At 42.5% G+C, this 122,876-nt stretch overlaps 1 non-coding gene and 1 pseudogene across 1 annotated transcript; both read left to right on the top strand.

The window, feature by feature from the left end:
- Positions 1-1,847: 1,847 nt before the first annotated feature.
- Positions 1,848-68,171, top strand: LOC121532049 (annotated as a pseudogene).
- trnav-uac lies at positions 14,515-14,589 on the top strand. Its single transcript has one exon. It is a non-coding gene; the product is annotated as a tRNA-Val (tRNA).
- Positions 68,172-122,876: the final 54,705 nt, after the last annotated feature.

Raw genomic sequence — 122,876 nt, forward strand, 5'->3', positions numbered from 1 at the left:
TTTGGCCAATTATTGTATTTTTACTGTTGGACTGACCTTTTGTGATGATGGATGGAGGTGTTGTGATGTTGGAGGGTACTCTGTCTGGCTCTTTGGGAGGCACCACCATGGCCAGGGCTTGGCTTGGAATGGAACTCGTGGTGCCTGTTTGGGTTAGGTAAGATATAAGGCGATATTACAAAAGTATATTTGGTATCAATATTTGGTATCAACTTGGTGTCAATTCAACTCCATCCAGACATATAAACAAACATGTTTGTAGAAGTACAGTAGTTGTTTGTCTGTTAGTAAACCAGCGGTCCCTACCTGAGAGGTGTCATGGAGGGGGGTGTGAGCTGAGATGTTGTTGGGTAGTCGAGGAGGTAGGACACCATGAAGCTGTGACCACCCTATGCACCTCCTTCTCCTCTTCACTCTTCTTTCCTTCCATGTCCTCTTTGTCACTGCTGGACGATTCTAAGATCTCGCTCATATCCATCTTCCAACTGTCAGGGACCACCTTTATTTTGAGGAAATGCACAGTCCAACCCTGGGAGTAGCCAGAGCAAGTCAAGAGTTACAGATCAATTTTATCTCAATTCAGTTGAATAAGACATTCGATTTCTCCATAAGAATGCCCATTCAGTTCCTTTCGGGAAGCACAGCCACACTAACGCAAAAAGGCTGTGTAATGACATGAACTGTGTTTCCCAGAGAAGAGGCCAGGCCAGAGTGTGAGGTCTCACCAGGTCAGCTCCTGTCTGCAGAAGCATGTCAGCCACGTCTGTGTGTCCATGGTGGTGTGGACATTGGCTCCTGAGGACAAGAACACAGGTGTCAAATTACACACCGATGGTTTTGTGTGTGTGGATAACAAAGAAAAACTTGAGGAAATGTTGGTTTTGGTGATAGTCAGGTTAATTTCGATAATGTATGCATTGAAGACCATGAGCTTAAAACTGTATCTGAATATAATCATATCACTTAATAATGTTGTTTCCAAAATAGGGGTTTTGTATTTTGCCTCAACACTGAGTTTGACAGTCAATATGGTAGGTAAATGGGAGTGACAGTCAATATGGTAGGTAAATGGGAGGGAGAGAGAGACAGAGACCCATACCTTGTGCCAAAAGCAGCTCCTCCATCTCCTCGTGGCCCTCTCGTGCAGCCTCTATGAGTGGAGTCTATCCCTCATCGTTGACCCCCTACAGGTTGGGACCCCTCTCGACCACAGGCTGCCAGCTTCAGCGGAGACAAACGAGTCAGCAGGAATGTTGACCTGCGCCCCCCCTGTCCAATAGCAGCCGCGCAACCTCCACATGTCGTGCTGCAGGTGGTGCTGCAGAGGGACAGCCACGACAGGGGTCGTTGGAACATCGAGCGCCTCGAACCTCGACTAATCCGCGCGTCCTACCTTTTCGGAGACATGAAAACGCCCCTCTTCCTCCCATCACCTCTACAATATAAATCTAATGTATAACATTTTTCCATCATCTGCCAGGTAGTTGCCTTGATCGGCCCTAGATCTTATCACCATAACCCAAACCATTAAGACACCATTAAAGTCGGCATGGTGTTGATCCATGACACCCGACGCAGACTCTCAGCAGAGCATGGCTTCACTCAACCGAGTTCGGCTAGAGTCCTGGTGCTAGCTGGGATAACAATTGATTTGTACTTTGTGTCAAATTAACGAGTTGTTGTCTTTTGTTGAATTTATATAACAACATTCCAACCTTGTTTAGCATCATCTAGTCAAATTGTGACATAATTCCACAATTTGTATCCGTTTGCATCAGTTTCAATGGGTGACTTTTAATTTGAAGGCGAACCGCCGATTCCACTATTGTTGTTCACTACACACTGGTCTTTGAAACACTTACAGGTGGGAAAGGGCGACCGACGGAGTAACAACAGCGTTAATGAAACTTTGTTACTGATTTCGTAATGGGTAAGAAACTTTCTGACCGCTTCTTATTTAACCTCATAGTTCTAAGATCAACAGGCGCAGTCGTGTCGTGCAATTTCTCTTATGGCACCAAAATGATATTGGTTTAATTCGATATCATGATATTTTCACAACGTGTCTTTACCTGACTACATTTAAAGTTTTTGATACAATTATATAATGTAGCCTAGCATAACCTACTGATAGTATTTCTTGTTAATATGTACCATTGCCTCCTTTTACTGTTGTGTTAGCCATCACTACAACTAAAACTGGCTACTTTTGTCTGCTTTACAATATTTCTACAATCTACACTGTTACAATGTTCTTAGATCATGATTAGCTGGTGACGGTGTAACATCGTATCACGAAATTGTTGTGAAATGATGTTTGTACAAACCCTCATCCAAACGTCTTGCAATAGGCCCTTTTCACGTGACGTCAGACAACTTCCGTTCTGCCGCGATGCAGGTTATGTTTACATCCGGTGTCGCTTAGGAACGCTTAGCTAGTAGCACATCATTATGGAGTTCACCCAGTCCCTTTCACATCTGCCACCAATACGACTTAACGACGTAGAACGACTTGCTGACAAGTGGTCCCTTACTTCAAGATCGAAGCTTGATAAAGGCTACAAGTTCTTCGTTGAAGGTTACCTGTTTGATTATGAAGGTACGTGTTTATCTTTATTTAGCTTAAATTAGCCCTATGCTAGCGAAGGTTATGAGCTGACGAAGTTTCTGTTTTGCAGCCTCTTTTTAATATTACTGCTGTTTGTATCGACCGTAAGATAAGAGTCAGTAATGTATTAATGGCTAATGCTGCGCCCTTTCTCCCAATCACTGTATTGAAACAGTCTCAAGTGTAGTTAACGGTGAGGTGACAGTGAGAGGGCGATGTTACAGGTCCATGAAGAAAAATGAGGAGGCTCATCGGCTTCAGGTTTCTCAGATAAACAGTTCTCTAACATTATGATAAGATAGGTTAAGATAGATAAGTTTTCTTTTTGTTGTGTTTTGCTGCGGTTGCAGATTTAATAAGAATGATTCCACAATGTTCCACTGTGGATCAGTTTGTTTCTCAGTCTGAGCTCTGATTTTGTATCATTAAACTTAATACACAACGAAATTCTAACAAACCGATGTGGGTTGTTGACGGCAATAAAGACTGGGAAAGATTCTGTGATAACTCAAAATGTTCAAATTTTCGATAAGTGTTGGCACTACTTGTCAAAGGTTTCAGAACAGCCAATTTTTCTTAATTAAAAAAAGAAATTGGGTTTTGAAAATTGTGTACAGTAGTTTATAATGAAACGCAGAAAAAATGTTTTGTAAGTACAGCACTAATTGTTATGTCTCTATGAACTGGTTACACTAGACTCTGCAGAGGTTCCTGTGGTACTCAATCACATGTCATGTTCCTGCTCTGCTGGGAAAGCACTATGTAATCACATAGTAGCACTTCTTTTTCAAAGTGCTCACTATGTTACCATGGGCTTTAAGACAGTGCCATTGCCTCTGTCATGCACCAGCGCACTGCAGACCTGACACCGGCCTAGGACACAGGTCAGACATTATTTGTTACACTGATGCAGAACTTTGCAGTTTGTATTGACTTTTGACAATGTATTGTTCATCATTATTATATCACAGGGAATTGTACCAGAGGCCACCAATGATATGGCGGTGTGTAAACCAGCGGCTAAGAAAAAAACAAGTGTCAGAGCTGGTGTGAAGTGCACACTGTACCGAGCCTATGATGGTGAGTCTGAATGAGCCCCCGCCTGTACTAGAGCACAAAGACTTTAGTGCATTTCTAAAATAATACAAACATAAAAGTGATTATTATTTGTTACTTTTTATATAGACTTTCAGTGGATATTTTTTTATTTGTATTAGAAGCATGTACGAGACTGGATGAGTGTGGTTGTCTTTTTTAGTGAAAAAGATAAGGTGGCATTTAATGAAATCTAAACTTGACATATCTCACTTTCATGCCAGGGCCTATTCCGGATCCTCACGTCATGGCCAGTGCTGAGAAACTGAAAGACATCCGTCCACAACCAGGGATTTGCAAATTGCTGCACGGGCTTGAGGGCCTTAATTTGGTGGACTCTAAATTTGGCCCTGTGCCATTTGGGTCTGTGCTTTCTTACCAGTGCCCTCTAGAATTAAGTAGAGATATTATTAAACACCCTGGTGCCAGTGAGTTTCCTCAGTTGCCTATTGAAGGTTACAACTTTAAATTTCCCATTGATTTTGAGCCCAACTACATACAACAATGTCATTTGGACAGCCTGATTGTGTCAGAGGAGATGTCTGCTGCTATTGAAGCAGAAACAAGAATGCAGTCAGAATGCCAGCTGTGGAGCCAGGTACGCAAACCCCGACTGACAGCCAGCAGATTCCGTGAAATATGCCATGTTCGTGGGGGAGTTGTCTGCCAAGGCTTTGGCAACCCGCATTCTGAGAGGAACTCCTCAGACAGCTGCTATGAGAAGAGGGTTGGATCTGGAACCTGAGATACTGAGGCAATATTCTGATTTTTGTGATGTCTCTCTGAAACAATGCGGGGTCATCATCCACCCTGATTCACCTCACCTTGCAGCCAGCCCGGATGCTAAAGTCTTCTGCCCAACAGAAGCACCACCATTTGGTCTTGCTGAGGTTAAGAGTTGCGATGTTGAAAATGTTACCCAAGTTAAACACCTGATCACAGTTAAAGGCCAGGCCTGCCTTAAGAAGAGCCACAAATACTACTATCAGGTTCAAGGCCAACTCGCCTTAAGCGGACTTCAGTGGTGTGACTTCATTACAGATACCCGCACTGACTTCACAGTTGAGAGAATCTTTAGGGATGAGGAGATTATCCACTCAATGCGACAGAAGCTTGATCATTTCTATTATAACATCTACATGGATGTCTTCTTAAGTTATAAAACATAAGGCAGAATTTTATGTGTAAATAGTGTTAAGGTAAATGTGGAAGGTGAACCTTTGACATTTTTTTCTTTAACTGCAAATTAACTTGTCATATACTGTATATCTCCTATGTACTGAAACACACATTTTGAAAAGGATTGTGATGTAAATGTCGACATGTTTTTCTTTAACTGCAAATGAACTTAATTGTGTTATATACTGTATATCTATGTATTGAAATACAAATTTTGAAAAGGATTGCGATGTTGTAAATGCTCTTACCAAAATCAAAAAGGATTGGAAGCAGTTGCTTGCAAACATATATTTAATAGTTCCATCAGTGCCATGACACATAAGCACATAACATGGTTAATAGTTGGATATTTTTACAATATATCACATTAGGTTCATTAATAGCTATGAAAAAGTTATTACCCTTAACAAAAACATACAGTATAACATTAGATCAATTAAATTACCAACAAAGTTAATTCATATTTACATTTTTTTGTACATACAATACAGTAATATAAAAGTACTTCTATTTACAGCCCATCTAGCTTACTCAGGAAATATACAACTTCCAGTTGACAAAAACATCAGACTGGTTTGTCTCCTTTAATGTCAAGAGGTCCCTGATAGTTCGACATGAGGCAGCAGATGGCCCACAGCTGATTCACTGAACCCACTGTGGAAAGAGGAACAAGCCCATCCCAGATATGGTACTCCTTCACCCTCCGTATGGCCCTCTCGACTAAAATCCTCAGCCGGGCGATGGCCTGGGTCTTAAGAGTGTCCTCCCTGCTGAGCTGAGGAGATTTTTACGGGAAGATACGGGAATTTCTGTTTGTTGTTTGAACAAAATGGTACACTGCAATAGCATCTTCTCGAAGATTGTGCCATGCTTCGGTGTTGGATGGGATACTGTTGCGATACAGACACCGGGAGAAAAGAAACAGCTAAATTAACATTCAGCTTTGACCAGGAATCAATATTTATCTAGCTATCATGCACAACAGTATTTGAATAGGTGAGTTACTATACATTCATGAATAAACTAACTGCCTAACAAAGGGTTAGATAGCTAGCTAAGTAAACTTGTTACATTACAGCCAGGCAGCAATGTAACGCTACCTTTAACGTTATCGGTATCTGGTACTAAGTTGTTGTTAGCTAACGTTAGCCCACTTTTAAGTAACTAAGGCAGTGAACAATTATGAATTAACAATAACGTTAGCAAGTTACAAACCATTGCATATACGTAAACATTATTACTCTTAACTTTACTAATTTAACTTAAACGTACCTCAGAAGAGAAGTCTCAGGTTACGGGCGAACGGAAGTGAAGTTAACCTGCTACGCGGAAAGGCGGAAGTTAGATGACGTCATCGTGAAAAGGGCCTATTGAGGCGATGTAAACTGCCCAGCAGCTACAGAATTCAGTCTCTGTTGGCCCATAAAAAAAAACCATAATGACCATTAACAAAGACACTGCGACCTAAAGGACCAAACAACATGTACCATAATTCCACCCTGTCTTTAATATTTATAGGCTTATTGATCTCCTGTTCAGGGAGTGGTTCTTAGTGTGTTGCACCCAATGATTTATATTTACACTAGATTACTAAAGGTGTGTTGTTTTGAAGCCGCCGCGCCTCCATCTTGGCACACCCCACCATTGTAAAAAAAATATATTTGACGCTATAGAAATGCATTGAATGTCTACATTTGTTTTTGCCACGTTTATTGTATTACAGACGCCTTAATGCAAACTTTCAAATTATATTATTTGAGCTAAACATAAACATTTAAATGTTATAATTTGTAGAAAGTACTAATATTAATGTCCCCACAATAAAAATACATGTAATTTTGTCCTTTAAACATTTAATTGAAATAATGTAGAATTCCATTCAGTCCTATTAAGGACTGCTTCTTCTGGGGAGTGGCCAATATGGGCGACCTGTGGCTTTAAAGCCTCTGATTGGCCAATACATACCATCAGCAATCCAGGGTTTATATACATTATTGTTTGCACCATAATTGTTTGCCACATTAGTGTTGCATGGTATACTGAAACTTCTGTACTTTTTCGATACTAGAACATGAAAAACGGTTCGGTACTAGAATTGTTGTTACTTTCGATACTTCTGTCAAATGTCAGGTCTATCAGCGCAGCCGATGTCCCCCTTATAGCACAAAAGCACTGTGCCTGCTCCACTTAGCCTGCACTGGGAGTCTGGGCTGCATCATGTTAGCTCCCCACTCATGTTGCACAGAAGTCAACAAATTTAAAGAATGCGTATTAATATTCACAAAACAATGTCCATACAGGCTAGAACACTTTAAAATGCAAAAAAATACCGGACACTTCTTGGGTATGACGCTACAAGCTTGGCACACCTGTATTTTGGGAGTTTCTCCCATTCTTCTCTGCAGATCCTCTCAAGCTCTGTCAGGTTAGATGGGGAGCGTCGCTGCACAGCTTTGTTCAGGTCTCTCCAGAGATGTTCGATCGGGTTCAATGCCGGGCTCTGGCTGGGCCACTCAAGGACATTCAGAGACTTGTCTTGGCTGTGTGCTTTGGGTCGTTGTCCTTTTGGAAGGTGAACCTTCGCCCCAGTCTGATGTCCTAAGCGCTCTGGAGCTGGTTTTCGTCAAGGATCTCTCTGCACTTTGCTCCGTTCATCTTTCCCTCGATCCTGACTAGTCTCCCAGTCCCTGCAACTGAAAAACATCCCCACAGCATGGTGCTGCCACCACCATGCTTCACCGTAGGGATGGTGCCAGGTTTACTCCAGACGTGATGCTTGGCATTCAGGCCAAAGAGTTCAATCTTGGTTTCATCAGATCAAATAAAATAAAATTGTATTTTTCACATACATGTTTAGCAGATGTTATTGCGGTTTAGCAGATGTTATTGCGGGTGTAGCGAAATGCTTGTGCTTCTAGCTCCGACAGTGCAGTAATATCTAACAATTTCACAACATATACCCAATACACACAAATCTAAGTAAGGAATGGAATTTAAGAATATATACATATATGGACAAGCAATGACAGAGCGGCATGGACTAAGATACAGTAGAATATTCTAGAATACAGTATATACATATGAGATGAGTAGTGCAAGATATGTAAACATTAATAAAGTGACTAGTGTTCCATTTCTTAAAGTGGCCAGTGATTTCAATAGGCAGCAGCAGCCTCTAATGTGCTAGTGATGGCTATTTAACAGTCTGATGGCCTTGAGATAGAAGCTGTTTTTCAGTCTCTCGGTCCCAGCTTTGATGCACCTGTACTGACCTCGCCTTCTGGATGATAGCGGGGTGAACAGGCAGTGGCTCAGGTGGTTGATGTCCTTGATGATATTTTTGACCTTCCTGTGACATTGGGTGCTGTAGGTGTCCTGGAGGGCGGGTAGTTTGCCCACGGTAATGCGTTTGGCAGACCGCACCACCCTCTGTAGAGCCTTGCTGTTGCAGGCGGTGCATCTGTAAAAGTTTGTGAGGGTTTTAGGTGCCAAGCCACATTTCTTCAGCCTCCTGAGGTTGAAGAGGCTCTTTTGCGCCTTCTTCACCACACAGTCTGCGTGGGTGGACCGTTTCAGTTTGTCAGTGATGTGTACGCCAAGGAACGTGAAGCTTTCCACCTTCTCCACTGCGGTCCCATCGTTGTGGATAGGGGGGTGCACCCTCTGCTGTTTCTTGAAGTCCACGATCATCTAATTTGTTTTGTTGACGTTGAGTGAGAGGTTATTTTCCTGGCACCACACTCCCAGAGCCCTCACCTCCTCCCTGTAGGCTGTCTCGTCATTGTTGGTACTGTTGTGATGTCTGCAAACTTGATGATTGAGTTGGAGGTGTGCTTGGCCACGCAGTCATGGGTGAACAGGGAGTACAGGAGGGGGCTGAGCACGCACCCTTGTAGGGCCCCAGTGTTGAGGATCAGTGAAGTGGAGATGTTGTTTCCTACCTTCACCACCTGGGGGCGGCCCGTTAGGAAGTCCAGGACCCAGTTGCACAGGGCGGGATTCAGACCCAGGGCCTCGAGCTTAATGATGAGCATGGAGGGTACTATGGTGTTGAATGTTGAGCTATAGTCAATGAACAGCTTTCTTAAATACAGTGGGGAAAAAAAGTATTTAGTCAGCCACCAATTGTGCAAGTTCTCCCACTTAAAAAGATGAGAGAGGCCTGTAATTTTCATCATAGGTACACGTCAACTATGACAGACAAATTGATTTTTTTTTCTCCAGAAAAATCACATTGTAGGATTTTTTATGAATTTATTTGCATATTATGGTGGAAAATAAGTATTTGGTCACCTACAAACAAGCAACATTTCTGGCTCTCACAGACCTGTAACTTCTTCTTTAAGAGGCTCCTCTGTCCTCCACTCGTTACCTGTATTAATGGCACCTGTTTGAACTTGTTATCAGTATAAAAGACACCTGTCCACAACCTCAAACAGTCACACTCCAAACTCCACTATGGTCAAGACCAAAGAGCTGTCAAAGGACACCAGAAACAAAATTGTAGACCTGCACCAGGCTGGGAAGACTGAATCTGCAATAGGTAAGCAGCTTGGTTTGAAGAAATCAACTGTGGGAGCAATTATTAGGAAATGGAAGACATACAAGACCACTGATAATCTCCCTCGATCTGGGGCTCCACGCAAGATCTCACCCCGTGGGGTCAAAATGATCACAAGAACGGTGAGCAAATATCCCAGAACCACACGGGGGGACCTAGTGAATGACCTGCAGAGAGCTGGGACCAAAGTAACAAAGTCTACCATCAGTAACACACTACGCCGCCAGGGACTCAAATCCTGCAGTGGCAGAGGTGTCCCCCTGCTTAAGCCAGTACATGTCCAGGCCCGTCTGAAGTTTGCTAGAGGGCATTTGGATGATCCAGAAGAGGATTGGGAGAATGTCATATGGTCAGATGAAACCAAAATATAACTTTTTGGTAAAAACACAAGTCGTCGTGTTTGGAGGACAAAGAATGCTGAGTTGCATCCAAAGAACACCATACCTACTGTGAAGCATGGGGGTGGAAACATCATGCTTTGGGGCTGTTTTTCTGCAAAGGCACCAGGACGACTGATCTGTGTAAAGGAAAGAATGAATGGGGCCATGTATCGTGAGATTTTGAGTGAAAACCTCCTTCCATCAGCAAGGGCATTGAAGATGAAACGTGGCTGGGTCTTTCAGCATGACAATGATCCCAAACACACCGCCCGGGCAACGAAGGAGTGGCTTCGTAAGAAGCATTTCAAGGTCCTGGAGTGGCCTAGCCAGTCTCCAGATCTCAACCCCATAGAAAATATTTGGAGGGAGTTGAAAGTCCGTGTTGCCCAGCGACAGCCCCAAAACATCACTGCTCTAGAGGAGATCTGCATGGAGGAATGGGCCAAAATACCAGCAACAGTGTGTAAAAACCTTGTGAAGACTTACAGAAAACGTTTGACCTGTGTCATTGCCAACAAAGGGTATATAACAAAGTATTGAGAAACTTTTGTTATTGACCAAATACTTATTTTCCACCATAATTTGCAAATAAATTCATAAAAAATCCTACAATGTGATTTTCTGGATTTTTTTTCCTCTTTTTGTCTGTCATAGTTGACGTGTACCTATGATGAAAATTACAGGCCTCTCTCATCTTTTTAAGTGGGAGAACTTGCACAATTGGTGGCTGACTAAATACTTTTTTTCCCCACTGTATGTATTCCTCTTGTCCAGATGGGAAAGGGCAGTGTGCAGTGTGATGGCGATTGCATCGTCTGTGAATATATTGGGGCGGTAAGCAAATTGAAGTGGGTCTAGGGTGACAGGTAAGGTAGAGGTGATATGATCCTTGACCAGAGAATCTTGTTTCTCATGGTCTGAGAGTCTTTGGGTGCCCTTTGACAAACTCCATGTGCCATTACTGAGGAGTGGCTTCCGTCTGGCCAGTCTACCATAAAGGCCTGATTGGTGGAGTGCTGCAGAGACGGTTGTCCTTCTGGAAGGACCTTTTATAGGCAGGTGTATGCTATTCCAAATCATGTCCAACCAATTGAATTTACAACAAGTGGACTCCAATCAAGTTGTAGAAACATCTCAAGGATGATCAATGGAAACAGGATACACCTGAGCTTAATTTCAAGTCTCATAGCAAAGGGTGTGAATACTTATGTAAATAAGGTATTTAAGTGTTGTATTTTTAATGCATGTGCAAACATTTCTAAAATCATGTTTTCACTTTGTCATTATGGGGTACTGTGTATAGATTGATGACAATTTAGATTTATTTAATCAAATTTAGAATAAGGCTGTAACGTCACAAAGTGGAAAAATTCAAGGGGTCTGAATACTTTCTTCCCAATTTTAGTACATTTATCAGCCAAAACATGACACCCACCATACGTTCAAGAGCAGGCACAACACAAAAACCTTAGATGATGTAAAATAGGGTCTAAGCTACAACATATGAAAAATATTAGAGTTTAAGCATCTTTAGAGAATTGGCGTTAGAAGTTTTAAAAAAGTACAATTTATATTTTAAAAAATATTTTTTTCTTCCTGAAATTATAAAATAGTTTGACAACCCTGTTAGCATCTTTATCAAATCAAATCAAATTTTATTTGCCACATGCGCCGAATACAACAGGTGTAGACATTACCGTGAAATGCTTACTTACAGCCCTTAACCAACAATGCATTTATTTGTTAATAAAAAAGTAAAATAAAACAACAACAAAAAAGTGTTGAGAAAAAAAGAGCAGAAGTAAAATTAAATAACAGTAGGGAGGCTATATACAGGGGGGTATCGGTGCAGAGTCAATGTGCGGGGGCACCGGCTCGTTGAGGTAATATGTACATGTGGGTAGAGTTAAAGTGACTATGCATAAATAGTTAACAGAGTCGCAGCAGCGTAAAAAGATGGGGTGGGGGTGCAAATAATCTGGGTAGCCATGATTAGCTGTTCAGTAGTCTTATGGCTTGGGGGTAGAAGCTGTTGAGAAGCCTTTTGGACCTAGACTTGGCGCTCCGGTACCGCTTGCCGTGCGGTAGCAGAGAGAACAGTCTATGACTAGGGTGGCTGGAGTCTTTGACAATTTTGAGGGCCTTCCTCTGACACTGCCTGGTATAGAGGTCCTGGATGGCAGGAAGCTTGGCCCCAGTGATGTACTGGGCTGTACGCACTATCCTCTGTAGTGCCTTGCGGTCGGAGGCCGAGCAGTTGCCATACCAGGCGGTGATGCAACCAGTCAGGATGCTCTCGATGGTGCAGCTGTAGAACCTTTTGAGGATCTGAGGACCCATGCCAAATCTTTTCAGTCTCCTGAGGGGGAATAGGCTTTGTCGTGCCCTCTTCACGACTGTCTTGAATTTATCTCTTGAATGTTTTGCCATTCAGGTCCAAAAAGTAACTTTCTGAGTACTTCTACAATGCGCAAATATCTATGGAAGGTTTCATTCAAACCAAAAGGGCTGCTCTCAAAAAGTGATTGAATTCAAATGGATTTACCCTATAGGCTTAGAGGATTTTAGTCTTCTCATTGCTTTGTTTACTTTGCCTCTGTGCACAGACACAGACATCACACCTTTCTGCTCATGATTTTCTCTCAATCGGTAGGGCTTAGCTGCGTATGTCAAACCCCTTAACTCAGAAAAGATTAATGGTTAACCTTAGTCCATTCTTAGACTTTAGCATCTATTCATGAAGGTATCTTCTGGCCGGGGGAGTTTTGTTAAAGGGCGACTGCACTTCCTGATTTGGCCTTGTTAGCTTTGCTATGGAGAGAACAAGGTTTTGAAGTTGAGGACTTCTCCCATCCAGACTGACTCGCCATCTCAAGATGGTCAGCTAATTCAGTTCTTGGTGATAGCTGCCTATCCTATTTGGCTGATATTTCTTTGTCAAATAAGTTCTGGCAAGATGGCAAGCGCCAGTGTCTGGAATGTGTTTCATAAGACACTCGTTCTACAACACCTTGCTACGGAAGTAGCTTGCAACTTAGTTTCAACGTTTCGTCATGTCATGTAAATGCATGTTACCGTGGAAATGGTATCTACTGGGAGTTGAATGCCCGGTCTTGAGTCGGCTCAGCTGTCATACAATATTCTATAACTGGCTAATTTTGTCTCGTCTCATCTCTCCTTATGTCTGCTGTTAGATCTTTCCCGGGGGACAAATCCCAGAACTACTAATATCCCTACAACAGGTGTAGGCTACATGTGGACATTGCACAAACATCACCCAGCTTGAGTGTAGATACATTTATCAACTAAAAGTCGATGTGTGTGTTCGTGTTACAAAGACAAAACATTTTATGCTGTAACTATCTTATTGATGTGCTTATGAAGACAGTATGCCTAGACTTGTGTGTAGAGTACAACTTCAGCTGTCAAACCAGAACTAGAATAGCATTCTGTTTGTCTATTTGGCCAAATCTAAGGGTTTGCCTGTCTAAAGGCGTCCGCATGCTTCCCAGCTGAAACTGTTCGGAAGAGTTTGTGCATATAATTTATTATGCTGACATTTTGTGATGTTTTTGTTCGTGTTGGACTTCGGTAAGTGTTTTTTCGGCTGTTCGGGCACACAATATATTTTTCCTGAAGCAAGCTGAAGTTCGGAGCCGAAGTCTACGCCCCTTCATCGGTGATTGGTCAACAGTAGGGATTCTTCAATAAAGTCTTTGTTGTCATTCAACAAGAGACAACTTGTTTACTACTGCACCAAACATCTTAGTTAGATGTAAAATTGTGCGACTCTGATCTCCTCCGCAAAAACGTCAAAATTAATGACAGATGTCTTGAGTTATCTTAGATTAATTCTGACTATTTTGATGAAGTGTATACTGGCTACATCGTCTCAAAATGGACAAACAGTACTATTGTCGCTTTTTTCTCATTTTTCAAGCGAAGATCTTGTAAGGGAGTATGCGAGCACACTCGTTCCTTCTGCTAGCCGAGTGCGGCTAGGCACCAGCCAAACTGAAGCATGCTGACGCCTTAACCACACACTGATATGCACAGCTCTCTGGGTGAGGTTCTGTCATCAAGTCTCCAGTGGGTGATGAGATGTTTCTATGTAATGTATTACAGGTTATGGACATGTGCAGTCAGGTGGCAGGAGGGGTGGAGTACATGACACTCCATCCTGGATATGACTGAGTTTGCCTCAACCCATGCATGCAATAACTACAGGCAGATGTGAGATGCAGGAGGATGGCCCTCTTCTCATACCACTCTGTAGGCTGCCTAATTCAAAGCTTCCGCCAGGAGGAAGCTTTAAATAGGTCCGTAGCCTACAGAGTAATATGAGAAGAGTGCAATTGCTGAATTTATGCAGATATTCTAAACAAAGTGTTTTGATAACTTTCAAGTGTAATAGTTCCATGTAGAATAAACCATATTCTGCTAATATAACAATGTGCAAAAATTATACCTTCCTGTATAGTGTCCCGTATAAGAAAGACGTTCCCTGACATGTTCGACTCAATAACAAAAGACGATAAAAGTAATAGATATCTTGTATAATTTTAATGCTGATTGTAAGGTCTCTCCCAATTCAGACATTACATTTTACATTTTAGTCATTTAGCAGACGCTCTTATCCAGAGCGACTTACAGTTAGTGAGTGCATACATTTTTCATACAGACATCAGTAGGGCCCTGTGTAGCTCAGTTGGTAGAGCATGGCGTTTACAACGCCAGGGTTGTGGGTTCGTTTCCCACGGGGGCCAGTATGAAAAATAAAATAAAAAATGAAATAAAATGTATGCACTCACTAACTGTAAGTCGCTCTAGATAAGAGCATCATAAAAAAATTAATTTAAAAAAAAAAACTGTTTCAGGACTCCATTTCAAAAGCATCTCTTCTGACCATCTGTAGAAAAACAAGGAAGAGTTGATGAGTGACACGTATTGAAAGGGTGATATTACTAAACACTTGTGATGTACTGTCTCATTAGTAATCACCTTTTGTCCCTTCTGAGGTGTTTGCCAATGCCTGATGGGCATGGCAGCGTAGATCAGCTCCAGGCCCCTCATCACAGATACTGGTCATGAAGGAGCCCGACTTCGGCTCCTATATCCAACCCAGCTCCTATATCACAGAGGGAGGGAGGGAGAGAGAGAAAGACTGTCACCATACAGTCATGGACGCCAACAGTAAATACACGGTTGAACATAGTCAATCAGAGATCCTGATTCACAGCTAATTCACAAGGGAAACGTGCCAGCATTGCACTGACTGGTTGGCATTACTCACTCGGGCCCAAGACAAACATATACACACAGCACTGATTACATTTTCAATGGTGGTTAGGTGAATTCCAGTATAGATATTATTTTGACCATTATTAACCAGATCAAAGGTGCCCAACCTGATTTGTATTTATTATGGATCCCCATTCTTCCTGGGGTCCAGCAAAATTAAGGCAGTTATACATTTTAAAAACTTTACAACACATTCATAACAGATTTCACAACATATTAAGTGTGTGCCCTCAGGCCTCTATTCTACTATCACATATCTATAACACAATATGCATGTGCACATGTGTGTATGTTATCATGTGTTTGTATGCATGTGTCTATGTTTGTGTTGCTTCACAGTCCCGCTGTTCCATAAGGTGTATTTTTATCTGTTTTTTAAATCAAATTTTACTGCTGGCATGAGTTACTTGATGTAGAATAGAGTTCCATGTAGTCATGGCTCTATGTAGTACTGTGCGCCTCCCATAGTCTGTTCTTGACTTGGGGACTGTGAAGAGACCTCTGGTGGCATGTCTTGTGGGGTATGCAATGGTGTCCAAGCTGTGTGCCAGTAGTTCAAACAGACAGCTCAATGCATTCAACATGTCAATACCTCTCACAAGTACAAGTAGTGATGAAGTCAATCTCTCCTCCACCTTGAGCCAGGAGAGATTTACATGTTAGCTCTCTGTGTACATCCAAGGGCCAGCCGTGCTGCCCTGTTCTGAGCCAATTGCAATTTTCCCAAGTCCCTCTTTGTGGTACCTGACCACACGACTGAACAGTAGTCCAGGTGCGACAAAACTAGAGCCTGTAGGACCTGCCTTGTTGATAGTGCTGTTAAGAATGCAGAGCAGCGCTTTATTATAGACAGACTTCTCCCCATCCTAGCTACTGTTGTATCAAAATGTTTTGACCATGACAGTTTACAATCCAGGGTTACTCCAAGCAATTCAGTCTCCTCAACTTGCTCAATTTCCACATTATTCATTACAAGATTTAGTTGAGGTTTAGGGTTTAGTCAATAATTTCTCCCAAACACAATGCTTTTAGTTTTTGAAATATTTAATATATGCCATTTAGCAGACGCTTTTATCCAAAGCGACTTACAGTCATGTGTGCATATATTTTTACGTATGGGTGGTCCCGGGGATCGAACCCACTACCCTGGCGTTACAAGCACCATGCTCTACCAATTGAGCCACCCATTCTGAAACTAACTGCAGCTCTTTGTTGGTGTTGCTGTCATTTCAGTCGCTGTGGTAGCTGAAGTGTATAGTGTTGAGTCATCCGCATACATAGACACACTGGCTTTACTCAAGGCCAGTGGCATGTCGTTAGTAAAAAAGTAAGGGGCCTAGATAGCTGCCCTGGGGAATTCCTGATTCTAACTGTATTTTGTTGGAGAGGCTTCCATTAAAGAACACCCTCTGTGCTCTGTTAGACAGGTAACTCTTTATCCACAATATTGCAGGGGGTGTAAAGCCATAACACACGTTTTTCCAGCAACAGACTGTGATCGATAATGTCAAAAGCCACACTGAAGTCTAACAAAACAGCCCCCACAATCTTTCTATCATCAATTTCTCTCAGCCAATCATCATTCATTTGTGTAAGTGCTGTGCTTGTTGAATGCCCTTCCCTATAAGCGTGCTGAAAGTCTGTTGTCAATTTGTTTACTGTAAAATAGCATTTTATCTGGTCAAACACAATTTTTTCCAAAAGTTTACTAAGGGTTGGTAACAGGCTGATTGGTCGCTTTTTTGAGCCAGTTAAGGGGGCTTTACTATTCTTAGGCAGGGGAATAACTTTTGCTTCCCTCCAGGCCTGAGGGCACACACTTTCTAGTAGGCTTAAATTGAAGATATAGCAAATAGGAGTGGCAATATCGTCCGCTATTATCCTCAGTAATTTTCCATCCAAGTTGTCAGACCCCGGTGGCTTGCCATTGTTGATTGACAATAATACTTTTTTCACCTCTTCCTTACTTTACGGAATTCAAAATTACAATGCTTGTCTTTGATAATTTGGTCAAATATACTTGGATGTGTAGTGTCAGCGTTTGTTGTTGGCATGTCATGCCTAAGTTTGCCAATCTTGCCAATGAAAAAATCATTAAAGTAGTTGGCAATGTCAGTGGGTTTTGTGATGAATGAGCCATCTGATTCAATGAATGATGGAGCAGAGTTTGCCTTTTTGCCCAAAATTTCATTTAAGGTGCTCCAAAGCTTTTTTACTATAATTCTTTGTCATTTATATTTGTTTCATAGTGTAGTTTCTTCTTATTTTGATTCAGTCCAGTCACATGATTTCTCAATTTGCAGTACGTTTGCCAATCGGTTGTACAGCCAGACCTATTTGCCATCTCTTTTGCCTCATCCCTCTCAACCATACCATTTTTCAATTCCTCATCAATCCACGGGGATTTAACAGTTTTTACAGTAATTTTCTTAATGGGTGCATCCTTATTAGTAACTTGGATAAGCAATTTCATAAATGTGTCAAGTGCAGCGTCTGGTTGCTCGTCATTACACACCATGGACCAACAAATATTCTTCACATCAACAACATAGGAATCACTACAAAACTTATTGCATGACCTCTTATACACAATATTAGGCCCAGCCTTTGGAACTTTGGTTTTCCTAGATATGGCTACTATATTGTGATCACTACATCAGATGGATTTGGATACTGCTTTCAAACAAATTTCTGCAGCATTAGTAAAGATATGATAAATACATGTTGATGATTTCATTGCTGTACTGTTTGTAACTACCCTGGTAGGTTGGTTGATAACCTAAACCAGGTTGCAGGCACTAGTTACAGTTTGAAGCTTTATCTTGAATGGGCAGCTTGATGAAAGCCAGTCAATATTTATTCGTCTCATGAGTGGCGCAGTGGTCTAAGGCACTGCATTGCAGTGCTAGCTGTGCCACTAGAGATCCTGGTTCGAATCCAGGCTCTGTCGCAGCCGGCCGCGACCAGGAGACTCATGGGCAGCGCACAATTGGCCTAGCGTTGTCCAGGGTAGGGGAGGGAATGGCCGGCAGGGATGTAGCTCAGTTGATAGAGCATGGCGTTTGCAACGCCAGGGTTGTGGGTTCGATTCCCACGGGGGACCAGTATGAAAAAATAATAATAATATGTATTCACTAACTGTAAGTCGCTCTGGATAAGAGCGTCTGCTAAATGACTAAAATGTAAATGTAAAAAATTTAAATCAGAGCCTATGCCGCTCTGACAATGCTCATCCATATATTCTTATTCAATTCCTTTACTTAGATTTGTGTGTATTAGATATTAGTTGTGGAACTGTTAGATATTACTTGCTAGATATTACTGCACTGTCGGAACTAGAAGCACAAGCATTTCGCTACAATCGCAATAACATCTGCTAACCATGTGTATGTGACAATACATTTGATTTGATTTGATTTTGATTTGAAAGTATACCTCTCTATTGATATCATATATATTATCAAGCATTTCAGACATGTTATCCAGATACTGACTGTTAGCACTTGGTGGTCTATAACAGCTTCCCACCAGAATGGGCTTTAGGTGAGGCAGGTGAACCTGTAGCCATATTAGTATTTAACATGAGATCCTTTCTAAGCTTACAGGAATGTGGTTCTGAATATAGACCACAACACCGCCCCCGTTGGCTTTTCTGTAAATGTTATAACCTTGTATTGCTACCACTGTATCATCAAAGGTATTATCTAAGTGAGTTTCAGAGATTTGCAGAATATGAATGTCAGACTACAAAGGGAAGCACAGCCACGAGCTGCCCAGTGACACAAGCCAGTGAGCTAAACCACTTCTATGCTCGCTTCGAGGCAAGCAACACTGAAGCATGCATAAGAGCACTAGCTGTTCCGGATGACTATGTGATCACGCTCTCCGTAGCCGATGTGAGTAAGACCTTTAAGCAGGTCAACATTCACAAGGCCGCAGGGCCAGACGGATTACCAGGATGTGTACTCCGAGCATGTGCTGACCAACTGGCAAGTGTCTTCACTGACATTTTCAACATGTCCCTGACTGAGTCTGTAATACCAACATGTTTCAAGCAGACCACCATAGTCCCCGTGCCCAAGGACGCTAAAATAACCTGCCTAAATGACTACCGACCCATAGCACTGTCGTCTGTAGCCATGAAGTGCTTTGAAAGGCTGGTCATGGGTCACATCAACACCATTATCCCAGAAACCCTAGACCCACTCCAATTTGCATACCGCCCCAACAGATCCACAGATGATGTAATCTCTATTGCACTCCACACTTCTCTTTCCCACCTGGACAAGAGGAACACCTACGTGAGAATGCTATTCATTGACTACAGCTCAGCATTCAACACCATAGTGCCCTCAAAGCTCATCACTAAGCTAAGGATCCTGGGACTAAACACCTCCCTCTGCAACTGGATCCTGGACTTCCTGACGGTCCGCCCCCAGGTGGTAACGGTAGGTAACAACACATCTGCCACTCTGATCCTCAACACGGGGGCCCCTCAGGGGTGCGTGCTCAGTCCCCTCCTGTACTCCCTGTTCACCCATGACTGCATGGCCAGGCATGACTCCAACACCATCATTAAGTTTGCCGACGACACAACAGTGGTAGGCCTGATCACCGACAACGATAAGACAGCCTATAGGGAGGAGGTCAGAGACCTGGCCGTGTGGTGCCAGGATAACAACCTCTCCCTTAACGTGACCAAGACAAAGGAGATGATTGTGGACTACAGGAAAAAAAAGCGGACTGAGCACGCCCCCATTCTCATCGACTGGGCTGTAGTGGAACTGGTTGAGAGCTTCAAGTTTCTTGGTGTCCACATCACCAACGAACTATCATGGTCCAAACACACCAAGACAGTCGTGAAGAGGGCACGACAAAGCCTATTCCCCCTCAGGAGACTGAAAAGATTTGGCATGGGTCCTCAGATCCTCAAAAAGTTATACCGCTGCACCATCGAGAGCATCCTGACTGGTTGCATCACCGCCTGGTATGGCAACTGCTCGGCCTCCGACCGCAAGGCACTACAGAGGGTAGTGCGTACGGCCCAGTACATCACTGGGGCCAAGCTTCCTGCCATCCAGGACCTCTATACCAGGCGGTGTCAGAGGAAGGCCCTCAAAATTCTCAAAGACTCCAGCCACTCTAGTCATAGACTGTTGTCTCTGCTACCGCACGGCAAGTGGTACCGGAGCGACATGTCTAGGTCCAAAAGGCTTCTCAACAGCTTCTATCCCCAAGCCATAAGACTCCTGAACAGCTAATCATGGCTACCCGGACTACTTGCACTGCCTCTGTTAATTATTTATGCATAGTCACTTTAACTCTACCCACATGTACATATTACCTCAACGAGCCGGTGCCCCCGCACATTGACTCTGCACCTGTACCCCCCTGTATATAGCCTCCCTACTGTTATTTTATTTTACTTCTGCTCTGTTTTTCTCTACACTTTTTGGTTGTTGTTGTTTTATTTTACTTTTTTATTAAATAATAAATGCATTGTTGGTTAAGGGCTGTAAGTAAGCATTTCACAGTAATGTCTACACCTGTTGTATTCGGCGCCTGTGGAAAATACATTTTTATTTGATTTGATCTGTTACTAGGAAATTATTGATTTCATGAACCTTGTTTCTCATGCTACATATGTTAACGTGGGCTATTTTTAACACTTTTCTGGGATGCTTGATAATTTTCTTGGTTTACTGGGAAGCTTAACAGAGGTAGACATACTCAAGTTATTTTTATTAGTGCAGGGTGAGCTGCACACAGTGGACTTCCTACTAGGGCACACCACCTCAGTGCTAACAGTATTACTCTGGTTCATAGGCATTTGATTACTGCATACAATAGCTGTAGGATCAGCAGAGGCATTCCGGGCAATAAGAGGGATATAAACTAGGTTATTTACATTGTCTTCCAACGCCCCTAAGATAATGTACATTTGCTGAATCAACTCAGCGACACAATGGTAGGGAAAACTGAGCTGGACTTGGGTAATTAATAAGTCATTATCTCAACACAGCCTTATAATGCTGTGAAAGGATCTAGGAACCCAAATGATTTGGGTGGATCCCATCCTCCTTTATAATACGAGCTTTGTTTCCAGAAGGTATCAAAATTGTCAATAGATGTTACACCCACAGAGCTGCAATAGTCTCTTAGCCAGTTATGGAGGGCTAAAAGTCCTCCACTACTCTGAAGCGGGACTGATGTCTGGCCACTGCCTCAGCCTTCTGTAACAGCTCTTGATATATTAGCGGGGTTCCCACGACACTGCTGAACAACAAATCCACCAGGTTCTATACGTAGCTGTGAATGAAATAAAATATCATCACTCAATAAACATATAGCGAGAAAAATAACTTTCTCTAGTTTGGAAGTATTTGATATGCTAATAGAGGGACTGTAACTATAGAATAGATTCAGGCCGGGGACGCTGACGCCGTTACTATGCAAAGAGCTGTGTACAATGCTGAATGCTTGCTGATACGTTTTGACATTTTCTGCCATAGCTATATTTGTAGTAGACAAGTACCATCCTGAAAATAAATTTGCCCTAGAAAATACACAATAAATGTTTATGAGAACAGGCATGTTGTTTTGGGTTAGCAGACAAAGCCCCGAATGCTAGCTAGCTACTTACCTAACTTGAAAAACCGGGTTAGTTGCATCTTTGTCCGAGTTGAAATGAGTTGGCTAGCTAGCTTATGTTGGCTTGCCAGTTCGAGTTGAAACATTATTGAAAGCAAGCTGGCTACATCCTATGATAAGCTAGGAAGCTAGTATCCAAGTGCCTGCCCTGTATTGACCCTAAATGCCAATGGGCTATAGTTAGGTGTTGTTAGCAAGGCAGTTAGCTAACGTGAGCTATGCACATCTTCCTCTGACATGCACGTTAGCTTGTTGTATTTAGCTAGCTGGGTCATTCCTACTTGTGGTGCCTTTTGGACCTCATAACTTTTAGGGGGAAAAGGAATATATACAGTACCAGTCAAAAGTTTGGACACACCTACTCATTCCAGGGTTTTTCTTTATTTTTACTATTTTCTAGATTGCGGAATAATATTGAAGACATCAAAACTATGAAATAACACATATGGAATCATGTAGTAACCAGACAAAGTGTTAAACAAATAAAAAAATATTTTATATTCTTCAAAGTAGCCACCCTTTGCATTGATCACAGCTTTGCACACTCTTGGCATTCTCTCAACCAGCTTCATGAGGTATTCACCTGGAATGCATTTCAATTAACAGGTGTACCTTGTTAAAAGTTAATTTGTGGAATTTCTTTCCTTCTTAATGTGTTTGAGCCAATCAGTTGTGTTGTGACAAGGTAGGGGTGGTATACAGAAGATAGCCCTATTTGGTAAAAGACCAAGTCCATATTATGGCAAGAACAGCTCAAATAAGCAAAGAGAAACGACAGTCCATCATTACTTTAAGACATGAAGATCAGTCAGAACGGAAAATGTCAAGAACTTTTGAAAGTTTCTTAAAGTGCAGTGGCAAAAACCATCAAGCGCTATAATGAAACTAGCTCTCATGAGGTCCGCCACAGGAATGGAAGACCCAGAGTTACCTCTGCTGCAGAGGATAAGTTCATTAGAGTTACCAGCCTCAGAAATTGCTGCCCAAATAGATGCTTCACAGAATTCAAGTAACAGACACATCTCAACATCAACTGTTCAGAGGAGACTGCGTGAATCAGGCCTTCATGGTCGAATTGCTGCAACAACAAAAAAACACTACTAAAGGACACCAAGGAGATGAAGGGACTTGCTTGGGCCAAGAAACACGAGCAATTAGACCGGTGGAAATATATCCTTTGGTCTAATGAGTCCAAATTTGAGATTTTTGGTTCTAACCGCCATGTCTTTGTGAGAAGCAGAGTATGTGAACAGATGATCTCTGCATGTGTGGTTCCCACCATGAAGCATGGAGGAGGAGGTGTGATGGTGTGAGGGTGCTTTGCTGGTGACACTGTCAGTGATTTATTTAGAATTCAAGCCACACAGCATTCTGCAGCGATACGCCATCCCATCTGGTTTGGGCTTAGTGGGACTATAATTTGTTTTTCAACAGGACAATGACCCAACACACCTCCAGGCTGTGTAAGGGCTATTTGACCAAGAAGGAGAGTGATGGAGTGCTGCATCAGATGACCTGGCCTCCACAATCACCTGACCTCAACCCAGTTGAGATGGTTTGGGATGAGTTTGACCGCAGAGTGAAGGAAAAGCAGCCAACAAGTGCTCAGCATATGTGGGAACTCCTTCAAGACTGTCGGAAAAGCATTCCAGGTGAAGCTGGTTGAGAGAATGCCAAGAGTATGCAACGCTGTCATCAAGGCAAAGGGAGGCTACTTTGAAGAATCTAAAATCTAAAATATTTTTATTTGTTTAACACTTTTTGGGTTACTACATGATTCAATACGTGTTATTTCATACTTTTGATGTCTTCACTATTATTCTACAATGTAGAAAATAGTACAAATTAAGAAAAACCCTTGAATGAGTAGGTGTGTCCAAACTTTTGACTGGTACTGTATATAGAAAAGTAGTATTCTATCATAAAAAGGACATGATTTGACTTTCAGAAAAACATATTTGTTAAGCTCAGGCACATATTTTTTTTAGGTGCATTTTCCAACCTGTTAGGTGCATAATCCTAACAGGGTGGAACCTAACAGGGTGGAAATTTGGAGCCCAAATTAGCCATAGCTCTGTGAGTGAGCAAGATTGAGCTAGCATAATGGTGAACACTTGAACAGGATTTTAACTTCTCTATCAAACATATTTTAACATTTTGAAATTTGGTTAATTTTCTCTATCATTTAGCCTAGCAGGGTGGTCATTTATGAGTGGGACATACAGACTAACAACATGAAACATTTAAATATGTTATTATTTTAAGGATTATGTTTCTCGTGGAAGTTGATGAATAACACCCGGGGACATGGCAAAACACCTACATCCACTGAAAAAAAGGGTTCATAATGCATAAAGTTCCCTTTCAATATGTTTTTAAGGTAAAAGACACCTGGCCTGGCTCGCTAGCGTTATAAAATAATGTTGTATAACGAAAAGTAGCTACTAGCTAGCTAGTACCAGCTATCTACTCAGATAACGTACTCACCAACACCAGCGGTTTGACGGTTGACAGGCAGCAGAAGTGACCGTGTCGGATGTAATCCATTCCTGGCCATCTGGCCAGTGGAGGCTGCTGAGGGGAGGGTGGCTCATAATATTGGCTGGAAAGGAGCAAATGGAATGTATTTGATACCATTCCACAGATTCCGCTCCAGACATTACCACAAACCCATTCTCCCCAATTAAGGTGCCACCAACTTCCTGTGCATTTGGCAATATTGTTGAAATGCATTGGAAGTTTGCACTAACTTTATGGAAGGCCATTTTCACTTATTTTTGCAGATTTTAATGTGCGTATGCTGCACCCATATGCACACTTGACAACAAATGTCCACATGGCAGCTGGGGGCGAACCACAACATGTTGTCTCTGGGCAATTGGGCATCATTGGCAAAAGTGGGCATAGAAGTAATCCATACCCAACCCTCCAGTAAGGCTGCGTTTAGACACAGCCCGATTCTGATCTTTTTTTCACAAATTAGTCTTTTGACCAATCACATCAGATTATTTCACATCAGAACTTTTTCAGAGCTGATCTGATTGGTCAAAAGACTAATTTGTGAAAAAAAGATCAGAATTGCGCTGCCTGTCTAAATGCAGCCTAAGTCATGATGAACTCACTTACAAAACTCAATTTTGGACGAGACTGACTTTATGACTAAAATTGTGAGCGACCGCCTCGATTCGGTCTTGTGTAGCAAAATCTGAAATGTAGTTTTTTACATTGGAAAGTAATTCTGCTTTGAAAGTTGATGAACTTGTAACCCCACTTTTGACCAAATGGCTGTTGAATGTTTTGGTACGCCTACTGGAGAGCTACCTTTTATTTATTTATTTTATTTTACCTTTATTTAACTAGGCAAGTCAGTTAAGAACAAATTCTTATTTACAATGACGGCCTACACCGGCCAAACCCAGACGACACTGGGCCAATTGTGCGCCGCCCTATGGGACTCCCAATCATGGCCGGTTGTGATACAGCCTGGAATCTGTAGTGACACCTCAAGCACTGAGATGTAGTGCCTTAGACAGCTGCGCCACTCGGGAGCCCAAAAGTAGCTACACCTATTCAGCATCGTTCACACCCTCTTAAGCCTTAGCCCCACCCTTCTCTTTAAGGATTCACATGTGAGGCCATGTGCTAAACAGAGTGAGTAAGATAGTGTAGTAAACAACCAAAGAGTTCAAGACTAACAGTGGTTTAAGCAGTACCCTACAGGAAGGGAAAAACTCCAGGTAAAAATACACTATCATTTGTATAAAAAAGTTGTGTGAAGTAGTGATGTGTGACATATGCCTAGCTTCTTGAAATGGGTCACAATTATCCTATTTACACTTTGTACTCAAGTTTGACACTAGAATGAATGTTTCTGACTCATATCGATGCCACATAAAACCAACTTTTCTAGTTTTAAATGGCCTAAGGGGAAGTTGACCTTTAAGAGCCCCGCGTTAACACGCATCGCTTGTTTTAACAAAACCAAACATTTAAATTACTACACATCTTTATACATTTAGGTTTAGTGTTCACACGCAGCCATATCTCCATGTTACAGCACTTGTTTACGGAAGACAGAAGAGACCTCTGCTAATTAGCTATCTAGTGTGCTCAAAATGCCTTTGTGTAAGTGTACTTGGGGAAGAAGTGTAGTGGAAGTGTATTTTGTCGGCTGGAGGCACACAGCCATATGGATCTGTGCAAACCTGCTACAGCAAGTGTATATTTTTTTGTTTGAAAGATTCTCACTGATATGAAAGATAAGTTCCATATGTTTCGAAAACCTTATCGCAAGCAATGATTATTTAAGTTTCTAAATGATATAACAGAGCGTCTGGATTGTAGTTCACATGGTCCCACCGGTAAACGGTGCTTATAGCTGAGAACCCTTGGGATTTGGATTTGATTTGATTCATTGGGATCCCCTTTAGCCGACCCCAACGGCGACAGCTAGTCTTACTGGGGTCCGACACATAACGAAAAATACATTACAGACAAAAGACTTTCCAATTTACATACATTTAAAAAACATTAACGTGTGTGTGTGCATCTATCAGTTACACAACATACATTCCTACATACAGTGCATTTGGAAAGTATTCAGACCCCCTGGCTTTTTGTTACGTTACAGCCTTATTCTAAAATTGATTAAATAGTTTTTTCCCCCTCATCAATCTACGCACAATACCCCATAATGGCAAAGCAAAAACAGGTTTTTAGAACGGAAATATTACATTTACGTAAGTATTCAGACCCTTTACTCAGTACTTTGTTGAAGCACCTTTGGCAGCGATTACAGCCTTGAGTGTTCTTGGGTATGACGCTACAAGCTTGGCACACCTGTATTTGGGGAGTTTCTCCCATTGTTCTCTGCAGATCCTCTCAAGCACTGTCAGGTTGGATGGGGAGCGTCGCTGCACAGCTATTTTCAGGTCTCTCCAGAGATTTTCGATCGGGTTCAAGTCCGGGCTCTGGCTGGGCCACTCAAGGACATTCAGAGACGTAGCCACTCCTGCGTTGTCTTGTTGGAATGTGAACCTTTGCCCCGGTCTGAGGTCCTGAGCGCTCTGGAGCAGGTTTTCATCAAGGATCTCTCTGTACTTTGCTCTGTTCATCTTTCCCTTGATCCTGACTAGTCTCCCAGTCCCTGCCGCTGAAAAACATCCTCACAGCATGATGCTGCCACCACCATGCTTCACCGTAGGGCTGGTGCCAGGTTTCCTCCAGACGTGATGCTTGCTTCATCAGACCAGAGTATCTTGTTTCTCATGGTCTGATAGTCCTTTAGGTGCCTTTTTGCAAATTCCAAGCGGGCTGTCATGCTTTTTACTGAGGAGTGGCTTCTGCCTGGCCACTCTACCATAAAGGCCTGATTGGTGGAGTGCTACAGAGATGGTTGTCCTTCTGAAAGGTTCTCCCATCTCCACAGAGGAACTCTTGAGCTCTGTCAGAGTGACCATCGGGTTCTTGGTAACCTCCCTGACCAAGGCCCTTCTCCCCCTATTACTCAGTTTGCCCGGGCGGCCAGCTCTAGGAAGTCTTGGTGGTTCCAAATTTCTTCCATTTAAGAATGATGGAAGCCACTGTGTCCTGCAGAATGTTTTTGATACCCTTCCTTAGATCTGTGCCTCGACACAATCCTGTCTCGGAGCTCTACGGACAATTCCATTCGACCTCGTGGTTTGTTTTTTTCTCTGACATGCACTGTCAACGGTGGGACCTTATACTGAAAAGTATTAGCACGTCATATCATTGGGGAAATACACGAAATTGATATGGATTTCCCACTTCAAGCCCAAATATATCATACTTTGACTAAAACAATGTCATACATGCTGACCACACCGCTCGCATTACCTGCGCGAGCGTTGCAAAATAAATGTACACATACATGTTATTCAATCATTGCATCCACACTACTCGTGCGCATCAACAAGCGTGTGCATAGCCAGGCGCTAAAATAGAACTTGGTTCTATTTGTGACTCTTGACACGCTACAAGTCCTGCATCTCCCATCTCCTCATTGGTTTTTAGGAGCATATATCCACGTGGGGGATTGAAAGATAAACTGAGGTCCACACTCCAGTTCAGTTGGTGGTGGTAAAGCACCTTAAAGTTGGTTGCCAACTGCTATATAAAGTCCAAAGAAGAAGAAGAAGCCTGAAGGAGGAGGGATTACTAGAAACAAACTTGGTTTACCCTTTTATCTGTGGATTAATTTTCGGAGTAGAGGAAAAATTAGCTAGCAACAGCAAGCTTGCTAGTTATATTGCCATAAATGTTGAATGCTTTTTGACCTGTCCCCAAATATAGTTGGTTCAGAGTTTGTTTAAATTTTTCAACCTGCGTATCCTTATCGCGTCTGGTGTGGGTGGACAAAATCAACATGCGCGCGATGGTGCACACGGACGCACGTGTGCTCCCGGTCTAGTCAACATGTTATTGACTTCAATCGTTGTGCAACATCATGGATAAGTTCTGGGCATCGTCTTTCAGTTGAAAAAAATGTCAATTATAAATACAAATGTAAACTCACATTTTTTAAACTTTTCGCATATATTGTATCTTAAACCCACATTTACATAATCTAAGTTGTATGTGTTGGGCCCACCATGGATTGAGAAACCGCATACTCTTCAATGCAGTGGTCTATTTCAATCATAGACCACTGCAATTTAGCTGGTAAACCATTTCGTTTACTTTACTTCCAATTACATTTACATTTTAGTCATTTAGCAGACACTCTTATCCAGAGCGATTTACAGTTAGTGAGTGCATACATATTTTTTTTATTTTTTTCATACTGGAATCAAACCCACAACCCTGGCGCTGCAAACGCCATGCTCTACCAACTGAGCTACATCCCTGCCGGCCATTCCCTCCCTTACCCTGGACCAATTGTGCGCCGCCCCATGGGTCTCCCGGTCGCGGCCGGCTACGACAGAGCCTGGATTCGAACCAGGATCTCTAGTGGCACAGCTAGCACTGCGATGCAGTGCCTTAGACCACTGCGCCACTCGGGAGGACCATTACTACCACAAAGATGGCCACCGATCCACCCACCATCGAATGTCAACTTAAAAGTAGACTCAGCGAAATGACGTAGATGCAGAACATAAACAGCATAGTGGGTAAATTTCCACAACAACTAAGAGCGTTGAAGCATAAAGGTTAACTTCTCAGCTGTTTTGGTGCCCTGGCTACCACACTGTAACGGCGTGAAACATGCACAGATACTGTGTGACTGTGTGAGAGTCTTGCATCTCGTTCATCTAAATATCTGCGATGCTGCTCGTGGCAACGTAATTTCACTGAGTCTACCTTTTAAATGGGAATGTCTATTATCAATATAATATTTTGTATAGGTTTCCTATGGAAGATTGACAGTGTAATTTAAAACAACTGATATTCTCATTCAAGTCAACATTCTCTGATGTGTGGACCTCCAACCATCTTTGTGGTACCATTTGAAAGTTGACATTTTTAAATCTATCAGCCTAAACATGACACCTACCCTGTATTCAAGAGCATGCTGTGTCTCAACCGATGGCGGGCACAACACAAAGACCTCAGATGATGAAAAATGGGGTCTATGTGGAAATGAAAAAATATTCTGAGTTTATGCGTTTTTGGATAATTGACGATAAAGAAGAAAAAAAATGTATTACATTTTTTGTTGTTGAATTTATCAAATAGTTTGACAACCTTTTTAGTAAGCTTTTTAAATTATATCAAACTCAACAGTTTATCTTTTCCAGTGATGCAGACATGGATGTCTCATGGTATGGCGGGATATGCAAAATGGGTGAACATTGGGCACCTCTATCTCCTGAATGTTTTGGCATTCAGGTCCAAAAAGTCACTTTTGACCAGGGGCAAGTATGGAAAGTTTCGTTCAAATCAAAAGGAGTGCGGTCAAAATGTGATTGAAATCAATTATAACGACCCTCCTCCTAAACTTGGGATATCATCTTATAAAGGGCACCTAGACACCTAATTAATGGGTGCTGTGATGCAATGATGCAAGTTGGCCATGTACCATATCTCTCTTTCTTCTTCAACCTTTTTCTTTTTCACTTTTTGTCGTTTCCACTCTCTTTCAATTTCCTCCCAATTTCGCTGTCTGGGCAGAGGCTAAAGGGTCCGGCGTTCTGTCTGACCTACATACAGTAAAGAGATCATGCGTGAGCGGTCCATCCCTAAACTAATTACCCAACTCACCCACACCGCCTCAGTCACAGGCCCATTGGTCGCACACCACTTTGCCCCTACTTTAGGAAGCTGGTGCGACATGTATAGCCAGTTAAGTTTTGGAGAAAGAATAATACTTAGAAAAATTGATTCTAGATGAAAAGGGATCAAAGTTAAGGTAGAATAAATATACATTCTTCCTGCCCACCATTTGGCTATTTTGTCATCCTTTTGAATTGTCTAATCATGTGGAGAAGTGATGGGAGTCGAGGTTATTCTACAGTAAGTGTCTCATTACTGATATGAGTAGAGTTTTTTTTAAAAAATTCTCCCATAGGAAATTGATAGGAATGATATCATGCTGTGTGCCCATTACTCTTGCAGAATTGAATGACTGTATGTGGATGACTATGCCATTCATTCCACCCTCCTCATGCCTGTGCTAGAATGCAATGTCATGTGGAATGCACATGTACAGTGAGGGAAAAAAGTATTTGATCCCCTGCTGATTTTGTACGTTAGCCCACTGACAAAGAAATGATCAGTCTATAATTTTAATGGTAGGTTTATTTGAACAGTGAGAGACAGAATAGCAACAAAAAATCCAAAAATGTTATAAATTGTTTTGCATTTTAATGAGGGAAATAAGTATTTGACCCCCTCTCAATCAGAAAGATTTCTGGCTCCCAGGTGTCTTTTATACAGGTAACGAGCTGAGATTAGGAGCACACTCTTAAAGGGAGTGCTCCTAATCTCTGTTTGTTACCTGTATAAAAGACACCTGTCCACAGAAGCAATCAATCAATCAGATTCCAAACTCTCTACCATGGCCAAGACCAAAGAGCTCTCCAAGGATGTCAGGGACAAGACTGTAGACCTACACAAGGCTGGAATGGGCTACAAGACCATCGCCAAGCAGCTTGGTGAGAAGGTGACAACAGTTGGTGCGATTATTCGCAATAGGAAGAAACACAAAATAACTGTCAATCTCCCTCGGCCTGGGGCTCCATGCAAGATCTCACCTCGTGGAGTTGCAATGATCATGAGAAAGGTGAGGAATCAGCCCAGAACTACACGGGAGGATCTTGTCAATGATCTCAAGGCAGCTGGGACCATAGTCACCAAGAAAACAATTGGTAACACACTACGCCGTGAAGGACTGAAATCCTGCGGCGCCCGCAAGGTCCCCCTGCTCAAGAAAGCACATATACAGGCCCGTCTGAAGTTTGCCAATGAACATCTGAATGATTCAGAGGAGAACTGGGTGAAAGTGTTGTGGTCAGATGAGACCAAAATGGAGCTCTTTGGCATCAACTCAACTCGCCGTGTTTGGAGGAGGAGGAATGCTGCCTATGACCCCAAGAACACCATCCCCACCGTCAAACATGGAGGTGGAAACATTATGCTTTGGGGGTGTTTTTCTGCTAAGAGGACAGGACAACTTCACTGCATCAAAGGGACGATGGACGGGGCCATGTACCGTCAAATCTTGGGTGAGAACCTCCTTCCCTCAGCCAGGGCATTGAAAATGGGTCGTGGATGGGTATTCCAGCATGACAATGACCCAAAACACACGGCCAAGGCAACAAAGGAGTGGCTCAAGAAGAAACACATGAAGGTCCTGGAGTGGCCTAGCCAGTCTCCAGACCTTAATCCCATAGAAAATCTGTGGAGGGAGCTGAAGGTTCGAGTTGCCAAACGTCAGCCTCGAAACCTTAATGACTTGGAGAAGAACTGCAAAGGAGTGGGACAAAATCCCTCCTGAGTTGTGTGCAAACCTGGTGGCCAACTACAAGAAACGTCTGACCTCTGTGATTGCCAGCAAGGGTTTTGCCACCAAGTACTAAGTCATGTTTTGCAGAGGGGTCAAAAACGTATTTCCCTCATTAAAATGCAAATCAATTCATAACATTTTTGTCATGCGTTTTTCTTGATTTTTTTGTTATTATTCTGTCTCTCACTGTTCAAATAAACCTACCATTAAAATTATAGACTGATCATTTCTTTGTCAGTGGGCAAACGTACAAAATCAGCAAGGGATCAAATACTTTTTTCCTTCACTGTAAGTACTATATTGCTTCACAGGAATCCTTAAATTGGCATTTAGAATTGGTCATATTGAATTAGAATTTACAGATATTTTTATTAATGACAATTGAATGCCTTATGGAGACATATCCTGGTCAGTGAGTTGGCGGTACAATATTTGATTCTAAGCACCTGTGTCTTTCTTCCTTTTTGTCCCTACAGATATGCCATACGCCATGTTAAGATAAAAGACAACTGTGTTTAACATGCTTAAGCGGTTGGACAAAATCCGGTTCCGCGGACAGCGGACAGATGTGTTTCTGGATCTGGGCGACTCGCCCAACACATCTGACACTGAATGTAGCGAAGAGATTCTGATGAAGCCTCGGCCCTCACTTGAAGTTAAAGACACTGAAGAACTGCAAGACCCTGTGAGTGCCCCTGTAAGTGAATATCAGTATTAATATAACCACAGAAATGGCATCTCTTCACTCTTTCACTTCACAAATTCTCACTGAAACAAAACAGATATAGTTGTTTCCTAATTTAGTTTGGAATCTTCCAGATCACTTTAAGTCCAGTCACTCGCCATGCCATGGTGCCGCTGCCAGTTTCGGGGGGATTTTGGCCAAAATGTCCCCCTTTTGATACATGGCGTTCATGTTTATTCAACCCCCTTCCTGTTAATGTAGTTCACTCAAGCGAGGGTGGTGAGAAAGACTTAACAACTGCTGTCTACATCACTGCAGGCAGAGCTTAGTCAGACTAGACATGTGCCAAGGCCTACCGCCAACTCAACATCCCTGAGCACATTAGAAGAACAACTATATTTTTCATCTTATTATTTCATTTGTCTGCATATTCTGGTGCATTGATGTTCATATTTCTGTGGAGAGAGGTTGATAAAACTGCTTGATGTTCTTTGAAGATATACTCAGAGGAAATATCTGAATGGATTTGGTTGATCTAATGTTTTCTCCATTTAAAACAGATCAAATTTATTATGAGTCATTTGATAACATCATCCCACACTGGGCCAAATTGATTGCGTTCTTTATGAAGTGTCCAAAAAAGCTCAAAGTTGTTGACAGATACACAAAGACGTGCAAACTTGGCACTGGTGCAAATGCTCAGCTAGCTGATCTGGTTCCTAAAGTCAAGACCCGACTTGCACATATCGAGTCTATAAGAAAAGACAGTTGGAGATGTTGGACCTTTTAGGATTTCTGTATCTCAAACAAACTTTGACACAGAAACCCTATGTGCAGTGGAATTAGGGCTTAAACACAGCCCCTGTAATGTCTAACCACAAACATGTCTTGGTACTGGGAAACTGGGCTTCAGCTAGTTCAGTACTGTACAGTGACACATTTGTTTGCGTCTTGGGCTTCTTCTCATGGAAACAGGAACAATGTGGTTCTTCTCACTCTGGTTATCTATCATAATCTTGACACCTCTGTCTTTATGTTGTTAATGATTATGAACTAAATAGCTGTTCCAGATGTATTTACACCCATAGCAGGCCTGGCTGTCACTACTTACCACTTTTGATGCACTATAGCTCTTTTATGGGGTACATCTAATTAACATTCAGGTCTAATTTACACAGATGGAATAAATTGATGTATAGTTGTCAGCAAGTAGACCTGGTGAAATGTGTCACTGCTTCTCTGGGTAAATGGCGCAAAGAGGGACAGTGTTAATGTACTTATATTATTCTCTTCATTTTACAAAGCATACAAGCAGTACTATTGCAATCTCAAAGTAGTCCGTCAACATTCTTCTTGTCAGTCATTGTTGCTAAGTTGTTGTAGTATGCTAGGTAACTTCGGAAAGTATTCAGACCCCTTGACTCTTTCCACATTTTGTTAGGTTACAGCCTTATTCTAAAATTGATTAAATTGTTTTTTTTTCCCCCTCATCAATCTACACACAATACCCCATAATGACAAAGCAAAAACAGTTTTTTAGAAATGTTAACTAATAAATACAAAATTATAATGAAATATGATATTTACATAAGTTTTCAGACCCTTTACTCAGTACTTTGTTGAAGCACCTTTGGCAGCAATTAAGCCTTGAGTCTTCTTGGGTATGACGCATCAAGCTTGGCACACCTGTATTTGGGGAGATTCTCACATTCTTCTCTGCAGATCCTCTCAAGTTCTGTCAAGTTGGATGGGGAGCATTGCTGCACAGCTATTTTCAGGTGTCTCCAGAGATGTTCGATTGGGTTCAAGTCCGGGCTCTGGCTGGGCCACTCAAGGACATTCAGAGACTTGTTCCAAAGTCACTCCTATGTTATCTTGGCTGTGTGCTTAGGGTCGTTGTCCTGTTGGAAGGTGAACCTTCGCCCCAGTCTGAGGTCCTGAGCACTCTGGAGCAGATTTTCATCAAGGATCTCTCTGTACTTTGCTCCGTTCATCTTTGCCTCGATCCTGACTAGTCTCCCAGTCCCTGCCGCTGAAAAACATCCCCACAGCATGATGCTGCCACCACCACCATACTTCACCGTAGGGATGCTGCCAGGTTTCCTCCAGACGTGATGCTTGGCATTCAGGCAAAATAGTTCAATCTTGGTTTCATCAGACCAGAGAATCTTCTTTCTAATGGTCTGAGAGTCTTTAGGTGCCTTTTGGCAAACTCCAAGCGGGCTGTCATGTACCTTTTTACTGAGGAGTGGCTTCCATCTGGCCACTCTACCATAAATGCCTAATTGGTGGAGTGCTGCAGAGATGGTTGTCCTTCTGGAAGGTTCTCCCATCTCCCCAGAGGAACTCTTGAGCTCTGTCAGAGTGACCATCGGGTTCTTGGTAACCTCCCTGACCAAGCCCCTTCTCCCCCGATTGCTCAGTTTGGACGGGCGGCCAGCTCTAGGAAGAGTCTTGGTGGTTCCAAACTTTTTCCATTTAAGAATGATGAAGGCCACAGTGTTCTTGGGGTCTGAATACTTATGTAAATAAGGTATTTCTGTTTTTTGTTTTTAATAAATTGCAAAAATGTCTAAAAACCTGTTTTCGCTTTGTCATTATGGGGTATTGTGTGAAGATTGATGAGGATTTGTATTTATTTAATCCATTTTAGTATAAGGCCGTAACGTAACAAAATGTGAAAAGCCAACGGGTCTGTATACTTTCCGAATGCACTGTATGCAGGCCTACTGCAGGTGAAGTACAGTATGAGAGACCTAGCTTTTAATAATCTTTTTCATGAATAAATGACACAGTACGTTGTAGTACAGTAGCTAACTATAATATCCTTCATGTGCAATGTACTAGCTTTACTCCTCCAGTCAAGGAAGTCACTAAAGAGCACTGATTTCCCTCCTTCTGACACAAGCTGTCATTCCCCCTGCTGAGAGGATGTGAAATGAAATCATCTTTCCCTTTCCCAGCTCTGTTATGTCTGAGTAGTGTAGTACAAGTTGGCACTAGTGGCTCTCACTGGCTATCTTCTCTCTCTCGCGCTCTTTCTCTCACTCACTCATTCACTCAATCACTCACACCTACACTCACACTCTCTCTCACACTCTCACTCTTTCCTCTTGCGCACTCTCACCATCTCAATCTCCTTTGTTTTTCTCTCTTTACCTCTCTGTTAAAATCTTTTTTTCCTCTCTCTGTGTTTTGGGTCACGATGCATATGATACTCGGCATACAGGATTATGCTGCTGTTTTTTGAGCCAGGCTGGATGGTGCAGGGAGAAACTGCTGGGTGAAATGAAGTCTTCTGCAGACAGCTTGCCTCCATTTATGTCTGCTGGTTTGTTTGGGTGTTTCTGTGTTTGCTTTGCAATATCAGAATTCTGAGAGATTTGAGGTTCTGTGTGCAGGTGTTTTGAACCTGCAGTAGCTCACATCGGCAGCAAGGTTGCCCTTCCTTCCTCACCCCTGCGTTTTCTTGTGTGTTTTCCCACATCCAGGCTGGTCCAGAGACACTTGCTATGGCTGCAGGCATCCAGGACTACCAGAGGACTGAGACAGATGGACTCAATGAGGTGAAAAGCCACCTGGAAATTGCCTTACTGGAAAAGTACTTCCTACGTGAGTACTGCACTGGATACTGCAGCAAAAATGTTCAACCTAGGTGAAAGTTTGTCAAACCTCTAGCAGGAAGGCTTTGATTTGCAAAAAGGGATAATATCTTAACACATTTTGTTGTTTGATTGCCAATCTACACAGCAGCTTTGGATATCTGTCTTTCCTGTCCAGGTGTCTGTTGGGGCATTTTCACACACAGTTCGAATCAGTTAGATTATTTGTTACATTGTATTTTCTTCATTTTGTCAGGTTGGTTTCACATTGTCAACTGTCAAATGAACTGAAATACCTAATTGAAACTACGTTTTCATGCAAGTCATTCGTTAATTGGGCAATAATGTTCATGTTAAATCGATCTATGATATCAAGGAGCATCACTTTGTGTCCCAATTGTTATATTACTTTAGCTTTCTCTCCAAACAACATGCGGGAGGAAAACAGCGCAATAGCCTCTCTAACTGCAACGTGCAGTGAATATATCCTCTATATAGCCCGTTCTCCCCTAATCTGCATAGGATGTACTCATAAATGCGCTGCTACTCACAAAATGTTTCATAGATATCAAGTATTATAATGCGTGCATTTTATAAAATGGTTGCAGTCAAACCATCAATAATACTGTTCACCTCTGGTTATTTTCCTGTGTTTGGTCCGGATTGCGTTCTCACCTGCAGCCAACCGCACCACGGTACAAACAGAAATGGACCGAGACCACCCTTTTTGAACGAACCACAGTGCGTTGTTTGGTGCGTTCCCGAGTGAGGATAGTGTGTTCACACCAGTCCAAACTGACAAACTAAACGCACTAGAGTTAGAAGAAGAAGAAAAACCCAGTTCCAAACAAATCTGGTGTGAAAGCCACCTCAGTTGGTGAACTAATTGGAATTTGTGTACATTGAATTTGTCTCACTTTCGGGACTCTCCTGTCTGCAGAATTACTGGCTCATATAACCCTCTGGCAACGTTAAGTGTTAGCCTCTTATTAGCCTAGCTAGGTCAGTGACCATACATAGTATCTGTGAGTGAGTGACAATCACTACTAAATGGGGACCATATGATTACGTTTGGGCAGCTGTAGTCAACATACTCTGGCATGTATCAATACATTTCACACATTGAGCAGATGAAAGTACAGAAGAGGTGTGTGTGGCCTTCATTTCGCATCAGCCCTTCATCTGGGATGCAGGATGTGTGTGTCAGCAGTATGTGTCTCATTGCAGAGCCCATTGACCTCTAAATAATTAAGAGAAATTATAGATAAAACGTTTTGGCCATTGGACATAAACATTACACAACAAGTTTGAAATTGCAAATTCAACAGTGAGTGGTTTGGAAGGAATCACTAGCCTGCTATTCAGTGGAGTGGGTGTGAGGACCAAGTCTGTGTTTAAGGGGCTCTTTTCCAAGCTTAAAAGGATAAACATTCAACATTGGCCATGCTGTCAATCCAGCATGACTTCTGCCACGCTCAAAACAACTGGAAACTCGTAACTGGGAAATCTCAGACTTCAGTGAGTTCAAGACAACTGGGAACTCGGGAAAAAACGAGCTCCGACTGGGAAAATACGTGTTGAAAGGTCATCCAATTCTGAATTTCAAGTCAGGAACTCTGGCCTCTTTCTAGAGCTCCGACCTGAGGATCACTGACGTCATCATGATTCAACCTTTTTCAGAGTTCCCAGTTGTCTTGAAAGCAACGTAAATCCAGAGAATGTCAGGCTTTGATGACAAAGTTTCATGACAGAATTTGCCCATGAAGGACTGCCACGCCACCTTTCTGTTCAAGTGAGCGAAGCAAAACAAGGTGAATCCAAAAATGTATTATATGCTGCTGCATAAATGATGTAATATGCCTGTATACTGTAGCTAAGAAAGTAATCCTAAGTGTATGTTGTGTAGTAAGCTGTTAGTAGCCCATGTTCCTCACCCTAATAATTGGGTCCCTTTTCCCCTCATAACTTAGCCTACTGTTCTGACTTAGTGGTACACATTTAGCCTATAGCCTGTTTTAGAGAAATGTAATCATCAAATATTGTAAGAGCTTTCATTGTCTGCTTATATGCCCCCTTTATTTATCCTACGGTTCTGACTTAGTGAACAGGGAGAATACTGCAAGAATGGCCCATGTTCTGAGTTCTGTAGCTGTACATTTCAAAAGTGCTGAACAAATAGTTATATTGATTACGTCCGTCCTAGCTCTCTCATTAATGTCTTAATCGAAATTCCGGATAGTCTCTTATCCGCTCGTTTTCCCCTTATGCCATAGTTTTTACATCTCAATTGTCAGTAGAAACCATATTTGTTTAAGCAAGTCAGCCATATCAGCTATGTTTTTTTTTAAAGGCAGTGAATGAGGCTGAATTAACTGTTTCACTGCCAGTCAAGGCTCTGCTGATAGCCAGGTGTAGCAACCAGTGGTAAGGTGTTGGGACTGCTATTGGGACTCTGCTGTTGGGACAGCTTTATGTAGGCCTTAACAGTTTGTGGGCACAGTTTGTCACCGTTATAGTGCAATTAATGTATTGTTTAGTGTAGTGGCTTTGCTGGCAATGTTTATTTATTTTATCCCCACCAATATTTACATGCTAAAATCGCCACTGGCTGGGAGAATGTTTATCATGAGCCTTCAGGGAGCTGGTAAGTTATTGAGTAAATGATCAGCTTTGTCCTTTAATTCTGCTTTGATGAGTCAGTAAGACCTGCAGCTCAGAGACATGTTCAGGTTGATGCTGTTGTTTTGCACTGTTTTGGCAAACCTTGCCTATTAAAGTGATCCAGACTTTAATTTCAATTAGTGTGTTTGCAGGTTCAAGAGATTAGCCCTATGCTGATCAGAGAATGGTTAAACACACACACATGCACACACACACACTACAGTAAACGCAATTGCTACCAGGAATTACCAGTTATATTTACACACACCGACTGCAGTCATGTGTTTAACACACATGCACAGCACACACTGCATTGCTGATCAATTGAGGCCAATCTGCCCCGCGATCAATACATCTGTCTAACAGACAGTCCATGTTGTGATATCATCAGCCTCTACAACTGCACAGACAAAGGCATTACCACCCCTTTGAGTTGAATACAATTGACAGATTTAGTAGTGCTGTAAGGTTGACCATTTCCCCTAAATAGCTTGGATTTCACACTCTCAGTCTATCATTTCACACAACCTGCAACAGGAAGAGCCTCACAGAGGGACAGGAATGTGTATTTCTATCCCTCCTTGCTCTCTTGATGTGTAATTCCTAGAGGCATCCCGTTTACCACCTGACCACCTGCACTGACTCTTCTGCACCTTAGCGCAAACACACACACACACACACACACACACACACACACACACACGACAACTGCCGCTACCAGACTCTTATTTACTATTGCTAATAATACTCAATTGAAACAATTGCCCCCAAATCCCCCTTCCCTGATACATGTGTATTGTACTATAAATTGTGCCTTCCTGTATTATACTTATGCTAAAATGTTTATTCTATTCTACTGAGCCATTTACTTTATGTTTGTATTCATATCTTTTATTATTTCTTACTGTTTTTGCATTGTCGAGAAGGAACCTGCAAGTAAGCATTTTTTGGGATGCTGTATACCATGTGTATCCTGTACATATGACTAATAAAACTTGAAACACTTCACAAGATTCTAAATAATCACTGTGCCAGTAAATAAAATATATGGTTGTTAATAATTGATGTTACAGAAGCATCTCTCCACTCAGAAGAAAGGCAGCCATCTATTGAAGGACCATTGGGTGTCTCTGTTCTGATTCACTGGTACATAGACTGAAGGATAAGAGGTCACACACAGTTAATTTCACAGTAGTACTTATGGGATCTTCAGAAACATTCAGTATGGCCTCTCCCTTGCTCTTGGCAACTATGAATCTATGCTGGCTAGAAACCACAAAGCATTTTTATAGTCTCCAATTCCAACCTCGTCTGTTGACACGCCTGGGCGTGTGTAAGCAGGGCTACACTTTCAACGACAATAGCGGCATAGAATGTTGTAGTTATGTTAGCTGAGGTGGTAGTAGTATAATCAAATCAAATCAAATTAGTAGTATAAGATGTATTTTAATAGGTGTTATTTATGCATATGTTCTTAAACACTGTTAGTAAAGTAGTCCAGGTTCTGTTACACTTTTTATGTAACAGCTTGCCCACAGAGATATGGGTATGTTTCTACGACAGCAAGTGTTTTCATTGTCCAATAGGGCCATATCTAAAATATATTTAACTTTCACTTGAGCTAAAGGTTGGTAGGTGCTAAACAGGTTATACCTCCCAGGTTCCCCGTATTTGCGGGCCAGCTTCTATCATTAGAGATATCAGGGGATGTGGGGGTGGTGCCAAAATGAGGCAGAAGCAGTTGTGGATTGTTTCCAGTTTACTCTGCTAGTCTCTGGCTCCAGGCCAAAACAAGGGCAAGTCACATGAGTCCACATCCTCCTGTTTGACATTGTGAAATGCCTGGGAGAGGTTGCATAGCAATACCTCAGGAATCTCCAGGCTAGCCTGAAGACGTCATTCCACTCGCTGTTTCCTTGTTGTGAAGCCTGGCACAGGCCCCTCGGGTTTCTCAGGGAAAATATTAGTGTGAAGAGATGCTGCATGTCCTGGATGGCAGTAGTCCTTTATCTCCTTTTTAAAAAAATAGTAGAATACCTCTCTTTACCCTGGCACTCCTTTCCCTAGCCTGGCAACATATCCATTAGCTAAGTGTTAGCCAGTGATAAAGATACAGCACTTCCCTTACCACAGATGTCCCATGAGACTGACGCTGAAATGTTTACTTAAATATGATAAAAGACGAGAGCGACCTCAACAGTGTGTTGGAGACGCTAACATAAATTGTTGTCTTGTGTTGGCAGCTAGCCAAAACAAGGCACTGTGGGAAAGAAGAAGCCAGAAAGTCAGAGAGATAGAAGCTGGCCCTCAAATACGGGGAATCTGGGAGGTTCAACTGCTCTCTGTGACTGCCGATAACTTCAGAACAAAGTAGATATAATAGAAATACAAAGTTACCAATGTCTTTGCAATTGATACAAACCAGCGACGTATAAAAAGATGCTTCAAATTAAAACTGAGATGACTGCATTAAAATACAGTAGGCCTATTTCAATCATATTGAAATACATTTCATGTTCAATCAAGTTCTATTTTGCTACTTGTAGGCTACTGTCTGTAATTTGTCTCAATATATTTCATGATGTGTAGCCTAACGTGTGCAATGATTAGCAAAATCTTGATTTAGTGCATTATTACAGGGTTAGCAATAGAATAAGCCGCCTCAATATTTGCAGCCTTAGGTGATAATGTCTATCTAGGAGCTGATCCGTCGTCAGTATTGTGGAATAATTATAATGTTAAGGTAAGATTTGAATTGAGAAATCTGATCCGAGAGCAGCGTTGCCTTTCCTGCAATCCTCCGTATTGACACATGCCTCAACGACGCATTTAGCGAACGTTCTCTCTGGGTGGTGTTTTGGGAAATGTATGTTACATCTTCGGCCGTTTGTAGGAAAGATGCATCGTTAAAACACTCTCAGAAGCCTAAATTCCATCGCTATCGGGAAACCGGGCCCTGGACAGTTGAAATGAACATAGTTGATATCTTGTCTATCTCCCTCATATTGCATTAGCCTATCCCATTCAAATCATATCAAGTCATTCTTTCTCTTGGGGATTAAGGAAGGAAAATGAGGAAGTGTCTTCTTGAGATCTTTTCTATATCTGTTATTCTGTGTCATGGGGGGAACATCCCTTGTGAAAAAGAAATGTTTCTCTCTTTTCTAAGGTCTTAGTTTAATTACAGTGATGAAGTAGGTTGAAGTGTTCTCTGACAGAACTCTGTGCTACATTCATTTTTAATTACCTAAAACAAGTGCTAAACGAGACAAGCTTTACGGGTCCTAATTCATCTTCCTTTTCCCCTCTCTCTGCTCGGGCAAATAAAAGCTCAATGGTTTGGGGACTGTTAAGGTAGTTGTGGGCAAAAATATCTGTTCCCATGGAACAAAGGTAGGCAACCCTGGTCCTGGAGTGCAGCAGATCATTATTTTAGTTCCAACCAGGCACCGCATCTGATTCTACCAATCACCTTATCAAATGTGCTAATTAGGCAATATCAGTGACTGGTTAAAGACTTACCAGTTTGTCCAGGTGCCTGTGACAGTGTTTCTCTAGGAGCAGGGTAACTGTGTGAGACAAATGTATATGCTTTTATTGCTTTTATTTTTTTCAGAGGAGGAGTTGAGGAAACTTAGAGAAGAAACCAACATAGACACATTGAAACAGGAGTTGGAGAAAGAGAGATCGAAGAGGCTGGACTTGGAACAGAAACTGAACTTGGAAGTTCTCAAAATGAGGTAAGGGGCATGTGCGCACATGCTCCACTGCTGGCGTCCTTGTGTTAGTGTCTGTGTGTGTGTCAGTTTTATTTGTCAGTCCCTGTTGAAAATGGAGCCTCTCCCTGGAGTTGGGAGTGGGAATTTCTCATGATGCAGAGCCAGGCTGCCAATAATCAGTCTTTTTTTTTAATAACATTTTTTATTTCACCTTTATTTAACCAGGTAAGCCAGTTGAGAACAAGTTCTCATTTACAACTGCGACCAGGCCAAGATAAAGCAAAGCAGTGCGATAAAAACATCAACACAGAGTTACATATGGGGTAAACAAAACATAAAGTCAAAAATACAACAGAAAATATATATACAGTGTGTGCGAATGTAGTAAGTTATGTAAAGCAATAAATATGCCATAGTGCAAAATAGTTACAATTTCGTATTACCATTGGAATGATAGATGTGCAAAAGATGATGTGCAAATAGAGATACTGAGGTGCAAATTAGCAAAATAAATAACAATATGGGGGATGAGGTAGTTGGGTGGGCTAATTTCAGAATGGCTGTGTACAGGTGCAGTGATCGGTAAGCTGCTCTGACAACTGATGCTTAAAGTTAGTGAGGGAGAGAAGAGTCTCCAGCTTCAGAGATTTTTGCAGTTCGTTCCAGTCATTGGCAGCAGAGAACTGGAAGGAATGGCGGCCAAAGGAGGTGTTGGCTTTGGGGATGACCAGTGAGATATACCTGCTGGAGCGCAGACTACGGGTGGGTGTTGCTATGGTGACCAGTGAGCTAAGATAAGATGGGCATTTGCCTAGCAGTGATTTATAGATGACCTGGAGCCAGTGGGTTTGGCGACGAATATGTAGTGAGGGCCAGCCAACAGGAGCGTACAGGTCACAATGGTGGGTAGTATATGGGGCTTTGGTGACAAAATGGATGGCACTGTGATAGACTACATTCAATTTGCTGAGTAGAGTGTTGGAGGCTATTTTGTAAATGACATCGCCGAAGTCAAGGATCGGTAGGATAGGTCTCCACGTGTATGGGGGATGGGACAAAGGAGCTATCTAAGGCAGGTTGAGCTGGACTGGCTCTACAGTGAAATAGTACAATAAGAAATAACCGAAACAGCAATAAGCAAGGCATATTGACATGGGAGAGAGGCATAAAGCAATCACAGGTGTTATTCGAGAGAGCGAAGACAACAGCTGGTAATGGCAACAAAGTTGCGGTACCGTATAAAGGAACAGTCCAGCAGGCATCAGCTGTATAGCTGAGTTATCATAAGGTCCGGTGAACAGCAATAGGAGAGTTCGGAGGTAGTTCGGGGGCTGCTACAGCACTGGCGAGCAAGAGGCACGGCTTGCGTGTGCTAGCGGGCCGGGGCTAGCAGATGGATCTTCGTGGTCGACGTCGTAACGGGAAGCTTGTTGAAACCACATCAGACGATTTCGTCGGCAGACCAGTCGTGTTGGATTGGCGGGGCTCCGTGTCAACACTATGAGGTCCCGTCCGGTTGACAGAGAGGTAGATAGCCAGGAGATGGGCCTGGCTCGAGGCTAACTCAAGGCTAACTGGTGCTTGCTAAGGGGCAATGGTTGCAGCTAGCCATTCGGTTGCAGCTAGCTAGTTGCGATGATCCGGCGCTAGGGTCCAGTGATTCCGTCAGAAAATCCGATATGCTCTGGGTCGATAGCACGCTGTGCAGACTGGCCGACAAATTGTCCAGGCTAGAGCTAGTGCTGGCTGGTGGGTATTGCAGGCCACGGACAATGGTGAAGACGCTAACGGTGGCTAATAGCACGTAGCTAGCTAGCTGGCTTCCACAGCCATTCGGTTGCAGCTAGACTTTAAGGTTCTTGTTAAAAGTTATAAAGAAATAATAGAATCCTTTCCACGTTGGGTGAGGTGGGTTGTAGGAAAGTATATTTAGTTAAAGAATGAAAAGAAAAATTGAGAAATACATACAAAATAGACAAAAAACAAAAAACTGGCTATTTACACAAGGACACTACAGAAAACACGACCGCACTGCTACGCCATCTTGGTATACTCTCATGCACATAGTGACACACTCCCTCACTGCCATAGCCTTTCTAACACTAAACTTTGCTCTGGAAGAACCGGACCCAAAGGTCCCTTATGAGATATGCCTAACTCATTCAGTATAAATCACATTTGTGTCTGATAAGTGACAACAATAGTCTCCCCCCAATCATTTTACTTTCACTTGTCTGACACAATTATGTCTCAATAAGTGAATGTGTTTTTTTGAAGCCATGACTAATGCTCTACCTACCACTAATGCTTTTTTCTCCTGTTCCTAGACCGGAAGATACCCCACCACAGCTATCCAGAGAAACACCTCCACCTCCCACTGCCAACAGTACAGGTAAGCCAGAAACAGATATTCCACAATAGATAGCTAAAGATACGCACCATGACAGACACGCTAATTCCCATTTTTTTTTAATATCTGTCATTGCAGACTTGACACTCCCCAGATTTCAGCTCCATAACACGCCATCTCTCACCATTCAAATGACCTGTCTCATAAGGTTTCAGAATGGAAATTAGGCATTGGAGATGAGTTGAAAGAGTGACTCATCTCGTCTGCCTGTATTTTTGGCTCTTTAAATCTCAGGGCTCGGCATCTCTGTGTGGGACTTAGAAAAGCACATAACTTCGCCTCTAAGCCCCTGTGCTCTCTACCCATCAAAAACCAATCTCTCTTTTTCCCGTGTGTGTGTGTGCAAAGCCTAGTATAAGTAGCAGGAAGTGTGTGTAAATGGGACCGCTCCAGTGAAGGCGTGGCGACAGGAGGAAGAGAGATTAATTGCATCCCTCTCCTTCTCTGTAGGGAATGTCACACATTCATAGGTGGATGAATGCAGCTGTGGAACATTGCCTCTTATGGTGGAACATTGCCTTTGTACTCCCCTGTGACCATGTGAAAATCTTGATTTGATCTCACACCAAATAGATATTGTCCTTCCCCCACAAAAATCTGTAGTAACATGATTGGCGTTCCATTGTTTTAGTTTTAGAGTCCAGACACAGAATAGAAACTGTATTAGGATAGTGACATTTTTGGGGGGCTCTGTACTCCAGCACTTTGGATTTGAAATGATACAATCACTGTGAGTTTAAAGTGCAGACAGTTAGCTTGAGGGTATTTTCATCGATATCAGTTGAACCGTTAAAAAATTACAGCACTTTGGGTACATAGTCCCACAATTTTAAGGGACCAAAAGTATTGGGACAAATTAACTTATATGTGTATTAAAGTAGTAAAAAGTTAAGTATTTGGTCCCGTATTCATAGCATGCAATGACTACATCAAGCTTGTGACTCTACAAATTTGTTCGACGCATTTGCTGTTTGTTTTGGTTGTGTTTCAGATTATTTTGTGACCAATAGAAATTAATGGTAAATTAATTGTATTTTATTCTAAATAAGAATAGAATATGAATTGAATAACTTTAGAGCTGTAACATTTTTACATTTTTTGTACATTTTTAGTCATTTAGCAGACGCTCTTATCCAGAGCGACTTACAGGAGCAATTAGGGTTAAGTGCCTTGCTTAAGGGCACATCGACAGATTTTTCACCAAGTCGGCTCGGGGATTAGAACCAGCGACCTTTCGGTTACTGGCACAACGCTCTTACCTACTAAGCTAGCTACCTACCTAACGATTTGACACTTTAACTTCGGTAAAAGGCAAAAACAAACGCATACTAGTAGGCTAGTAGTAGTCATCGCTCCTGCTCGAGTCTACATATTCTGGGTGATGAAATACGTGCAACGTCATCTCACTGGCTTCGTCTCTGTGCCGAGCTCTCATTGGCTATTGCTAATCACCGTTCTCAAAAATTGTTGTTACACATCTCACACTACAAGAGCATTGCAGATTTTGTGCCGATAAAATCAAACATGTTTGAAAATATCGGGACGTCTGGGACGGCTCAAAGACGGGATCTGTAGCCCTCAGATTGCGTCTCTGACCTGTTCACATTAAACAAGCGCCGAGTAGGCAACGACGTCGGGATTTTGTCTCCGTTTTCAAAAACTTGTGGGACAGCAAAATCGGGGCCAAAATCATGTAGTGTACGGCTGGCTTTAGTCATCGCATCCCACAATCTGTTGAATTTGATATCGTCTTATGTTAAGTGTGTCTGTCCACGAGAGATTAGGTATTTGCAGATTTAAGAATTCAGTCTATGTGGCCTTATGCTTGACCCCAGACATAAACACCTTTAAAGCAGGGATCAGCAACAAGATTCAGCCGTGGTTCGATTTTGTCTTGAGCTGATGGACAGGTGGCCGGAACATACTGTAATTACAAATAATTTGTAAGACTGCAAATTGACCGCAAGATGCCCAGACAGATACAATATGTGACCGACCGGCTCGATTCGGTCCTATGTAGCAACATTTGAAATTGTGTTTTTTACATTGGATAAAAGTAGAGACTCAGAGCTAGAAAATGGTATATCATACACTGCAGTTGAGGAACAATGGGAAAGTAATTCTGCTTAGAAAGTTGATAAACTTGAATGCCCTTGAATGTTTTAGTACACCTACTGGAGAGCTCTTCTTTGTCTACACCCATTCAGCATTGTTCACACCCTCGTAAGCCTTAGCCCCACCCATCTCTTTAAGGATTCATATGTGAGGCCATGTGCTAAACAGAGTAAGATAGTGTAGTAAACAACCAAAGATTTCAAGACTAAAACTGGTGATAGTAGTAGCAAAAATACACTTTATATAGTCCAAAATATGACCGTAATCACCCCTGGCTAACTTGATGGGTCATTTAATCATCTGGCGAAGTGGAGTCTTTTGTTTAGACATGTAGTTAGCTAGCTAGCTAACAATGAACCTAATGGTGCTTTCAAGACAACTGGGAACTTGGAGAAATACGAGGTCAAATCATGACGTCAGTGATCTTCAGGTCGGAAAGTTGGGGCTCTAGAAAGAGGCCAGAGGTCCTGAGTTGGAAATACGATTTGGATGACCGTTCAAAAAGATTTTTCACAGACAGAGCTTGTTTTTTTCAGAGTTCTCAGTTGTCTTTAACATGCTGAAGTCGGAAGTCTGAGATTTCCGAGTTCCCAGTTCCCAGTTGTTTTGAATGTGGCAATAATCCCAACCCATATACTACTAGAAATACAAACTGATTGTCATAGCTAGCCACCATGCATGAATCTGCAGGTAGCAAAAGCTAACCAACTAGGTTCAATGTTAGCTAGCTAGCTAACATTAGGCTATAACTAGCAATGCAAATGGCTTCTGAGATACACATAATACTAATACAACACAGATCATACACGTAACATTAGCTAGCAAGCCAGCCAGCCTGATCACCGACGACAATGAGACAGGCTATAGGGAGGAGGTCAGTAACCTGGCAGTGTGGTGCCAGGACAACAACCTCAACATCAGCAAGACAAAGGAGCTGATCGTGGACTACAGGAAACAGAGGGCCGAGCACACCCCCATCCACATCGACAGGGCTGTAGCGGAGCGGGTCAAGTTCCTCGGTGTCCACATCACTAAGGAATTATCATGGTCCACACACACCAAGACAGTCGTGAAGAATGCACGACAATGCCTCTTCCTGCTCAGGAGGCTGAAAAGATTTGGCATTGGCCCTCAGATCCTCAAAAAGTTATACAGCTGCACCATTGAGAGCATCTTGACTGGCTGCATCACCGCTTGGTATGGCAACTGCTTGGCATCCGACCGCAAGGCGCTACTGAGGGAAGTGCGTATGGCCCAGTACATCACTGGGGCCAAGCTTCCTGCTATCCAGGACCTCTATACCAGGCGGTGTCAAAGGAAGGCCCTAAAAATTGTCAAAGTCTCCAGCCACCTGTCATAGACTGTTTCTTCTGCTACCGCAGGGCAAGCGGTAACAATGCACCAAGTCTGGAACCCACAGGACCCTGAACAGCTTCAACCCCCGAGCCATAAGACTGCTAAATAGTTAGTCCGGGTAGCTATTGGTTAACTATTTAACTATCTGCATTAACCCTTTTTTTACTCATCACATACGCTGCTGCTACTGTTTTATTATCTATCCTGTTTCCTAAACACTTTATCCCTACCTATATTTACATATCTACCTCAATTACCTTGTACCCCTGCACATCGACTTGGTACTGGTACCCCCTGTATCACAGGAGGTTGGTGGCACCTTAATTGGTGAGAACGGGCTGGAGCAGGAGCGGAATCAGTGGAATGGTATCAAATACATCAAAAATGGTTTCCAGGTGTTTGATGCCATTCCATTTGCTCCATTCAGGCCATTATTATAAGCTGTTCTCCCCTCAGCAGCCTCCAGTGCCGTTAATGTTACTCATTGTGTATTTATTCCTCGTGTTATTTTTCTATTATTTCCCTTTTTTTCTCTCTGCATTTTTGGGAAGGGCCCGTAAGTAAGCATTTCACTGTTAGTCTATACCTGTTGTTTACGAAGCATGTGACAAATACTATTAGATTTGAACCACCCACCACCACATAGTCTCGGGACTCCCAGAATCTATGCTGGAACATTGTTAACATTATGGTAGGCAACCCATCTGCCTTGGGAGACTAACCACCACATTACTTGTCCGCTCAGCCACATTCCATACTAAGCGAGGATGGGGTACAGATTTTAATGGTACTCGTGAGGTGTCTTTGTGAGGTGTCTTGGGGAATAACCAGAGTTGTCTATTTTAATTGGGTGTGATGTCAGGCTGCTATTATTTTTAGTGAGGTGTCTCGTAGAGAGCTGTTAGTCAATTTGTTCCAGAGACGTGCTGTAGTGACGATACAGTTTGAGGGAAAGGGAGATTAGATAAACTGCTAAATAAATACAAGGTGTTTGGATACACTGTAGTCCAGATGAAGAAATACAGGTGCTAACGTAGGCCTAACAAAAAGCATACATAGTGTTGTATTCACATAATTTCATACTGCTACAAGCATAAGTCGTGTAACATTGAGTTGAATACTGGTCAAATGTATTTCCATTTCATGCCAAACAACAGGGTTATTTCATACAGTATAAGCAGTGGTCACCAATACTAGTCCTGGAAAGCAACAAGGTGTGCAGGCTTTTGTTCCAAGCCAGATCTAACCGACCTGATTCAACAAAACAAGATCTAACAATATCCCATCTGTTCCTCTGCCCCTGCAGACAAGCAGAAGGAGACCATGTACTCGTGGCTGCAGGCTTGGCTGTACAACAGGCTTGGAGCGTACATCGGGGACTTCCGTTTCCAGCCGGAGGAGAACACAGTGGAGCCAGAGGAGCCGCTAAGCGCTAAGAGGTGAGAACTACCACAATTTCTTACCCATTGAGAACATTTGTAGGGATAGTTTTGTGGAATTACCCTTACCTTGAGTTCTACCTAGAGGCCCATAGTGACGGAATCCACAATAATAATAAAAAAAGAAAGACTAGCTGTCACAATTGCCGTCGGCTAATGGGGATCCTTAGCCGACGGCAAAGTCAAATATTTAACACCAATGGTATTCACTAAGTTGGTTTATATTTAGGATAATGTTTTACAGCTTTGTCATTATATTTTTTATTTTAAAATCATCTTATATAAATCTGCAATATATAACTTTTTGGGCGACCTGACCAAATTCACATAGAAATATGAGTTATAAATCTTTCATTCTCATTGAAAGCAAATCTAGTCCCCTGTAGCTCAGTTGGTAGAGCATGGCGCTTGCAACGCCAGGGTTGTGGGTTCGTTTCCCACGGGGGGCCAGTATGAAAAATGTATACTAACTGTAAGTCGCTCTGGATAAGAGCGTCTGCTAAATGACTAAAATGTAAAAATGTAATGTATGCACTCACTAACTGTAAGTAGCTCTGGATAAGAGCGTCTGCTAAATGACTAAAATGTAAATGTAAAATGTAAGCGTTAGATATGTTCTATGTGGCTATTTCTATGCTTCCCATTCTTAAATTTTGTTTTTGCGTCTTTTACTTTCAGTTTTGTACCCCAGCTTCAAGCAGCTGAAAATACAATATTTTTGGTTATTGAAAAAATATTTTAGTGGTTTAGATGGTACAATGATTCTCTACGCAATGCATTGCTTGTTTTGTCACAAACTGAAATTAGGCGAACTATTAGAATTTTAGCAAACAGGTAATGGCTAAGCGATTTCTGCATATTGCACCTTTAATTATTTAATATTTTAAAAGTGATAAGGCCACACAGATGGCCAGAGATGATTAGACACCTGTGATAATCTGAAATACCAAAAAGGGCCACTAGATGTCTTGTGATAGATTACATAAAATCCTTGAAAGATACCAACATTCTGGTAGTGTAATGGTAAATGTTGGTAAGGGTAATTTCACCCAAATATGGATTTTGCCTGAATTATCGCTTTAAGATTCTGATTTCAACATTTGCTCTGACATTGCTCCCCTCGGCTTCTCCCCTTTCGTTTCGATCAGAATGGCGGACCAGCCAGCCACTGTAGTCATCAGGTTAACCAGCTCAGAAGACCCTGAGTACATGCTGCTTAGAGAAGGGTCATAAAACTGATGGCTTTGTAATGGGCCTAGAGTCTGTCAGCATGCTATTCATCAGCACCCACCGTAAAGTTGCCATCCTCATGACTTCACCCTGATGTCTGATTGGCCTGTTATTATAACTCACAGCCAATCCCGGGGTTTTCAGCACAGTGGAGGTTGTTACCTTGTTGTTGTGGAAGTGGGAGGATTGTCTGACCCCTGGTGGCAGGTTGAGTGCACTGCAGCAGGCTGTTGTCATTCTATGCTAGTTAAAACAGATTTAGGATCAGTTCTTCCAGCTCCAATCCAAACAGTGACCTTTTATAGTTGCCCTGGATCAGTCCTCTCCTGAATAACACAGAGTGGAGTCATGGGTACTCTGACTCAAACTGTGTCATGAAACTCAATCCAAGTCCAATAGACGGAGGGGGGAGAGAAAGAGGGGAGGAGAGGAAGAGAAGAAGAGAACGCTCAGTGTTAACAATGCCAGTATAGTCATGAGTAGTCTGACTCTTAACGGTGTCCTGTAACTTTATCCAAGTACATAAGAGGGTGGAGAGTGAGAGAGCAGAAGAGGGAGGGGAAGAGAAGGAAGGAGCATTCGCTGCACCCTGCCAGTTGAAATGACCTTGATGTTAGTTTTGGAGGCTGAAAGAGAAAGGGAAATGAGATGGGAGGCAGACAAAAAGGCTTTGGCAGTGATTCTTCCAGGCAACACATACTTTCTCATGAAGGATAGCTAAATGCAGTGAAATCATTTGACTCTCCCTCCACCAAAACCTACATAGCACTGTTTGTGCTTTTGCTTGTTCCTTACATAATTTGGTTTATGCTTTTGTCATGCTGAGTTCTAATTTAATAAAACTACCCTTCTCTTGACAGATTGACTGAAAACATGAGAAGACTCAGTAAGTGTTGTAAATTTAGGGAACAAGATGTACCGATCACACTCAATGTCAGCCGTATCTTGATGAATATCATGTTCTGAATCTATGAATATTCCAATGACAGATGTTTGTTATAGTAAATTATGTATACATGATTGATGCATCAGCATTTGTGTCTTGATAGTGCTTTTTTAAAATGTTTAACACTTTCTACTTGTCTGTAGAGCGAGGTGCCAAACCTGTCACAAACTTCAAGAGGAACCTTTTTGCCTTATCCAGCTGGCAATCAGTGTACACGTCAGCCTTCGCCTTCATTGTGAGTACACACACACACACATTTTACATTACATTTTAGTCATTTAGCAGACGCTCTTATCCAGAGCGACTTACAGGTAGTGAGTGCATACATTATTTATTTTTAATTTTATACTGGCCCCCCGTGGGAATCGAACCCACAACCCTGGCGTTGCAAATACCATGCTCTACCAACTGAGCTACACACCCCACGAGGCAGTGAGGCCAGAGGTGTCCACCTCTCATGACTATATCATTTGGCCACCTTGTGTTCGAGCCTACTCACGCGATGTGGCCTGCTTTGTGTGTCCTCATGAGTCCTCTGAAACACAGTGACACACACACACACCACAGTGTACAAATCATTAGGAACACCTTCCTAATATTGAGTTGCACCCCCATTTGCCCTCAGAATAGCCTCAATTCATCAGGGCATGGACTACAAGGTGTCGAAGCATTCCACAGGGATGCTGGCCAATGTTGACTCCAATGCATCCCAAAGTTGTGTCAAGTTGGCTGGATGTCCTTTGGGTGGTGGACCATTCACACAGGAAACTGTTGATTGTGAAAAACCCAGCAGCGTTGCAGTTCATGACACAAACCGGTGCGCCTGGCACCTACTACCATACCCTGTTCAAAGGCATTTAAATCTCTTGTCTTGCCCATTCACCCTCTGAATGGCACACATACACATTTCATTTCTCGATTGTCTCAAGGCTGAAAAATCCTTCTTTATCCTGTCTTCTCCCCTTCATCTACACTGATTTGAAGTGGATTTAACAAGTGACATCAATAAGGGATCATAGCGTTCACCTGGATTCACCTGGCCAGTCTATGTCATGGAAAGAGCAGATGTTCCTAATGTTTAGTACACTCAATGTACACACACACACACACACACACACACACACACACACACACATATACAGACACACACACACACACCATGTACTATCACAGTGTATCAAGATTCCTGCAATAAAGATCAATAGCTCTCTATCGCTCCACCTGTATAGCAACATGTATATATGTTTTTAAGATTTGCATGCAAATATCTCTCTATCTGCGTGAATACAGTATACAATACGTAATGCATGGTACCGAGATGATCCATACTCAGTATGAGTATAGACTAGAGGTGGATAGATGGAAATAATAGATTGTGTATGACCTGTTCTCCCCTCCCCCTTTATATTTTACACAGATCTATATGAATGCAGCGTGGCATGGTTGGGCCATCCCCATGTTTATTTTCCTAGCCATTCTAAGGTTGTCTTTGAATTACCTCATTTCCAGGTAGCTAAGCTCATTACAAGGTGCATTGCCTGTTATAAGTTGTTCCATTTGAACATATACAATCTGCTTGTGAGTTGAGTCAAACTTCTCTCTCCACTTTATTCTCAGAGGTTGGAGGATCCAGTGGAGTATTGTGCCTGGGGTCTCTGAACCTTGAATGATGTCACCTCTTTTTGGATCTCCCTTTACCTAGGAAAGGTAAAAAAACAACCCCCTTCCACCTTCCACACGCCTCTACCCCTTCAGTGTTTGCAGATTTTAGGGCACTGAGCGTTACCATAATGCTTTTTGCTTTCGGGGGAATAGTTTGGATGTAGCTCTGTTCTTTTCCTAGGAACCACCAAAGGAGGATCTGACTGTTTCAGAGAAGTTCCAGTTAGTTCTTGATGTAGCTCAAAAAGCACAGGTGAGCTGTAACAATTGTTTCACCTTTGATTTAGAAATTGTTAGAGATGCTTGACGACATCTATTCATAGTTATGGAGCTGCGAAGTGAGGTGTTTTAAGTTGATGTGCCATTTTCACAACAAAAATGTGTGTGTTCTTAACAGAATATTTTTGGAAAGATGGCAGATGTCTTGGAGAAAATAGAGAAGTGAGTGTGTGTTTGTTACCAGCATATTTAAGGTTGTTAACCAACGTGTGTTTTACACTTTGTATATATGTGTGTGTGTGTGTGTGCATATGTATTTCAGCCTGTTCATGTGGGTGCATCCTGAGATCACTCAGAAGCTTTACATTGGTCTATGGGTGGCCTTGATCTGCTCATGTCTCATCCCCTACAAACTCATGGGCTTTATGATTGGTAAGTTTAATATGTAAATTGTACCCTGGACTGATCTAAGATCAGCATAGGGGTCACTCCCTGCTACACCTACCCAGTGAGGACCCAAGCATTGAGATGAGAAAAAGACTGAGATATACCAGATGAAAAAGGGGACAGGGAGAGATCTTCTTGATCCATGGATGTATATCAGAAGACAAAAGAGACATGGAGAGATCCTCTTGAGCTCCTCTCATGCCTTTCTGTATGTCTCCTCTTCAGGGTTGTATGCAGGGATCAAGTTCTTCATCATCAACTTCCTGTTTAGGAGCTGTCCCAAGCTAAGGGACAAGTATGACACGCCCCACATCATCTGGACCAGCCTGCCCACAGACCCCCAGCTGAAGGAGCGCGGGGGCGCTACATTGTCCAGACGGGTATGTCTCAAACTCTACATATACTATTGTATATAATGCATTTGTGTCTGCATTGTGTATATGTGCAAGTCTTTTGTACCTAGGTATGTCTACATACACATTTCATATTGATGTGTGTCATTGTCACAGTTCATCCCTATTAATGATGGCGTTCGCAGCAGCTGGGACTGTGGGAATCCTTATGTTAGTGTCTGATTGCCTGAGTTTTCTGTTTTTCTTTCTCAGCTCTCTGAGTATGAAAAGGTAGGGCTCCCTAGCGTGCACTTTGGTTTGAGAGTGCTTGTGTTTGCGAAACCATCGTGTGTGTGTGTGTCATTAGAGATAAGCCGCATTTCAAAACAACCCCTTGCCCCTTTGGATATCAGTGTCTATGTGAAGGATCAAAACGTGGCCCGTCTTTTAAATATGTGCATCTACCACAGTGCTGTTGAAAGTATTATTTTGCATGTGGCACCAAAGTTGAACTCATAAGAGATTACCATAATGGTGTTTTGAATGTTAATTTTGTATCCATTCTCATAGACAAATTTTTACATTTTAGTGATTTAGCAGACGCTCTTATCCAGAGCGACTTACAGTTAGTGAGTGCATACATTATTTTTAATACTGGCCCCCCGTGGGAATCGAACCCACAACCCTGGCGTTGCAAACACCATACTCTACCAACTGAGCTACATCCCTGCCGGCCATTCCCTCCCCTACCCTGGACGACGCTGGGCCAATTGTGTGCCACCCCATGGGTCTCCCGGTCGCGGCCGGCTACGACAGAGCCTGGATTCGAACCAGGATCTCTAGTGGCACAGCTAGCACTGCGATGCAGTGCCTTAGACCACTGCGCCACTCGGGAGGTTAGAATCCTATATTCACGATCAGAAAGAACCCTATATTCAAAGTAGTACTGTGTGTGTTTGTGTGTGTTGAGGAAGTAACTGGAAGGTAGAAACTGCTCATCGATTATTTTGAAAGATAGTGGTTTGTTAATAGTATTTGTAGTTTGTGCAATAGTGTGGTTGCATTAGAGTAATGTCTATCATAATATCATACCGGTAACTACTCTCCCATAAAATCCCATACAATTATTTAAGGTTATAATAGCTAGCAATAGTTATCAGTGTGTTCAGCCAGTGTCTTTTCTACAGACATTTCCTGCCAATGGTCAGCCAAAACAAATTAAAATCAAATTTGATTTGTCACATGCGCCGAATACAACTGGTATAGACTTTACCGTGAAATGCTTGATTACGAGCCCTTCCCAACGACGCAGAGTTTAAAGATAGTAACAAGGAATAAAATAAACAAGAATGGAGCTATATACAGTACAGGGAGTACCAGTACCAGGTCAATGTGCAGAGTTACAACGTATCATGAAGGCAGGGTAAAGTGACTAGCCATCAGGATAGATAATAATAAGAGTAAGATGATGAGTATAAAAGTGTGTGCGTATGTGTGTTTGTGTTGTGTCGGTGCGTGTATGTGTGAGGGTTTTGTGTGGGAGTGTCAATGTAGTGTGTGTGAATGAGTGTGTGTGCGTATATATCATCTAGTGAGTGTGCGTAGGGTTAGTGCAAGATGGAGTCACTGCAGATAGGTTGGGTACTATTAATTGACTATTTAGCAGTCTTATGGCTTGGGGGCAGAAGCTGTCTCTGAGCCTGTTGGTCTGAGAGCCGATGCTCTGGTACCGTTTGCCGGGAAGTAGCAGAGTGAACAGTTTATGGCTTGGGTGGCTGGAGTCTTTGCCAATTTTTCGGGCCTTCCTCTGACACGGCTTGATACAGTATAGAGGTTCCGGATGGCAGGGAGCTTGGCCCCAGTGATGTACTGGGCTGTCCACACCACCCTCTGTAGCGCTTTGCGGTCAAGGGCGGTGAGTTTGCCATACCAAGCGGTGATGCAGCCAGCCAAGAGTCTTTCAATGGTGCCAAATCTTTTCAGCCTCCTGAGGGGGAAGAGGTGCTGCTGTGCACTCTTCACAACTGTGCGGGTGTGTGTCGACCATGTTAAATCCTTAGTGATGTGGACACGCTCCACAACAGCCCTGTCGATGTGGATGGGGGCGTGCTCTCCCCTCTGTCTCCTGTAGTCTACGATCAGCTCCTTGGTCTTACTGACGTTGAGGGAGAGGTTGTTGTCCTGGCACCACACTTTTAAGTCTCTGACCTCCTCCCTGTAGGCTGACTCATCGCCGTCGGTGATCAGGCCTACCACCATCGTGTCGTCAGCGAACTTGATGATGGTGTTGGAGTCGTCCCGTGGACACGCAGTCATGGGTGAACAGGGAGTACAGGAGGGGACTAAGCACACACCCCTGAGGGGCCCCCGTGTTGAGGGTCAGTGTGGCGGAGGTGTTGTTCCCTACCCTCAACACCTGGGGCCAGTCCGTCATGATGTCCAGGATCCAGTTACAGAGGGAGGGGTTCTGTAACAGGGTCCCTAGCTTGGTGATGAGCTTGGAGGGTACTATGGTGTTGAACGCTGAGCTGTAGTCTATGAACAGCATTGCATAGTTATTTCCCCTCTTGTCCAGATGGGAGAGGGCAGTGTGAAGTGCAATTGAGATTGCATCATCTGTGGATCTGTTGGGGAAGTAGATGAATTGGAGTGGGTTCAGGGTGTCTGGGATGATGGTGTTGATGTGTGTCATTACCAGCCTTTCAAAGCACTTTATAATTACAGATGTGAGTGCTACAGGGCGATAGTCATTTAGGCAGGTTACCTTGGAGCTCTTGGGGACAGGGACAATGGTGGTCAGCTTGAAACATGTTGGGATTACAGACTGGGACAAGGAGAGATTGAAAATGTCTGTGAAGACACTTGCAAGCTAGTCTGCGCATGCGTTGAGAAAACTTGTCCAGTCTTTTTTTATGTTTCATTCTTTAGACTGAAAGATTGTTATATACAGGGCATGAGTCCATTGCTTCATGCTTTGCATGAGACACACCACAACCCTATCATTCACATCCCCATAAGCAATGTATCCAACGATCTCCACAAGTACCCCAGCCAATATTCACTGTTTACCAAACAACTGTTTACCTGAGTACGCTTTGAGAGTCACCTGCAGTGAAGTGCACTGAGTGATGCTGATGACCAAGTCAAGCCACTGGTTTGAGAGAGCCTGCTATAATACACATACGCTGCTTGGGTCTAGCCAATTCCCTTCCCACACTCTGTTCCTAGTCTAAAATGCTGACCTCTCTCCTCCATTCTTCCCTCTATCCTACCATTCTTTTATCCGCTCTCTGTTTCTCTTTAGATCCATCCGGCAGTAGCTTGTGGCAGTCTAGGAACAGCCTTACCATGTGATATCAGTCTAGAGGAACAGACTGGCAGGGCCTACAATACTAAGAAGAGGGTTTTCCACGAGGTCTTCAAACTGTCTGAGGATGAGCAGGTTGGTAGAGCACTGCATGATAATTCTCAGGAGCGACAGCTGACTATTTATGCCTGGTTCACCACCTCCCCCTATTCCATGTTGACCCTATTTACATAGTTGTTGTTGATTAACTTAGTGTTTATTGATTGTGTTATGTTGGTGCAGTGCAAGCAGTGAAACCATGACTATTGACTGTGTTTGTTGGCAGTGTGTCAGACCTGATGTGTGTGTGTGTGTCGACTGGTTTCATTGGCAGTGTGTGAGAATGGCTGGCGATGCTGCTTGATCAACAGGGACAGGAAGAGTCCCACTGACTACATCCGTAATGGTGTGCTCTTTGTCACTGAAAAGTAAGCCATATACTGCTAATACCTAGCTGTCACATGTAGATATGTACACTGAGTATACCAAACATTAGGAACACGATACCCTGTTCAAAGGCACTTTGTCTTGCCCATTCACCCTCTGAATAGCACACATACACAATCCATGTCTCAATTGTCTTAAGGCTTAAAAATACTTATTTAAAACCCCCTAGAGTCGATGTCCGCGCCCCGTGAAAATCGAATTATTTGAATGATGGTGCAAACGAAGATGGCGGCCTCTCGACTAGCTCTTAGGAAATTATGCAGTATTTTGTTTTTTTATGTATTATTAGCTCAGAAAGTGTTTGGCATCATTACATACAGCTGGGAAAGACTATTGGATATCAGAGCGGCGGTAACTCACCAGCAATATGACCAGGAATACGACTTTCCCGAAGCAGATGCTTTGTTTGCTCTCCCCAGGGCCACTGAACTGATTCCAGCGGCTGACCCAAAACATCGCCGGCGGAGGAAAGGCACTCGGAGCGGCCTGCTGGTTCGACTTAGGAGGCGCGCACACCACCCACCGCTTCCAAGTATACTACTTGATAATGTTCAGTCTCTAGTTAACAAGCTTGACGAACTATGGGCAAGGATTTCTTTCCAGAGAGACATCAAGGCCTGTATAACATACTCTGTTTCACGGAAACATGGCTCTCTTGGGATATTCTGTCGGAATCGGTCCAGCCACATGGGTTCTCAGTTCATCGTACAGACAGGAATAAATATCTCTCCAGGAAGCAGAAGGGCAGAGGTGTGTGTTTCATGATTAATGACTCATGGTGTAATTGTAGTAACATAGAGTTACTCAAGTCCTTCTATTCACCCGACCTAGAATATCTCACAATCAAATGCCGACCGTATTATCTCCCAAGATAATTTTCTTCTGTTATAGTCACGGCCGTGTATATCCCCCCTCAAGCCGATACCACGACGGCCCTCAAAGAACTTCACTGGACCTTATGCAAACTGGAAACCACATATCCTGAGGCTGCATTTATTGTTGCCGGAGATTTTAACAAAGCAAATTTGAGGACTAGGCTGCCAAAATTCTATCAACATATCGACTGTTGTACTCGCGCTGCCAAGACCCTCGACCATTGCTATTCGAACTTCCGGGATGATTATAAGGCCCCTCCCCCGCCCTCCTTTTGGCAAAATCTGACCACGACTCCATTTTGCTTCTCCCTTCCTATAGGCAGAAACTCAAACAGGATGTACCCGTGCTAAGAACTATTCAACGCTGGTCTGACCAAACGGAATCCACGCTTCAAGATTGTTTTGATCACGCGGACTGGGATATGTTCCGGGTAGCTTCCGAAAATTATTTAGACATATACACTGAAACAGTGACTGGGTTTATCAAGAAGTGTATAGGTGATGTTGTGCCCACTGTGACTATCAAAACCTACCCTAACCAGAAACCGTGGATAGACGGCAGCATTCGCGCAAATCTGAAAGCGCGAACCACCGCATTCAACCATGGCAAGGTGACTGGGAATATGGCAGAATACAAACAGTGTAGCTACTCACTCCGCAAGGCAATTAAACTGGCAAAACATCAGTATAGAGACAAAGTGGAGTTGCAATTCAACGGCTCAGACACAAGACGTATGTGGCAGGGTCTACAGACAATCACGGACTACAAAAGGAAAACCAGCCACGTCGCCGACACCGACGTCTCGCTTCCAGACAAGCTAAACACCTTCTTCGCCCGCTTTGAGGATAACACAGTGCCACCGACGAGGCCCACTACCAACGACTGTGGCCTCTCCTTCTCCATGGCCGACGTGATTAAGACATTTAAACATGTTAACCCCCGCAAGGCTGCCGGCCCAGACAGCATCCCTAGCCTCGTCCTCAGAGCATGCACAGACCAGCTGGCTGGTGTGTTTATGGACACATTCAATCTCTCCCTTTCCCAGTCTGCTGTTCCCACATGCTTCAAGATGGCCACCACAGACGATACAATCGCCATCACACTGCACACTGCACTATCCCATCTGGACAAGAGGAATACCTATGTAAGAATGCTGTTCATTGACTATAGCTCAGCGTTCAACACCATAGTACCCTCCAAACTCATCATTAAGCTTGAGGCCCTGGGTCCGCCCCCAGGTGGTGAAGGTAGGAAACAACATCTCCACTTCGCTGATCCTCAACACTAGGGCCCCACAAGGGTGCGTGCTCAGCCCCCTCCTGTACTTCCTGTTCACCCATGACTGCGTGGCCAAGCACACCTCCAACTCAATCATCAAGTTTGCAGACGACTCAACAGTAGTAGGCTTGATTACCAACAATGACGAGACCACCTACAGGGAGGAGGTGAGGGCTCTGGGAGTGTGGTGCCAGGAAAATAACCTCCCACTCAACATCAACAAAACAAAGGAGATGATTATGGACTTCAGGAAACAACAAAGGGTGCACACCCCTATCCACATCGACGGGACCGCAGTGGAGTAGGTGGAAAGCTTCAAGTTCCTTGGCGTACACATCACCGACAAACTTAAATGGTCCACCCACACAGACAGTGTGGTGAAGAAGGCGCAACAGAGCCTCTTCAACCTCAGGAGGCTGAAGAAATTCGGCTTAGCACCTAAAACCCTCACAAACCTTTACATGCACAATTGAGAGCATCCTGTCGGGCTGTATCACCGCCTGGTATGGCAACTGCACCGGCCCACAACCGCAGGGCTCTCCAGAGGGTGGTGCGATCTGCCGAACGCATTACAGGGGGCAAACTACCCGCCCTCCAAGACACATACAGCACCCGATGTCACAGGAAGGCCAAAAAGATCATCAAGGACATCAACCATCCGAGCCACTGCCTATTCACCCCTCTATCATCCAGAAGGCGAGGTCAGTACAGGTGCATCAAAGCTGGGACCGAGAGAATGAAAAACTGCTTCTTTCTTAAGGCCATCAGACTGTTAAATAGCCATCACTAGCACATTAGTGGCTGCTGCTGCCTACTGAAATCACTGACCACTTTAAGAAATGGAACTCTAGTCACTTTAATAATGTTTACATATCTTGGACTACTCATCTCATATGTACAGTGGGGAGAACAAGTATTTGATACACTGCCGATTTTGCAGGTTTTCCTACTTACAAAGCATGTAGAGGTCTGTAATTTTTATCATAGGTACACTTCAACTGTGAGAGACGGAATCTAAAACAAAATTCCAGAAAATCACATTGTATGATTTTTAAGTAATGAATTTGCATTTTATTGCATGACATAAGTATTTGATACATCAGAAAAGCAGAACTTAATATTTGGTACAGAAACCTTTGTTTGCAATTACAGAGATCATACGTTTCCTGTAGGTCTTGACCAGGTTTGCACACACTGCAGCAGGGATTTTGGCCCACTCCTCCATACAGACCTTCTCCAGATCCTTCAGGTTTTGGGGCTGTCGCTAGGCAATACGGACTTTCAGCTCCCTCTAAGATGTTCTATTGGGTTCAGGTCTGGAGACTGGCTAGGCCACTCCAGGACCTTGAGATGCTTCCTACAGAGCCACTCTTTATCAAATCAAATCAAATCAAATCAAATGTTATTGGTCACATGCGCCGAATACAACAGGTGCAGACATTACAGTGAAATGCTTACTTACAGCCCTTAACCAACAGTGCATTTATTTTAAACAAAAAAAGTAAGAATAAAACAACAACAAAAAAAGTGTTGAGAAAAAAAGAGCAGAAGTAAAATAAAGTGACAGTAGGGAGGCTATATATACAGGGGGGTACCGTTGCAGAGTCAATGTGCGGGGGCACCGGCTAGTTGAGGTAGTTGAGGTAATATGTACATGTGGGTAGAGTTAAAGTGACTATGCATAAATACTTAACAGAGTAGCAGCAGCGTAAAAAGGATGGGGTGGGGGGGCAGTGCAAATAGTCCGGGTAGCCATGATTAGCTGTTCAGGAGTCTTATGGCTTGGGGGTAGAAGCTGTTGAGAAGTCTTTTGGACCTAGACTTGGGACTCCGGTACCGCTTGCCGTGCGGTAGCAGAGAGAACAGTCTATGACTAGGGTGGCTGGAGTCTTTGACAATTTTGAGGGCCTTCCTCTGACACCGCCTGGTATAGAGGTCCTGGATGGCAGGAAGCTTTGCCCCAGTGATGTACTTTAGTTGCCCTGGCTGTGTGTTTCGGGTCGTTGTCATGCTGGAAGACCCAGCCACGACCCATCTTCAATGCTCTTACTGAGGGAAGGAGGTTGTTGGCCAAGATCTCGTGATACATGGCCCCATCCATCCTCCCCACAATACGGTGCAGTCGTCCTGTCCCCTTTGCAGAAAAGCATCCCCAAAGAATGATGTTTCCACCTCCATGCTTCACGGTTGGGATGGTGTTCTTGGGGTTGTACTCATCCTTCTTCTTCCTCCAAACACGGCGAGTGGAGTTTAGACCAAAAAGCTCTATTTTTGTCTCATCAGACCACATAACCTTCTCCCATTCCTCCTCTGGATCATCCAGATGGTCATTGGCAAACTTCAGACGGGCCTGGACATGAGCTGGCTTGAATAGGGGGACATTGCATGCACTGCAGGATTTTAATCCATGACGGCGTAATGTGTTACTAATGGTTTTCTTTGAGACTGTGGTCCCAGCTCTCTTCAGGTCATTGACCAGGTCCTGCCGTGTAGTTCTGGGCTGATCCCTTACCTTCCTCATGATCATTGATGCCCCACAAGGTGAGATCTTGCATGGAGCCCCAGACCGAGGGTGATTGACCGTCATCTTGAACTTCTTCCATTTTCTAATAATTGCGCCAACAGTTGTTACCTTCTCACCAAGCTGCTTGCCTATTGTCCTGTAGCCCATCCCAGCCTTGTGCAGGTCTACAGTTTTATCCCTGATGTCCTTACACAGCCAGCTCTCTGGTCTTGGCCATTGTGGAGAGGTTGGAGTCTGTTTGATTGAGTGTGTGGACAGGTGTCTTTTATACAAGTAACGAGTTCAAACAGGTGCAGTTAATACAGGTAATGAGTGGAGAACAGGAGGGCTTCTTAAAGAAAACAGGTCTGTGAGAGCCGGAATTCTTACTGGTTGGTAGGTGATCAAATACTTATGTCATGCAATAAAATGCTAATTAATTATCGAAAAATCATACAATGTGATTTTCTGGATTTTTGTTTTAGATTCCGTCTCTTACAGTTGAAGTGTACCTATGATAGAAATTACATACCTCTACATGCTTTGTAAGTAGGAAAACCTGCAAAATCGGCAGTGTATCAAATACTTGTTCTCCCCACTGTATATACTCTATTCTATTCTATAATATTCTACTGTATCTTAGTCCATTCCACTCTGTCATTGCTTGTCCACATATGTAAATATTCTTAAATCCCATTCCTTACTAGTTTTGGGTATATGTTTTGAAATTGTTAGATATTACTGCACTGTCGGAGCTAGAAGCACAAGCATTTCGCTACACCCACTATAACATCTGCTAAACACGTGTATGTGACAAATACAATTTGATTTGATTTAATTAGCATCATAATAGAAATCCCTATAAAAATCCTTCAGTTTAAGTTTTTTTTTTATTGGATGCATCTCAATCCACCGCATCCGCCGATGTCGCACGTCCGCATCTGCGGTGAAAGGTGACAGAGCTTAGAGTGGTTATTGTCAGACCATGAGACATCCTGAAAATCTGTCTTCTCACAAAATTGGCTGTAGCATCCGAACGGTTTGGCCTATAAAACTATTATGTTCTCCGTTTTGCTCTACGACCCCCACAAGCATCTTGGGACTTGTCTGAAGGGCTTAGACTGTTATGGGTTAGCCTGTCTCCTGCCTTTCATCTACAATGATTTGAAGTGGATTTAACAAGTGACATCAATAAGGGATCATAGCTTTCACCTGGATTCACCTGGTCAGTCTGTCATGGAAAGTGCAGGTATCCTTAATATTTTGTATACTCAGTGTATGTATGTGCTCTTGCAGCACCCTGTTGTGTGTTTTGTATTGGTTTGGAACCAAGAGGCTCCTTAACAGCATCTACGCCCAAGCCATAAGACTGCTGAACAATTAATAAAATGGCCACCCGGATTTTGTTTTGTGTGTTCAGGTGTAATGTATCCTTCTCTGTGCTGACAAAGTGTTTCCCTTCCCAGTTACCTTTGCTTTGAAAGCTCAAGCTGCAGGTCAAATTCCTCTAAAAAGAATAAAGTCATCAAATTGATTGACATCACTGATATTCAGAAGGTGGGTTTCTCTATTTTCGCTTCACCTTCTGTCCAATGTCTAAATTAATTGGTTTAAAAAAAATTGGGTTGGGCGGTATCTAGATTTTCATACCATTTCTGTACCATACCAGGGTATACAGTGGGGAAAAAAAGTATTTAGTCAGCCACCAATTGTGCAAGTTCTCCCACTTAAAAAGATGAGAGAGGCCTGTAATTTGCATCATAGGTACACGTCAACTATGACAAACAAATTGAGGAAAAAAAATCACATTGTAGGATTTTTTATGAATTTATTTGCAAATTATGGTGGAAAATAAGTATTTGGTCACCTACAAACAAGCAAGATTTCTGGCTCTCACAGACCTGTAACTTCTTTAAGAGGCTCCTCTGTCCTCCACTCGTTACCTGTATTAATGGCACCTGTTTGAACTTGTTATCAGTATAAAAGACACCTGTCCACAACCTCAAACAGTCACACCCCAAACTCCACTATGGCTAAGACCAAAGAGCTGTCAAAGGACACCAGAAACAAAATTGTAGACCTGCACCAGGCTGGGAAGACTGAATCTGCAATAGGTAAGCAGCTTGGTTTGAAGAAATCAACTGTAGGAGCAATTATTAGGAAATGGAAGACATACAAGACCACTGATAATCTCCCTCGATCTGGGGCTCCACGCAAGATCTCATCCCGTGGGGTCAAAATGATCACAAGAACGGTGAGCAAAAATCCCAGAACCACACGGGGGGACCTAGTGAATGACCTGCAGAGAGCTGGGACCAAAGTAACAAAGCCTACCATCAGTAACACACTACGCCGCCAGGGACTCAAATACTGCAGTGCCAGACGTGTCCCCCTGCTTAAGCCAGTACATGTCCAGGCCCGTCTGAAGTTTGCTAGAGTGCATTTGGATGATCCAGAAGAGGATTGGGAGAATGTCATATGGTCAGATGAAACCAAAATATAACTTTTTGGTACAAACTCAACTCGTCGTGTTTGGAGGACAAAGAATGCTGAGTTGCATCCAAAGAACACCATACCTACTGTGAAGCATGGGGGTGGAAACATCATGCTTTGGGTCTGTTTTTCTGCAAAGGGACCAGGACGACTGATCCGTGTAAAGGAAAGAATGAATGGGGCCATGTATCGTGAGATTTTGAGTGAAAACCTCCTTCCATCAGCAAGGGCATTGAAGATGAAACGTGGCTGGGTCTTTCAGCATGACAATGATCCCAAATACACCGCCCGGGCAACGAAGGAGTGGCTTCGTAAGAAGCATTTCAAGGTCCTGGAGTGGCCTAGCCAGTCTCCAGATCTCAACCCCATAGAAAATCTTTGGAGGGAGTTGAAAGTCCGTGTTGCCAAAGCGACAGCCCCAAAACATCACTGCTCTAGAGGAGATCTGCATGGAGGAATGGGCCAAAATACCAGCAACAGTGTGTGAAAACCTTGTGAAGACTTACAGAAAACGCTTGACCTGTGTCATTGCCAACAAAGGGTATATAACAAAGTATTGAGAAACGTTTGTTATTGACCAAATACTTATTTTCCACCATAATTTGCAAATAAATTCATAAAAAATCCTACAATGTGATTTTCTGGATTTTTTTTCCTCATTTTGTCTGTCATAGTTGACGTGTACCTATGATGAAAATTACGGGCCTCTCTCATCTTTTTAAGTGGGAGAACTTGCACAATTGGTGGCTGACTAAATACTTTTTTTCCCCACTGTATGGTAATACTGAATGTGCACACAATTACAATTCTTCTTAGTATTGTGATTTCCAAATAAAAAATAATGAAATATTCATGTTTTTTGTTTTTGTTACACACAAACATTTTTTGGCAACAAGGATCTTGATCCAGGAGGGGATTGAATGTCTCTAATGTAACCAAGAACCTTGATCTTGACATCTAGCCAACCAGATGCATAGCTGGATCCCTGTGCTAGATATAATTTATTTGACACATCTTAGATTTCTTAAAGTTATACTAAACTTATAGTCATGAGCAGTCATAATATTATTTGTTACTTTTTTTACAGTATTGAAAATCATACCATCAGTATTTCAAAATACCCCGGTATACGGTATAAACGGTGTATCGCCCAAGCCTACTAAAAACCGACTTCTGCAGTAGAATGTTAAGGTTGTCTTAGTTTAACTGGTGTTTTTTTTGTCCCACAGTACAAAGTCTTGTCTGTATTACCTGGGTCTGGAATGGGAATCTCCATTGCAACACCGTCCACCCAGAAGGTAGGAACACTTATGGACAGTCTATTTTAGACCATGTTTGTTTTCTCTCTATTTAGGTCTGAGTGTTTGTTGAATATGCTGTTAACAAGTTGAGAAGATTAATATTTTTGTATTAACTTTTATTTATTCAGGGGAGCCCAATTGAGCCCAGGGTCTCCTTTTCAATGGTGCCCTGAGGGCAGAAAATAAAAGATACAACTACAAGATACAAGAAAGAATAAGTGGAATACATTAGAACATCACAAATATCACAGCCATCATAAACTACTGTAGTTGTTAAAGTAAATCTATCTAAACAATTGCACACCTCTGTGAAGTCGTTTATCATCAGGGTTTTAAACTGCCCTAGTGGCACCAGGGAATCCAAATGAAATGAATTTTGTAAGTGATTGCAAAAATGTGTTAAAACTAAAAGCGGATTTACCTAGTCCAGTGGAGACCCGAGGAACCTCAAGCGTAAACGTGTTTGGTATCTCATGGTTGTATACTTTACTTTTTTTTTACATACTTTAACAACAAAGTGAGGTAAGTTGGACGCTTGTATAGTAGAGCCTTGTAAAAAAAGGCAGTAATTAAGTGATCTATGGGACTTTAATGATGACCAGCCTACCTTTTGAGACAGGATGCAGTGGTGAGTGTTAAAACTGTCACCTGTGATCAAGTGAAAGGCGCTATGGTAGACGGCATCCAAAGGTTTAAGGATAGTGACTGCTGCAATCTGGTAAATGGTATCACCATAGTCAAGAACTGGCAGGAAAGTTGACAGTACAATCTGCTTCCTGCTATTTTGAGGCAAGCTCTATAAAAAAAAAAAAAAGCTTTCAATCTTAGCTTTTTAACTAGCTCATCCGTATGGTTATTAAACATGAAATCTTTGTCAATTCAAAAGACCAGATATTTATAGGCAGGAACCCAATCATTGAGCTCCATAACAGCTTTTTGACAGATTTATCAATATGCCTAAGATAGTCTTCCACACTCCTTCTATCCCCTCCTATTGTCACTCTCTTTATCTACCCTTTCTCTCTCTCTCAGCCGTTGGTGTTTGGTGCCATGATCCACAGGGACGAGGCCTTTGAAGCCATCTTCAAACAGTACATGAAGAAAGTGACCATGACCACAGCCACCAACCCTGAGACCTAACACACCAAAATGGCTGCCTTCATCAGGGACATCCTACACAGACACAGAGAACTTGCTATGTAGTACACAGAGAGCAACCACTGCTACTGGCCAATTTGTGTATATGCAAGTATGTTAAGCTAGTGTCCATGCCAAGGTGGTGGATTCCTCCACCAAGCCAGGGACCCTTGGCACATACAGTGGGGAGAACAAGTATTTGATACACTGCCGATTTTGCAGGTTTTCCTACTTACAAACCATGTAGAGGTCTGTAATTTTTATCATAGGTACACTTCAACTGTGAGAGACGGAATCTAAAACAAAAATCCAGAAAATCACATTGTATGATTTTAAAGTTATTAAGTTGCATTGTATTGCATGACATAAGTATTTGATCACCTACCAACCAGTAAGAATTCCGGCTCTCACAGACCTGTTAGTTTTTCTTTATGAAGCCCTCCTGTTCTCCACTCATTACCTGTGTTAACTGCACCTGTTTGAACTTGTTAACTGTATAAAAGACACCTGTCCACACACTCAATCAAACAGACTCCAACCTCTCCACAATGAACAAGACCAGAGAGCTGTGTAAGGACATCAGGGATAAAATTGTAGACCTGCATAAGGCTGGGATGGGCTACAGGACAATAGGCAAGCAGCTTGGTGAGAAGGCAACAACTGTTGGCGCAATTATTAGAAAATGGAAGAAGTTCAAGATGACGGTCAATCACCCTCGGTCTGGGGCTCCATGCAAGATCTCACCTCGTGGGGCATCAATGATCATGAGGAAGGTGAGGGATCAGCCCAGAACTACACGGCAGGACCTGTTCAATGACCTGAAGAGAGCTGGGACCACAGTCTCAAAGAAAACCATTAGTAACACACTACGCCGTCATGGATTAAAATCCTGCAGCGCACGGAAGGTCCCCCTGCTCAAGCCAGCGCATGTCCAGGCCCGTCTGAAGTTTGCCAATGACCATCTGGATGATCCAGAGGAGGAATGGGAGAAGGTCATGTGGTCTGATGAGACAAAAATAGAGCTTTTTGGTCTAAACTCTACTCGCCGTGTTTGGAGGAAGAATGATGAGTACAACCCCAGGAACACCATCCCAACCGTGAAGCATGGAGGTGGAAACATCATTATTTGGGGATGCTTTTCTGCAAAGGGGACAGGACGACTGCACCGTATTGAGGGGAGGATGGATGGGGCCATGTATCGCGAGATCTTGGCCAACAACCTCCTTCCCTCAGTAAGAGCATTGAAGATGGGTCGTGGCTGGGTCTTCCAGCGTGACAACGACCCGAAACACACAGCCATGGCAACTAAGGAGTGGCTCCGTAAGAAGCATCTCAAGGTCCTGGAGTGGCCTAGCCAGTCTCCAGACCTGAACCAAATAGAAAATCTTTGGAGGGAGCTGAAAGTCCGTATTGCCCAGCGACAGACCCGAAACCTGAAGGATCTGGAGAAGGTCTGTATGGAGGAGTGGGCCAAAATCCCTGCTGCAGTGTGTGCAAACCTGGTCAAGACCTACAGGAAACGTATGATCTCTGTAATTGCAAACAAAGGTTTCTGTACCAAATATTAAGTTCTGCTTTTCTGATGTATCAAATACTTATGTCATGCAATAAAATGCAAATTAATTACTTAGATATCATACACTGTGATTTTCTGGATTTTTGTTTTAGATTCCGTCTCTCACAGTTTAAGTGTACCTATGATAAAAATTACAGACCTCTACATGCTTTGTAAGTAGGAAAACCTGCAAAATCGGCAGTGTATCAAATACTTGTTCTCCCCACTGTAGTTTAGTATGTGACAATGGTATCTACTTGATCTGAGGCCTGGTCCATCACTATAGAGCCCAAGGTCTTTGTATCCTCTCGCTGATGACTCCAGCTCCTCATTAGGTCTAACTAAGGAACTACTGGACCCGCACACCATCGCTGCCTCATATTGGTTCGGTCGAGTCTATTGCATCCAGGGAAGTAGCCCATAGTGCCTAGAGAACACACTTGTCTTGTTTTGCTGTTGTTCTGTACTGGGGTAATAGGTTTTCAATTCACTCTTTTGATGTCAGTTTGTTTTTGCGCGCGTGTGCGTAGTATGCACATGCACGAGAATGGGTGCTTCTAAAAAGCGTATGTGTGTGGTGGGGGGTGATAATTTTGTGGGCAACACTGTTGTGCTGTTTCAGAAGGAGGCTGGATCTCCTTGCCTATCTGACAGGACTGCCTGTCACTCCCATATTGTGTATCACACACATTGGTGCTCTTTGCTCCTCTTAATGCTCTCCTTCAATGAAAACCTAAAGCCTTCATGTTCCCAGTTAATGAAAGTGCTTTAGTGCTTTAGTGCTTTAGATATGATTTCTGCAATAGCCTTTAGTTGTAACTGTTTTATTTTGCCTTTTTCTGAGAGTGGAGGGACGGAATGGGAATAATTTAATGATGGGCAGCCAAAAGTCAAAAGCCTGGAGTTATTGTAGTCAATAACTTTCTCACACACATTTGTGTCTTGGTAAAGAAAAGGTATTGATTTACATGTACATGTTAAGATGGAGTCATGATGCATTCATAAGCACCACATAAACATGACCTGATGTCAACATAGTCTTTCTGAAGCCTCAGAGGATATTTATTATGTAGAACAATATGTGATTTGTAATATGTGACATTCAACATATAACTAATTGGTTCAGTAAAACGATAACTGTTATGTAGGTTTTATGGAATGTTTATGAATGTATTGTAAGTACTTTATGGGACAGATTAAATGTAAAGCAATACCAAAAAAGCTATCTCCAAAAAGCAGGAGCCTTTTCTACGCTGTCTTGTTCAACCACTCTCAATGAAATCTTATCTAATTCTCTCACAGATTTAGGCCAGGATTCAAACCAATGCAGCACTGCACTTTCTACTGATTCTGAGGTGTAACTTCAGGTAAATTGCTATTGGATCACGCATCACAAAACCAAATTCTACAAGTCGAGTGCAGTGCAATGCCGGTTATTTGTGTTAGTTTGAATCCTGAACCGAAATGTTGGTAATAACGTTTTCTTTTGGGTTTTGACACCAAACGGGAATGGGGTTTAAATTAAAATGCTAGTGACCTTGTCAAGAGGTTTGGACCTCTTGGTGTAATTGTTAAGGTGTTGGCTTGAAGGTCGTTGGGCCCGGCTTTGAGTCCCTTTCGGGGCTACTCCCTGAATTTGCTACATTTGTGTCAGAAGTGGGATTGTGCCCGTGTGGCCATCGGAGAGGCGTGTACAACTGAGGGACTTGGTATAGAGAAAGCGTGGGGGCACACTCTCCCGAAGGAAGGGAGTAATGTAGCGTCCTTAACCCAACACCTAGCGATCTCGTCAAGATGTTCGGAGCTCTTGGCGTAATGGTTAAGTTGTTGGCTTGACAGTCGCTGGACCTGGGTTTGAGTCCCTGTCGGGGGCTACAACCCAAATTCGCTACAATATGTTCTAGTTGAACAAATACTAGGGAGGCTAACTGGACATTTGTTTGATGCCTTTTAGTCTACACCAAGTAACTTAGGTCTCTCACTCGCCAAGCACCTCGAAAAGTTAGATATACTTAAGAAGCAATGTACTGATTTATTTTTTCTGCCAACATTTTTACTTTATTTTACTGCTTGTCATTTAGTTATTTCACCCTATATCTGTCATGTTTAATTCCTTGTAAGACTATAAGGTCATGAAGACTGACCAGTATGTCTTGTGATGGAGAACTTCTGAATGCTGATAACCCTGGGTGGTCACATCTCTGAACCCACTACTTTTTGCGCAGATGCAGATGAAGTTAACTCAAGGATTCTCTTTATTTAATCTATCCTGTCACATCTATCTTATGTTTTAAGACTTCTAATTTCCTGTGATTTCATAGATGTGATGTTTTAATATTATCCAGTATTTCTCTTTGATTGGCAGCAACAAGCAGGTATTTACCATTTATGCTGATTCAGCCAATCAAAGACATACAGGCCTCGGTGTAACGCTCATTCCTTCGATGATAAACGCAAATCCGACCATCACCCCTGGTGAGACAAAACCGTGACTTGTCAGTGAAGAGCACTTTTTGCCAATCCTGTCTGGTCCAGCGACGGTGGGTTTGTGCCCATAGGCGACGACGTTGCCGGTGATGTCTGGTAAGGACCTGCCTTACAACAGGCCTACAAGCCCTCAGTCCAGCCTCTCTCAGCCTATTGCGGACAGTTTGAGCACTGATGGAGGGATTGTGCGTACCTGGTGTAACTCGGGCAGTTGTTGTTGCCATCCTGTACCTGTCGCGCAGTTGTGATGTTCGGATGTACCGATCCTGTGCAGGTGTTGTTACACGTGGTTTGCCATGGCGAGGACGATCAGCTGTCCGTCCTGTCTCCCTGTAGCGCTGACTTAGGCGTCTCACAGTACAGACATTGCAATTTATTGCCCTGCCACATCTGCAGTCCTCATGCCTCCTTGCAGCATGCCTAAGGCATGTTCACGCAGATTATCTTTCTTTTGGTGTTTTTCAGAGTCAGTAGAAAGGCCTCTTTAGTGTCCTAAGTTTTCATAACTGTGACCTTAATTGCCTACCGTCTGTAAGCTGTTAGTGTCTTAACGATCGTTCCACAGGTGCATGTTCATTAATTGTTTATGGTTCATTGAACAAGCATGGGGAACAGTGTTTAAACCCTTTACAATAAAGATCTTTGAAGTTATTTGGAATTTCACAAATTAGCTTTGAAAGACAGGGTCCTGAAAAACGGACGTTTCTTTTTTTGCTGAGTTTGGTACTTTATGTGTCCCAAACCATCGAAGGTGTTGTAAAAAAGCCTCACTAATTGATCATGCCCTCGTTGATCGATCATCCTCCTTGTCGATTGCTAATTCTCAGTATGATGGCAATGGCTTCACTAAGTCCTCTGGTAGGTTTTGTGCAGTTTCTGCCACACTATAATGCTTACCTACCATGTCCTTTCACAATAGTTAAGGAGGATCAATGTGGGACTGAATACATTTTCAGAGGAGGATCGACATTGTCTCTATAGTTCTGTATTAGAGGGGCAGAGATTGTTTGAACCACTGAGGCTTGCCCACTGAAAACTGCAGTACTAATCATGTGGCCTCTGTGTTAACCAAGTACATTGCCTTCAGAAAGTATTCATACCCCTTCACTTATTCCACATTTTGTTGTGTTGCAGCCTGAATTCAAAATGGATCAAATATATATTTTTCTCTCATCCATCTACACACAATATCCCATAAATGGCTAAATGAAAACATGTTTTTAGACATTTTTGCAAATGTATTGAAAATGAAATACAGAAATATCTCATTTACATAAGTATTCACACACCTGAGTCAAGTCTGTAAGAGCTTTCCACACCAATTTTTTTAAACATTTTATTTTTATTTTGACCGATCTACAAGTAGGTGCCCTTTGTGAGGCATTGGAAAACCACCCAGGTCTTTGTGATCGAATCTGTGTTTGAAATTCACTGCTCGAATGAGGGACCTTACAGATAATTGTATGTGTGCGATACAGAGATGAGGTAGTCATTCAAAAATCATGTTAATCATTATTATTGCACACAGAGTGAGTCCATGCAATTTATTATGTGACTTGTTAAGCACATTTTTACTCCTGAACTTATTTAGGCTTATTGACTCAAGACATTTCAGCTTTTCATTTTTAATTAATTTGTTACAAAAATTGTAAAAGAAAAACATCATTCCACTTTGACATTATGGGGTATTGTGTGTTGGCCAGTGACAACGAAATCTACATTTGATCAATTTTAAATTCAGTCTAGAGGTGTCAATACTTTCTGAAGGCACTGTATTTATTTTAACTGTAAGTACTTGTTTGCTAATTCATTTTTCATAATACTTCCCAATCAGTATGTAACTGTATAGGAATGATAACCAGTTAGGTGTGAATACTTCTTTGTAATCTGCGGTGTCCACTGACAAAAAAAAAGAATGAACAAATGTTAAATCCCTGTAAAGTTTTTGAAGAAAATGGTTTATTGTAAAATGTTATGAACATTTATACTTAAGTAAACACATTTAATTAATGATTGTTGGCCATTTTCTTTCAAGCATCTCAGTAACTTAGTATCACTTATCAAAATCTGCTATGTTTTGCTTATTGTTTCTTATTGTGTTGTTTCTTTAGCCCAGTGATCTGGGCTTATCCCTTGATGAAGGGGGGCATACACTGTAAAAGTTTGGGACGCACTGGGATAGAAGTCGATGGCAAATATGATTTTGTTTCTGGTGTGAATGGATCCTTTGATGGAGAGACATTGGCTTGAATGCTCAGAGTGCAAAGCTTTGAACTAACTTGTGCTTGCTCAGTCTGTACACAAGCATGGTGTAGGGTGAAGTTGCCCCTAGATGCTGATCTTGGGTCAGTTTTGCATATCCCCTACTAATGGTGAAGTTTAGGATTGGGGAGGGGAAGCTGATGCCACAGTGGGTCCTCATTTAAAAGTTGCGTAATATGCTTGCGGAATGGTATGGCACGTTGGAGTACATGACGTCATATTATTTTACTGTTAGCCATTGTTGCCGTTAATGCTACTTCGACCACCAGAGGGCGTCTGAGGGCGTCTTTATGAAGTTTCTTGGTGCTTGCTTACTTTTCCAAATAATCCTACCAAGGTCCATGTAGGGCAGACATTTTGATTGCTATACCCTATCCAAAAGAGCATATTCCAAGGTTTTTAATTAACCTAGTTTTGCCAAAAAACACAATGTTTTTACAGATGGTCTCTTTCAAAATATAACATTTTCCTAGAATAACTGCAGCTCTATGCCTACTGATGACAATCAGCAAATACCCATTTGGGGAAAATATTCCTTCTATTGTATTCTGTTATATTCCATAATATTCATATTGTAAAGGGCTGGGGAATATAAGCATGTGATGTCTGCTAAATTAACAAGTTAATTTCATTGACATGGCACAGCCATAGCCTCAGCTGCAATAGCACAGATAAATACATCTTAAAACATGCTATTCTGTTATTTTATTACCTCTCTAAACAAAATATTTATGGATTTATTTGTGATTGTGTATATTAATTGTATTTATTAGACTGGCAGCTATTGGTAAGCTATTCATTGAGTCCCGGCTTTTCAACTGTTAATATGCATATGGTGCAGCAGACCTTCATGGGCTTTGAGAATGAAATGCTCAGAAAGTTTGTCTTTTATGATATTTATCTCAATATAGGCGTCCTGCTAGAGTATAACATACACATATTTAGGAAAAGTCAGGGACAGGTGGGTTCAAGGTTTTTTTATTGAAATGACATGGAGCTGTAGGCCTAAGAGTCCTGTTTACTGTAGCTGTTTTAACATAACTTACTTATTGGCATAAAGGCCTACTTCAATATACAGTATATCAATCATTCATTCATTCATTTCTGCATGTCATCACACAGCATACAAGTCATCCATGTCTTTAAATACAATCAACCATTTTAGTTATAAAACAAAATAACAAAGGGAGCCTTGAATAATTAAACAATGAATAAACTGCAACCTATGTTGCTAAAGCAATTGAATTCACAAATGTATTTGACTGTTTCTTATATTGGCTGTACTAAAGACTTTAAAACCTTTTTTTGTTAGAACAGACTATATGGGATTGATTATAATTTGTAAGATATTATTGTATTTGTTGTGCTGTTTATACTGTTAGAAAAATGCATTTTACAGTAGCCTATGGAGACACCTCAGGGTTTCCGTTAGGAAAATATGGCGCTGTACAATGTTACCGGTTGGGAGTAAGCCTAGGCTACTATGTGACTGCGAGTGAAAAGCAAAATAATCCTAATATTTCCACAACCTAATTGTAGGCTAACCAATAGCCAAACGGAGATTCAGTGAAAAGGAAAATCTAATTGATTTATCAAGACCAGTCCCCATGCTTGTCTTAAAGCAGCGCGAAACGGTGCTGAAATAGTTGACCACACGTGGGTAGGCTATTGCTTCAAATCCTATTATAACAATTGGATGACTTTGGGAGTTTCAGTAAGCAACATTTTGTTGCCTTCAATTACATTAGCCTACTTTATTCCAATATTTCTGTCATTCAGTGATATTTGTTCCCATAGTAATTCGTTATGGATCCATCCAGATGTGGTTAGAAAACAGTGCATGTGTGACATGCCTTCGCAAACCTCCATTAATACATGTAAAGTCCCTAAACTCGGCAAGAGTCTATTGTCCTGCTGATAGCCCATCAAGGGTGGATGGCTTCTTTTGTATTCCAATTTATTGGAAAGGCTGCTAAACCATTTACATCTGGCCCACAGCGTTGTTGCATACTTACAGTGCACTTCACTCCATTCTCCGCCTGACTCTCTACCAATGCCACCAGATGCTTCTTTCTATTCTTCTTATCTATTTGGTATAAATAAAACACAAATTAAATAGCTCAGGACTTGAAAATATGTGAAACCTATTTTTTATTTTTTTATTTTTTATTTAACCTTTATATTACATTTTAGTCATTTAGCTGCTCTTATCCAGAGCGACTTACAGGAGCAATTAGGGTTAAGTGCCTTGTTAAGGGCACATTGACAGATTTCACCTAGTCGGCTCGGATTAGAACCAGCGACCTTTCGTTACTGGCCGTCTACCCACTAAGCACGCCCCAGGTAAGCCAGTTGAGAACAAGTTCTCATTTACAACTGCGACCTGGCCAAGATAAAGCAAAGCAGTGTGATAAAAACAACAACACAGAGTTACATATGGGGTAAAACAAAACATAAAGTCGAAAATACAACAGAAAATATATATAGTGTGTGCAAATGTAGCAAGTTATGGAGGTAAGGCAATAAATAGGCTATAGTGCAAAATAATTACAATTAGTATTAACACTGGAATGATAGATGTGCAGGAGATGATGTGCAAATAGAGATACTGGGGTGCAAATGAGCATAATAAATAACAATATGGGGATGAGGTAGTTGGGTGGGCTAATTTCAGATGGGCTGTGTACAGGTGCAGTGATCGGTAATGTGCTCTGACAACTGATGCTTAAAGTTAGTGAGGGAGATAAGAGTCTCCAGCTTCAGAGATTTTTGCAGTTCGTTCCAGTCATTGGCAGCAGAGAACTGGAAGGAATGGCGGCCAAAGGAGGTGTTGGCTTTGGGGATGACCAGTGAGATATACCTGCTGGAGTGCATACTACGGGTGGGTGTTGCTATGGTGACCAATGATCAAAGATAAGGCGGGGATTTGCCTAGCATTGATTTATAGATGGCCTGGAGCCAGTGGGTTTGGCGACGAATATGTAGTGAGGACCAGCCAACAAGAGCGTACAGGTCACAGTGGTGGGTAGTATATGGGGCTTTGGTGACAAAACGGATGGCACTGTGATAGACTACATCCAATTTGCTGAGTAGAGTGTTGGAGGCTATTTTGTAAATTAGGAGGCTTTGTTGCGAAATAGGAAGCCGATTCTAGATCTAACTTTGGATTGGAGATTCTTAATGTGAGTCTGGAAGGAGAGTTTACAGTCTAACCAGACACCTAGGTATTTGTAGTTGTCCACATACTTTAGGTCAGACCCGTCGAGAGTAGTGATTCTAGTCGGGTGGGCGGGTGCCAGCAGCGTTCGATTAAAGAGCATGCATTTAGTTTTACTAGTGTTTAAGAGCAGTTGGAGGCTACTGAAGGAGTGTTGTATGGCATTGAAGCTTGTTTGGAGGTTTGTTAGCACAGTGTCCAATGAAGGGCCAGATGTATACAAAATGGTGTCATCTGCGTAGAGGTGGATCTGAGAGTCACCAGCAGCAAGAGCGACATCATTGATATACACGGAGAAAAGAGTCGGCCCAAGAATTGAACCCTGTGGCACCCCCATAGAGACTGCCATAGGTCCAGACAACAGGCCCTCCAATTTATCTGTGCTTACTGGCCGAGGCTATATGGCTGCACCATCAGCTTGTTAATTTAGCAGACATCACTTGTGTATATTCAGTCAACACATATATTTTAAGAATATAATGGGATATAACAGAACATTTTAGTATCTCTTAGAATAAAAACCTTAGTGTAACAACAGTTTTAGTCAGTAATAGGCTACAGTCCAGTTACAGCTTCTGACAAAGTAGAAACAAAAAGTTTGTTTTGTGTGTGAGCGTGGGACAGAGGAAGAGCAATTCTTAAACTATTGTTCTAAATTCAATCACCCTCTTCTTCTTCATCATTCAGTTCATTCAAATTCAATTGTAATACATTTTGTCACTCCCGTTCAACAACTCCCAATCGCTATTGAATGCACTCCAAAGGGACAACTTGAAATAACATAATGTAGGTTAATTAAATAATCAAAAGGAAATATGTGATTATTTATTAGCCTAGTGCATATACAGTACCAGTCAAAAGTTTGGACACACCTACTCATTCAAGGGTTTTTCTTTATTTTTACTATTTTCTACATTGTAGAATAATGGTGAAGACATGAAAACTATGAAATAACACATATGGAATCATGTAGTAACTAAAAAAGTGTTAAACAAATCAATAAATATTTTTTGTAGTCACCCAATTCAGATGGTTTGGGATGAGTTGGACTGCAGAGTGAAGGAAACGCAGCCAACAAGTGCTCAGCATATGTGGGAACTCCTTCAAGACTGTTGGAAAAGCATTCCAGGTCAAGCTGGTTGAGAGAATGCCAAGAGTGTGCAAAGCTGTCATCAAGGCAAAGGGTGGCTACTATGAATAATATTTTTTGGTTACTACATGATTCCATATGTGTTATTTAATAGTTTTGATGTCTTCACTATTATTCTACAATGTAGAAAATAGTAAAAATAAAGAAAACCCCTTGAATGAGTAGGTGTGTCCAAACTTTTGACTGGTACTGTAAGTATTTTAGGCATATCATGTGAATTAGGCCTCATAAAGTCATTGTCAAATGCGCAATATATACTGTTGCATGACAAACAGGTGCTGTTACATTACAATATTATTTTCCTGCCCATTTGGAACAGTGTAAACAACACTAAATAAATTATAAATAATACCAGAGTCTCTTCTAATGATTTTATTTTATTAAAGCCTTTATTGCAGCATAGCAAAATTTAAAAAGACGTATTTGTGAAATTGCTTTATCTGACATTTTGAGGTTGCATGAGGCTTGGTAATCACAGAATCAGTAGGATATTAAACAAACACTCAAATAGGTAACAGAGGCAGGAACAGAAGCATAAGGCTGACTCACTCATTCCTGGCTTTCGTTCAAAATAAGTTATATTATAATGCAGGGTTAAAGACACATTCTTTCTGTTTGTCTTTAGCATATGCAGTCTCTCTCCTCTTGCTACAGCTAATTTCGTTTGAATTATTATGTGGATTATAATAAATTGACAAATGTATAGGGGTTGATGCATTTATTGTTAGGGCAAATCAGGTCTGTGTTATTGAGTTAGAAATGTAAAACTTTAGAGGACTTAAGCGTGGAATACATTGCAAGTTTGCCCTTTTTGGCCATTAGGCTACACTTTGCAATATGACTCAACTCTGACCACAGCATCTATCGGTAGTCTAAACTGTTGCACAAATTGGGGTATTTTTCACACCTAGCCGAGTCCTGCATCGGGCAAAAAAATCAGCTGGCGGGTGGTCCCGGAGTTGAGTGAGAACTTGGGTAAATACAATGCTGCAATCACACTTGACATGTGGACTGACTGTTTCCTAAAAATAGGATACTTGTGCCTTACCTCCCATTACATAAACGAAGAGTGGGTGTTATCCACCACGGAGTTGGAAAGTGCAGCTCAAACCTAAGGCCAGGTATTGTGAAAGAATACCTGTGGATCTTGTTGATTTCCTCTATTGCTTCAAGAGGCCTGCTGTCCACCTGGTAATTGTGTGGTTCCAAAGGATAAAGCGTCACCTACAGATGGATTTGTGGTTTCAGAGAGAAGCCAGCTGCAAGCCTGCGACCAGGTACGGTGGATGACATCCTTTTGAAGAAAATCCAGTGATGAAAGGACTGTTTTTAAAGTTCTTGTTTTAGTATATTTATTTGTTGTCAATTTTAGAAGGCTCTTTAAAGCTATTGGAGTTGTCAATGTGCCGCATTGCATTGTGAAATTAAAAATATTTTGTTCTTAATTCATGGCATGGTTTATTTTTAGCGAAATGTTGAATAGACCTGCAGACAAATGAATTAATGCAGGAAAAGAGGAATAATAGCCTGCTGTCTGTAGTCATAAAAACAATTAGGCTAATATAATTGATGTTATTTCGTTGGGTAACAGATCTGCTCTCAGAACTCATTAAGAGGCGGCTTCGATCTTCAATATAATCATTCATTCAGAACGTTAAACCCATAGGTTTTAGGCTTGCAGTAAATTAAATTAGATTACCAGGTTCATTTTTCATTAGCTTATAATAATGCATGCCTTCTGGGAATGTTATGAAGTTCAAAAGTTATGGACTACTTTATATGAAAAATTAAGTTTCGATCATATCCTTGGACTAAAATGATTGACACTCACGCGCAAGCCTGACATCATGTGCAAAGGGCCTTTGGGTAATGGAGCGCATATTCAATATCTATTTTTCTCACGTAGCCTGTTCATTTCTGATCTTTGATACTTTTTTGGGTTCATAAAATTATCATGGTATACTATGTTAACGCTATTTGTATGGGCCATTTTTTAAAAACTTGGTAGCTACTAGCAACAGACCCTGTGTTGTGTATCATTTACAACTGTTTTGGACTGTCCATACTGTAATATTAACGTTAGTCTCAGGCTTCACTAACTATGTTAGCGTTACTGTTTTAGGTGGAGCTATTCTTTGCTACTTTCAAATGAATACTATGTGATATTTCTCATTTGTTTGGTGTCGCATAGGTTAGACTGCTCCATTTAACGGATCAGTCGTCCACCAGGCTACACTCTACGATTAGGGAGAGGTGTGAGAGGAAGCGTTGGGTGTCTCGGTTAGGGAACCAAAGGAATGGGGTTCAGTGTTTTACTGTTAGGATAGATTTATGTCTGTTTGTTCCAACAGATCTTTACATATTTTCCTCACTACAAAATATTAATGCGGTCCTTGTGGTTACTAAACATTTTTTAGATATGCTTTTATGATATAGCTTATTCCATGTTTACATCTTTGGTTAAATGACTTCAAATGTAAAACTGAAATGTACTATCCAAGCTTAAACAGGTTATTACTAGTGTCACACCCTGATCTGTTTCACCTGTCTTTGTGATGGTCTCCACCCCCCTCCAGGTGTCGCCCATCTTCCCCATTATCCCATGCTGTTTAATCACCTTCCACACCTGTCAGGTGGATGGATTATCTTGGCAAATGAGAAATGCTCACTAACAGGGATGTAAACAAATTTGTGCACAACATTTGAGAGAAATATTGTGGAGGAAAAAAGTATTTAGTCACCTACAAACAAGCAAGATTTCTGGCTCTCACAGACCTGTAACTTCTTCTTTAAGAGGCTCCTCTGTCCTCCACTCGTTACCTGTATTAATGGCACCTGTTTGAACTTGTTATCAGTATAACAGACACCTGTCCACAACCTCAAACAGTCACACTCCAAACTCCACTATGGCCAAGACCAAAGAGCTGTCAAAGGACACCAGAAACAAAATTGTAGACCTGCACCAGGCTGGGAAGACTGAATCTGCAATAGGTAAGCAGCTTGGTTTGAAGAAATAAACTGTGGGAGCAATTATTAGGAAATGGAAGACATACAAGACCACTGATAATCTCCCCTCGATCTGGGGCTCCACGCAAGATCTCACCCCGTGGGGTCAAAATGATCACAAGAACGGTGAGCAAAAATCCCAGAACCACACGGGGGGACCTAGTGAATGACCTGCAGAGAGCTGGGACCAAAGAAACAAAGCCTACCATCAGTAACACACTACGCCGCCAGGGACTCAAATCCTGCAGTGCCAGACGTGTCCCCCTGCTTAAGCCAGTACATGTCCAGGCCCGTCTGAAGTTTGCTAGAGTGCATTTGGATGATCCAGAAGAGAATTGGGAGAATGTCATATGGTCAGATGAAACCAAAATAGAACTTTTTGGTAAAAACTCAACTCGTCGTGTTTGGAGGACAAAGAATGCTGAGTTGCATCCAAAGAACACCATACCTACTGTGAAGCATGGGGGTGGAAACATCATGCTTTGGGGCTGTTTTTCTGCAAAGGGACCAGGACGACTGATCCGTGTAAAGGAAAGAATGAATGGGGCCATGTATCGTGAGATTTTGAGTGAAAACCTCCTTCCATCAGCAAGGGCATTGAAGATGAAACGTGGCTGGGTCTTTCAGCATGACAATGATCCCAAACACACCGCCCGGGCAACGAAGGAGTGGCTTCGTAAGAAGCATTTCAAGGTCCTGGAGTGGCCTAGCCAGTCTCCAGATCTCAACCCCATAGAAAATCTTTGGAGGGAGTTGAAAGTCCGTGTTGCCCAGCGACAGCCCCAAAACATCACTGCTCTAGAGGAGATCTGCATGGAGGAATGGGCCAAAATACCAGCAACAGTGTGTGAAAACCTTGTGAAGACTTACAGAAAACGCTTGACCTGTGTCATTGCCAACAAAGGGTATATAACAAAGTATTGAGAAACGTTTGTTATTGACCAAATACTTATTTTCCACCATAATTTGCAAATAAATCCATAAAAAATCCTACAATGTGATTTTCTGGATTTTTTTTCCTCATTTTGTCTGTCATAGTTGACGTGTACCTATGATGAAAATTACAGGCCTCTCTCATCTTTTTAAGTGGGAGAACTTGCACAATTGGTGGCTGACTAAATACTTTTTTCCCCACTGTATGGTAATACTGAATGTGCACACAATTACAATTCTTCTTAGTATTGTGATTTCCAAATAAAAAATAATGAAGTATTCATGTTTTTTGTTTTTGTTACACACAAACATTTTTTGGCAACAAGGATCTTGATCCAGGAGGGGATTGAATGATTCTAATGTAACCAAGAACCTTGATCTTGACATCTAGCCATTACAGGCCTCTTTCATCTTTTTAAGTGGGAGAACTTGCACAATTGGTGGCTGACTAAATACATGTTTTCCCCACTGTAAGCTTCTTGTGCATATGGAAGATTCTGGGATTCTTTTGTTTCAGCTCATGAAACATGGGACCAACACTTTACATGTTGCGTTTATATTTTTGTTCAGTATAATACTTTGATTTATATGTTTACATGTTTTGCAAGAAGAACAATTTCCCTAATAATCTTGTTTACGTGACATCTGAAATCAGGCAACCTGATGGGATTTTAATATATGCACAAAATCGCCAATCAAAATAAACGTTCCACCACAGCAAGCATGTTATTTTGGGAAAGCCTATTTTATGCTGAGTTCGGACATATAATGTTTGTATGTGAAAACTATTTATAAGATGCATACAGATTTCTTAATTTGATACAGTTTGCTACAGCAGGAAAATAATCCTGCAGCAACAGGAAGTGGATGGTGACAAACTTTTTACTTTTAAACTCTAACAAAAGAGATGCTAGTTCTAGGTCCCAAGAATCAAAGAGATCTGCTGTTAATCTTGATGGTTGTATAGTCGTCTCAAATAAAACTGTGAAGGACCTAGGCGTTACTCTGGACCCTGATCTCTCTTTTGATGAACATATCAACAATATTTCAAGGGCAGCTTTTTTCCATCTGCGTAACGTTGCAAAAAATCTGAAACGTTTTGTCCAAAAATTATGCATAAAAGCTCATCCATCCTTTGGTCACTACTAAATTAGACTACTGCAATTCTCTACTCTCCGGCTACCCGGATAAAGCACTAAATAAACTTCAGTTATTACTAAATGCAGCTACTAGAATCTTGACTAGAACCCCCCAAAAATATCATATTACTCCAGTGCTAGCCTCTCTGGCTTCCTGTTAAGGCTAGGACTGATTTCAAGGTTTTACTGCTAACCGACAAAGCATTACATGGACTTGTTCCCTATCTCTCAGATTTGGTCCTGCCGTATATACCTACACGTACGCTACGGTCACAAGACGCAGGCCTCCTTATTGTCCCTAGATTTTCTAAGAAAACAGCTGGAGGCAAGGCTTTCTCCTATAGAGCTAAATTTTTATGGAATGGTCTGCATATCCATGTGAGAGACGCAGACTCGGTCTCGACCTTTAAGTCTTTACTGAAGACTCATCTCTTCAGTAGGTCCTATGATTGAGTGTAGTCTGGCCCAGGGGTGTGAAGGTGAACGGCAAGGCACTGGAAAGACAACCCACCCTTGCTGTCTCTGCCTGTCCATCTCACCTCTCTCCACTGGGATTCTCTGCCTCTGACCCTATTACGAGGGATGAGTCACTGGCTTACTAGTGCTCTTCCATGTCGTCCCTAGGAGGTGAAGTCACGTCGTGCTAGGCTTATTTCGCTATACTCGACTTGAGTGGGTTGAGTCACTGATGTGATCTTCCTGTCCGGTTTTGCGCCCCCTTGGGCTCGTGCGGTGGAGAAGATCTTCATGGGCTATACTCAACATTGTCCCAGGGTAGCAAGTTGGTGGTCTGTTGATATCCCTCTAGTTGTGTGGGGGCTGTGCTTTGGCAAAGCGGGTGGAGTTATATCCTGCCTGGTTGGCCCTGTCCGGGGGTATTGCCGGACGGGGCCACAGTGTCCCCCAACCCCCCCTGTCTCAACCTCCAGTATCTGTGCTGCAATAGTCTATGTGCCGGGAGGCTAGTGTCAGTCTGTCCTGTCTTATCTGGTGTACTGTGTGAACTTAAGTATTCTCGCTCTCGCTCTCTCTCAAGACCTGAGCCCTAGGACCATGCCTCAGGACTACCTGGCCTGATAACACCTGGCTGTCCCCAGTCCACCTGGTCGTGTTACTGATCCAGTTTCTGCTGTTTTGCCTGTGGCTATGAAACCCTGACCTGTTCAGCGGATGTGCTACCTAGTCAGGACCTTCTCTCTCTCTCTCTCTCTCTCTCTCTCTCTCTCTCTCTCTCTCTCTCTCTCTCTCTCTCTCTCTCTCTCTCTCTCTCTCTCTCTCTCTCTCTCTCTCTCTCTCTCTCTCTCTCTCTCTCTCTCTCTCTCTCTCTCTCTCTCTCTCTCTCTCTCTTCGACCTGTTGCACTCTCTACAACCACTGTGATTATTATTTGACCTTGCTGGTCATCTATGAACGTTTGAACATCTTGAAGAACGATCTGGCCTTAATGGCCATGTACAGCCAAAAGAGAACTGGCCACCCCTCAGAGCCTGGTTCTTCTCTAGGTTTGTTCCTAGGTTTCTGCCTTTCTAGGGAGTTTTTCCTAGCCACCGTGTTTCTACATTGCTTGCTGTTTAGGGTTTTAGGTTTCTGTATAAACACTATGTGACCTCTGCTGATGTAAAAAGGGCTTTATAGATACATTTGATTTGATTATTTGAAATGTGAATTATTATGTGAATTATAATGAATGGAAATTTTTTGTAGGGGTTGGTACATTTTTCTTTACGGCAAATCAAGTCTGACATTATAAGGTGCAGGAAAATTCTCATCAACAAAAGTGGTCAAATTAAGATCTTAAATCTGTACTTTCAGTTTTTCCAAACTCACCTATAAAAAATTTATAAAAAAACATTATTTCATATTGCCCCCCCTTATAAAAGAGGCAACTTTGTCGTAGATTTTTTGTTACACAGAGATAACAAAACATTCCGAAAAGCTGCTGTGTTGTTAAATGTACATGTAGCCAGGTCAAAAATCCCGACCTACGTGTCACAATATTTCCACATAGGGAAACAGAGTCTGCGAGAAGAGCCCTGTGGCTTCAGGCTATTCGGTGTGGGAGAGTGGGAAATGTGGGTACATGGTGTCCAAGTAGGCTATACGTAGCTATGTGTGTGGAAGTAAGACATTTAATTTGTTTAGTACAGTCCATTTGTATAGTCATGAAAAGGGGCATGAGGGAAGCCCTACAATATTATGTTTTTTAGTAGTGAGAACGATAGGGAGGAGGCAATGTTGAAAAGTAGGCTTTAGACATGTACTTTTCTTAAACATAGTTTTGTAATTGACTAAAACAAGCAGACAACAAGAAAATTGCATTGGAAAAAGGTCACATTTTTGCTGTGAGCAAATGGGGTAACCTAGGTAACCACAGGTTGTTTTCCCCACAGGCGGGCAGGGTCACGGCGTTCTATCTAATACCCACAGTGACCGTACGTACATACCCCAACAAGAAGCCATGGATTACAGGCAACATCCGCAATGAGCTAAAGGGTAGAGCTGCCGCTTTCAAGGAGCGGGACTCTAACCCGGACGCTTATAAGAAATCCCGCTATGCCCTCCGACGAACCATCAAACAGGCAAAGCGTCAATACAGGACTAAGATTGAATCCTACTACACCGGCTCCGACGCTCGTCGGATGTGGCAGGGCTTGCCAACTATTACGGACTACAAAGGGAAGCCCCGCCGCGAGCTGCCCAGTGTCACAAGCCTACCAGACGAGCTAAAAGACTTCTATGCACGCTTCGAGGCAAGCAACACTGAAGCATGCATGAGAGCACCAGCTGTTCCAGATGACTGTGTGATCACGCTCTCCGTAGTCGATGTGAGTAAAACCTTTAAACAGGTCAACATTCACAAGGCCACGGGGCCAGACGGATTACCAGGTTGTGTACTCAGAGCATGCGCTGACCAACTGGCAAGTGTCTTCACTGACATTTTCAAGTTGTCCCTGACCAAGTCTGTAATACCTACATGTTTCAAGCAGACCACCATAGTCCCTGTGCCAAGAATACCAAGGTAACCTGCCATAATGACTACCGACCCGTAGCACTCACGTCTGTAGCCATGAAGTGCTTTGAAAGGCTGGTCATTGCTCACATCAACAGCATCATCCGAGAAACCCTAGACCCACTCCAATTCAAATACCGCCCCAACAGATCCACAGATGATACAATCTCTACTGCACTCCACACTGCCCTTTCCCATCTGGACGAAAGGAACACCTACGTGAGAATGATGTTAATTGACTACAGCTCAGCGTTCAACACCATAGTGCCATCAAAGGACATCACTAAGCTAATGACCCTGGGACTAAACACCTCGCTCTGCAACTGGATCCTGGACTTCCTGACGGGCCGCCCCCAGGTGGTAAGTGTAGGCAACAACAAATCTGCCACGCTGATCCTCAACATAGGGCCCCTCAGGGGCACATGCTTAGTCCCCTCCTGTACTCCCTGTTCAGCCATGACTGCATGGCCAAGCACGACTACAACACCATTATTAAGTTTGCCAACGACACAACAGTGGTAGGCCTGATCACCGACAACGATGAGACAGCCTATAGGGAGGAGGTCAGAGACCTGTCAGTGTGGTGCCAGGACAAAAAAACTCTCCCTCAGCGTGATCAAGACAAAGGATATGATCGTGGACTACAGGAAAAGCAGGGCCGAGCACGCCCCCATTCTCATCAACGGGGCTGTAGTGGAGCAGGTTGAGAGCTTCAAGTTCCTTGGTGTCCACATCACCAACAAACGATCATGGTCCAAACACACCAAGACAGTCGTGAAGAGGGCATGACAATGCCTATTCCCCCTCAGGAGACTGAAAAGATTTGGCATGGGTCCTCAGATCCTCAAAAAAATTATACAGCTGCACCATCGAGAGCATCTTGACTGGTTGCAACTGTTCGGCCTTCGACCGCAAGGCGCTACAGAGGGTAGTGCGTATGGCCCAGTACATCACTGGGGCCAATCTTCCTGCCATCCAGGACCTCTATTCCAGGCGGACAGAGGAAGGCCCTAACAATTGCAAAAAACTCCAGCCACACTAGTCATAGACTGTTCTCTCTGCTACCACACGGCAAGTGGTACCGGAGTGCCAAGTCTAGGTCCAAAAGGCTTCTTAACAGCTTCTACCCCCAAGCCATAAGATTGCTGAACAGCTAATCAATACTTTACTGAGTTACAGTTCATATAAGGAAATCAGTCAATTGAAATAAATGAGTTAGGCCCTAATCTATGGATTTCACATGACTGGGAATACAATATATTTATCTGTTGGTCACAGATACCTTAAAAAAAAAGAAAAGGTAAGGGTATGGATCAGAAAACCAGTCAGTATCTGGTGTGACCACCATTTGCCTCATGCAGCGCGACATATCTCCTTCGCAAAGAGTTGATCAGGCTGTTGATTGTGGAATGTTGTCCCACTCCTCTTCAATGGCTGTGTGAAGTTGCTGGATATTGGTGGGAAAAGGATCACACTGTCGTACACGTAGATCCAAAGCATCCGAAACATGCTCAATGGGTGACGTGTCTGGTGAGTATGCAAGCCATGGAAGAACTAGGACATTTTCAGCTTCCTATATATATACTAGGAACCTATATATATATACTGCTCAAAAAAATAAAGGGAACACTTAAACAACACATCCTAGATCTGAATGAATGAAATTATCTTATTAAATACTTTTTTCTTTACATAGTTGAATGTGCTGACAACAAAATCACAAAAAAATTATCCATGGAAATCAAATGTATCAACCCATGGAGGTCTGGATTTGGAGTCACCCTCAAAATTAAAGTGGAAACCACACTACAGGCTGATCCAACTTTGATGTAATGTCCTTAAAACAAGTCAAAATGAGGCTCAGTAGTGTGTGTGGCCTCCACGTGCCTGTATGACCTCCCTACAACGCCTGGGCATGCTCCTGATGAGGTGGCGGATGGTCTCCTGAGGGATCTCCTCCCAGACCTGGACTAAAGCATCCGCCAACTCCTGGACAGTCTGTGGTGCAACGTGGCGTTGGTGGATGGAGCGAGACATGATGTCCCAGATGTGCTCAATTGGATTCAGGTCTGGGGAATGGGCGGGCCAGTCCATAGCATCAATGCCTTCCTCTTGCAGGAACTGCTGACACACTCCAGCCACATGAGGTCTAGCATTGTCTTGCATTAGGAGGAACCCAGGGCCAACCGCACCAGCACATGGTCTCACAAGGGGTCTGAGGATCTCATCTCGGTACCTAATGGCAGTCAGGCTACCTCTGGCGAGCACATGGAGGGCTGTGCGGCCCCCCAAAGAAATGCCACCCCACACCATGACTGACCCACCGCCAAACCGGTCATGCTGGAGGATGTTGCAGGCAGCAGAACGTTCTCCACGGCGTCTCCAGACTCTGTCACGTCTGTCACATGTGCTCAGTGTGAACCTGCTTTCATCTGTGAAGAGCACAGGGCGCCAGTGGCGAATTTGCCAATCTTGGTGTTCTCTGGCAAATGCCAAACGTCCTGCACGGTGTTGGGCTGTAAGCACAACCCCCACCTGTGGACGTCGGGCCCTCATACCACCCTCATGGAGTCTGTTTCTGACCGTTTGAGCAGACACATGCACATTTGTGGCATGCTGGAGGTCATTTTGCAGGGCTCTGGCAGTGCTCCTCCTGCTCCTCCTTGCACAAAGGCAGAGGTAGCGGTCCTGCTGCTGGGTTGTTGCCCTCCTACGGCCTCCTCCACGTCTCCTGATATACTGGCCTGTCTCCTGGTAGCGCCTCCATGCTCTGGACACTACGCTGACAGACACAGCAAACCTTCTTGCCACAGCTCGCGTTGATGTGCCATCCTGGGTGAGCTGCACTACCTGAGCCACTTGTGTGGGTTGTAGACTCCGTCTCATGCTACCACTAGAGTGAAAGCACCGCCAGCATTCAAAAGTGACCAAAACATCAGCCAGGAAGCATAGGAAATGAGAAGTGGTCTGTGGTCACCACCTGCAGAACCACTTCTTTATTGGGGGTGTCTTGCTAATTGCCTATAATTTCCACCTGTTGTCTATTCCATTTGCACAACAGCATGTGAAATGTATTGTCAATCAGTGTTGCTTCCTAAGTGGACAGTTTGATTTCACAGAAGTGTGATTGACTTGGAGTTACATTGTGTTGTTTAAGTGTTCCCTTTATTTTTTTGAGCAGTGTATATACATATATATTGTCTCCCGAGTGGCGCAGTGGTCTAAGGCACTGCATCGCCATGCTTGCTGTGCCACTAGAGATCCTTGTTCGAATCCAGGCTCTGTCGTAGTCGGCCGCAACCGGGAGACCCATGGGGCCAATAGCTCAGTTGGCCCACGGGGGGCCAGTATAAAAAAGTAATAATCTATGCACTCACTAACTGCAAGTCGCTCTGGATAAGAGTGTCTGCTAAATGACGTAAATACACTAGGGAAGTGATTTTGACACTCAGGGTGTTGAATCATATTTTGGTTTTGCTGTGTCCTTGGTGTAGACCACAGGAGGCTGCTGAGGGGAAAACGGCTCATAATAATAGCCGGAACGGAGCATATGGAATGGGTTCAAACACCTGGAAACCATGTGTTTGATGTATTTGATACCACTCCACTGATTCCGCTCCAGTCATTACCACGAGCCTGTCCTCCCTAATTAAGTTGCCACCAACCTCCTGTGGTGTAGACAAATGGCGCTCTCTCTTTACCAAGTAGCTAACCCTTGTAGCCTAGGCTAGAAATCAGGGTAGGTTCAGGAATCAATTGTAAATCGTGTGAAATCAGTGGATGAGGCAAGGAACAGGTTTCAAAACATTGTTTTTCAATATATCGCTGCTTGTCATGACCAATTATATTCTTGTAAGATGCACTTCACATGTTGAGTAAATCTGGAGCCAGCTAGGTGGCACAAGATAGCCAATGGAATGTGCTAGCCGGATGTGGGGAGGGGCTTCACTTCATAAACTGCTTTGTTATAATAGAGTTAGATAGAGGACTTTAGATGGATAAAACCCATTTTGGCATGGACATTGCCATTGAGGGCTTCCGCCATTTTAAAGTAGTCAACTGGGTGGGACTTCCTATGGGTTAAGGAAGGATCACATGATTCCATCCAGGTCATCAGGAGGGATCAGCCAATGAGTTATACTCCTGAGCAAACACTAGGTGGCAATATGCACACTTTCAGTTTGTTTTCCAACTCATAGAAGTAGTAGTAGAAGAAAATGTACAACTTCAAAATGGAGATTGCCTCAATGGCGCTGCTAGTGCGCTCACAGACACTATAATGGGACATACTGTATATAAAGATGATATCTATATCTATCTCTGTGTTTTTTATAGAGCTCGCCAGCTTGTAGTCCTAAAAAACGGAAATGAGTTACCTCTGGTTCGTTCAGCCACTGGGGAAAGAACGGAGTTTTGGGATAAACACTGAAAATAAGGTCTGAGGTTAAACAACCCTACAGTTGATTGACGCACCTGTGTGTCACATGGTGACTTAATTTTGAATATTGAATAACTCCCCATATGTTTATGCTAGATATAAAGTTTGTTCATATTCAATAACATGGGGCTTGTGAAAGCAGCCTTTTTCTACACATGAGAGGATCCGGACAAGAAAATAATCTGTAAAACCCGAACATTAAGTCACCACCATCGAAAGATAAGACTCTCACGAACACGACAACATCCCCAAGCTTTACGGCAGTCATCTGAACTCCCTGTCGCAGACGTCCTCATTTCAAAGAGGTCTTCTCACAAAACCGAAATGTGACCCACCACCTGGATTCGGTCCAATGTATCAAAATTTGAAATTGTGTTTTTTACATTGGATAAAAGTAGACTCTGAGCTATAAAATGGCATATCATACACTGCAGTTGAGGAACAATGGGAAAGTAATTCTGCTTTGAAAGTTGATAAACTTGTAACCCCACTTTTGAGAAAATGGTCCTTGAATGTTTTGGTACAGCTACTGGAGAACTCTTCTTTGTCTACACCCATTCAGCATCGTTCACACCCTCTTAAGCCTTAGCCCCGCCCATCTCTTTAAGGATTCACATGTGAGGCCATGTGGTAAACACACACTATATCAAATAAAATCTAAGTTTTTTGTCACATGCACAGGATACAGAAGGTGCAAACGGTACAGTGAAATGGTTACTTACTTGCATAGCAGCAATATCAGCAACAGAAAGTGCCCAGATAAAAGTATTTTATAAATATTTTATAATTAGTAGATGATGCTTACCAAGACACACTTGTCTAAATTGATGGGTCATGTGAACGAAACCACCCCACAGTCACATCTAGCTAAATGGAAGGGTCACTATTGACTAGACATGTACACATGTTCATGAAATACAATAGATTGGCGTAATCACCCCTAGACACACCTGGCTTACTTGATGGGTCATGTAATCATCTGGCTAAGTGGAGTCTTTTGTTTAGACATGTAGCTAGCTAGCTAAACAATGAACCGGCATAATCCCAACTCATACTTCTACCAATACAAACTGATTGTCATAGCTGCAGTATGAATCTGCAGGCAGCTGAAGCTAACCAACTAGGTTCAATGTTAGCTAACATTAGGCTATAACTTAGGCTTAACCTCGACTAACCTGTACCTTGACTTGGTACTGGTACCCCCTGTATATAGCCTCATTATTTTAATTGTATTGTTATTTTATAATTATTATATAAAAAAATTTACTTTACTTTATTTAGTCAATATTTTCTTAACTGCATTGTTGGTTAAGGGCTTGTAAGTAAACGTTTCACGGTAAGGTCTAAACCTGTTGTATTCGGCGCATGTGACAAATACAATTAGATTTTGATTTGATAACTAGCAATGCGAATGAATTTCTGATTCGAATAATATTACTACACAGATCATACATGTAACGTTAGCTAGCAAGCCAGCAAGCTAACGTTCACTAGCGAGCGAACAATATGCTTTAACTTGCAATGAAAATGACTTTCTGACTACATTAGAAACTTATAACATCTGAAAATGTAGCTAGACTTACCCGTATACATGGATGAATGCTTCATGGCAGACTGGAACCATTTAACTCCATTTTGTTTGTAGCTACATCTTGTTTGGCCAGCGTTGTGTCAAGTCACTCCAGTTCACACTGATCGTGGCGTGTACAGAAAGTAGCCCATCACAACTTTTTCCAACTTATCTGTCGATAGCACCTGCTAAATTCAGGGCATCAATGTTGTTGAGAAAAGTAGCAATACTTTTGTAGTTCTTGATGGCTAACGTTATATCTTTCAAAAAAGCCGTGGTAGAAAGGATTGTCAATAAATACTGAGCAAATCACATTATAGACAGAAGAATGCTAAATGGCAGACCAATCCTTCTCCTGGTATGTCCAGCCCATCCATTATCTCAGCCAATCATGGCTAGCGGGAAGGTTCCTGTCTTTTTCCATGGCTAAACCAACTAGGTTCATAATTTAACCATTTTATTCATATTTAGAGATGGAATACAAGTTTGTTATTAAGGCACATGAAAGTTCACATGTTCCAGAAGGCATTTCTGCCAAAAAGCGCATTTTGATCAAAATAAAAAAAGACATTCAAATGCCTCTCCTGTGAAGTAGTGACGTGCAACATACGCCTAGCTTCCTGAAACGGGTCACATATGTCACCAATTTTGAAGGGGGAGACTCTCACAAACACAAAGGTGTCGGTTCGTCAGCTCTACACAAGCGTAAGGGGAGTCATCTGAAGGTAACCGAGTACTGGCTTAAAAAGTTGCAAAAAGTGCATAGGGGTAAAATGTGCCACGAATACTGTAACCAAACATGGGTTGATTTTTTTTTACTGCTGTTTTTTTTATTTTTCTTATATCTCTCAGATATACAGTGAGGGAAAAAAGTATTTGATTCCCTGCTGATTTTGTACGTTTGCCCACTGACAAAGAAATGATCAGTCTATAATTTTAATGGTAGGATTATTTGACATGTTTACATGACAAAAATGTTATAAATTGATTTGCATTTTAATGAGGAAAATATGTATTTGACCCCCTCTCAATCAGAAAGATTTCTGGCTCCCAGGTGTCTTTTATACAGGTAACGAGCTGAGATTAGGAGCACACTCTTAAAGGGAGTGCTCCTAATCTCAGTTTGTTACCTGTATAAAAGACACCTGTCCACAGAAGCAATCAATCAATCAGATTCCAAACTCTCCACCATGGCCAAGACCAAAGAGCTCTCCAAGGATGTCAGGGACAAGATTGTAGACCTACACAAGGCTGGAATGGGCTACAAGACCATCGACAAGCAGCTTGGTGAGAAGGTGACAACAGTTGGTGCGATTATTCGCAAATGGAAGAAACACAAAATAACTGTCAATCTCCCTCGGCCTGGGGCTCCATGCAAGATCTCACCTCGTGGAGTTGCAATGATCATGAGAACGGTGAGGAATCAGCCCAGAACTACACGGGAGGAGCTTGTCAATGATCTCAAGGCAGCTGGGACCATACTCACCAAGAAAACAATTGGTAACACACTACACCGTGAAGGACTGAAATCCTGCAGCGCCCGCAAGGTCCCCCTGCTCAAGAAAGCACATATACAGGCCCATCTGAAGTTTGCCAATGAACATCTGAATGATTCAGAGGAGAACTGGGTGAAAGTGTTTAGGTCAGATGAGACCAAAATCGACCTCTTTGGCATCAACTCAACTCACCGTGTTTGGAGGAGGAGGAATGCTGCCTATGACCCCAAGAACACCATCCCCAACGTCAAACATGGAGGTGGAAACATTATGCTTTGGGGGTGTTTTTCTGCTAAGGGGACAGGACAACTTCACCGCATCAAAGGGACGATGGACGGGGCCATGTACCGTCAAATCTTGGGTGAGAACCTCCTTCCCTCAGCCAGGGCATTGAAAATGGGTCGTGGATGGGTATTCCAGCATGACAATGACCCAAAACACACGGCCAAGGCAACAAAGGAGTGTCTCAAGAAGAAGCACATTAAGGTCCTGGAGTGGCCTAGCCAGTCTCCAGACCTTAATCCCATAGAAAAATCTGTGGAGGAAGCTGAAGGTTCGAGTTGCCAAACGTCAGCCTCGAAACCTTAATGACTTGGAGAAGATCTGCAAAGAGGAGTGGGACAAAATCCCTCCTGAGATGTGTGCAAACCTGGTGGCCAACTACAAGAAACGTCTGACCTCTGTGATTGCCAACAAGGGTTTTGCCGCCAAGTACTAAGTCATGTTTTGCAGAGGGGTCAAATACTTTTTTCCCTCACTGTAGGACAGTCACTTCAAAACCTTGTTCCTTATGATTTTTTTTTCTGCTGTTTTGCCATTTACAAATGTGTCATTCAATGCGTTTCTATGGGCTATAGCAGTAAAGGCCAAATTCAATGTTTCATCAAATCATTTTTTTATATATATTTTTTATATCTAAAAGGGTCCTAAAATTCTAAATCAAATGGCTAAATTATACATTTTATGCACAGGGGTTAACACAGGCATAGGAGATCTTATATGTTTTGTTCTATGAGATAATATTAGTCAATTAACATGACCTTTATGAGTTATGAAGCCTTTATGTGCTTGTTTTGATTACATAAATTATTCAAAATGCACCAAAGAAATCACAAAAAGTGACAGTGTTTACCACAGACCTTATTTTCGGTGTTTAGTAGATACAATTATTCTCCTACAGGGGGCGTGGCTTTCAGATAGTTATTTTTGGCCACCCGTTAGAGAAATGTAATTCCTGTTCATGTTAAGTTTATACACTGCAAATGTCTATTTTCCTTGAATATTTTTGCAAATTGACATATTTTAATATAAATGTAATACCCTTGTAATTTAAATATTATAACAAAATGGTAACTATCCTAACATTGGGATATGCATAGGCACTTGATTAACTCTTATGTAATCCTCATTAAAGCTACATAAGGGTCAGTGCTACACCTTAACATGGGATAATAATACAACAGAAGAGATGAACCGGAATGAAATGTACCCGCACGGGTGTCCAAAAAATCGATCTCAACCCCATTCCCGTACAAAGCCATGCCTCCAGAGAACCCAACTAAATGACCCAACTGGTTGGGTCAAAATAACCCAAACCGTGTTCTGTCCACTATTTACTCAGCGCTGGGTTGTTTTTAAAACCTTTTACTGCAGGGGGCTAAATTAGGGTCACACAGATTGTTTCTTGGTAGTCTTAAACAAATCTAATTTGAAGACACCTGTACCATGTCAGATATAGAGGTTAAATGTATTACATTTTGAGTTTGCATTCCAATATTACACTTTATATACTTCACAGAAGACTGACATTTAACAAAACCGTTTGACATAGAAACACTGGATTTTCTGCTGTAAAATAAAATAAAAAGTGTATTCATTATAATATTAATGACATTCCACCCATTAGGCCACTAGAGGGCAATTTGGTCATTTGACTGCAGGAAAGATCTACCCCATAATTTTTTGGACTGTACTCCTGCTCTGACTGTAGGAAGTTCTTCACAAGATCTGATCTTTTAACAGTTTATTACATTTACATTTTACATTTTAGTCATTTAGCAGACACTCTTATCCAGAGCGACTTACAGTTAGCGAGTGCATACATTATTTTTATTTATTTTTTCATACTGGCCCTTCGTGGGAATCGAACCACAACCCTGGCGTTGCAAACGCCATGCTCTACAACTGAGCTACATCCCTGCCGGCCATTCCCTCCCCTACCCCATGGGTCTCCCGGTCGCGGCCGGCTACGACAGAGCTTATAACTTAAGAAATCACAGGCGAGTACACACTGGAAATAAATCGTATTACTGTTCTGACTGAGGGAAGTGCTTCACAACATCAGGTGATCTAACAGTTCATCTGAGAGTGCACACAGGAGAGAAGCCTTACTCATGCTCTGACTGTGGGAAGTGCTTTACCTCATTAAGTGGTCTAATGGTTTATCTGAGAGTGCACACAGGATAGAAATCTTACTCCTGTTCTGACTGTGGGGAGTGCTTCACAAGATCTGATATTCTAACAGTTCATCAGAGTGCACACAACTGGGTAACTTAAAACTTCACCAGATAATACACACTGGAGAGGAACCACATCAGTGCTCTTCTCTCAGACCTCCAAAGATTGAAATCACACTATCACTCAATTCTCACCTCATAAAATAAATTGTTAGAGTGAATTGGATTAAATGAAGAGTTGCACACTACTGTAATCTCATTGTTTCTTACAGGGGGGGAACTGCAAAGAATGGGAAACTAGCCTACTCCTAGTGGGCAAAACTGGTTGCAATGACGTTAGGCTAATGTCCTATTTAGTCAGGTTGTATACTGATTGTAAAAGTTTTTTGGCCTCTTTAGTGACCAACAAAATCTTTATTTATTTATCTGACATAGATTCAATCAGATATGTCATGTTGAAAACCCAAAACAATTAAGACGTGAGTTCACCTCGAATGTATTACATTATTGATCTTATTAAATCAAATTTAAAACAAATGTTATTGGTCACGTACACATGTTTTGCATATTTGTCACAGGTGCAGCGAAATGCTTATGTTTCTAGCTCCAAAAATGCAGTAATAAATAACAATTCAAAACAATACACACAAGTCACAAAACATTTAAATAAAGACATTAAGAAATATCAGAACAAGCAATGTCAGAGTCCGGAATATAAATATATATTTAGGTGTGCCATAACAAAGGGGTTGAATTCTTATTGACTCAAGACATTTCAGCTTTTCATTTTAAATTAATTTGTAAAAATCGCTAAAAAAATCATTCCACTTTGACATTATGATGTATTATGTATGGGAGTGACACAAAATCTCAATTTAATCCATTTGAAATTCAGGCTGTAACACAACAAAATGTAGAAAAAGTCAAGGGGTGTGAATACTTTCTGAAGGCACTGTACATCCCTGGCTGCTCGAAAGCCTTGCTGGTCATGACATTTTACATTTACATTTTAGTCATTTAGCAGACGCTCTTATCCAGAGCGACTTACAGTTAGTGAATACATATTTTTTTATACTGGTCCCCCGTGGGAATCGAACCCACAACCCTGGCGTTGCAAACGCCATGCTCTATCAACTGAGCTACATCCCTGGTCATCACCAGGAACACATGCAGATTATAACACGGTCTGCTGACTTGCCAAAGGCATCTGTTTTCTGTCTTCTGACCTCCCTCCAGGCCATTTAGAGTCGTAAAAAAAGAAAGGGAGAGCTATTTTTTTTTGTCTTGACCTCCCCCCTTTCATTCCATTAATGCGGTCACAGGGAATGTCTGTTTTCCAATACCCCCAACTGAGGGTGCATGACTTCACCTGTGGGCTCTCGTTAAAACAACATGTTTTTATTTATTTCAAGTTTCTCTGTAACTTGGTATCACTGCTCAAAGTTAGCAAAGTTTGGGACTTACTATATTGCTCACTCATTTCATTTGTACATTTCCTACCGAAGCCACTTGGTGTCACTAGATCATAAGATTCAGAGCTATGCTCATGGATGGTCTCCAGTCACATGTAGTCTACAGACTACTATGTTTCCAATTTGCCCTAATTCCGATAACCGTTTTGTGAAAGGCTTATAAATAACAGTTTAATAATTAATATTTTCACCCATACAAGTGATTGTGTATAGAGTAAACAATTAAAAAACGTTTTTAAGGCATTATGCTGCTGTCCCTGCAGCTGTTTGTAAACTGTTGTGATGGGCTTTGTATGTTGAAATATCAGGCTTATTCCCCAGGCTGATCCTCTTGTTTAGAAGCCATAGGGAAGCTATGCAAATGTTTCTCTGTATGAATAAACCATCTGGCTCCCTCCGGTACTGAGCAGCGTAATCACTTACAGCTTTCTGGAAGCACTGGGCTGTTTCCTATACCTGTCAAATTGGCAGTAAATTGTCAGGTTGCTCCTTGTAAGAGCCATGTGTAGGTATGGTTGCATACTCAGTGGAAGGGCATGCTTGACAGAGAAAAGGGCAACTGGATCAAAGTCTACAGTCGTGGTCAAAAGTTTTGAGAATGACACATGTATTGGTCTTCACAAAGTTTGCTGCTTCAGTGTTATGAGATATTTTTGTCAGATGTTATTGTAACCTCTCTCCTTGAAGTTCTTGATGATCTGATAAATGGTTGATTTAGGTGCAATCTTACTAGCAGCAATATCCTTGCCTGTGAAGCCCTTTTTGTGCAAAGCAATGATGACGGCACGTGTTTCCTTGCAGGTAACCATGGTTAAGAGGAAGAACAATGATTTCAAGCACCACCCTCCTTTTAAAGCTTCCAGTCTGTTATTCTAACTCAATCAGCATGACAGAGTGATCTCCAGCCTTGTCCTCGTCAACACTCTCACCTGTGTTAACGAGAGAATCACTGACATGATGGCAGTTGGTCCTTTTGTGGCAGGGCTGAAATGCAGTGGAAATGTTTTTTGGGGATTAAGTTCATTTTCATGGCAAAGAGGGACTTTGCAATTCATCTGATTACTCTTCATGACATTCTGGAGTATATGCAAATTGCCATAATCAAAACTGAGGCAGCAGACTTTGTGAAAATTAGTATTTGTGTCATTCTCAAAACTTTTGAGCACGACTGTACATCTCAGTGGGTTTATGTAATATGACTGTAATGTGATTTGTGAAGCAGTTATGTAGTGCTTATGAAGCCTTTATACATTATGGGTATTATATAGAGGGGCCCACATTGATAAGGAAAGTGGCTAATCTTGCCACTATGCTTCTCCTCCCTCACAGCATGGCCGCAGTTCAACATATGGAGACACAACAGACAATTATTACTACAGGTTTTCACATTGACTTCACCTACTGACAACCCTTATCTCACAATCTCTAATTTGCTCCATGTCAACTTATTTTGCTCCTGTTTGAATTTGCCATGTGAGGCGAATATTAATGTCACTTATGTAATGCAGTGGGCCAGGCCGTTCTCTGTGCAATGTAGCTGCAGCAGTCAGCCAGCGTGGTTTAAGGGAAGTCCCAGGGGTGGTAAATGTTGACATTTCAGAGCATATTATTCCTGGAATCATCTTCTGGTTACCCAGCTGTTCCTGCTAAATGCAGTGTAATATATTCCTAAAGTTCAGGTCAGTCGGACAAACACTCGCTGGTAAAGAGGATACAGGAGCATTAATACCAAGGTTTGGCTCACTTGTTATATGATAATTGGGGTTAAAGGTCCTGTCCAGTAAACATAATGTTTTCTGTTGAATTCTGTTGTATTTAGCCAGATTAACTTAGCGTCATCAAAGTTGAAAAATGTGTTTCATTGCTTATGTATGTCGCTAACGTTCTATGTGAAAAGGTCTGAATCACACGGTTCGAAGACCACTAAGCCAACTTATCTTGTTTTCACTGGTTGCGTCTACAGCTGCACCTGGACCAAGACTATACAGTAGATAACGGGGAAGCAGCCTGCCATCGTTGTGCAATCGAATCTGTTCAATAATATTTACCCTTTGCCATCCCTAGGGTATAAGTGTAAAATAAAGAGACTGGGTGGCAAAGACATTTTTTGGTATCTGTATTCCATTTTCACTGGTAAATTCCCATTGGTGAGTCTCTATGCATTGCACCAAGGGAACAAATCTTGGAACATTTCCATTTGGCCCAAAGGCCTTCACTGCCACCACCTCTCCCTGGACACCAAGTAAACACATATCCTGTCTTAGAGGTGTGATTGTTTTCATGGTGGCTCTTGGGATACTTTCCTCAGTAATGGGCTCCTATTCTGTCTGGGGGACGAATTTGAATATGGGCCGCCCTTCATCCATCAGTTTTTTGTGTCATCACGGCCCTTTTCCATTTGAACATTTCCCTTTTGGGTTCTATGCTGCATCATGCCGCATAATGATATCTGCTCTCTGTCACTTCCCAGAGGTGAAATCCGTCAGCAGATGCTGGATTTAATCATAGCCAGGGATGGCACCCTGTTTGCAGCAAGCACCAGTATTTTCATTTGCCGTGACTCTTCACCATTATTTGTCATCTGCATGCCCTCACTGGGGTAGCGACAGCACCTTTAATCCTTGTGGGCCCCTGCCTCATACTGAACATTATTTTTTTGGGTGGTTTGCTCGCAATTCTGCTCCTACTTGCAAACAGAGATAACTCTGGACATATTTGGGTTTGAAACCATTTTTGTGCAGGTAATGTTATGTCACTATCTGTTGAACCTAAATGGGGAACCTTCTCAGGAATGTTCCTGTTTCCCTCTGAGAGGGAGCCTGCACCTCCTAATGTATATCATTAGTGCCCTCTGCTAAGCTGCTCAACTGTGAATGAGAGAGTCTGAGGACAGTACAGTCGTTGCTTTGTTTGGTTCAGTGCTTGTCACCAAAGTGTTTTCAAAGGGTACCAAATTGCCATTTTGTATCTATGTTGTATCTATGTTGATTCCATGTTGTATCTATGTATTTTTAATGGTGAGATGAGAAGAAGAGAATAGATGAGGAATCCACTTTTTCTGGTGGGAAAGATAAGGTATTCATGGGTTTCTGGAATCTCATTTTCATTTGCCAAGAACTCTATTCCCATTTCTCAATAAATTAATACAATCGAAAGCTTACCTTAACTTGGAAAAGTTGCAGTATTGGATAGCCTTAGCCAGCTAGCTAGCATAAATAGCATTTCTCTCTGTTTGAGTCAGGTTGTTGAGATTTTGTTAATGATGTCGAGGTTAAACATATGTTGAAATTAAGGAGACAATGTTCCAGATGATCCATCTATATGGAGAGACATTTCTCTCTTGCCCTCTGTCTATAAATTGTTCATGAAATGCTTGATCGCTTGCATACTAAGATGGCTTGTAGATACAGGCATTCTCTCTCCCAAACCAAAGGCATTTATACACTGTAGACAGACAGGGCAGGAATGAACATGTGTTCTGCCTAAAAACTGGAATTGCTGACTTTAATTGCTGACATGAATCCACAAAGTTTTAAACTGTGTTTATGGACTTTAGAGATGCCTTTGGTACTTTATCAAGGTATAATGATCAATGCCCTTGAAGAAATATAACTGCCTCAGCCTTATGTGGACATTATATAAAGGCTATTTTTTCCAAGTTATTTGTAGGAAGCAGCTGACTGAACCAATTCCACTCAGGGTTGGCATAAAAACAGGCTGCTGTTAACTTCATCCTAGCCATCAACCAGTGGCTGAAATGGCTATGCCAGTGTGCCTCAGCCCATTTGCGGTCACCGAACCCAGTACAATGGTGTGCTGATGATGTTCCGATCTCCTCCAGAGAGGAGCATGTTATCAAAGACATGCTCTCTCGCAGAGATTACTTTTTGTTGCGCGTTACCGGTGGGGGGCCCCCCGACCGGTAACTTGACCAAGATGACTAAATTTAGATAGCTGGCCACTAGACTAATTTACCAATCTAAGAAATGTTAGCTGAGATGGGCTAATTGAGTGACAATCAGTGACTGACAAAAAAGAAAAACTGCTGATGCACAACCAAATGTAGTATGTATTCTAACTCGAAACAGTAAATTGAGACTCTGACTGTATCCCCCCCAAAAAAAAATACATTGAGTGTACAAAACATTAAGAATACCTTCCTAATATTTACTTCTACTAAGCTACAGTGGCTTGTGGAAGTATTCACCCCCCCCTTGGCATTTTTCCTATTTTTTGCCTTACAACCTGGAATTAAAATGGATTTTATGGGGGTTTGTATCATTTGATATACACAACATGCCTACCACTTTTAAGATGCAAAATATTTTTTCTTGTGAAACAAAAAAGAAATAAGACAAAAAAACGGAAAACCTGAGGGTGCATAACTATTCACCCCCCAAAAGTCAGTACTTTGTAGAGCCACCTTTTGCAGCAATTACAGCTGCAAGTCTCTCTATAAGCTTGGCACATCTAGCCACTGGGATTTTTGCCCATTCTTCAAGGGAAAACTGCTCCAGCTCCTTCAAGTAAGATGGGTTCCGCTGGTGTACAGCAATCTTTAAGTCATACCACAGATTCTCAATTGGATTGAGGTCTGGGCTTTGACTAGGCCATTCCAAGACATTTCAATGTTTCCCCTTAAACCACTCGAGTGTTGCTTTAGAAGTATGCTTAGGGTCATTGTCCTGCTGGAAGGTGAACCTCCGTCCCAGTCTCAAATCTCTGGAAGACTGAAACAGGTTTCCCTCAAGAATTTCCCTGTATTTAGCGCCATCCATCATTCCTTCAATTCTGACCTGTTTCCCAGTGCCGTCCACTCGCTGCTCTGGACTGTGCTGACCATTCTGTCTCCCACTCCATGTATCAGAATGCTGCTATTGGCGAAGACATTCTCACTTTTACTGTTAAGGCAAGATTGCAGGTCCTACCAACAAAATACAACCCAGTACCCTGCAAATTTGTATCCATTTTGTATCTCACATAAGTCAAATGTAATGGAGTCTGTTGCACATATTGTTAATGGTTGCCGCTCATACAAAGACATGTACATAGCTAGACACCGCCTTGTCGACCTGATAGCTACTGAGGTGAGACAAGTAGTCTCATCAATAGCACACATTCACAAACTCTCTCAGGCTGGTTTAAATGTTGATGATGATATGTTTTCTTGTATGCCAAATATGCCAGATGTTGTTGTGGGGGAGGCCAAAGGGAGGTGCTCATTTTGGAAGTGGGTTGCTCTTTTGACTCTTACATGGAGACCATGTATTGCTTTAACAGCCTTGGTTATCAGTGCAAACTTGTGGTGCTGATATTTGGGAGTCTAGGCCATGTACATAGACTGACAGTATGTGGCCTTCAGATTGCAGGCCTGCATAAGAAAAAGGCAAAGCAACTAGCGAGGAACTGCTCTGTGTTAGTGGTCATGGGCAGCTATGCTGTGTGGAGAAGAATGTGCTATCTGTATCCATAAGTGTCCAGATATCCGTGTCCTTTGAAATGTATGAATTCATCTCAACTGTAATGTGATTTTTGGATTCAAATAAAGTATTTAAAATATGTGTGTGTGTGCATGAGTGCCTGCAGTCTGGCATATGAAGAACCCACTTACTATAGCCTTCCACGCTACATGTATTCAAACAAGATGAGTGAAGCTTCTAAGCACATTATCTTCAAAAAAGTAATTAACATCAAGATGATGTTATTTGTTTACTAGTCAAAGAGAAATGATCACAATTTAAGATAGAAGATTCCCTCTTTCAAAATGTGATGCCTTGTATTTTCTTATTATGGGCATTTTAGAAAATAGCGATGTTAGGGTGACGGTGTGCGTACAATGGGCCTTTCAGATTTATCTCCTTGACGTGGAATAAGTATTTTATTTTCAGTTGAAGCCGGGGGGTTATCCGTTGAAAGACACAATCTGTTTTCGTAGACATCTAGAAATTGGCGTGTCATCTTTCTATCTGACTTCATGAAATTCGTAAATCAATCATCAGAAAGGACTGGTTGGTGAGTGAACAGTGAGTCAGTGAACCTTGGGGTCACTTAGTTGAAGCTTGACATTTCAAGCGATATTGTTTGAAACTCTCAAGGTTGTCTGATGAAAACAGACATTGTGTCACCTCATGTTATAACCTTGTCCTGTTCATAGACACAATAAAGAGAGAAAAGACTCAGACGAGTGAATGGCAGTGACATTGGTGCTGCTGTCGAATTGGCTCCATTGGATGAACAGATGTGAGGGTAAGGTGTGCTGATACTCCATTATTTTCCACTTCTTTAAGAGTAAGTGGAACTGGGGAGAGTGTTTATGGGAGAGTGAAATGGGGGTGAAAGTGTGTGGAAAACTCAATAAAATCCTTTTGTGGCTTCAGCGAATTCAACAATAGATCTGTACCGACATTATGTGAATGTTTGTGCGACCGTTTCTGTCAGTGTTTGCGTTTTTTCCAGAGTGGGCATGAGGTGGGCGGCGTGGCATTAGTTGTCATGGAGCGAGTTTCTGTCTCCGCCGGAGATGCTTGTTGGCCATCTGGAGGGAAGCACATTGCCCATTAATCACCTCCCTCGGGACGGACTTCATTAAACATTCTGCTAAGGTTCGCTTTACTAATTCACAGCATTTTCTTTCTAACAGGAACTGTATTCAATTGCTGGAGGTGGAAAGGGAATCTAATTAATTTATTGTACTGTACAGGGATTCAAAAGGTAAAGCTGAAAACATATCAGGCAGTACGCTGTAATGCTTCCAATCACCACAAAGTGGCAGTGTGTCTACGTGAATGAGAGCCACGGGGCATTAAGGAAACCACGGTTGCTGGCTGTTAAGGATGGTGCACAGTAAATTACTGGACTTTTTCTGTTATGGAGTTTCTATCTGTTATTTTAAATTTGTATGGTGTGTATATACAGTACCAGTCAAACGTTTGGACAAACCTACTCTTTCAAGGGTTTTTCTTTATTTTTACTATTTTCTACATTGTAGAATAATAGTGAAGACATCAAAACTATGAAATAACGCATATATATATATAATATAATATGCCATTTAGCAGACGCTTTTATCCAAAGCGACTTACAGTCAAGTGTGCATACATGTTGTTTTTTTTGTGTATGAAGGAATCATGTAGTAACCAAAAAAGTGTTTAAACGAATCAAAATATATTTTATATTTGAGATTCTTCAAATAGCCACCCTTTGCCTTGATGACAGCTTTGCACACTCTTGGCATTCTCTCAACCAGCTTCACCTGGAATGCTTTTCCAACAGTCTTGAAGGAGTTCCCACATATGCTGAGCACTTGTTGGCTGCTTTTCCTGCACTCTGCTGTCCGACTCATCCCAAACCATCTCCATTGGGTTGAGGTCGGGGGATTGTAGAGGCCAGGTCATCTGATGCAGCATTCCTTCACTCTCCTTCTTGGTAAAATAGCCCTTACAAAGCCTGGAGGTGTGTTGGGTCATTGTCCTGTTGAAAATCAAATGATAGTCCCACTAAGCCCAAACCGGATGGGACGGCGTATCGCTGCATAATGCTGTGGTAGCCATGCTCGTTAAGTGTGCCTTGAATTCTAAATAAATCACAGACAGTGTCACCAGCAAAGCACCCCCACCCCATAACACCTCCTCCTCCATGCTTTACGGTGGGAAAAACACATGCGGAGATCATCCGTTCACCCACACCGCGTCTCACAAAGACACAGAGGTTGGAACCAAAAATCTCACATTTCCACCGGTCTAATGTCCATTGATCATGTTTCTTGGCCCAAGCAAGTCTCTTCTTCTTATTGGTGTCCTTAGTAGTGTTTTTTTTTGCAGCAATTCGACCAAGAAGGCCTGATTCACACAGTCCCCTCTGAACAGTTGATGTTGAGATGTGTCTGTGACTTGAATTCTGTGATGCATTCATTTGGGCTGCAATTTCTGAGGCTGGTAACTCTAATGAACTTATCCTCTGCAGCAGAGGTAACTCTGGGTCTTCCATTCCTGTGGCGGTCCTCATGAGAGCCTGTTTCATCATAGTGCTTGATGGTTTTTGAGACTGCACATGAAGAAACTTTCAAAGTTCTTGAAATGTTCCATATTGACTCACCTTCATCTCTTAAAGTAATGATGGACTGTTGTTTCTCTTTGCTTATTTGAGCTGTTCTTGCCATAATATGGACTTGGTCTTTTACCATATAGGGCTATTCTGTATACCCCCCCACACACACACACACACACACACACACACACACACACACACACACACACACCACACACACCTTGTCACAACACAACTGATTGGCTGAAATGCATTAAGAAGGAAAGAAATTCCACAAATTAACTTTTAAGAAGGCACACCTGTTAATTGAAATGCATTCCAGGTGACTACCTCATGTAGCTGCTTGAGAGAATGCAAAGCTGTCATCAAGGCAAAGGGTGTCTATTTGAAGAATCTCAAATATAAAATATTTGTTTAACACTTTTTTGGTTACTACATGATTCCATGTGTTAGTTCATAGTTTTGATGTCTTCACTATTATTCTACAATGTAAAAAATTGTTTAAAAAAATTAAGAAAAACCCTTGAATTAGTAGGTGTCCAAACTTTTGACTGGTAGTGTACATACACACACACACACACACACATGCACACACTAACACGCACACACATACACACACACACACACACACACACACATGCACACACTAACACACACACACACACACACACACACACACACACACACACACACACACACACACACACTCATTGCTCCTTGGAGGAGGAAGGTAGCTTAGAGCTCTTACCAAGACCTCTCTTATATATGGGCTTCCACAAAAGACAGATGAATCCCTTTGGATATTAGAGTATTGGATGAAGGCTCCTTCAGTAATCACACACACACACACACACTTTATCTTCCCCCTCAGGCCTCTGCTGTGCTCTTCTCAAGTGCCGGACAGGGGAGAGCAGTTAGAGGCCTGGAGAAAGTAAACACTGTATATCATTTAGGATGAATGCACTGTATTATCCCTCGCTTCTCTCCTCCGCTCACGCAGTTGACCACAGGTGGGAGTTACAGTAGCTGGCCCCGCTGCTTATTGCAGTCCAGATGCCTGGCTGGGGTGTTTAATGTGAGAACGGGACTGGCTGTGTTCAGAGCCATCCACTGTTTCAGAGGACATGAGGACTCACAAGGCAGGCCACATCGCGTGTGTAGGTTCAAACCGAAGGCAGCCAAATGATATAGTCATGAGAGTTGGACACATCTGGCTCACTGCCTCATGGGGTATGTTTGTTTGTATACAGTGCTTTGCAAAAGTATTCATCCCCCTTGGCATTTTTCCTATTTTATTGCATTACAACCTGTAATTTAAATGGATTTTTATTTGGATTTCATGTAATGGACATACACAAAATAGTCCAAATTGGTGAAGTGAAATTTAAAAAATAACTTGTTTCAAAAAATTGTAAAAATAAATAACGGAAAAGTGGTGCGTGCATATGTATTCAGCCCCTTTGCCATGCCATGAATCAATAGTTATGCACGCTCAACTTTTCTGTTATTTTTTTCTTATTTCTTGTTTGTTTCACAATAAAAAATATTTTGCATCTTCAAAGTGGTAGGCATGTTGTGTAAATCAAATCATACAAACTCCCCAAAAATCAATTTTAATTCCAGGTTGTAAGGCAACAAAATAGGAAAAATGCCATGGGGGGTGAATACTTTCACAAGGCACTGTATGTGACCAACCGGCTTGATTCGTTCTTATATAGCACAATTTTAAATTTTGTTTTTTACATTGGATAAAAGTAGAGACTCAGAGCTAGAAAATTGTATTACATACACTACAGTTGAGGAACAATTGAAAAGTAATACTGCTTTGAAAATTGATAAACTTGTAACCGCACTTTTGAGAAAATGGCCTTTGAGTGTTTTGGTACACCCACTGGAGAGTTCTTCTTTGTCTACACCCATTGAGCATCATTCACACCCTCTTAAACTATAGCCCGCCCGTAAACTCAGAGTTTTGTCAGATTGTCAGTTCAAAATTCAGAGCGTTTCGCTCTCAGAGCGCACGCTGGACGCTCTGGCCAAGGAGTAGGGTTGATCCGAGCGTTCTGTCCTGACAACAGCAGTCAAGCACCCAAGCTAACTGGCTAACAGTGGCTAGCTACTTCCAGACACAAATGAGAGAACAGCTCACTGACCATTTTACTCACCCTAGCAGAGCTCTTTAGGCTGTTTTTATGTTATCCAGAGCGTGTGTGACTCCAACTGTGCTGCTGGCAACAATTGAATTACGCTTTTTTTGCCAACGTTTACTGACACCGGCTATATTCAACGGGTGTTGAGCGTTCATAAATTTGTCAGTTATTCGGAGCTCTGGCACACTCAGACGAGAGTGCTCTGAAATCAGAGTAGATAGCCAGAGCGAATTTACCAGCTATGTCTATCAACAGTTGTCGCATTGACATCATGAACATTCTATTGAAATGGTTACTTGCATAGTGGAGTCTTTTGTTAAGACATGTAGCTAGCTAGCTAAACAATGAACCATAATCCCAACTCATGACGTTACTACCCTGCATGAATCTGCAGGTAGTTAACCAACAAGGTTCAAAGTTAGCCAGCTAAAATTAGGCCATAACTAGCAAAGCAAATGGCTCTGAGATACGAATAATATTACTACACAGATCATACACGTAACATTAGCTAGCGAGCCATCCAGCTAATGTTAGCTGGCTAGCTAACAGTACACTTTAACTTGAAAAGAAAATGACTTCCTGACAAAATTAGAAATGTGTAATATCTGAAAATGTAGCTAGCTAGACTATCTTACCCATATACATGGCTGGATGCTTCTCCCTCTCTGTCATGGATGCCATGGTTGCCCTTAGTTTGAAGATGTAATCCGGAGACAGGTGTTTTCTCCATCTACTTAGCTATCATACTCTAATTCCACTAATTTCAAAACTCGAACTCTCGGCATGTCCAGCCCACTCATTATCTCAGACAATCAAGGCTAGCGGGAAGGTTGCTGTCTTTTTCTGTGGCTAAAATCAACTAGGCTCGTAATTTAACAATTTCACATATTTACAGATGGCATACAAGTTTGTTATTAAGGCACATGAAAGTTCACATGTTCCAGAAGGCGTTTCTGGCAAAAAACGCATTCTGATAAAAAAAGGTTTACGTTCAAATGGCTCTCCTGTGAAGTAGTGACGCGCGACATATGCCTAGAAATTAGTCATATATGTGTGTGTATGTGTGTTTGTGTGTACATGTATATTGCATATAGAAAACAATGTGCAACATATCTTCCAGCTTTCCTCTCATCTGCTTCTGGTAATGTGTCTGTGTTTATTTCTAGACTATCACTATGATATATGTCTGGCCCCTTGTATCACTTTAGAGACCCATATAGTGAACTCCCCTCAAACGCCTGCAAGATAAATGGACCACAACCCCTACAGGTGTGATGTTCCCTTGTTTCCCCCCAAATAGCTCAACTAATGTGGGTGTACAGGAGGCATGGTGGATGGGTGAATGTATTGCTCAGGGGGGTGTACCCAACCTGCCTTAGTGTCCCCCAGGTGATTACAGTACTGCAAGCCCACCAGGTGCTCAAATAGGAGAGAAGAGGGGAAGAGAGGTTGTTCTCTTTGATTTATATCTTTATCCTAGATTATAACTTTGGTGTTAGAACAGTTCAAACACAGCAATCTGTGATCAGCGTGAAGGTTATAAAGTGGGGGTAATGTACATGGTAGGAGGCTGCTGAGGGGAGGACAGCTCATAATAATGGCTGGAACAGAGCGAATGGAATGGCATCAAACTATGTGTTTCATGTATTTGATACTATTCCACTAACTCTGCTCCAGCCATTACCACTAGCCCGTCCTCCCCAATTAATGTGCCACCAACCTCCTGTATTGTACATGTAGTTCCATGGAACATGCACTAACATGTCACAATACCTGGTACTTTGGTTCTGGATCATGGACCAACCACTCAGGCAGGTAGCAGAATTTGTTTGTGCCAGGGGTTTATACAATCTTGGAACCCATAACCAAATCTAGCTAGCTAACTCAATTTACTTCTGGGGGTGTGAAACATTAAGCATGGATCAGGGTACCAAACACTCCAGGATCCAAATTAGAAAATGCCCTAAATGAATATATTTGCTTCTCTCTTGTCTAATCAGTGTTCCCTAGGGGTGCTTGGATTGCTCTACCCAATTGAGCAGCTTCTTCCTCCAAACCCTGTTGTTTATATGTCCTCCACGTGAGTCCCCATCAGACTGCAGCCAGCCTCCTAGCTGCAGGGAGACAGTCTCCACTAGGTCCTGGAACACTGTGTGGTACATTACATTTTAGTCATTTAGCAGACGCTCTTATCCAGAGCGACTTACAGGAGCAATTAGGGTTAAGTGCCTTGCTCAAGGGCACATCGACAGATTTTTCACCTAGTCGGCTCGGGGATTAGAACCAGCGACCTTTCGGTTACTGGCACAACGCTCTTAACCACTAAGCTACCTGCCGCCCCACCTCATCAAGGCTCCATCTGTCACTCACACTGCACCACTGTGTCCACAGAGGCCTGAAGATAATAACTGGGCGACCTCCTTTTCAGAAACCCTCGCTCGCTGGATGATGGAGATAACTGGACCACAGCCTCTGCACTGTTGTTTGTTGTTTAGGGCCTCATCCATTCAGGCAACAGATAAAGACAAAATGGCAGGCAATCATGGCAGGCAATGATGTCTTTCATAATTTCGAGTTTTTTAGAATTAGCCGTTAGCTAATGGGCTGGTGGCTGTTTTTCTCCTCATTCTATCGCCGTGGTTGCAGAGGCTGGACTGCCACCTCCTGTGGTTTTGGACTAAATGGCAGGTAAGTCAGGTCACTTAAATGTGCCCAGCAAATGTCCCTGGCGGCTCCCAGACATGTGATTCAGACTGCCATTTGGCCACGCTCCTAGAACTTTTCTGTGACACTGCCACCAGGGCCGGATAGGGAGGACAGCTGGTGCCAATGACAAGGGGTGTTTTTGTTGTTGTTGTTCCCCGACATCGGGGAGCTTCTCTTCAGCATCTGGACGAAATCCCAAAGTCTCCTCGCTTTGGTTTTGGCTGACTCCGGTTGACCGCCTCTGCCACGTTCCAACTATTCTACATACAGCCAAGAGAAACAGTCATTTCTTCTTAATCTCTATTACTCCCCCCCATTAGGGACTCTACTTTCCCTCCCAACACCCTTCACCTGGAAAGTCAAAATAATCTGTGTGCTCTTGGATTGCAATTGGAGTTCATATGGGAAAGCTGTTTGGTTTCGCAGGCTTGTGACATTGACAAAAAAAATGGTGGCTAAAAGGCATCACTCCCTGAGGATGGTTGTGTGAAACCATAACGTGAAACCATAACGCTTTGGCCATAGATGGAGATATGATCGAATGTGCTTATACCTATCCTATCATTTCAAATCTAGTGCCTAGGACTGGGGTGTCAAACATACAGAGGGGGTCCAATCTGGCCCGCGGGTGGTTTGTTTAAACAAATTAATATATACTGTACATACTGTATATATTTTATTTATATTTGGGGGTTGGTGCAAGGAAATATAACACATTTTCAGTGAAGACCGAATGCGGCCCCCGGGGCAAAATCTGTTTGACACTCCTGGCCTAGGAGGTAAGGACCGGGGGTCGATTTTAGATTGAGTGACAGCGATTGACCTACAAAGATGATTGACGACCGATGTCTGCCTGGAAACACACAGGATGTATGACTGAGATCTGAGGCAGGACTGCAGTGATATGTGAGTAGAAGATAAAAGAGGGGAAAGGTGTTACGGCTCCAGGGAGGAGACCATGGGTCGGACAGCATGGAGGAGAGATGGAAGAGGGGGTTAACAGCACAGGTCTCCGCTGTCAGAAAGGGTCAATTTCCCGGTTTTTATAACACTGAAGATGAAATAGCAGACATGGAAAGACGTCAATGCAATGCAGTAGGGAACATGTGTCATTGAATTGGACAAATCATTCCTTCCCAGCATCTCCTCTATCATGTGAAATACTCCTGCACACAACTGACAAACTTGATTTGGGATTCCACAATCTTTATCTGAGCTGAGTTAAGCAAGGCTTCTGTTTGTGGGAAACATGTTCCCTAATAACAATTTCAGTTAGACGATTTGAATGAATATTCAAAAATGTTAGAGTGAAACATCAAACAGCAAATGATTGTAACCCAGTTAGCACAAGACATTGAAAAGACATAAAATATATGTTGTTTCAACGTCTTGTGCTCATAGGCTAAGGATTACTGTGGTAATTTAGTGGCAATAATCAAACTGTAAATGACTTTGCTATTCCTACTACATGTAATAGAAATGCTACATGGCCACTTCATTATTTGTAGTGGCAGTTTAGACCCGAAACAGACACTTATCTTCGCCACACACTAACTTCTCAGAATGTTAGCTAACATTAGCGAATGTTCGTAGCTAACACAAAACAAATGGAATATGTAAGGTAACGTTAGCTAACATTCACAAACTATTTCCCTTGTTGAACTCACCTCTGGAGTTCAGAGGATGGAGGTTAAAGTGTCTCTCATACTAAAAAGCAAACAGAGAACCATTTCAGTAATTCCCCACTAGACCAGAAGAAGTCACAGTGCTGGAGTCCCTAAATGGTGTGTACAGTATGTGTGTGTGTGCATGCATACACAGGCTTGTGAGTGGGCATTCACAAGTACTAATCAGTTTGCACACACAAATATTGAATCATGAAGGGCTCTCACTCTTGCAAGCTCTCCTTTGTAATTGTATTGTATGGAGATCAAAGACCTTGAGTGAAAAATGTTCCATTGGGGCACAGAAGCCAGAACTATCCTTGTGCTGTTCGACCATAGAGGCCAGGTGGTGGTCTCACAATGCTCAGGCGGCAGCACTCCTTTGTGGGTTTATCACTAGCATTAATGGGGTCTCCTGGGCAGCCCATTCACTCTCCAATGGCACTGTCGACCGCTGTAGCTATGGCTAATGGAACATCTGTGAAGGTTATACTGTATTTTGTTTACTGTCCTTCTAAATGAGATTTGTGTTGAAGTTCAGAAGGAAATCGACTGGCTGTATTGAATACAGCACTGTGGGGGTACTGTGTGGTGAGCAGGTTTAGATTTTATGGCTATGTTCCAATTCTCTGAAATGTTTTCTTACATGAAAGGACTGGGACTGTTTTTCCCCAGTTTTTCCCCTTTCCCAATACATACCCTTATTAGGCTGGTTTACAATGTTTCGTTCCTGTCACGATCGTCTTGAAATGAAGCGGGCCAAGGCGCAGCGTTGAATGCGTACATATTATTTATTAAACAGATCACACGATCAAAACAACGAACGAAACGAGAAGTCCTTCGATACACACAAACCAAAAGGAACAAGAAACCACAACCACAAAGTGAAAACAGACAGTTTAAATATGGCTCCCAATCAGAGACAACCAGAAAACAGCTGACACTCGTTGCCTCTGATTGGGAGTCACTTAGGCCAACACAGAAAACAACAACCTAGAAAACCCAACATAGAAACAACCCACACAGAACGAACACACCCTGGCTCAACATACAGAGTCCGGAGCCAGAGCGTGACAGTACCCCCTAAAGGCGCGGACTGCGACCGCGCCTCAAAAATAGCAAAACAGGGGAGGGCTGGGTGGGCATACTTCCTCGGTGGCGGTTCCGGCTCCGGGCTTGACCACCACCCCTCCATAATCCCCGTAGCGCCCCTGGTCCGGTCTGACCCCGCTGGCTGGATCTGGACTGGACATCGACAGAGCAGATTGCTTAAGCTCCGTTGTGGAGCAGCTGACCTGTACCTGATCAGGCACCGGACTGACGACGCGCACCCCTGGCTTGGCGCGTGAGGCAGGAACGGACCGGACCTGGCTGACGATGCGCACTCCTGGCTCGGTGCGTGGAGCAGCAACGGACCGGACCGGGCTGACGATACGCACCCCTGGCTTGGTGCGTGGAGCCGGAACGGGCCTCACCGGACTGACTACTCGCATCCCTGGCTTGGTGCGAGTAGCAGGAACAGGCCGGACCGGGCTGGCGACGCGCACCGTAGGTTTGGTGCGAGTGGCATGAACAGGCCGGGTCGGGCTGGCGACGCGCACCGTAGGTTTGGTGCGAGTGGCAGGAACAGGCCGGGTCGGGCTGGCGACGCGCACCGTAAACTTGGTGCGGGTGGCAGGAACAGGCCGGACCGGGCTGGTGACGCACACCGTAGGCTTGGTGCGTGGAGCAGGGACAGGCCGGGCTGGGCTGGCGACGCACCCTGTAGGCTTGGTGCGTGGAGCAGGAACAGGCCGGGCCGGGCTGGCGACGCGCACCGTAGGTTTGATGCGAGTGGCAGGAACAGGCCGGACAGGGCTGACGAAACGCACCACAGACTTGGTGCGGGGAGCAGGAACAGGCCGGACAGGGCTGACGACACGCACCACAGGCTCGATGCGAGGAACAGGAACAGGCCGGACCGTACTGGGGACACACACCACTGGCCCTACGCAGGGATCAGGAACGGGCCGGACCGGACTGGTAACACACCCCAGTACCTCTCGCCGTGCCTCCACACTTTCCCTCTCTTCTGTGACCGGTGGCCCCCTTAACCTGGCGGCCCTCTCTGCCAACCTTCTGCACCACTCTATCCCGTACTCCTGCTGCCCCGTCGTCCACGGCGTGAGCCCCCCCCTAAAAATGTTCTGGGCTTGTCTCTCCCCCGTGGACCAGGCCTCCATGGTACTCGTCCAATTCTCTCTCCACTTTTCGTAATTCCAGCCTTTCTCCTCATCACGCTGCTTGACCCAGTCGTGGTGGTTTCTTCTGTCACGATCGTCTTGAAATGAAGCGGGCCAAGGCGCAGCGTTGAATGCGTACATATTATTTATTAAACAGATCACACGATCAAAACAACGAACGAAACGAGAAGTCCTTCGATACACACAAACCAAAAGGAACAAGAAACCACAACCACAAAGTGAAAACAGACAGTTTAAATATGGCTCCCAATCAGAGACAACCAGAAAACAGCTGACACTCGTTGCCTCTGATTGGGAGTCACTTAGGCCAACACAGAAAACAACAACCTAGAAAACCCAACATAGAAACAACCCACACAGAACGAACACACCCTGGCTCAACATACAGAGTCCCGGAGCCAGAGCGTGACAGTTCCCTGAAACAGATCTTTGCCTGACTGATCTTCGCTTAGAAACTGTCGTTTCTTAGAGCTACAACATTACAACTGCAATACACACATTTAGTTCTGAGGGCCCAAACTAATAGTTGAAATAAAATAAATAAAGTAAACAGATACATCTAGATACAGAAGAGAAATTATAGAGGAAAACCCAAAAGCACTGTGTAATTAAACCTAGGCAATACTCTTTAATATTTTTATTAGGGGTTAGAGCAGCTTTAAAATTGCATATAGATTGTGGGTTCTATCAAAGTAATTGTCTGCATAATTTCCAATCCCTCATATACACTACCAGTCAAAAGTTTTAGAACACTTACTCATTCAAGAGTTTTTCTTTATTTTTACTATTTTCTACATTGTAGAATAATAGTGAAAACATCAAAGCTATGAAATAACATATGGAATCATGTAGTAACCAAAAAAGTGTTAAACAAATCAAAATATATTTTATATTTGAGATTATTCAAATAGCCACCCATTGCCTTGATGACAGCTTTGCACACTCTTGGCATTCTCTCAACCAGCTTCACCTGGAATGCTTTTCCAACAGTCTTGAAGGAGTTCCCACATATGCTGAGCACTTGTTGACTTCTTTTCCTTCACTCTGCGGTCCGACTCATCCCAAACCATCTCAATTGGGTTGAGGTCGGGGGATTGTGGAGGCCAGGTCATCTGATGCAGCACTCCATCACTCTCCTTCTTGGTCAAATAGCCCTTACACAGCCTGGAGGTGTGTTGGGTCATTGTCTTGTTGAAAAACAAATGATAGTCCCACTAAGCCCAAACCAGATGGGATGGCGTATCGCCAATTCTCCAATTTGGACTCCAGACCAAAGGACAAATTTACACCGGTCTAATGTACATTGCTCGTGTTTCTTGGCCCAAGCAAGTCTCTTCTTCTTATTGGTGTCCTTTAGTAGTGGTTTCTTTGCAGCAATTCAACCATGAAGGCCTGATTAACACAGTCTCCTCTGAACAGTTGATGTTGAGATGTGTCTCTTACTTGAACTCTGTGAAACATTTATTTGGGCTACAAGACCGATAGTGTATATAAAAAAGTCCTTCTTTATTATTTTCCCCTAACTCTACCACCCCTCCCCTAATTGGAGTAAACTAATGGACAACAGTACTTAGACTTCTACTTACAGCTTATACATACCATATACATTTTACAGACACTGTATATTTTACATTATAAACTGGGTGGTTCGAGCCCTGAATGCTGATTGGCTGACAGCCATGGTATATCAGACCGTATACAATGGGTATGACATTTTTACTGCCCTAATTATGTTGGTATACAGTTTATAATAGCAATAAGGCACCTCGGGGGTTTATGATATGGCCAATATACCACGGCTAAGGGCTGTGTCCAGGCACTCTGCGTTGCGTTGTGCATAAAGAACAGCCTTAGCCGTAATGTGCTGTAATGTTTCACAAAAGGTCTGAGTCTTTCTATTCTCATAGTTTCTACATATTGTAAATTAAAGATTAACATTTTTATTAAGATAATATTCTATTATTGATCGATTGACTATGGTTTTTCAAGTCACTCAGCAGTGCTATTTGCAGCGTTAGCTCCAAGTAAATGTTGCAATTCTTCAGCCATTCCTGAACCTGCGACTAAAAACAAGCTATATTTGGGCAGTACCAAAACAAGTGATCTAATGATTCTGTCTCTTTGCAGCAAAATCTGCAGAGCTGGGATGGTTGGATCCCCCATATACATAACATTATATTGGTTGCAGGAAGTTTGTATAATAATTTTAATTGAAAAAATCTTAAGTTTTGAATGCGGCGTTGTTTTGTGTATCAGTTCATAAACCATGTGCCATGGAATCGACACTTTGAAAATCTCTTTACAACTTGTATGGCGCAGCTGTCCATTTTTGGTCCTTAAATGAAACTGGTATACTTTTTTATTTAGCACAATTGTCTTTTTAAAAAATGGTTCTTTAATGTAGGGCCGACAGACAAGTTCCTTACCTTCTCCCCCTTCCACTTGCCGCTTCCATTTTTGTGGTAATGCTGCAATCAGTTGGTTGTAATTTTGGAAAGAGCTGACTTTTCCATATATTTTTGTTAGCTACATGTGACACAACTCCACCAGTCCTATTTATGATATCATTAACAAAGATTATAAAATATTTAAACATTTCTTCCTAAAATATATACACTGCTCAAAAAAATAAAGGGAACACTAAAATAACACATCCTAGATCTGAATGAATGAAATAATCTTATTAAATACTTTTTTCTTTGCATAGTTGAATGTGCTGACAACAAAATCACACAAAAATTATCAATGGAAATCAAATTTATCAACCCATGGAGGTCTGGATTTGGAGTCACCCTCAAAATTAAAGTGGAAAACCACACTACAGGCTGATCCAACTTTGATGTAATGTCCTTAAAACAAGTCAAAATGAGGCTCAGTAGTGTGTGTGGCCTCCACGTGCCTGTATGACCTCCCTACAACGCCTGGGCATGCTCCTGATGAGGTGGCGGATGGTCTCCTGAGGGATCTCCTCCCAGACCTGGAATAAAGCATCCGCCAACTCCTGGACAGTCTGTGGTGCAACGTGGCGTTGGTGGATGGAGCGAGACATGATGTCCCAGATGTGCTCAATTGGATTCAGGTCTGGGGAACGGGCGGGCCAGTCCATAGCATCAATGCCTTCCTCTTGCAGGAACTGCTGACACACTCCAGCCACATGAGGTCTAGCATTGTCTTGCATTAGGAGGAACCCAGGGCCAACCGCACCAGCATATGGTCTCACAAGGGGTCTGAGGATCTCATCTCGGTACCTAATGGCAGTCAGGCTACCTCTGGCGAGCACATGGATGGCTGTACGACCCCCCAAAGAAATGCCACCCCACACCATGACTGACCCACCGCCAAACCGGTCATGCTCGAGGATGTTGCAGGCAGCAGAACGTTCTCCACAGCGTCTCCAGACTCTGTCACGTCTGTCACGTGCTCAGTGTGAACCTGCTTTCATCTGTGAAGAGCACAGGGCACCAGTGGCAAATTTGCCAATCTTGGTGTTCTCTGGCAAATGCCAAACGTCCTGCACGGTGTTGGGCTGTAAGCACAACCCCCACCTGTGGACGTCGGGCCCTCATACCACCCTCATGGAGTCTGTTTCTGACCGTTTGAGCAGACACATGCACATTTGTGGCCTGCTGGAGGTCATTTTGCAGGGCTCTGGCAGTGCTCCTCCTGCTCCTCCTTGCACAAAGGCGGAGGTAGCAGTCCTGCTGCTGGGTTGTTGCCCTCCTACGGCCTCCTCCACGTCTCCTGATGTACTGGCCTGTCTCTTGGTAGCGCCTCTATGCTCTGGACACTACGCTGACAGACACAGCAAACCTTCTTCCCACAGCTCGCATTGATGTGCCATCCTGGATGAGCTGCGCTACCTGAGCCACTTGTGTGGGTTGTAGACTCCGTCTCATGCTACCACTAGAGTGAAAGCACCAGCATTCAAAAGTGACCAAAACATCAGCCAGGAAGCATAGGAACTGAGAAGTGGTCTGTGGTCACCAACTGCAAAACCAGTCCTTTATTGGAGGTGTCTTGCTAATTGCCTATAATTTCCACCTGTTGTCTATTCCATTTGCACAACAGCATGTGAAATGTATTGTCAATCAGTGTTGCTTCCTAAGTGGACAGTTTGATTTCACAGAAGTGTGATTGACTTGGAGTTACATTGTGTTGTTTAAGTGTTCCCTTAATTTTTTTGAGCAGTGTATATTTTCTTATGAATAAAAATGAGTTGTAATATTTGTTCTTTATTTTCTGGTGGATAAACTGACATTTCAACCAGCTTTCTATGGCTTGTTTTAGAAATAGCGATATTCTGGAGATTATTTCATTTTCAAATAACCGAAAGTGAGAGGTTGTGCTCTGAATAAAGGGAAAAAGGCCATTTTTGAACATGAGGAGCCATTCTTACTAATCTGCTGGAAAACCAGTTTGGATTTAAGTACAACTTTTGAATGACTGAAGCCTTTAGTGAGAGGTTGGTTCAATGCTTTAACATTTAATAATTTCAGCCCTCCTTAATCCTATTTATTATATAAATAGGCCTGTTTAATTTTATCTGGCTTGCCGTTGCAAATAAAGTAGAATATTTATTTGCTCATATCATTAAATAACAAGTTGTTCGGTGTAGTGAAATAAATAGGTAAACTGGGATATGACTAAAGAATGTATCAGGGTGATTTATCCACAAATAGCAAGATCTTATCTATTTTTGCTAACTTTCTAATAAAATGTATTCTAGTGAGATCGTTTCTTTCTTTCGGGATATGAATACCAAGTATGTCCACTTCGCTGTCAGACCATTTTATTGGTAAATGACATGGTAATGTAAAAGTTGTGTGATTTTGCAATCCGATACGTAATATGGTACACCTATCATAGTTCGGTTAGAGAAATTATCTAGATCCTCTATGAGACTGTGCTGGGATCCAAATTGCGGATTTGTTTTTAAGCCCCGGATTTCTAGCCCATTGATATTATTGTTGGATATAATTTTAATAGCTAACATTTTGATGGCCATAATAAATAGATATGCCAATAATGGACAACCTTGTTTCACTCCTCTTGACAATTTAACACTTTCTGAGAAGTAGCCATTATTTTCTATTTTACACCTGGGCAATACTCTTCGTGATGTCAGTCTGGGGCGCTCTCTGGAGCAGCAGAACTGAGATTGGCTGTTGGGTTGAGACCCACACAAGAGGAAGAGGAAGTGGCAGAGAATATATTACCTGCATGTTTGGCATGATACCCTCTGCAACCTCGCAGATTGGTGTTTGCTGAAAACAGAGGGTTCCACTGATAATGGTATGTGTGTGAGGTTCAGTGATGTAGCTGAGGGAGTTTTGTTTCATTGCATTTTGAGATTTGTGGTGAAAGGTTCATTGCTACAAATTATATATATTTCTTAAGAGTTTATTTCCAAAATGCTATATAGACACATTTTTCACATTTATGTTTTTTCATCTGAAATGAATGCTTATGAGTACCTTTGTGTCTTTAAAACATTACTGTTCTCAGATTTGTTATTTATTGGCTATATATCCATTGTTTAGCTGGAATGGAATGTGCGTATCCTGTGTATTTTATATACAGCTCTCATATTACTGAATGGATACATTCTTTTAAATATTAAAACATATATATTGATGTCACATGATTCATTTGCATAGTTCTTTATTAAAAATGTAATTGTCACATTTGACTGTGTAAAACCATGCAGTGCTACTTTTTTAACTGAGAGTGAGGTGGATATATAGCGTTTTGCAACAACATTTGATTGTTTGTCTCTCTGAAATGAAACCATTTAGTGATAGATTTCAAACAAATACATGTCTGTCATTTAACAACCCCATGCCACGATTAGCTGGCAAAAAACACCAATCTCTTTCATAAGTAAAAACAAAAGTAAGAAGAAATTAATAAGAAAATTGATATATACTGTTTCGGAGTGAAACTCTTCATTTCTATTTAGTTACTGCAACTTCTATGGGTATGTTGTCTTCTACAGCATTTTTCACCGCATATTGGTGAGAGTCAGAGGGCAGAGAGGAAATCTGTTTTTCATTGGCTGAGTGGTGAGAGGATGAGCTTTTGATTGGTCTGGGGTGAGAGGAGATGGAGAAAATTGATCTTTCATTGGTTGAGAGGAGGTGAATTGACCATATAGCTTATTCACAAGCATCTCTTCAGCAGAAACAGACCCTTTAGCAGTTTCAATGAGAAAAGGAGTAAATGGCAGCACAGGCTTTTCATGAACACTGTTCCCAGTGGATGATCTCCCCCAAAAATCTTGGATCCAGTCGATTAGACCCGCAGTGGGACACAACCCATTACAGATGCGTATGAGTATGTATGCTTAGCCATATAATTTACAGGAAAGTGTGTGTGAGTGTGTAACAGCAAGCATTACTGGAATATCTTACAGCATCATTAGCTGTGCAATACCACCTGCATTTAGCAGTGAAACAGTCCAGTTGCTAATTTCTCAGCATGATGGTCGATTTAGCATATCCTGGAAATATTTTCACTGAAAAATCCATGTAATAACAGTAAATGGCAAACAAAACTGTTTACTCATGTTCCTGTTAGCGTACGTGGATTTCTAGATAAGCTCTGCATTGCAATGGCTCAGTGGGTTGACTGATTGTATGGAGGGATAGTGATAGCAGGAGGGGGGTGGGGGAGAAAGAGCAAGAAGGAGAGGTAAGCAGGTTTCTGACTGAGTTGAAAGACAGAATTCTGCCAGTTTCTCCATGTGACCCCCGCCAAGGCTGGCGGGGAAGTGAACTGCTGCTTTTTCATCTGCCTAAACAGCACCAAACACTAACTGCAGCCTGGCTGGGATATCTTGCTCTCTCACCAGGCACACTCTGAATCTCGCCATGGCTGTTACAGTGAGTAAGGGCTCTATTCAATCTGTATCGCTGAAGCGTTACAGATTGCGCAATGGAAATGTAAAGGTCATTTCCGATTGAGCCCACATGTGCAGCGCTTACCGTGTTTGCAGTCTCCGCTAACGCGGGAACATTCAATCATGCAGTTACGCTTAACTTCCGCGATACAGATTGAAGAGCCCTTAGTGTGGGGGTTGTGGAGAGGATTATGCACACACAAACACACACATGCTTGCGTGTGTGTCTAGCTAGGTTGTGTGTGTGTAGTGAGTGAGATTGGAACCCATTTTGCAGATGCCACAGCGAGTGGAAAATGACCCAGCTTCATTGTTAGACTGGTCCAGATAGTGCAGTAATGTATGGCCGGTATCATAACAGTGAGAAAAGACGGCGGCTGGGAGAGGAAGAGAGCAGAAAAATCTCCCCATCATGCCAGGGGCAGTGGCATAAAAGCGCTGGTGTAGCTTTATATTTCTCCCTGCTGTCATTTTTATGTAACGACCCATTAAACCGGGTGGCGTCTCGTTTGTCTACTCCCTCACAAATGTGTGTTCGTCAACAAAATGGGGAGTGTGCCAACGTTTGGTGTCATTGAAGGTCCAAGATAACAAGAGGGCACACACTGGCTTTGAGTCACATATCTGTATTGATAATAGAGCTGTGAGCTTCAGAGACAGGCTGCTAGCTTTCATCGACTTGGTAAAGCCTTGTATCGAGGAACCCCCCCCCCCTAAGTTTGTAGACCTGCCATTTCAAACATATTTTATCACTAACAAATTGCTTTTAATTTGTGGCACAAAATACCTTTATATTTGTTGTGATATAAACTGTAGCCTACATCCTTTCTAATAGTAAAGGCTTATTGATTTCCCCTTCTTGTGTAAGCTTCATTCCATGGCACTTGATACTGATTCTAAACGAGCAAGTAAACCCCAAATGAATTTGGCACATACTGTAATACATTTCTCAGATATGGCCCAAATATAACTTGTGTTTTTCAGAACATTGCTGGTGATTTTGCAGCCGAGGCTCAATTCAATTCCCAATCCCTGA

Source organism: Coregonus clupeaformis, chromosome 19 (assembly GCF_020615455.1).
Source record: "Coregonus clupeaformis isolate EN_2021a chromosome 19, ASM2061545v1, whole genome shotgun sequence".
Lineage (NCBI taxonomy): Eukaryota > Metazoa > Chordata > Actinopteri > Salmoniformes > Salmonidae > Coregonus > Coregonus clupeaformis.